The sequence below is a fragment of the Staurois parvus genome, unplaced genomic scaffold (genome assembly GCF_062004578.1).
Source record: "Staurois parvus isolate SC_StPar_1 unplaced genomic scaffold, SC_StPar_1.0 ptg000611l, whole genome shotgun sequence".
NCBI classification, from domain to species: domain Eukaryota; kingdom Metazoa; phylum Chordata; class Amphibia; order Anura; family Ranidae; genus Staurois; species Staurois parvus.
Genome location: NW_028318407.1, coordinates 76,151 through 220,329, shown reverse-complemented (window position 1 = coordinate 220,329; position 144,179 = coordinate 76,151). Strand labels below are relative to the sequence as shown.

The window sequence follows — 144,179 nt, the reverse complement described above, 5'->3', positions numbered from 1 at the left end:
TCACGCTGTCAGATCGTGAGGAAAGTACTGCCGAGAACCGGCAGTTGTCAGAGCGGGGATCGGCACCGATCATCAGGGCACTGATGATCAGTGCCCTGATGATCGGTGCCCAGCAGTGCCACCCACAAGTTCCGCCCACCTGTGCCCAGCAGTGCGCCCACTAGCTCCGCCCACCTGTGCCCAGCAGATCACCCACCTGTGCCCAGCAGTGCACCCACCTGTGCCCAGCAGTGCACCCACCTGTGCCACTCTGCAGTGTCACACACCTGTGCCCAGAAGTGCCACCTACCTGTGCCCAGAAGTGCCACCCACCTGTGCCCACCCACCTGTGCCCACCAGTGCCACCCACCTGTGCCTACCCACCTGTGCTGCCCACCAGTGCCACCCACCAGTGCAGCCCAGCAGTGCTGCCAGTCAGTGCCACCAGTCAGTGCCCAGGGGTTGTGCCAGTCAGTGCCGCCAGTCAGTGCCCAGCAGTGATGCCAGTCAGTGCCGTCTATCAGTACCCATCATCAGTGTCACCTATCAGTGCCGCCTATCAGTGCTGCATATTAGTGCCGCCTATCCGTGCCACCTCATTAGTACTGCCTATCAGTGCCCTTTAGTGCTGCCTATCAGTGCCCATCAGTGCCGCCTATCAGTGCCCATCAGTGCTGCCTCATCAACGCACATCAGTGAAGGAGAAAAAATACCTGTTTGAAAAATTTTATAATAGAAACAAAGAAATTTTTTTTTTTTTTTCAAATTTTTTGCACTTTTTTTATTTATAGCGCAAAAAGTAAAGTGCCCAGTGACAATTAAATACCACCAAAAGAAAGCTCTATTTGTGAGAAAAAAATGATCAAAATTTCATATGGGTACAATGTTGCATGACCGCGCAATTGTCAATCAAAGTGCGGCAGCGCTGAAAGCTGAAAATTGGCCTGATAAGGAAGGGGGTAGAAGTGCCTGGTAGGCGAGGGGTTAATGGGGGATATGATCACCATTAACAAATCCATAAATGGTCTATATACAGTAAATGGTGCAAAATGCTTCACTTTAACCAAAGTCAAGTTTTAGAAAAACTACAGCAGGTAGCAGCTCTGAATATGTTAATTCCTCCATAAAACCTCTTTCCCGCCTGTTATCAATCTACTTTTAAAACAATTGCACACTGACTGCCATCCATGCAGCATCTATAACGTGCTGGGAATAAGATCTGGGCGCCAGGCCTCCCATAAGCATGGCCAGTCAATAATGAAGACTTGCTGAAGAATGCAGTTTTAGAGTCCCGAACAGGGTAAGGGAGAGTGTGGACCTCACATTGCTAGAGGAGGACACCTGTACATAATTGAACATTATAGCAGAAACCCCAGAACTTTGGTGGTTCAGATGTTTGTCCAAACTGGACTTTTAGCCCCTTCGACAGGAGCCAAACATTAGTATCAACATGTCTACCACTACTATATGTAGCATCCTCCAGCATAGCTCCCAACTGTCCCTGGTTTCGGGGGACTGTCCCCGATTTGAAACAAAGTCCCTCTGTCCCTCTTTCCTCCTCACTTGTCCCTCATTTTGGTCTGATCTATATAGTTGTGTATAAAATGCACTTTTTATCTTTCATAAAGTGTTTTCCATAGCTAAACCTTTCATCCAGTTTCTAAGCCAGTATAATGGAACAGTAGTGGTAAAAAAAACAAAAAACGAAAACATTTGTAGTTTTAACTAAATTTTTTTTTATAATTCTCCTTTAAGGGGGAGTGGAAGGGGTGTGTCCTATGCCTACATACATTTGCTAAGAGGTGTCCCTCATTCCCATCTCAAAACATTGGGAGGTATACTTTAGTGAATGGTTAGAGATTAGGCAAAGCTGTGACTCACAGTGGTGTGGTGAGCCTGGGGAATTGTTTTGGGTTTACGTTAGGACATGCTGGAGGGCTCTACAGGTCAGGCCTCTGGTACCTCCCCATGGTTCTAGAATCTTCCAGAAGATGGCCAAGAGGCTGTGATCTGCATATTCATGGCAATCTGGACAATCCCCAGGCAGGAGGCCTGGCAGGGTGGCTGGGTCAGCCCATAATTATTAAAGAGCCTGGTCAGAAGGGGGAGTCGGGTGGAAGATGGAGTACTGAGCTGGAGTCATGAGGCCTGGGAGGGGACCCTGGGGAAGGGGGGCTCTGCCTCCAGGCTGGAACCGAGGAAAGGAAGGAGGAAAAAGATGAAAAGAGAGATCTCTACTCCCAGCAGTCTGAAGAACAGGACAGCCTGTCTAGCCTGGGAAGACTAGCACAGTGGAAGGCCTGAAATAAAATCGCAGTGGCTCTATTAGATCAATGACATTACCTGTGAGACCCTCCCCCCTCTGTTTGTATACTTGCAGCAATAGGGCCCCAGGAGATGTCATTTGGTGCAAGTCAGCAATGGGAATGGTTTGCAAGAGTATTTTTCTTTCAGTGAGTACCTGGCTTCATATAGATAGGCATCACTGGTCAATGTGGAACTTTTCTTTTTTTTCTTTCCAAAAGAACTTGCTAAAAACTATGTGCCTTTATTTTTTGTGTGAAAAAGTGGGGATACCAAATACCCCTTACTCACATGGGAGGGATAATATCTGAGTGTCCCCTTATTGAAAAAAAGGGGCTTGCAGATTTTAATAAACCTCCTGCATGCAGACTTCCACAACCACTAGGCCAGGGTTGGGGGGGGGGGGGGGGGGGGGTCCTTGTCCTCATGAGTATGGGGAAAGGTGCTTTTCCAGGGTGTTACTCAGATAAGGGCCTGGTACAGATTTTTTTGGGAGACCATACATTTTTTTCTTCCTTGATTATTGAACGGGATTCTCCCTTAAAATTCATACAAGACCCAAAGGGTCTAGCATGGAATTTGGGGGATGGGGAAATTATGGACAGTCTTGAGGCACCCATTAAAATTATGGACAGTCTTGAGGCACCCATTAAAAATTATGGACAGTCTTGAGGCACCCATTAAAATTATGGACAATCCCGAGGCACCCATTAAAATTATGGACAATCCCGAGGCACCCATTAAAAATTATGGACAGTCTTGAGGCACCCATTAAAATTACGGACAATCCTGAGGCACCCATTAAAATTATGGACAGTCTTGAGGCACCCATTAAAATTATGGACAATCCCGAGGCACCCATTAAAATTAAGGACAGTCTTGAGGCACCCATTAAAATTATGGACAATCCCGAGGCACCCATTAAAATTATGGACAGTCTTGAGGCACCCATTAAAATTATGGACAATCCCGAGGCACCCATTAAAATTATGGACAGTCTTGAGGCACCCATTAAAATTATGGACAATCCCGAGGCACCCATTAAAATTATGGACAGTCTTGAGGAACCCATTAAAATTATGGACAGTCTTGATGCACCCATTAAAATTATGGACAGTCTTGAGGCACCCATTAAAATTATGGACAGTCTTGAGGCACCCATTAAAATTATGGACAGTCTTGAGGCACCCATTAAAATTATGGACAATCCCGAGGCACCCATTAAAATTATGGACAATCCCGAGGCACCCATTAAAATTATGGACAGTCTTGAGGCACCCATTAAAATTATGGACAATCCCGAGGCACCCATTAAAATTATGGACAGTCTTGAAGCACCCATTAAAATTATGGACAATCCCGAGGCACCCATTAAAATTATGGACAGTCGTGAGGCACCCATTAAAATTATGGACCACCCATTAAAATTATGGACAGTCTTGAGGCACCCATTAAAATTATGGACAATCCCGAGGCACCCATTAAAATTATGGACAATCCCGAGGCACCCATTAAAATTATGGACAGTCTTGAGGCACCCATTAAAATTATGGACAATCCCGAGGCACCCATTAAAATTATGGACAGTCTTGAGGCACCCATTAAAATTATGGACAATCCCGAGGCACCCATTAAATTATGGACAGTCTTGATGCACCCATTAAAATTATGGACAGTCTTGATGCACCCATTAAAATTATGGACAGTCTTAAAGCACCCATTAAAATTAGAGAAAGTCCCGGGGCACCCCATTCTAAAATGTAAAAAAAAAACTATTCTAATAGTTTTATATAACTCCGCTACATCCATATACGTAGGACACCCAACGTTAGAGGTGATTTATTCTTTCAAAGCAAATACACTTTTGCACACGGGTACTGATTAGTATTCCATTGTTTCTCTTCTCCCTCAGTTTTTTTCCATCACTGAGCTAATGTGACCCCCAGCACTGATGGAGAGGGGCGGGAGAGAGTCAAACAAGGATACCGGGAAGGCAGCTGACATCCTTCTTATCAACTGATGATGTCATTGGTTGTCAGGACGCCGGCGGCTAGAAGGTCGTAATGGTGCACAATGAAAACATGTGGCTTTGTAACAAGTTTTGGGTCATTTTTAGACATTTTGCCAAGGCACCGCTGAAGAAACCTCAATGCACCCCGGGGTGCCTGGGCACCCTGGTTGAGAAAGGCTGGCCGAGACAATGGTCATTACAGTCAGCACCCATCGAATGTGATACTTTAGTAATATTTGCCGAACCTGCCTTGAACCAAGCCTGGGTACATTCAACTCATCCCTAATTCTGAGGATACGGTTGTATTTTATTTTTTATGGATCTATATCCAGTCTGAGTGACTACATAACCTGTTACAATGACCCTGTACTCACATTCAGGCGTTGTCACGTGTGATTGGGCGGTTAAACAAACACTACATCAGACAAACCAACTAGAGAAGACTTAGGAGTTATCCATGGTGCTGAAGGACTAAACAACTCAGATGTTCAAGTACTGACACCATCATTCAGGCCAGAAAACAAGTCACACATAAAATCACCCGTGCAACAATTTCCGATAGGTGACTGAATATCTCTGAGAAAGTAAAGAACTGTAAACAAATATGAAGGAAAAATATGACATTCTTTGGGGTAGCTGCTGTTCTAATGGTTGACGATTGTTACAGACAATATATTGGGGTTATAAATGACAAAAGCCGTGCTTGGCCTTTCAGTCCAATCCCAATGAGACTGTATAGAGTACAGACAATGCTGGTGCAAAGCCAAATACTGAATACATATACAGCACATATGTGACAGGGGCAGGCTCTCTCCCTGGGAGAACATATCAAAATGTGACACAAGATTCACATTTAGGGTCAATGCGATGCTCCAGATTACGATTTCTGAGCAGAGGATGCTGTGTTTTTTGGGTTCTTCTGGATTCTGTGATTCTGGATTGGAACTCTCAATCCTGTGTCCGGGTTTTGCCAGATGCCTGCAACCTGTCTGAGTGCACAGGAGTGCAAGACCATTATTTACACAGGTATGAGAAAAGCTCAGGGCTGTGGCCAGTTTCAAAGACGGCTCCCAGTTTCAAAGACGGCTCCCAGTTTCAAAGACGGCTCCCAGTTGTGGAGATGGCTCCCAGTTTCAAAGACGGCTCCCAGTTGTGGAGATGGCTCCCAGTTTCAAAGACGGCTCCCAGTTGTGGAGACGGCTCCCAGTTTTGGAGATGGCTCCCAGTTTCAAAGACGGCTCCCAGTTTCAAAGACGGCTCCCAGTTTCAAAGACGGCTCCCAGTTGTGGAGACCGCTTCCAGTGTGGGAGACAGAAGGTCTCACCAGGGTCAGGGGGCCCCAGCCAGAGGCCATGAGACAGAGGGTCTCGCTCAGGGGTCAGAGGTACCCCAACCAGAAGTCAGAGGGTCTCATCCAAGGATCAGGGGGCCCCAGCTAGAGGCTACGAGACAGAGTCTCACCAAGTTATTCACCCTGAGGTCATCACAGAGGACAAGGGGGTGCTCATTACATCGGGAGAAAAAGATATTGAATCTCCAAACACAGAAAGGTTTCTTCACAGTAAGAGCTGTGAGAATGTGGAATAGACTCCCCCAGAGTTGGGTGTGGCCAGCTCAGTGGATTGCTGTAGGAAAGTCCTGGATTCTTTCTTGGATACACAGAATATAACTGGATATAACATTTATAGGGAACATTGATCCAGGGAATATCTGATTGCCTCTCGGGGGGTCAGGAAGGAATGTTTCCTCTGCAGGAGCAAATTGGATCGTGCTTTTGCTGGTTTTTTTGTTTGCCTTCCTCTGGATCAACTGTGGGTGTAGGATTATTAATTTTTTTTTATGGCTGAACTGGATGGACTTTTGTCTTTTTTCAGCCATACTAACTATGTAACCAAGGGGTCAGCCAGAAGCCAGGAGACAGATGGTCTCATCCAGTGGTCTGAAGTGCCCCAGTCAGAAGCCACGAAACAGAGGATCTGATCCAGTGGTCAGGGTGCCCCAGCCAGAAGCCACAAGACAGAGGGTCTCACCCAGTGGTCAGTGGTTCCCAGTTAGAAGCCGAGAAAAAGAGGATCTCATCAAGAGAACAGAGGTTCCCCAGCCAGAAGCCATGAAACAGAGGGTCTCATCCAAGGGGTCAGACGTTCCTCAGTCAGAAGTGAAGACACAGAGGATTACACCAAGGGGTCAGAGGTGCCCCAGCAAGAAGCAGAGAAACAGAGGGTCTCATCAAGAGGTCAGAGGTGTCCATGCCAGAAGCCATGAGACAGAGGGTCTCATCTAGGGGTCAGAGATGCCCCAGCCAGAAGCCAAGAGACAGAAGGTCTCACCAAGTGGTCAGAGGTGCCCCAGCCAGAAGCTAGAAGACAGGGGGTCTCACCAAGGGGTCAGAGGTGCCCCAACTAGAAGCTGAGAGACCGAGGGTATCACCCATGGATCAGAGGTGCCCCAACCAGAAGCCACAAAACAGATGGTCTCACCAAGGGGTCAGAAGTGCCTCAGCCAGAAGCCGAGAAACAGAGGGTCTCATCAAGGGGTCAGAGGTTCCCCAGCCAGAAGTCAGCAGACAGAGGGTCTCATCAAGGGGTCAGAGGTGCCCCAGCCAGAAGCTAGGAGACAGAGGGTCTCATCAAGGGGTCAGAGGTGCCCCAGCCAGAAGCTAGGAGACAGAGGGTCTCATCAAAGGGTCAGAGGTGCCCCAGCCAGAAATCAGGAGACAGAGGGTCTCACCAAGGTCTTGTTCCAGGAGTCAGGTCAGCTAATACCAGGGTGTCAGGAGAATCCATAGGTCAGAGATGGGCTGTGCTGTGATTTAAGGCTGAAAAGCCAAGTTTTCCAGGAGAGCTGGACAACACAGTCAAAGGGACTGGTAAGAGAAGCAGTGCTGCCAACAAGTGAGCCAGGTGGTTTGGTATTTTCGTTTGTGCACATTGTGTGGAAGAACCCCCTGCATGGGCCACTGATGTACATGTGAACTTTGCTTTCCGTTTATTTCAATAAAAGTGGGCTGTCGCTACTCATTGTAAACGCACCTATTGCTTGAGTTTAATCGCCTCAATCCCACAACATTTACAGTATAGTCGTGCCTTTAAAAGAGCCAATGTTCAGGAAGTGCTCACTAAGTCCACTTCAAAGTGCAAAATAAATGTGTGCTGCAACTGGCAGATCATTCCGGGTGCAAGGGGAGGCACCCTACTGTGTGAGTGTAGCTCTATGGATTTTAATAAACAGTATTATGCGATGAGGATTGTTTGTTTTTTCTTCTGCGTCCTCTTTTTTTATGGGCGATGTGAATTTTCAGAACATTGGTCCCTGGATGATGGCATAGTGTACAAAGCAGGTTTGTGACATACTGTAAGCGCATCTTAATCTTCCTTGGTGTAAGTCTAGGGCAGGGGTCTCTAAACTGGGGCCCGAGGGCCAGATGCACACCTTTGCTAGCCTATATTTGGCCCTTGCGGCACTATTCCTCCGACTGACACCAATGATGGGGCATTATTCCTCCCACTGACACCAATGTTGGGGCACTATTCCTCCCACTGACACCAATGTTGGGGCACTATTCCTCCCACTGACACCAATGATGAGGCACTATTCCTCCCACTGACACCAATGATGGGACACTATTCCTCCCACTGATACCAATGATGGGACACTATTCCTCCCACTGACACCAATGATGGGACACTATTCCTCCCACTGACACCAATGATGGGGGACTATTCCTCCCACTGACACCAATGTTGGGGCACTATTCCTCCCACTGACACCAATGTTGGGGCACTATTTCTCCCACTGACACCAATGATGAGGCACTATTCCTCCCACTGACACCAATGATGGGGCACTATTCCTCCCACTGACACCAATGATGGGGCACTATTCCTCCCACGGACACCAACGATGGGGCACTATTCCTCCCACTGACACCAACAATGGGGCACAATTCCTCCCACTGACACCAACGATGGGGCACTATTCCTCCCACTGACACCAACGTTGGGGCACTATTCCTCCCACTGACACCAATGACGGGGCACTATTCCTCCCACTGACAACAATGATGGGGCAATATTCCTCCCACTAACACCAATGATGGGACACTATTCCTCCCACTGACACCAATGATGGGGCACTATTCCTTCCACTGATACCAATGAAGGGACACTATTCCTCCTACCGACACCAATGATGGGACACTATTCCTCCCACTGATACCAATGATGGGGCACTATTCCTCCCACCGATACCAATGATGGGACACTATTCTTCCCACCGATACCAATGATGGGACACAATTCCTCCTACTGACACCAATGATAGGACACTATTCCTCCCACCGACACCAATGATGGGGCGCTATTCCTCCCACCGACACCAATGATGGGGCACTATTCCTCCCACCGACACCAATGATGGGGCACTATTCCTCCCACCGACACCAATGATGGGGCGCTATTCCTCCCACCGACACCAATGATGGGACGCTATTCCTCCCACCGACACCAATGATGGGGCGCTATTCCTCCCACCGACACCAATGACGGGGCGCTATTCCTCCCACCGACACCAATGACGGGGCGCTATTCCTCCCACCGACACCAATGACGGGGCGCTATTCCTCCCACTGACACCAATGACGGGACACTATTCCTCCCACTGATACCAATGATGGGGCACTATTCCTCTAACTGACACCAACGATGGGGCACTATTCCTCCCACTGACACCAATGATGGGGCACTATTACTCCCACTGATACCAATGATGGGGCACTATTCCTCTAACTGACACCAACGATGGGGCACTATTCCTCCCACTGATACCAATGATGGGGGACTATTCCTCCCACTGACACCAATGTTGGGGCACTATTCCTCCCACTGACACCAATGATAGGACACTATTCCTCCCACCGACACCAATGATGGGGCGCTATTCCTCCCACCGACACCAATGATGGGGCGCTATTCCTCCCACCGACACCAATGATGGGGCACTATTCCTCCCACTGACACCAATGATGGGGCGCTATTCCTCCCACCGACACCAATGATGGGACGCTATTCCTCCCACCGACACCAATGATGGGGCGCTATTCCTCCCACCGACACCAATGACGGGGAGCTATTCCTCCCACCGACACCAATGACGGGGCGCTATTCCTCCCACCGACACCAATGACGGGGCACTATTCCTCCCACTGACACCAATGACGGGACACTATTCCTCCCACTGATACCAATGATGGGGCACTATTCCTCTAACTGACACCAACGATGGGGCACTATTCCTCCCACTGACACCAATGATGGGGCACTATTACTCCCACTGATACCAATGATGGGGCACTATTCCTCTAACTGACACCAACGATGGGGCACTATTCCTCCCACTGATACCAATGATGGGGGACTATTCCTCCCACTGACACCAATGTTGGGGCACTATTCCTCCCACTGACACCAATGATAGGGCAGTATTCCTCCCACTGACACCAATGATGGGGCACTATTCCTCCCACTGACACCAATGATGGGGCACTATTCCTCACACTAGTACCAATAATGGGGGACTACTCTTCCTCCTACTGACCACCAACCCCGAGGCCATGTTTATTTTCACTGATGCTGGGCCCTGGACATTTTCTACACCCACTGGCCACAACCTGGCCCTCATAAAGTCTGAAGGACTGGCCCTTTGTTTGAACGAGACCCCTGGTCTAGGGGGGTCAACAACATCTGGTGAGTTTGGTCCCTGGTGGATCAGTGGGTGGTGACACAGACTGGAGGAGTTTGGAGTGGAGTTTGTACCAAGTACTTCTTAGGAAGAGTCGCAGCACATATTTCTTTGCACTTTATTTGCACCTTTATACTTTCAACTGGACTGGGAGCACTTTGTGAACATTGGCGTTTTCAGAGTGTTTGGATTTGCACCAGAATTGTACGTACTCTATACACATCATCGTTTGGATTGGATGGGCAGGAACAGCTTTCTCCATTTATATACAGAAGACCAAGTCTGTCGGAGTGAAGATGGCGATCAGGTGAAAGTCTCAGCCAATCGGGTTTGTAGCCAGGTGCTTGGCTAACAATTGAAGTGAGAGAAATACTGGCTGCAGCTGCTCCCTGCGGTGCTGAACTGGTTGACAGTATTTCAGCCACAGGAGGGAGCTACTGAAGAGTTTGATAGACCGAGTCAGGCAGCACTGCACTGTGGGAACTGTAGTCCACAGGAGAGACTCAAGAGATTTTGAACTATGTTTTCCGGAGAGAGATTGCCGGGAGGAGGGGAAAGAGCTGCACTCTCTGTACAGAACGCAGGTGCCTCTTGCCGTAAGGGAGACAGTGCAGCGTGCACCTTCACTGCTGTATATCGGTGGCCTGAGCGAGGTCCTGAGTGCTGAGTTTGAGGGGCCCGGAGTAACCTGGGTGCAGAGCAGAGATTGGACCAATTCCTGCGTGTGACCGAATGGTGAGCTGCAATATTGCTGGGGCCAGTGAGCTGTTGCTGTGAGGATTAACACTGAAACATTTAGGAACTGACCACACAGCCACCTAGTGCCTGCAGGCTTGGCTATTCACGTGTGCACCAACAGTATCACCGGGCCCCGACGCTAGCCGGCTGAAGAGCTGCACTCTCTGTACAGAACGCAGGTGCCTCTTGCCGTAAGGGAGACAGTGCAGCGTGCACCTTCACTGCTGCATATCGGTGGCCTGAGCGAGGTCCTGAGTGCTGAGTTTGAGGGGCCCGGAGTAATCTGGGTGCAGAGCAGAGAGTGGATCAATACCTGCGTGTGACTGGATGGTGAGCTGCAATATTGCTGGAGCCAGTGAGCTGTTGCTGTGAGGATTAACACTGAAACATTTAGGAACTGACCACACAGCCACCTAGTGCCTGCAGGCTTGGCTATTCACGTGTGCACCAACAGTATCACCGGGCCCCGACGCTAGCCGGCTGAAGAGTTAGAATTAAAGACTGTCTCTACAGCCGCTACACAGAGACCTTTACATATTGCTTATGTCAGTGTTTCTCAACTCCAGTCCTCATGGACCCCCAACAGGTCATGTTTTCAGGATTTCCATTATTTTGCACAGGTGATTTGATCAGTTTCACTGCCTTAGTAATTACCACAGCTGTTTCATCTGAGGGAAATCCTGAAAACATGACCTGTTGGGGGTCCACGAGGACTGGAGTTGAGAAACACTGGCTTATGTTAAGCTGTACCTCCCAGGGGGCATTGCACCCTATCCCAGCCATTCACCTAGAGCGCCCTCTAGACTAGCCATAGTATTATCATTCACACTGCAGGTACTGTTTATATGACTGTTTATTGCTGCCCACATGGAAGAAAAAAATATTTGAAATATATGTAAAAAATATTCTTCCCAAATATATGGACATATATTTGCAATGCTACAATTTTATTCAATATATATATATATATATATATATATATATATATATATATATATATATATATAAAAATTATATACACACACACCCACATGGAAGAAAAATATATTTCCAGTAAATTTAGAAAAAAAAAATTATACACGTGACATATATTTAAAATATTTTGGCCTGCACAAATATATTTTAACATGTATTCCAAAAATGTAAATTAAAATATGGCATATATTTAAAAATATAAAATTTGAATTATATTTTCCAGATATTTTTGAACAGCTAAAAAAATGCATTTAAACATAGATTTTCAAATATACTTGTAAATGTATTCCAAATTACGCTTTGAAATATATTTCAGCGTGTGTCCTGAATATATTTTTTTAATAATATATTCACAAATATATTGAAATATATTGACTACGGCCAAAATTGTAGTATTTGAAATATATGTTAATATATTAAGAACGTATTTTTAAAATATATTTCAAATATATTTTTCTTCCATGTGGGTACGCAGAGACCTTTACATATTGCTTATGCTAAGCTGTACCTCCCAGGGGGCATTGCACCCTATCCCAGCCATTCACCTAGAGCGCCCTCTAGACTAGTCATAGTATTGTCATTCACACTGCAGGTACTGTTTATATGACTGTTTATTGCTGCCCACATGGAAGAAAAATATATTTGAAATATATGTAAAAAATATTCTTCCCAAATATATTGACATATATTTGCAATGCTACAATTTTATTCAATATATATAAAGAAAAAAAATGATATACACACCCACACACTGTATGTTGAAATGTGTTTTTATTACAAGATATATGAAAGATATTTTTAAAAATACATTTCAGATATACTGTAAGTAAAATACAAATCTACATTTTTGGAATGCATTTACAAATATATGCAAAAATTACTTTTTTTAATATGTTAAAAAAAATCTGAAGACTATATTTAAAAAAAATATATTTTAAAAAATACCATATATACTCGAGTATAAGCCGAGCCGAATATAAGCCGAGGTACCTAATTTTACCACAAAAAACTGGGGGAAAATATTGACTCGAGTATAAGCCGAGGGTGGGAAATGAGGCACCTACTAGTCAATGTAAAAAATTGGTGTCAGTGGGAGAAATAGTGCCCCATCACTGGTGTCAGTGGGAGGAATAGTGCCCCATCACTGGTGTCAGTGGGAGGAATAGTGCCCCATCATTGGTGTCAGTGGGAGGAATAGTGCCCCATCACTGGTGTCAGTGGGAGGAATAGTGCCGCATCATTGGTGTCAGTGGGGGGAATAGTGCCCCATCATTGGTATCAGTGGGAGGAATAGTGCCCCATTGTTGGTGTCAGTGGGAGGAATAGTGCCCAATCATTGGTGTCAGTGGGAGGGAATAGTGCCCCATCATTGGTGTCAGTGGGAGGAATAGTGCCCCATCGTTGGTGTCAGTGGGAGGAATAGTGCCCCATCATCGGTGTCAGTGGGAGGAATAGTGCCCCATCATTGGTATCAGTGGGAGGAATAGTGCCCTATCATTGGTGTCAGTGGGAGGAATAGTGCCCCATCGTTGGTGTCAGTGGGAGGAATAGTGCCCCATCATTGGTATCAGTGGGAGGAATAGTGCCCCATCATTGGTGTCAGTGGGAGGAATAGTGCCCCATCATCGGTGTCAGTGGGAGGAATAGTGCCCCATCATCGGTGTCAGTGGGAGGAATAGTGCCCCATCATCGGTGTCAGTGGGAGGAATAGTGCCCCATCATTAGTATCAGTGGGAGGAATAGTGCCCCATCATTGGTGTCAGTGGGAGGAATAATGCCCCATCATTGGTGTCAGTGGGAGGAATAATGCCCCATCATTAGTATCAGTGGGAGGAATAGTGCCCCAACATTGGTATCAGTGGGAGGAATAGTGCCCCATCATTGGTATCAGTGGGAGGAATAGTGCCCCATCATTGGTGTCAGTGGGAGGAATAGTGCCCCATCATTAGTATCAGTGGGAGGAATAGTGCCCCATCATTGGTGTCAGTGGGAGGAATAGTGCCTCATCATTAGTATCAGTGGGAGGAATAGTGCCCCATCATTGGTATCAGTGGGAGGAATAGTGCCCCATCATTGGTGTCAGTGGGAGGAATAGTGCCCCACCATTAGTATCAGTGGGAGGAATAGTGCCCCATCCTTGGTATCAGTGGGAGGAATAGTGCCCCATCATTGGTGTCAGTGGGAGGAATAGTTCCCCATCGTTGGTGTCAGTGGGAGGAATAATGCCCCATCATTAGTATCAGTGGGAGGAATAGTGCCCCATCGTTGGTGTCAGTGGGAGGAATAGTGCCCCATCATTGGTGTCAGTGGGAGGAATAATGCCCCATCATTAGTATCAGTGACACCAATGATGCGGCACTATTCCTCCCACTGACACCAATGACACTTGCTGACCCCTGTTGCAGTATGGTGCTGCTGCAGCCAGCATATATGGTTGCAGCAGCACCTGTGCACTGCACACTTACCGGCTTTTCCCTCACTCGATTTTCACGGGTCCGCTCGGCTCCGCCTCCTCGCCCGTGATTGGCCGCCTGTGTACCTTTCCTGAGCTACAGTTCTGGCGGCCAATCACCGGTGAGGTGGCGGAGCCGAGCGGCAGGAGTGAAGGAGTGGCCGGAGTGATGGAAGGAGCAGTGCTTCCTGGATGGAACATCGTGGGACCGGAGCCAGGTAAGAGACAGCAGCCCTCTGCCCACCCCTGTACGCGCCCCCCTTGACGGAGCCTCGCGCCCCCCCTGTCCCCCCTCTGCCCCACTATCTGCAGATGTTGACTTGAGTATAAGCCGAGGGGGCTGTTTTTCAGCACAAAAAATGTGCTGAAAAACTCGGCTTATACTTGAGTATATACGGTATATATTTTTTTAAATATATATTCTTCAGATTTGTTTTAACATATAAAAAAAGTTAATTTTAACATATATTCGTAAATGCATTCCAAAAATGTAGATTTGTATTTTTAAAGACATACAGTATATTTGAAATGTATTTAAAAAAATATTTTTCATCTGCTTTGTAATAATAACGCATTTCAACATACAGTATATAAGTATATATAGTGAGGAACAGAAGTATTTGAACCCCCCACTTAGAAATCATGGAGGGTCTGACAATCACATTGTAGGGGCATTCCCACTCTGAGGACAGAATTCAGGAAATCACATTGTATGATTTGTAAAGAATGTATTTGTCTCGCACGGCTGAACAGAAGTATTTGAACCCCCTGCGATTCTGCAAGTTCTCCCACTTCTCCATCATGGAGGGTCTGACATTCACATTGCAGGGGATTCCCACTTTGAGGACAGAATTCAGGAAATCCCATTGTATGATTTGTAAAGAATGTATTTGTCTCGCACGGCTGAACAGAAGTATTTGGACCCCTGAGAAGATCCGTGTTAATATTTGGTACAGAAGTCTTTGTCTGCAATTACAGAGGTCAGACGTTTCCTGTAGTCCTTAGCCAGGTTTGCACTGCAACAGGGATTTTGGCCCCCTCCTCCACACCGATCTCCTCTAGATCTGTCAGGTTCCGGGGCTGTCGCTGAGCAACACGGAGTTTCAGCTCCCTCCAAAGATGTTCTATTGGATTTAGGTCTGGAGACTGGCTAGGCCACTCCAGAACCTTGATATGCTTCTTATGGAGCCACTCCTTGGTTCTCCTGGCTGTGTGCTTCGGGTCGTTGTCATGTTGGAAGACCAAGCCACGACCCATCTTCAATGCTCTGACTGAGGGAAGGAGGTTGTTGCTGAAAATCTCACCATAAATGGCCCCATTCATCCTCTCCTTAATACAGTGCAGTCGTCCTGTCCCCTTCGCAGAAAAGCATCCCCAAAGTATGATGTTACCACCTCCATGCTTCACAGTAGGGATGGTGTTCTTGGGAAGCAACTCATCCTTCTCTCTCCTACAAACACGATGAGTGAAGTTTTGACCAAAAAGTTCTCCTTTGGTCTCCTCTGACCACATGACTTTCTCCCATGCCTCCTCTGACCATATGACTTTCTCCCATGCCTCCTCTGACCACATGACTTTCTCCCATGCCTCCTCTGACCACATGACTTTCTCCCATGCCTCCTCTGGATCATCCAGATGGTCATTGGCAAACTTCAGACGGGCCTGGACATGTGATGACTGGAGCAGGGGAACCTTCAGACGGGCCTGGACATGTGATGACTGGAGCAGGGGAATCTTCAGACGGGCCTGGACATGTGATGACTTGAGCAGGGGAACCTTCAGACGGGCCTGGACATGTGATGACTTGAGCAGGGGAACCTTCAGACGGGCCTGGACATGTGATGACTTGAGCAGGGGAACCTTCAGACGGGCCTGGACATGTGATGACTGGAGCAGGGGAATCTTCAGACGGGCCTGGACATGTGATGACTTGAGCAGGGGAACCTTCAGACGGGCCTGGACATGTGATGACTTGAGCAGGGGAACCTTCCGTGCAATGCATGATTGGAAACCATGACGGCGTAGTGTTCTACCGACAGTGACCTTTGAAACTGTGGTCCCAGCTCTCTTCATGTCATTGACCAGCTCCTCCCTTGTAGTTCTGGGCTGATTCCTCACCTTTCTTATCATCAGTGATCCCCCACGAGGTGACATCTTGCATGGAGCCCCAGTCCGAGGGAGACTGACAGTCGTCTTTAGCCTCTTCCAATTTCTAACAATTGCTCCAACAGTTGATCTATTTTCACCAAGCTGCTTGGCCATTGCCCCGTAGCCCTTTCCAGCCTTGTGGAGGTCCACAATTTTGTCTCTGGTGTCTGTTGACAGCTCTCTGGTCTTGCCCATGGTAGTAGTTGGCGTCTGACTGACTGTGGGGTGGACAGGTGTCTTTAAAGAGCTCAGACAGGTGCTACTAAGTTAGATGAATGAGTGGAGTAGAGGTGGACTTTATAAAGGCACAGTAACAGGTCTTTGAGAGCCAGAATTCTTGCTGTTTCTCAGGTGTTCAAATCCTTCTGTTCAGCCGTGCGAGACAAATACATTCTTTACAAATCATACAATGTGATCTCCTGAATTCTGTCCTCAGAGTGGGAATCCCCTGCAATGTGAATGTCACACCCTCCATGATGGAGAAGTGGGAGAACTTGCAGAATCGCAGCGGGTTCAAATACTTCTGTTCCTCACTGAATATATATATATATATGTTTGTATATATGTATGTATATATATATTTTGAAATATATTGAATACAGCCAAACTTGTAGCATTTCAAATATATGTCAATATATTTGGGAAGAATATTTTTAAAATATATTTCAAATATATTTTTCTTCCATGTGTGTGGCTTTGCTGATCCAGGAGTTAATCCGGGCCTAGTGGTACAGAACGGCAATCTAAGTTACGTTGGCCTAGTGATTATACTGTCTGGCAGACTGTGCCTGAACCTTCTGGGTGCTCATTTATACCCAAACCACCATTCATTCCAACCCGTACCGATACATCGAGTTCATTGACCACTAACCGGTCTTGTGTCTATTTCCTGGAACTAACTCACAGCCAAGTTGAAGGTATCTAAGCTCACGTTCTTATAACTGCTTGCAGTAGCAGTAGTGTGTTCGAGGGGCTGAGGGTGTTCTTGGGGTTGAGGTGCAGAACAGAGAACCCGAATTTCCAAGGGGCTCCTTCAGGGGTAGTGCTGCAGGTTTATAGAAATTATAAATAAATGAATTACCTGGTCAGTTTGTTGTCCTTTTCTTCCAGCTTGTTTCCGGCATCCCAGAGATCTCCTCGTAGTTTCCTCAGAGTGTTCTCCTTCTCAGCTTTCTCCTGGATGGTCTTCTCCAGCTTCTGATTAATGAGCTTCCCTTCCTCCTGACTCTTCAGTAGATCGATCTCAGTTATTGTCAGCTCCTCCTCTGTCCGTGTCAGAGTTTTCTGAAGTCCCCGAACTGCAGCGTCCTTGGTATGGAGGTCTCCAGAGAGGCTGGAGTTCAGGTGTCCGTGTTCCTGCCGTAATTTCACCAATCTTGTGGTGGCCTTATCACGCTGCTGAGATACCTGAAATACTAGAGAATGCATGAAGACCATGACACCAGGGGCAGACTGACCATTTGGAAACTCGGGAACTGCTCGAGGGCCCAGGGTCAGTAGGGGGCCCCATGAGATGCCCCTGGTACCTTTTTCATAGGCTTTTTTGAGTTTGGGCAAGGACACAGGGGCCTCATGATCCCCTATTGCCCGGGGGCCCATGAGTTGTTAGTCCGCCCCTGCATGACACCACAGAGTAATGACAGGGAAGGACCTGGTGGGGAAATTAGAGTGTAAGCTCCTCTGGTACAGAGACTGATGGGACTGTGGAGGAGGGGACATTAGAGTGTAAGCTCCTCTGGTACAGAGACTGATGTGACTGTGGGGGAGGGGGCATTAGAGTGTAAGCTCCTCTGATACAGAGACTGATGTAACTGTGGGGGAGGGGACATTAGAGTGTAAGCTCCTCTGTACAGAGACTGATGTGACTGTGGGGGAGGGGACATTAGAGTGAAAGCTCCTCTGGTACAGAGACTGATGGGACTGTGGGGGAGGGGACATTAGAGTGTAAGCTCCTCTGGTACAGAGACTGATGTGACTGTGGGGGAGGGGACATTAGAGTGTAAGCTCCTCTGGTACAGAGACTGATGGGACAGGCTCAGTGAGATCTGTACAGCGCTGCGGTATATGTCAGAGCTACCCATAGAAGGCGGGGTAAATACTCACACTGTGTGGAGAGGACGATGATGGCGGTCAGGGATGTCAGGGAGATGACGCCGAGGGTGACAAGGACACAACGACCGGCACAGAATCCTGAGGAGAAGGTGGAAGATCAGGAGACATTGAATTGTAGACATTTAAAGTGATTGTGGCACTAATAACATTGGATGGATAGAACTACCCCTCCCCCCCAGAACTGACCTACCCCCCCACAACTAACCTCCCCCCCTCCCCCCCATGACTGCTGATCTGTCAGGCTACTCCACTTCCATAACGGAGAGTCCTCATCCTGTCCCATGACCAGACCATTGGTTGGCTTCTCCCAGCCGCCACCTAGACATACTGTATATTCGCAGTGCGATCTCGGCTTCCAACCAGAAGACATCTTGTAGCCAATCGATGCCTTCCTTCCCTGTGGCGGTCACTGGAGCCCATCGCCTAATTCATTAGTCAAACTGCCATTTTATCATCAGCGTCTGAAGCGCCTCATGACCACAAGCCAATGGTGGGCAGTTAAAGGACAGAATGGAGTTCCATGGTGGGCAGTTAAAGGACAGAATGGAGTACCATGGTGGGCAGTTAAAGGACAGAATGGAGTACCATGGTGGGCAGTTAAAGGACAGAATGGGGGCGCCACCAAGTGCAGTATATAAGAACACTTCATTGATGCGTCAGTATTGCGCTCACATATTAGTGATGGGTATGTCGCTGGTAAGCATGGAGAGCTTTAGAGTCAGGATTGCCCCCTCTCCCCGTGGATTCGCCGGACCTGGACCTGGACCGGGCCACAGGCAGGACTTCCACACTCTCACTTGGAGAACATTGACTTCATCCTCCTCCTCCTCATCATCCTTATCATCATCATCCATCTCCTCATCATCATTTTCCTCATCATCATCGTCATTCTGCTCCTCATTATCATCCACCTCATCATCATCAACATTTTCATCCTGCTTCTCCTCCTCATCATCATCTTCATCCTCCTCTTCATCATCATCATCCTCATCACATTCATCCTCCTCCTCATCACATTCATCCTCATCATCCTCCTTCTCCTTATCATCCTCCTCAGCACATTCATCCTCATCATCCTCCTTCTCCTTATCATCCTCCTTAGCGCATTCATCCTCCTCCTCCTCCTCATCATCATCAGCCTCCTCCTCATCATCATCCTCATTACATTCATCCTCCTCCTCCTCCTCCTCATCACATTCATCCTCATCATCCTTCTCCTCATCACATTCATCCTCATCGTCCTCCTTCTCACCATCCTCCTCATCATCCTCCTCATCACCATCATCCTCCTCATCATCATCCTCCTCTTCATCACATTCATCCACCTCCTCCTCCTCATCACCATCAGCCTCCTCATCACCATCATCCTCCTCACATTCATCCTCATTATCCTCCTCATCACATTCATCCTCATCGTCCTCCTTCTCACCATCCTCCTCATCATCATCCTCCTCCTCATCACCATCATCCTCCTCACCATCATCCTCCTCTTCATCACATTCATCCTCCTCCTCCTCACAGCATACCTCCTCTGGCCTTTGCTGTGCTCTTCTCTCCTCCTCCCTGGATGTCTATGGCAGGGCCGCCATCTTTGTTTGGGGTTTCTCTGATCCCATGTGGTGACCCCGGGGTGACATCTGGAAATAAGAATAGGCAAATCGCAATATTGAACCTTTTTTTTCTTTCCTGCAACGTTCACTTCTACAGAAACCAATGTCATCCTCGTCACATCGAGCGCACGGAGAAATACATCGATCGTCGTCACTTCATAATTAACGATTTATTTCAGGGAGAAATGTTCCCGGTGATGCACAGTCCGGAGAGAGTGGAAGAGGTGAGACCCCCAATGGGGGGAGGGGAGCTGTAAGGCACCATGCACACTGGGCATGGAGTCCTGGCCAACTGGCCAATGGGGCCCTGGGTTTAGGGTTTTGGTGCAGGAGGAGGATCACAGGTTCACCATCCAGCCCCCTTGGCAACACCCTGTGATTGGCTGATAATGCTGTTGCCACACTGGGCTTGATGGTTCAGAAAGTGGTTCTTAAATCTAGGGCAGTACCCATCCGGGAAAGAGGGCCCAGAATGCACACCGCTTGTTCTCCGGGTATTTGTCCTTGGGTGCATACTTCCCTGTACCTGTCTCTAGGTTTGCTCTCCATCCAACCTTCCCTGTACCTGTCTCTAGGTCCGCTCTCCATCCAACCTTCCCTGTACCTGTCTCTAGGTCCTCCCTCCATCCAACCTTCCCTGTACCTGTCTCTAGGTCCAACCTCCATCCAACCTTCCCTGTACCTGTCTCTAGGTCCTCCCTCCATCCAACCTTCACTGTACCTGTCTCTAGGTCCAACCTCCATCCAACCTTCCCTGTACCTGTCTCTAGGTCCTCCCTCCATCCAACCTTCCCTGTACCTGTCTCTAGGTCCGCTCTCCATCCAACCTTCCCTGTACCTGTCTCTAGGTCCTCCCTCCATCCAACCTTCCCTGTACCTGTCTCTAGGTTCGCTCTCCATCCAATCTTCCCTGTACTTGTCTCTAGGTCCTCCCTCCATCCAACCTTCACTGTACCTGTCTCTAGGTCCAACCTCCATCCAACCTTACCTGTACCTGTCTCTAGGTCCTCCCTACATCCAACCTTCCCTGTACCTGTCTCTAGGTCCTCCCTACATCCAACCTTCACTGTACCTGTCTCTAGGTCCAACCTCCATCCAACCTTCTCTGTACCTGTCTCTAAGTCCTCCCTCCATCCAACCTTCCCTGTACCTGTCTCTAGGTTCGCTCTCCATCCAACCTTCCCTGTACTTGTCTCTAGGTCCTCCCTCCATCCAACCTTCCCTGTACCTGTCTCTAGGTCCTCCCTCCATCCAACCTTCCCTGTACCTGTCTCTAGGTCCTCCCTCCATCCAACCTTCCCTGTACCTGTCTCTAGGTTCTCCCTCCATCAAACCTTCTCTGTACCTGTCTGTAGGTCCACCATCCATCCAACCTTCTCTGTACCTGTCTGTAGGTCCGCCCTCCAATCTGATGGTTTGATGGCTCCTGTGGACAGGTGTCTTTTATACAGGTAACACAATGAGATTAGCAGCACTCCATTTAAGAGACTGCTTCTAATCTCAGCTTGTTACCTGTATGAGAGACACCTGGGAGCCAGAAATCCTGCTGAATGATAGGGGATCAAATCCTTCTTTCCCTCATGAACATGCAGATCAGTCATCATTTGTTAGACGCATTTCTGCTGAATTTGTTGTTGTATTCTGTCTCTCAGTGTTACACCGAACATTCCATTGTTAGACCGATCATTTCTGTGTGAGGGGCGAACATTCCATTGTTAGACCGATCATTTCTGTGTGAGGGGAGAACATTCCATTGTTAGACTGATCATTTCTGTGTGAGGGGCGAACATTCCATTGTTAGACCGATCATTTCTGTGTGAGGGGCGAACATTCCATTGTTAGACCGATCATTTCTGTGTGAGGGGCGAACATTCCATTGTTAGACCGTTCATTTCTGTGTGAGGGGCGAACATTCACCATCAGCCGGGGAGGAAATACACATTTCCTTCACTGTAGTTAGATGTTTCTTCCACTTTAAAGTAGAAAAGACAAAATATTGTTCGTTCATTTTCGTTTTCCTCCCACAAACCATTGTTGTGAAATCTTCTGGATTCCTGCGGTTGTTTGTGTGTCTTTGTGGACGTTTCTGGTAGACGGATGGATCGTCTGACTTCCTCTCTCTATGGAGGGTGAATCCCAATCACAAAGCTTTGTCTATGTGTGATGGACCCCTCCCTTCCCGATTTTCGACATTTCCAGAAACACATCAAAGACGATTCTCATGAAACGATTGACTCGAAATCATTGTGTCTGACCCTTTCTATGGAAACAGATTTTCAGGGGGGGGGGGGGGTGGAAGAGTTCTGATTGGTCACACTTAGATACAAACGGTCTGCAATCAGTTGGATAAAATGATACAATGTTGCTGAATACGAGTTCTGACCTCCGATTGGTCACACTTAGATACAATCTGCAATTGGTTGGATGAAATGATACAATGTTGCTGAATACGAGCTCTGACCTCCGATTGGTCACACTTAGATACAGTCTGCAATTGGTTGGATGAAATGATACAATGTTGCTGAATACGAGTTCTGACCTCCGATTGGTCACACTTAGATACAGTCTGCAATTGGTTGGATGAAATGATACAATGTTGCTGAATACGAGTTCTGACCTCCGATTGGTCACACTTAGATACAATCAGCAATTGGTTGGATGAAATGATACAATGTTGCTGCTGAATATGAGTTCTGACCTCCGATTGGTCACACTTAGATACAATCAGCAATTGGTTGGATGAATTGATACAATGTTGCTGCTGAATACGAGTTCTGACCTCCGATTGGTCACACTTAGATACAATCTGCAATTGGTTGGATAAAATGATACAATGTTGCTGAATACGAGTTCTGACCTCCGATTGGTCACACTTAGATACAATCAGCAATTGGTTGGATGAAATGATACAATGTTGCTGCTGAATGCGAGTTCTGACCTCCGATTGGTCACACTTAGATACAATCAGCAATCGGTTGGATGAAATGATACAATGTTGCTGAATACGAGTTCTGACCTCCGATTGGTCACACTGATATACAGTCTGCAATCGGTTAAATAAATTGATACAATGTTGCTGCTGAAACCGTGAAATGCGACATTTGTTGGGAATATAATCCTTCAGACTGGGAATCGTCATAATATACTGCGGAGTAAAGCGATCGATCCCGGGTCTGACCACCAGTGTGTGCCAATAGCGACTTTCTTGGCCGTGGTCAGTCGGGGGGCTCCTTCTAAGCAGGGGACACTTGACCACCATCTAATGTGGCCGACTTCATAGATTACAAGTGGCATTGATCCCAAAACCGAAAATCTCTCATATGGAAGATTGCCGATCATTAGATATGGTGTCTGCATTTGTTTTCCTTTTATTAGGCTTTTTTCACCTCTGGTAACACACCTCCTGTATTAGAGCACCCCACCCCCGGTCTGGATGAAGGAGCACAGGGGGCAACTTTGGACAGCAGCATTGTCAGGCTGGTGGGGGGGAGGGGAGAGTTAGATGAACTAGCAGATTTAGACACACTAACAAATCGAAGTCAAACATTGCAGGTAAAGTAACAGTCTTGGTGGGAATAAAGGTTTTGCATAAATAAAAGATGATCATTGTAGGCACCCCTGTCAGTGGGAAATGATTTGTCTCATCCCTGTAATTGCTACATTTTCAGGAGAGATTATTCTGTAGAAAAACAAACAGACTTACTGGCAGGATCACCAGGTGAAACTAAAGGAAAGGAAACAAAAAAAAAAAGAAACAAATGCAGCCGTCACATCTAAGAATTGGTCATCTGCAATATAATAAACGTTTGGATTTGGCCTCAGGGGATACAGAGATGAAACAAATCCTCCTACATAACTTGTACCTGTTTATCTGCGGCCCTCTCTTCTCTACAGCCTCCTAAAACACACAGATCAAAGGCTTTTTGTTCTGAGCTCCAGAAGGCAGGGGACAGGGATCTGACATCACACACTGTACAGCACAGAGATGGAAGCTGAGTGTAATCTGAGACCTGAGTGGGGGAAAGGACACCACTCCCCCCTTCTTTACACAGATCAAAGGATTTTTCTGAGCTCCACATGGCAGGGGGCAGGGATCTGACATAACACACTGTACAGCACAGAGAAGGAAGCTGAGATCTGAGTGGAGAGAAGGGTCACCACTTGCCCCCTCAACACAGATAATAGGGAAACATGCACAGCTGCAAATCTCCTGCTGCATGCTGGAAGAAGGGCGGGGCCATCTTCTGGGATTTTGTGGTATTGACCTGTCCTAGACCTTTGCTTGCCTTTATCAAGCCCTTGGGGCAATAATGCTACCACTGACACCAACTATGGGGCACTATTTCTCCCACTGACACCAACTATGGGGCACTATTCCTCCCACTGATATCAACTATGGGGCACTATTTCTCCCACTGACACCAATAATGGGACACTATTCCTCCCACTGATGCCAACTATGGGGCACTATTCCTCCCACTGACACCAATGATGGGGCACTATTCCTCTCACTGACACCAATGATGGGGCGCTATTCCTCCCACTGATACCAATGATGGGGCACTATTCCTCTCACTGACACCAATGATGGGGCACTATTCCTCCCACTGACACCAATGATGGGGCACTATTCCTCCCATTGACATCAATGATGGGACACTATTCCTCCCACTGACACCAATGATGGGGCACTATTCCTCCCACTGATATCAACTATGGGGCACTATTTCTCCCACTGACACCAATAATGGGACACTATTCCTCCCACTGATGCCAACTATGGGGCACTATTCCTCCCACTGACACCAATGATGGGGCACTATTCCTCTCACTGACACCAATGATGGGGCACTATTCCTCCCACTGACACCAATGATGGGGCACTATTCCTCCCATTGACATCAATGATGGGACACTATTCCTCCCACTGACACCAATGATGGGGCACTATTCCTCCCACTGACACCAATGATGGGACACTATTCCTCCCACTGACACCAATGATGGGGCACTATTCCTCCCACTGACACCAATGATGGGGCACTATTCCTCCCACTGACACCAAATATGGAGCACTATTCCTCCACTGACACCAACTATGGGGCACTATTCCTCCCACTGACACCAATGATGGGGCACTATTTCTCCCACTGACACCAATGATGGGGCACTATTCCTCCCACTGACACCAACTATGGGGCACTATTCCTCCCACTGACACCAACTATGGGACACTATTCCTCCCACTGACACCAACTATGGGGCACTATTCCTCCCACTGACACCAATGATGGGGCACTATTCCTCCTACTAGAAATTCTGAAGGACCCTCTGCACACTGGTATATACCCTTCCAAGCAGACTATGCAATAAATAGGGATATTTAGGTCACACATATTGCAATACATGCTTAAACTGGCCAACTGCATCAAAGTAATCCCTCTATGGCCGGTCCTACTCCGCTCTGCCTCTATGGCCGGTCCTACTCCGCTCTGCCTCTATGGCCGGTCCTACTCTGCTCTGCCTCTATGGCCGGTCCTACTCCGCTCTGCCTCTATGGCCGGTCCTACTCCGCTCTGCCTCTATGGCCGGTCCTACTCTGCTCTGCCTCTATGGCCGGTCCTACTCTGCTCTGCCTCTATGGCCGGTCCTACTCCGCTCTGCCTCTATGGCCGGTCCTACTCCGCTCTGCCTCTATGGCCGGTCCTACTCTGCTCTGCCTCTATGGCCGGTCCTACTCTGCTCTGCCTCTATGGCCGGTCCTACTCCGCTCTGCCTCTATGGCCAGTCCTACTCCGCTCTGCCTACGCAAGTGCTACTGTGGACACAATGCTAACATAGGGGAAAAGACACAATGGGGAGAGCTACAAGGTTCAGGTCTGGCTACTGACCCAACAATACAACAAACAAGAGATCCCTGTGCTCAAATCCCAACAGCTAGTGCATGCATTCATCCATCAGGTGCTAAAGGGGGTGTAACCACATATTAACACTAGAAATTCTGAAGTACCCTGTGCACACTGCTATATACCCTTTCAATCCCTATTTATTGCATAGTCTGCTTGAAAGGGTATATACCAGTGTGCACAGGGTACTTCAGAATTTCTAGTGTTAATATGTGGTTACACCCCTTTAGCACCTGATGGATGAATGCATGGACTAGCTGTTGGGATTTGAGCACAGGGATCGCTTGTTTGTACTATTCCTCCCACTGACACCAATGATGGGGCACTATTCCTCCCACTGACACCAATGATGGGGCACTATTCCTCCTACTGACACCAATGATGGGGCGCTATTCCTCCCACTGATACCAATGATGAGACACTATTCCTCCCGCTGACACCAATGATGGGGCACTATTCCTCCCGCTGACACCAATGATGGGGCACTATTCCTCCTACTGGCACCGACGATGGGGCACTATTCCTCCTACTGGCACCGACGATGGGGCACTATTCCTCCTACTGGCACCGACGATGGGGCACTATTACTCCCACTGACACCGATGGTGGGGCGCTATTCCTCCCACTGACACCAATGATGGGGCACTATTCCTCCCCACTGATACCAATGATGGGGCACTATTCCTCCCACTGACACCAATGATGGGGCACTATTCCTCCCACTGACACCAATGATGGGGCACTATTCCTCCCACTGATTCCAAAGATGGGGCACTATTCCTCCCACTGACACCAATGATGGGGCACTATTCCTCCCAATGACACCAATGATGGGGCACTATTCCTCCCGCTGACACCAATGATGGGGCACTATTCCTCCCACTGACACAAACGACAGGGCACTATTCCTCCCACTGACACCGATGATGGGGCACTATTCCTTTTACTGACACCAGTGATGGATGTTGTTGCCAAGGCCAGGACATTTTCTACTCAAGGTCTGGCCCTTTTGAAGTCTGAAGGATAACAAATTTGCTCTTTGTTTAGAACATCTGGAGACCCCCGACATAGACTATCAGAAGTGACTCGTGCAGATAGTAGAGGAATGGGTGCTTTAGATTGAGGCAAGTGCACACTACAGGAGAACATGCTTTGTTTGATTTTCATCTCACTTTAAAGTATTCCCAGACCTAACTTCCAAATCCTTCCACAACCTCACTTCCCTGCAACCTAACCTTCAGAATGTTCCCAAACCTACAAGTCTTCTGATCCCTAATCTCCAAAGTCATTCATAACCTAACCTCCAAAATCTTACACAAGCTAACCTTAACCACGTTCCTCACCGTCCCCTCCTTACATTGGCCGGATACAAGATGGAACATGGCGTCTATTGGCCGAATACGAGACAGAACAGGGTATCCATTGGCCGGATACAAGACAGAACAGGGCGTCCATTGGCCAGATACAAGATGGAACATGGCGTCCATTGGCCGGATACGAGACAGAACAGGGTGTCCATTGGCCGGATACAAGACAGAACAGGGCGTCCATTGGCCAGATACAAAACGGAACAGGGCGTCCATTGGCCGGATACAAGACGGAACAGGGCGTCCAGTGGCTGGATACAAGATGGAACAGGGCGTCCATTGGCCGGATACAAGACAGAACAGGGCGTCCAGTGGCTGGATACAAGACAGAACAGGGCGTCCATTGGCCGGATACAAAACGGAACAGGGCGTCCATTGGCCGGATACAAGACGGAACAGGGCGTCCAGTGGCTGGATACAAGATGGAACAGGGCGTCCATTGGCCGCATACAAGACAGAACAGGGCGTCCAGTGGCTGGATACAAGATAGAACAGGGCGTCCAGTGGCTGGATACAAGATCTGCTGCTGCAAGGTCTGCTGATCAAGTGTCCCTGGAAGCCACCTGCTGCTGAGTGTCTGCAGGCCTACCATGAGTGTCCCTACAAGCCACCTGCTGCTGAGTGTCCCTACAAGCCGCATGTTGCGGAGTGCCATGAACTGCCCCTATTGTGTGCCCAGATTACCCTTGCCTGAACTGCCCCTATTGTGTGCCGGGATTACCCTTGCCTGAACTGCCCCTATTGTGTGCCCAGATTACCCTTGCCTGAACTGCCCCATTGAGTGCCTGGATCAGTGCTGCCTGAACTGCCGCTATTGTGTGCCGGGATTAATACTTGCTTGGACTGCCTATTGCGTGTTTGGAGTATCGTAGCTACCTGGACAGCCCCCCCTTCCCGTGTGCTCGGGCCCTCGCTACCTAGATTGCCCTATCGTGGGCCGGATTACAATTATATTGGGCTCCTCCCCTCTCTTCCCCTTTTTGGGTACCTGGACTCTACCTTCCTACCCTGCTTGAGTGCCTTCCATAGTTCAATAAAGCTTTGTGTGTTTACCATCTTCTTTGTGCGTTCTGTCCTGCCTACGCTTCCGTCGCAGTACAGACACCCATCATTGTACAGGCACCCATCATTGTACACGCACCCATCATTGTACACGCACCCATCATTGTACAGACACCCATTATTGTACACGCACCCATCATTGTACAGGCATCCATTCCATCCTGATGGAGAGCCATTTCCTTCAGCATGACATTCCTTCTATTCTGACGGACAACCATATTCACCAGCATTAGGACCCTTCCATCCTGATGAAGAACCATTTCCATCAGCATGAGGACCCTTCCATCCTGATGGAGAGCCAATTCCATCAGCATGAGAACCGTTCCATCCTGACAGAGAGCCATTTCCACCTGCATGAGAACCCTTCCATTCTGACGGAGAACCATGTTCACCAGCATGAGGTCTCTTCAATCCTGATGGAGAGCCATTTTGTTCACTATGAGGTCCCTTCCATCCTGATGAATAACCATTTCCATCAGCATGAGGACCCTTCCATCCTGATGGAGAGCCAATTCCATCAGCATGAGAACCCTTCCATCCTGACAGAGAGCCATTTCCACCTGCATGAGAACCCTTCCATTCTGATGGAGAGCCATTTCATTCAGCATGAGGTCCCTTCCATCCTGATGGAGAGCCATTTTTACCAGCATGAGGACCCTTCTATCCTGACGGACAGCCATTTCCACCAGCATTAGGACCCTTTAATCCTGATGAAGAGCCATTTCCATCAGCATGAGGACCCTTCCTTCCTGATAGAGAGCAATTTCCAACTTCATGAGAACCCTTCCATCCTGACGGACAGCCATTTCCACCTGCATGAGGACCCGTCCATCCTGACGGGCAGCCATTACCATCAGCATGAGATCCCTTCCATACTGGTGGAGAGTTACAGTACACCTTTGCACAGACTGAAGTGTCGGCCATCATTTTCCAGTACCGTAAGGGTTAATGACAAGGTTGAAGTCACATGTAAAGGAGATCCAATTCAGGAAACATAATTAGGATAAGTGATTTGATATGCACAGAGCCATGATCCACACCGACCAATCACACTCCTCCTTCCATGAGCTGAAATCCCCCCAAACAATGGAAGACCATGTTCTAATGACCACTCTTCCATCGAACTCTAACACCACAAATCTGGATGAAGATAAAACCAAATCAAACCAATCATCATCATGAATCCCACTTACTGCCATGTCGGAATTCCTTCAGTTTGATGGTACTGAATTTCAAGTCGCAGGTGATGGAGTCGGCCATATCCCGATCACCAGACATATGAGGGACAAGGAGGAAGAAGGATCACACCAGACTGAAGATGATAATACGATATTACACAAGATTTATGTGGATATAAATTATGAGGAAATAAAACCATGACAGCAAAATTCCCCTCCCCTGAGACCTGTATGACACAACAGAGAAATTATTTATCCCGTAAATACAAAAGACTGGAGGTTCCTTGACCCTGAAAAATAGACAACCCAACCTTGTCCTTCTTAAAGGGACCCATTATCAGATATATTCTCTCATGGTCAGTGCAATCACAGTTCTCCCCCTGATAATACCTTCACTTGCTTTTCTCTCCAGAAAGATGGCACCATCTTAGTTCAACCATCATCCAGGATAGCCATCTACTTTCTGGGATGCTGTCACAGTCATGTAACTCCTGAAAGTTCAAGGCTGTGTTCACAAATATCTGACACAGATGAGCTCCTGCTGAAGGCTTTCACCTTGTGTCTTGCTGCAAAGTCATCCATGAGGACAGGGACTCTCTCTATCCGGGAGGACGGGGACTCTCTCTATCTGGGAGGACAGGGACTCACTCTACTTGGGAGAACAGGGACTCACTCTATCGGAGAGGACAGGGACTCACTCTATCCAGGAGGATGGGGACTCTCTCTATCCGGGAGGACGGGGACTCTCTCTATCTGGGAGGACAGGGACTCACTCTACTTGGGAGAACAGGGACTCACTCTATCGGGGAGGACAGGGACTCACTCTATCCAGGAGGATGGGGACTCTCTCTATCCGGGAGGACAGGGACTAGCACTATGCGGGAGGACGGGACTCTCTCTATCTGGGAGGACAAGGACTCTCTCTATCCGGGAGAATGGGAACTCTCTCTATCTGGGAGCACGGGGACTCACTCTATTCGTGTAAGGGACCACCTGACAGCACCTCTAGCAACCCACTGGTCAGGCTTCCCCGGAGCGCGGAGTCTAAGTCCCGGAGCATTTGTTCACCAGGGCCCCTGATGGTGGGGATGGACCTGGAGCGCTCCGAGACCAGGTCGCGACTACCGGGTATACCCACCAGTGGTAGAGGAGTCCGCCAGAGGCTCCCGCAGGGTAAGAGTCTAATGTGAGGAGGCCGGGGGGTCCCAGTGGGATGGATGGATGAGCTAAAGCTAGGTCAGACAAGCCGAGTCAGTAGTCGGGGGGTCGGTTCGGTACAAAGCAGCAGGCAAAGAATGGTCGGGTCACACGCCAGGTCAGTAACAGGAGATCAGATCTATATAGGGACATTCAGGAGTGAGGTCAGGCAAGCCAAGGGTCAGGACAGGAGAAAGCAGCAAAGGTCAGGCAATACGGGTCAGTAGTACTCACAACATAGGTTACAGGGAACAGGAATCACTGGAAGACCATTCGGCAACCAGTGACAGCACAGGGGGATTTAAATATCGCGCCCTGCGCTGTCATTGGTGCTAGGCGCGCACCCGCGAACGCCAGTGCGCATGCGCAAACTCCGTCACTGTGGCTGGCCGGGACCTAGCGCCCACATCCCTGTATGAGAAGGCCTAGTGCACATGCGCTGGGACCAGCGCCGCGGCGATCCTTGATATTGCCCCCCCCACGGGCAACCTCCGGGTGCCCAACTGATCTCTCCACCGTGGGTGGCCACGAAAAAACTCCCGGATAAGTCTAGGGGCATGGACATTTTGGACTGGTTCCCAAGAGTTCTCCTCTGGACCATAGCCTTTCCAGTTGATTAAAAACTGGGTCTGGCCCCCCCTCTTTCGGCAATTTAGGATTGCTTCCACTTCGAATTCCTCTTGTTCTTCAATGGTTATAGCTTCCGGGGGTCTGGACTCTCGATCCGGGAATGGGTCTGGTACGACTGGTTTTAGCAGAGAGATATGAAATACCGGGTGGATTTTGAAGGTTTCTGGAAGAATGAGCTCGTCTGCCACCTTATTAATCATGCGCTTCACACGAAATGGGCCCAAAAATTTGGGTCCTAGTTTCTTCGAGGGACACAACATCTTTAGGTTTGTTGTTGCCAACCAGACTTTATCCCCAGGTTGCAGCACCAGTTCCCCCCTTCGCTTCTTGTCAAAGGCCTTCTTGTTATCTTCCTGGGCTTTAGCCATGGCTTCCTGAAGCAACTTATTATTGTTGGAAAAAAAAATGATAGTGCTTTGAGTAGCTGGAACTGAACTCTCAGCGACCAGATCGGGTAAAAAGGTGGGGTGAAACCCATAATTTCCAAAAACGGGGATTGTCCCGTGGTTGAATGATTCGCAATATTATAGGCGAATTCTGCCAAAGGCAGGAGCGTCAGCCAATCATCCTGTAGAAAGGACGTGTAACATCTTAAATACTGTTCTAGTGTCTGGTTGGTCCTTTCCGTTTGCCCGTTGATCTGTGGGTGAAACGCAGAGGAGAGGGACAGTTTGATACCCAGTGCCTTACATAAGGTCTTCCAGAATTTGGAGGTAAATTGGACTCCTCGGTCCAAGACGATATCTTCCGGGACTCCGTGTAACCTAACCACTTCTCGAATGAAGATCTGAGCGGTCTCAAGAGCCAATGGGGTACTCTTCAGGGGTAAGAAGTGGGCCATCTTTGACAGGCGGTCTATGATCACGAAGATTACGGTATGGCCCTGGGACAGAGGAAGTTCAACTATGAAGTCCATAGCAATCATTTGCCGGGGCCGATCGGGTATAGGTAGTGGGCGTAGTAGCCCCCAGGCCTTGCTCCTAGGAGGCTTGTTTCTCTGACAAACGGTACATGATTTGACGTACCGTTCGCAGTCTCTGGTCACATTTGGCCACCAAAAAGTGCGTCTGAGCAGTTCAAGGGTCTTTGCTTGCCCAAAGTGTCCTGCCATCGGATCATCATGGCAATGTCCCAGGACCAACGTCTGGACCTCATCTGGCACCACGATCAACCCCTTTTTCCATACGAGTCCCCCCTTGTTCTGGAGTGATACCCCAGATGGGATGGGCATCGTCACAGATGCGTCCTGCAGTTTAGAACGCAGTTCCGTCTGGAGAGCCAGAAAGTTTCCTGACGAAAGAATGGTATCAGGTCTTGGTTCTTCCTTAGGATCCTCGAACATGCGCGAGAGAGCATCGAACTTTGTGTTCTTGGACCCCGGTCTGTATGTTATATGGAATGAGAATCGGGAGAAGAAGAGTGCCCATCTCGCCTGGCGTGGTCGTAAGCGTTTTGCCGTTCTTAAATATTCTAAATTTTTATGATCGGTGAAGATCAAGATCGGATGTGTGGCCCCTTCTAACAGATATCTCCATTCCTCCAATGCTGTCTTAATGGCCAATAATTCTCGGTCGCCAATGTCGTAGTTTCTTTCAGCTGGAGTAAGTTTTCTTGAGAAAAATGCCACCGGGTGCAGAAGTTCCTTAGTGCCCTTCCTCTGGGATAGGATCGACCCCACTGCATTTTCAGATGCATCTACTTCTAGGACATAAGGCAGCGCAGCACCCGGGTGACCAAGAATGGGTGCAGTGGTAAACAAGCTCTTTAAGGACTCGAAGGCCGCCTGGGACTCCGGCCTCCATTTAAAGCGGGTTCCTTGTTTGGTCAATTGCGTTATGGGGGAAACCAGACCTGAGAAGTTCCTGATAAACTTCCTGTAGAAGTTAGTGAATCCAATGAAACGCTGGACGCCCTTCTTATCTGTGGGAATTGGCCAATCCAGAATTCCCGAGACCTTTGGGGGATCCATCGCGACCCCCGTGGTGGAGATGATCAATCCCAAAAAGGAAATACTGTGCTGTTCGAAACTGCACTTGTCAGCCTTGGCGTATAGCCCATGTAGGTGTAATCGCTCCAAGACCCTTGTCACATGATCCCTATGAGCCTCCAGTGAGGGTGAGAATATTAGTATGTCGTCTAGGTAAACAATGACGAAGATGTCGAGGTAGTCCCTGAATATGTCATTGACAAAATGTTGGAATGTGGCCGGGGAGTTGCAGAGTCCAAATGGCATGACCAAATACTCGAAATGGCTGAACCGAGTGTGAAATGCAGTCTTCCACTCGTCCCCCTCCCTTATGCGCACCAGGTTGTAAGCCCCTCTCAGATCCAGCTTGGTAACAAGGGCTGCGGATTTTAAGCTTTGGAAAAGCTCTGGGACCAGGGGCAAGGGATAGCGATTCTTAATTGTGACTTTATTTAACCCCTTGCCTACCGGGCACTTATACCCCCTTCCTTACCAGGCCAATTTTCAGCTTTCAGCGCTGCCGCACTTTGATTGACAATTGCGCGGTCATGCAACATTGTACCCATATGAAATTTTGATCATTTTTTTCTCACAAATAGAGCTTTCTTTTGGTGGTATTTAATCGCCACTGGGCCCTTTACTTTTTGCGCTATAAATAAAGAAAGTGCAAAAAATTTGAAAAAAAAAAAGTTTATTTGTTTCTTTTATAAAATTTTTCAAACAGGTATTTTTTCTCCTTCACTGATGTGCGTTGATGAGGCAGCACTGATGGGCACTGATAGGCAGCACTAAAGGGCACTGATAGGCGGCACTGATGGGCACTGATAGGCAGCACTAAAGGGCACTGATAGGCAGTACTAATGAGGTGGCACGGATAGGCGGCACTGATAGACAGCACTAATTAGGGGTCACGGATAGGCGGCACTGATATGCAGCACTGATAGGCGGCACTGATAGGTGACACTGATTATGGGTACTGATAGACGGCACTGACTGGCATCACTGCTGGGCACTGACTGGCGGCACTGACTGGCACAACTCCTGGGCACTGACTGGTGGCACTGACTGGCAGCACTGCTGGGCTGCACTGGTGGGTGGCACTGGTGGGCAGCACTGGTGGGTGGGCACAGGTGGGTGGCACTGGTGGGCACAGGTGGGTGGCACTGGTGGGCACAGGTGGGTGGGCACAGGTGGGTGGCACAGCTGGGCACATGTAGGTGGCACTTCTGGGCACAGGTAGGTGGCACTGCAGAGTGGCACAGGTGGGTGCACTGCTGGGCACAGGTGGGGGCACTGCTGGGCACAGGTGGGTGCACTGCTGGGCACGGGTGGGCGGAGCTAGTGGGCGCACTGCTGGGCGGAACTTGCGGGTGTCACTGCTGGGCACCGATCATCAGGGCACTGATCATCAGTGCCCTGATGATCGGTGCCGATCCTCGCTCTGACAACTGCCGGTTCTCGGCATTACTTTCCTCACGATCTGACAGCGTGAGGAAAGTGCAGCCGAGAACCGGCACTTGCATTTCCCTGTGATCAGCGTGTCATTGGACACCGCTGATCACGTGGTAAAAGGCCGGTATGATCGGCCTTTTACCACATCTCGTGATCAGCTGTGTCCGTAGGACACAGCGATCACGGAGATCGCCGGGTGCGCGCCCCCTGGGGCGCGCAGGAGAGCACGTTCTGGGAGGACGTCATATGACGTCCACTCAGAACTGTCCGGCCGCGGTGAAGCTGTCATTCGGCTATGCGCGGTCGGCAAGAGGTTAATTTGCGGTAATCAATGCAGGGTCTCAGGGATTTATCTTTTTTCTCCACAAAGAAAATTCCAGCTCCTGCTGGTGAGGTGGAAGGGCGGATGAACCCTTTTTGGAGATTCTCATCAATGTATTCCTTGAGAACCCCCAATTCTAATTCGGACAGAGGAAAAATCCGACCGAAAGGAATCTCAGAACCGGGTAACAGATCAATAGGACAATCGTATGGGCGGTGAGGAGGCAAGGCGTCTGCCCCGCGTTTGCTGAAGACATCCAGATAGCCATGGTAGGCCGCTGGAATGACTTGTCTTAAGCTGGGGTCCCCTTCTGAACAAAGGAGAATTTGGGGAGTTCCGGGGCCCAAAGCGTGACAGTGTTCCTGACAATATGTCGAGAGGAACTGTACTGACCCGGTCTCCCAGTCAGTTTGGGGGTTGTGGGCCTGTAACCACGGAAGCCCCAAAATGACTAGGAAAAGGGGTGGCATCAAAACGCAGGAGTTCCCAGTGTTGGCCCGCTATGGTGGTAGGAATAATAGGGGTTTCCTGATCAACTCACCCCAACCTAATCCGAGAACCATTAGCCAGAAATAAATTAAGACCCTGTTTTCTGAGCTGTAGAGGAATCTCCTGCTGACGTGCGAAGTCTAGATCCAAAAAGCAACTGCATGCCCCTGAGTCAATTATAGCTGTCACTTCCACGGTTCTTCCTGGGAGCTGGAAGAAGAGGGGTACAGCTAAGTAACTGGACTGTCTAACATCCCCAATAGACAAGGAAGAAAAGGAAGAAGTCGACTTACTTGCTTTCAGAGGACAGGACCGCACCATGTGACCGGCTTCTCCACAGTAGAGACAGAGGTTTTTGGATCGTCTTCGCTGGCGTTCCTCGGGAGATAGTGTATGCCCGGCCAGGCCCAGCTGCATGGGCTCTTGGGTGTCCACAGGAACAGGAGTCTGGTTATCTGCTGTAGTGGGTTGGTCTGCCCCCCGGACCAGGGCCCAGGTAATCCCCTGACCCTGGCTGGACCTCTCAAACCTGCGTTCCCGCAACCTACGATCAATTTGGATCGCCAGGGAGATAAGATCTTCCAGGGATTCTGGTAGGCCCACTCAGGCCAGTTCATCCTTTAGGGCTTCGGAGAGCCCAATACAGAATTGATGACGCAGAGCAGCGTCATTCCATCGTGTATCCCCCATCCACCGTCTGAATTCCGAAGCATATCCTTCCGCCGCCTGGCGGCCCTGTCTAAGAGAGTATAGGGCCGACTCGGCGGAAGCTCCCCACTGCGGATCGTCATAAAGTATGGCCATCACTTCAAAAAAATCTTTTACCGACTCTAAATGAGGGTCATGGTTTTTCATTAATCGATGGGCCCAGTCCTGGGGTTCGTCCTGGAGCAACGAAATTATGAATCCCACTTTAACCGACTCGGTGGTGAACGTGCGGGGCTGCAAGTCAAAGTAGAGGAGACAGAAATTCCGTAAAGCCCTAAAATGCGCACAGTCTCCCCGAAAACGTTCCGGCAGGGGAACACGAGGTTCGGTCATTGGGAGAGCAGCAGCCGCTCCCGTGGCAGGCCCAGGAGTTTCCCCAGACGGGGTGGGAGAGACCGGGGCCTGAGAGGTGGTGTCTGATACTGCTAATGTCTGGAAGTGGTTTTCCAGATGGGTGTATCTGTCTTGTAGTGCCGTAACGGCTTGGGTCAGGGCCGCTAAGTGCCGGCATATGTCCTCCAGTGGGGAGGGTCCTCCTCCAGACTCTGTCATGGCCGAATGGTACTGTAAGGGACCACCTGGCAACACCTCTAGCAACCCACTGGTCAGGCTTCCCCGGAGCGCGGAGTCTAAGTTCCGGAGCACTTGTTCACCAGGGCCCCTGATGGTGGGGATGGACTTGGAGCGCTCCGAGACCAGGTTGCGACTACCGGGTATACCCACCAGTGGTAGAGGAGTCCGCCAGAGGCTCCCGCAGGGTAAGAGTCTGATGTAAGGAGGCCGGGGGGTCCCGGTGGGATGGATGGATGAGCTAAAGCTAGGTCAGACAAGCCGAGTCGGTAGCAGGGGGCAAAAAATGGTCGGGTCAAACACCAGGTCAGTAACAGGAGATCAGATCTATATAGGGACATTCAGGAGCGAGGTCAGGCAAGCCAAGGGTCAGGTCAGGAGAAAGCAGCAAAGGACAGGCAATCCGGGTCAGTAGTACTCACAACACAGGTTACAGGGAGCAGGAATCACAGGAAGACCATTTGGCAACCAGTGACAGCACAGGGGGATTTAAATATTGCGCCCTGCGCTGTCATTGGTGCTAGGCGAACTCCGTCACCGCGGCTGGCCGGGACCTAGTGCCCGCATCCCCGTATGAGAAGGCCTAGTGCACATGCGCCGGGACCAGCGCCGCGGCGATCCCTGACAATCCGGGAGGACAGGGACTCACTCTATCGGGGAGGAGAGGGACTCACTCTATCGAAGAGGACAGGGACTCACTCTATCCAGGAGAACAGGGACTCTCTCTATCGGGGAGAAGAGGGTCTCTCTCTATCCGGGAGAACAGGAACTCTCTCTATCCAGGAGGACAGGGACTCTCTCTATCTGGGAGGACAGGGACTCTCTCTATCTGGGAGGACAGTGACTATCTCTATCTGGGAGGACAGGAACTCTCTCTATCCGGGAGGACTGGGACTCACTCAATCCAGGAGGACAGGGACTAGCACTATCCGGGAGGATAGGGACTCTCTCTATTGGGGAGGAGAGGGACTCACTCTATCGGGGAGGACAGGGACTCACTTTATCTGGGAGGACAGGAACTCTCTCTATCTGGGAGGACAGGGACTAGCACTATCCGGGAGGACAAGGACTCTCTCTATCGGGGAGGAGAGGGACTCACTCTATCGAGGAGGACAGGGACTCACTCTATCCGGGAGGACAGGGACTCACTCTATCCGGGAGGACAGGGACTCACTTTATCCGGGAGGAAAGAGACTCACTCTATCTGGGAGGACAGGGACTCTCTCTATCCGGGAGGACAGGGACTCTCTCTATCCGGGAGGACAGGGACTCTCTCTATCCGGGAGGACAGGGACTCTCTCTATCCGGGAGGACAGGGACTCTCTCTATCCGGGAGGACTGGGACTCTCTCTATCCGGGAGGACTGGGACTCACTCAATCCAGGAGGACAGGGACTAGCACTATCCGGGAGGATAGGGACTCTCTCTATTGGGGAGGAGAGGGACTCACTCTATCGGGGAGGACAGGGACTCACTTTATCCGGGAGGACAGGGACAAACTTTATCCGGGAGGACAGGGAGAAACTTTATCCGGGAGGACAGGGACTCACTCTATCTGGGAGGACAGGGACTCTCTCTATCCGGGAGGACTGGGACTCTCTCTATCCAGGAGGACTGGGACTCTCTCTATCCGGGAGGACTGGGACTCACTCAATCCAGGAGGACAGGGACTAGCACTATCCGGGAGGATAGGGACTCTCTCTATTGGGGAGGAGAGGGACTCACTCTATCGGGGAGGACAGGGACTCACTTTATCCGGGAGGACAGGGACAAACTTTATCCTGGAGGACAGGGACAAACTTTATTCGGGAGGACAGGGACTCACTCTATCCGGGAGGACACGGACTCACTCTATCTGGGAGGACAGGGACTCTCTCTTTCTGGGACATTTAATTCAGGAGCGCAGCCATTCAATGGTATCAATTCCTTCATCCTCCAGGAACTGCCTGCATACTATCCCTACATGAGGCCGGGCATTGCCAAGGACCCAATGCAGCAGGAGGAACCCAGGACCCCCTGCACCAGGAGGAACCCAGGACCCACTGCACAAGAGTAGGGTCTGACAATGGGTCCAAGGATTTCATCCCCATACCTAATGGAAGTCAGGGTGCCATTGTCTAGCCTGTAGAGGTCTGTGCGTCCTCCATGGATATGCCTCCCCAGACCATCACTGACCTGTAAGCCGTGTACCGGGGTGGGCTTCCCAGGATGGCGCCGGGGGAAGATCTCCAGCCGCATTCCCGTCCATAACGGTCGCTGTATCCTTCCAACTACGCCAAGTTGTAAGCCGTGTACCGGGGTGGGCTCCCCAGGATACAGTGAAGTCACGAACGAGGAAAGCAACCCCAACACCAGCTTTTGTCACAACAGAATGTTACTTAGATGTGGCAACTAAACACAACCACAAATGCTGGGAATATACAATAAATTTACATCCACCCAGCCCAAAGGCTGAGACCCTTGTGCTGCACAGCATGGCGCCTCCTGATGGATGAAGGTAGAAGGTGTAGTAATTTACCTACTGGGGGGCACAACTAAGCTGCCACACCTTACCTGTTATTACCCTACAGAGCAGGAATCAGTGTATGGGTGTCCGGTATGGGCTAGCCTGCAGTGCAGCACAACAGCTTACAATCTACCACAAATCTACAGTATCCCCCCCCCCATAACTGGTCCTGTAGCACGTGCCTGAGTATTCCTTCTGAGCAAAACACCAGTCTGGCTTGAGTTTGTAGGATTTTATCAGCTCTCCAATGTGAAATGTCACTTTAAGTTGTGGAGTCCTTCCAATAATCAGTAACAACACTTGTGGCCTGACACAAACAGAGACCCTAACTAACTAACTATAGGCCTGGACTCAGTCTATAGGCGCCAACACTGAAATGAGGTGCGTGCACGATCTTACCGACCCGGGTCTGCTTTGCATCTGCTGGTGACTCTGAACAGAACAAGGTCTCTCTACTGAGCATGCAATATTATCAGCAATGTACGTTGCTTTGCTCCTCTGTCCTCATCAGCTTCCTGGCAGCAAATCTTCCCCTCTTTGAACAGGATTAGCGTCTTGAACACCATCAGCTTCACTCAATGGGATTTCTGATTACGGAGGGCAGTCTCCACAGCTCGATGGCAACGGATTCTCCGATCACTCCGCCTTCTTCTCTCTCTCTCCAGTAGGGCTCCCCTATGTCTGATATGAAGTATTATGGTGTCAGGGTGTCACACATAACTTTGTGTTTGTGTCAGATGAACAGACCCATCCCCACTGAGGAATGTCACACCATAGCAGGAAATCTTCATCCCCCGTCTGCCATAATGGTGAAGGCATTTTCTACAACCCCCCCTCCCCCCCTCCGGGCTCTGGACAAACAGGTCTGACATTTCTCATATACTGCCAGTAACCTTTCTACAGACAGAAGGGAGCATTGCTGTTGTATGTTCTCTACATTCCTCAGGTGCACAAAGCTGAACATAATAATTGTGAAGTGGAAGGAAAATGAGAAATGGTTTCCAACATTTGTGACCAATAAATCTGTGAAAAGTATGCCGGCATTTGTATTCGATACTTTGTAGGACCCCCTTTGGCTGCAATTCCAGCTGCAAGTCTTTTTGGGGACGTCTCTCCCAACTTTGCACATCTAGAGAGGGACATTTCTGCCCGTTCTTCTTTGCAGAATCCCTCAAGCTCTGTCAGATTGGATGGAGAGCGTCTGGGAACAGCAATTTTCAGGTCTGGCCACAGATTCTCCATTGGATTTGGGTCTGGACTGTGACTGGGCCATTCTAACACATGAAGATGCTTTGATCGGAACCATTCCATTGTAGGTCTGGCTGGATGTTTCGGGTCGTTGTCCTGCTGGAAGGGGAACCTCCGCCCCGGTCTCAAGTCTTCTGCAGACTTTAACAGGTTCTCTTCTAAGATTGCCCTGTATTTGGCTCCATCCATCTTCCCATCAACTCTGACCAGCTTCCCTGTCCCTGCTGAAGAAAAGCCTACCCACCACATCCCCAGAAAATGCACGCCCCAAAATACCACCAATGTGGCCCATACACCCCGTCCCCTCCCCCACCAGATATTCTGGAAGCTTCTGTTTTGTTGCGCTCCATCTTACAATCACTCCAAGTCTGCAATATTGCTTTTACAGGACAAGTCCACTTAGAAAGAAATCATCATCACCAGAAATCTGCATATTTCTGCAGGACAAAAAAGGCCATTTATATATTTGTGTTCACAGCAGCCTGCAGAGCATTGCACCTCCTATCTAAAAACTGACATTTCTTCACATTCCTCAAAAAATGTACAAATGTAAGAAAAAGGAAAAACTAAAATCTCCCCTCGGCAGAAGTATTCAGACCTGTCAAGGATTACCCTGTCATGTGTCCCCCACACGCCACGCCCACAGCGACTAGCTAACTGAGGCACACACGTGCGGCCGCGACAGGGTGGTAAAGAGGGGGAATAAAGGGGAGTTACACTTATATATCTCAAACCATACGTAAGATCAGCCGTGATACCGTTCACAGCCCGCACTACCTCTGGCCACCAGCAGATGGAGACTCCACTCCAATCCAGCTGGTTGACCACACATTGGCAGATACGACCTTACATACAACTGGTAACCAGAGAACTGGCTGGAGGGTCTCAGTACGGGGTCTGGCTGGAGGGTCACAGTGCGGGGAATGGCTGGAGGCTCACAGTTCGGGGTCTGGCTGTAGGGTCACAGTACGGGGTCTGGCTGGAGGGTCACAGTACGGGGTCTGGCTGGAGGGTCATAGTGCGGGGTCTGGTTGGAGGGTCACAGTGAGGGGGATTGGCTGGAGGCTCACAGTACAGGGTCTGACTGGAGAGTCGCAGTACCGGGTCTGTCTGGAGGGTCACAGTACGGGGTCTGACTGGAGAGTCGCAGTACCGGGTCTGTCTGGAGGGTCACAGTACGGGGTCTGGCTGTAGGGTCACAGTACGGGGTCTGCTTGGAGGGTCACAGTGTGGGGTCTGGTTGGAGGGTCACAGTACGGGGTCTGCCTGGAGGGTCACAGTAAGGGGTCTGGCTGGAGGGTCACAGTTCAAGGTTTGGCTGGAGGCTCATAATTTGAGGTCTGGCTGAAGGGTCACAGTACGGGGTCTGGCTGGAGGGTCACAGTGCGGGGTCTGGCTGGAGGGTCACAGTGCGGGGAATGGCTGGAGGCTCACAGTACGGGGTCTGACTGGAGAGTCGCAGTACCGGGTCTGGCTGGAGGCTCACAGTACGGGGACTGGCTGGAGGCTAACAGTACGGGGTCAGGCTGGAGGGTCACAGTACGGGGTCTGGCTGGAGGGTCACAGTAAGGGGTCTGGCTGGAGGCTCACAGTACGGGGTCTGGCTGGAGGGTCACAGTACGGGGTCTGGCTGGAGGGTCACAGTACGGGGTCTGACTGGAGGGTCACAGTACGGGGTCAGGCTGGAGGATCACAGTACGGGGTCAGGCTGGAGGGTCACAGTACGGGGTCTGACTGGAGGCTCACAGTTCGGGGTCCGGCTGGAGGATCACTGTACAGGGTCTGGCTGGAGGATCACTGCATGGGGTCTGGCTAGAGGCTCACAGTTCAAGGTTTGGCTGGAGGCTCACAGTTTGAGGTCTGGATGGAGGGTCACAGTACAGGGTCTGGCTGGAGGCTCACAGTTCAAGGTTTGGCTGGAGGCTCACAATTTGAGGTCTGGCTGGAGGGTCACAGTACGGAGTCTGGCTGGAGGGTCACAGTACGGGGTCTGGCTGGAGGATCACAATTCGGGGTCTGGCTGGAGGATCACAGTACGGGGTCTGGCTGGAGGGTCACACTACAGGGTCTGACTGGAGGATCACAGTACGTGGTCTGACTGGAGGGTCACAGTACGGGGTCTGGCTGGAGGATCACAATTCGGGGTCTGGCTGGAGGATCACAGTACGGGGTCTGGCTGGAGGGTCACACTACAGGGTCTGACTGGAGGATCACAGTACGGGGTCTGGCTGGAGGATCACTTTACTGGGTCTGGCTGGAGGATCACTGTACGGAGTCTGGCTGGAGGCTCACAGTTCGGGTCTGGCTGGGGGGTCACAGTGCGGGGAATGGCTGGAGGCTCACAGTACGGGGTCAGGCTGGAGGGTCACAGTACGGGGTCTGGTTGGAGGGTCACAGTACGGGGTCTGCCTGGAGGGTCACAGTAAGGGGTTTGGCTGGAGGCTCACAGTTCAGGGTCTGGCTGGAGGATCACAGTACAGGGTCTGGCTGGAGGGTCACAATTCGGGGTCTGGCTGGAGGATCACTGTACAGGGTCTGGCTAGAGGCTCACAGTTTGAGGTCTGGCTGGAGGGTCACAGTACAGGGTCTGGCTGGAGGGTCACAATTCGGGGTCTGGCTGGAGGATCACAGTACGGGGTCTGGCTGGAGGGTCACAGTACGGGGTCTGACTGGAGGGTCACAGTACGGGGTCTGGCTGGAGGGTCACACTGCAGGGTCTGACTGGAGGATCACAGTACGTGGTCTGGCTGGAGGATCACTGTACGGGGTCTGGCTGGAGGCTCACAGTACGGGGTCTGCCTGGAGGGTCACAGTAAGGGGTCTGGCTGGAGGCTCACAGTACGGGGTCTGGCTGGAGGGTCACACTATGGGGTCTGACTAGAGGGTCACAGTACGGGGTCTGACTGGAGGATCACAGTACGGGGTCTGACTAGAGGGTCACAGTACGGGGTCTGACTGGAGGGTCACAGTACGGGGTCAGGCTGGAGGCTCACAGTTCGGGGTCTGGCTGGAGGATCACTGTACAAGGTCTGGCTAGAGGCTCACAGTTTGAGGTCTGGCTGGAGGGTCACAGTACGGGGACTGGCTGGAGGGTCACAGTACGGGGTCTGGCTGGAGGCTCACAGTTTGAGGTCTGGCTGGAGGGTCACAGTAAGGGGTCTGGCTGGAGGATCACTGTACGGGGTCAGGCTGGAGGGTCACAGTACGGGGTCTGCCTGGAGGGTCACAGTAAGGGGTCTGGCTGGAGGATCACTGTACGGGGTCAGGCTGGAGGGTCACAGTATGGGGTCTGCCTGGAGGGTCACAGTAAGGGGTCTGGCTGGAGGATCACTGTACGAGGTCAGGCTGGAGGGTCACAGTACGGGGTCTGCCTGGAGGGTCACAGTAAGGGGTCTGGCTGGAGGCTCACAGTACAGGGTCTGGCTGGATGCTCACAGTTCAGGGTCTGGCTAGAGGCTCACAGTTTGAGGTTTGGCTGGAGGCTCACAGTTTGAGGTCTTGCTGGAGGGTCACAGTACAGGGTCTGGCTGGAGGGTCACAATTCGGGGTCTGGCTGGAGGATCACAGTACGTGGTCTGACTGGAGGGTCACAGTACGGGGTCTGGCTGGAGGATCACAGTACGGGGTCTGGCTGGAGGATCACTGTACGGGGTCTGGCTGGAGGCTCACAGTTCGGGGTCTGGCTGGAGGGTCACAGTGCGGGGAATGGCTGGAGACTCACAGTACGGGGTCAGGCTGGAGGGTCACAGTACGAGATCTGACTAGAGGGTCACAGTATGGGGTCTGACTGGAGGGTCACAGTACAGGCTCTGGCTGGAGGGTCACAGTATGGGGTCTGGCTGGAGGGTCACAGTACCGGGTCTGGCTGGAGGGTCACACTACGGGGTCTGACTAGAGGGTCACAGTACGGGGTCTGGCTGGAGGATCACAGTACGGGGTCTGACTAGAGGGTCACAGTACGGGGTCTGACTGGAGGGTCTCAGTACGGGGTCTGGCTGGAGGCTCACAGTTTGAGGTCTGGCTGGAGGGTCACAGTACGGGGTCTGGCTGGATGGTCACAATTCGGGGTCTGGCTGGAGGGTCACAGTACGGGGTCTGGCTGGATGGTCACAATTCGGGGTCTGGCTGGAGGGTCACAGTACGGGGTCTGGCTGGAGGATCACAGTGCGGGATCTGGCTGGAGGGTCACAGTACAGGGTCTGGCTGGAGGGTCACAGTACGGGGTCTGGCTGGAGGGTCACAGTACGGGGTCTGGCTGAAGGGTCACAGTACGGGGTCTGGCTGGAGGGTCACAGTATGGTGTCTGGCTGGAGGGTCACAGTACGGGGTCTGGCTGGAGGGTCACAGTACGGGGTCTGGCTGGAGGGTCACAGTACGGTGTCTGGCTGGAGGGTCACAGTACGGGGTCTGGCTGGTACTGGAAGGAGACATCCATGTACACAGGGACACAGTGAGTAGACACAATGACTGATGGTACCTAACCCTGGGAGGGATTGTTCCAGAGTTGCTGGCTTAGGGCCCCTTCCATAGTGGGGGTCCCCTGAGCTGTATGCCCACTATCTCTTATCATAAGAGGTCACCCTGGAGAGTTCAGCTTGTGGGGGGTGCAGGGTGGTGCGGCTACAATAACTCACACAGTCAGCTGCAATGGAAGACTTGTAATGCCCCCTGAATACAACAGAAAGGTCACACAGCGCTTGAGTAGATGAGGATCTGGCATCCAGCATGTCACCTTCTCCGGCTGATGTGGGGGGGGGGGGTAAATGTTTACCTCCCAAATCCCTCCGAGGTAAGATACAAAATACACTTCCATAGTGTGAACCCGCAAGGTAGATAGAAGAGACACTCACAATATTGAAGAGGACAGCAGGCGTGTCCAGCAATACAAAGCTCCCATGTGTGGTGCTCCTATGGGTTACTGCAGGTCAGGCATCGATCGCTATCCAATCACATTCCACGTGCATGATGACGTCACCATCACAAGCGCCATCTGATGTGTTTCATCAGAGATGACATCATCTGGGGGAGGGGCTGGACTTTCTGAGATCACATTTTCTAGATATTTTCCAGTATATGTATTATCCGTCATTTATGGGGTTGTATGTTTATGTGCTTTTAGTGCTGCACTTTACCTTTCCACTTGTCTGTTGAGTTTCTGTATCTGAACTCCTAGTGCTGCAGCCTTTAGTTTATTACCCCAGCGCAGTGATTGCCCCTTTCTTTTCCTATAGCACAACCTGGTGGTTTGGCTGCCCAATGGGGTGCACTCACGGGTTCCAGTAATGTGAGAGCGGGGATCAGCCAGACTGACAGCGTCTGTAAAGAGATCAGAGTGCGGCCTGGCCGTCTCGTGTCCAAGATGGAGGATGTCCAAGGAGTTGTGACCCTACGCTTTCCCTCCTCATCAGGAATCTGTCCCTTACCTCTTGTACTGTCCCTACCAGGGGGGTACCTGTCCCTACTCTACCAACTCACAAAACACACACCAAACCAGGGAGCCAGGGCCTTAAATAGACTCTGCCTGACCCAAGATGGCTGCTAGGGTCACATGGGGAGGCAGCATCCAATAGGATAGCTTCCCCAGGAACCTTGTTCCTCTAGGCTTCTTCAACAACAGTGCCACTGTGGAAGAGCGCCATCTGCAGTGGAGGAAGTAGACTGCACCTGCCTACAAGCTACTACCAGAGAGTGTCCTCTGTGACCGTTGTCACTGAATTTGGGAATCCTAACGCTCCCCCGACACTCCAACCAAGTGTAACCAGCATGGAACTTCACAAAGACCCTCATTGCCTGGTTATTGCATTGAGAGACTGGGGAGCTGCTGTGTGCCTGGCTGTCATCACCCAATAGGGAATGGAACCTGGGACCAAATAGAGGGACCAGCTTGGGGTCTGCACTACACTTCTACAAATCCAACACCCCTTCCTGTACTCATAAGTGTTCCCACATATATTTCTGTCCAATCTGTCAGAGAGAAAACGAGGAGAGCTGATAGCAATCACAGACCCCCTGACATTCAGACTCCTCCATATTGTTACCGATGAATCAGGAAGATCGATCATTCTGGTCTGTGAGATAAATAACCCTCAATGTACCATTGTGACCCGATATCTGCCCGACTCCCCACCGCTTTCCTTCCTGTACAAAGTATGGAAAAAAGGTCCATCTAAAGGAGATTGAAGAAGAAGATTGTATAATGTATGGCCAGACTAATTCAGGGATCCTAAATGGAAGGGGTGTGCTGTGCTGGGGGAGGGGTTTATGGGAAGGCTGGAGGAGTATATAAACTAGGATGGAGGGGGGGAGGGAGAATTCAATTATAACGGGGTAGACAGATCAGACCGGGGTTAGTCCCTATTGGTGGGTGGAATGGGGAAAGATGGGGGGAGGGCTATGGCAGGTGATAAGAAGGTTCCCATGTTACAAACAACCAGTGGAATTGGTACCATTTGTATGAAAATAAAAGATACACAAAATCTGCGTGAACAAGGTGTCAGTGAATGAACAAGGTGTCAGTGAATGAACAAGATGTCATTGAATGAACAAGGTGTCAGTGAATGAACAAGGTGTCGGTGAATGGACAAGGTGTCGGTGAATGGACAAGGTGTCGGTGAATGGACAAGGTGTCAGTGAATGAACAAGGTGTCGGTGAATGAACAAGGTGTCAGTGAATGAAGGAGGTGTCAGTGAATGAACAAGGTGTCGGTGAATGCACAAGGTGTCGGTGAATGCACAAGGTGTCGGTGAATGTACAAGGTGTCGGTGAATGAACAAGGTGTCGGTAAATGAACAAGGTGTCAGTGAATGAACAAGGTGTCAGTGAATGGAAGTGTTTGTTCCCCAATGTCAGACGTCTGCCCAGCACAATCGGTGAGTTGGAAGGTTCGGTGAATGAAGAGAACTAGGACTGGATTGGTATTGCTGAATCTTGGCTTCATTGGTCACATGACTGGGCCATTCATATTCCTGGCTAGGTTCCCTTTCGGAGAGACGGGGGAATAGGAGAGGTGTTGGTGTCTCTATGTGAGGAGTCATGTGACCAGCCCCCCATTCAGTGGATATACTGAGGATAATGCACTCTGGGGGTTTCTATCATTTCCTTTGAGGATACAAGTAGAAGATGGAATAAGAATCCCGTGTGGTTGAACACGGAATGAGAAGAAGGAGAATCATTGGTCACATGATCCTTGTAAGACGTGGCCCCCGGTACACAGACAGCCCCACTGGCCTCCTGTGTGTTGCTATGGACAACCACTCTGGGTCCCGGCCTCTGGTCAGCGTGTCTCCTGGCATGTAGCATGGACTTCTCTCTGCTGGACCTTCTCTCCAGCCGTGACACATTCACATTTCCCACAACAGCTACTGGTTTCCCTGCATCAGCGTTGCCGGGGGCGACAACACCCCTCCCCAGGTTGGACATCCTGCAGCTCTCTCCTTGCCCTGAAGGTTGGCTCCATGCTTCCAGGGGCCCCTTGCACCAGTCCACAGCAGACTCACACACATGTGAATGATCCATCACTCATCATTCCAGCTACTACCAGGTAAAACATTTGGGATGATTGTATACAAACAATTGTAAATACCACCAAATACATAAACAGTGAAATAAACGGATGGCAGGTTTGGAAACCACAGAAAGCCAACACAATCTATTTGCCTTCATCTACGCGTTTCACGGAGGTCCGGCTTCTTCCAGACTGAAAATGGCTTTTCTATCCGAGTTCTAATGAGAAATCCAGATCCTTCTACAACATCCAGCAGGAAAATGACAAAAGATGGATATAGAGCGAGGAGCGACAATTCCACTGTCCACCACTAGGGGGGGCTATATGTGCGAGTCGGACATTGGGGGGTCCTGTGTTCCCTGAACACGCCAACATCTGGGGCATTTGGTGGGCTGCTCCCCCCGTGTCCCACAATGCACTGCTCACAGGTCAGGTGCTTTGGCCAATCACAGCTGAGTTCACAGGAAGAGCCATGATTGGCCAAAGATCTGATGACTTTGGCCAATCATGGCTCACGGCCAAGTCCACGTGTCAGTATCGTGCCGTCAGTGCTGTGGCGTCAGTGTTGTGGTGTCAGTGCTGTGGGGTCAATGTTGTGGCATCAGTATCATGCCGTCAGTGTCGTGGTATCAGTGTTGTGGTGTCAGTGTCGTGGTGTCAGTGTTGTGGTGTTAGTGCTGTGGTGTCAATGTTGTGGCATCAGTATCATGCCGTCAGTGCTGTGGCGTCAGTGTTGTGGTGTCAGTGCTGTGGGGTCAGTGTTGCGGTGTCAATGTTGTGGCATCAGTATCATGCCGTCAGTGTCGTGGTATCAGTGTTGTGGTGTCAGTGTCGTGGTGTCAGTGTTGTGGTGTTAGTGCTGTGGTGTCAGTGCTATGGTGTCAATGTCCTGGTGTCAGTGTTGTGGTGTCAGTGTCGTGGTGTCAGTGTTGTGGTGTCAGTGTCCTGGTGTCAGTGTCATGGTGTCAGTGGTGTGGTGTCAGTGTTGTGGTGTCAGTGTTGTACTATCAGTGTTGTGGTGTCAATGTCCTGGTGTCAGTGTCCTGGTGTCAGTGCTGTGGTGTCAGTGCTGAGGTGTCAGTGTTGTGATGTCACTGTTGTGGTGTCAGTGTTATGGTGTCAGTGTCGTGGTGTCAGTGTCGTGGTGTCAGTGTTGTGGTGTCAGTGTCGTGGTGTCAGTGTCGTGGTGTCAGTGTCGTGGTGTCAATTATTGTGGCATCAGTGTTGTGGTGTCAATGTTGTGGTGTCAGTGTCGTGGTGTCAGTGTCGTGGTGTCAGTGTTGTGGTGTTAGTGATGTGGTGTCAGTGTTGTGGTGTCAGTGTTGTGGTGTCAGTGTCCTGGTGTCAGTGTTGTGGTGTCAGTGTTGTGGTGTCAGTGTCGTGGTGTCAGTGTTGTGGTGTCAGTGTTGTGGTGTCAGTGCTGTGGTGTCAGTGTTGTGGTGTCAGTGTCGTGGTGTCAGTGCTGTGGTGTCAGTGTCGTGGTGTCAGTGTTGTGGTGTCAGTGTCGTGGTGTCAGTGTGTTGTTTTTACAATGCCTCTGCATCACTGCTCTTCCCATTTTTTTTCTTTGTGATTTTCTTTCTGTTGCTGCATCTTTAGTGTTCCCCTTTTTGTTGCCGGTGTTCCTCCTGCATCAGCACTGGTTTCCTTTTCTTTTTTTATTGTATTTTATTTTTTGGCTGCAGAACTAAAACCATTTGCGGCATAATTGCTGCCCCGTCTGTGTTCCTCCTTCTGTATCAGCAGTAGATCCCTTTGTTGTCACAGCAGCTGAAATATTGGGGTGTCATTGCTGTCCCCCTTCTCAGCCGCAGGTGTTCCTCCTTCTACATCACAATTCTTTTCTTCTCTTTATTAATTTTGTTACATTTTTTTACTGCCGCGGCCAAAACACATGAAAGTATCCATAGTTACTGAACCCCAATTTTCAGTAAAAACAATAAACCCCCCCAGTCTATAGTGCGCCAAGCACAACATATTGCACCCCAGCACCAAAATCCCATCCCCCACAGAAAATAAAGGGGGAGTCCCCTAAAATCCCCATCATGTTGGAAAGGCCAAGAAGGAGAGGCAGATTCTCACAGGCAGCTAAGAGAGGGCAAGCAGCCTCTGTGTCCACAGTGACCAGTGGTGGTCGTGGACATGGTGGATCCTCTGCAGGCAGGGCACGCTTGTCCTTTGTTTCTGGTGCTGGCCGTATTATTGAGCCACAACATGCAGAAGAGGTGGGGGAGGGGATAACTTAGTCATCCTCATCCTCTGTCACCCAGGATCATACTATTTTGCCTTCCACCGCAGCTGCCAAAGCGGCCTGTTCCACAGGCTCCTTGTCCACCACAGCTGCTCCTTCCGTAGCCCCACCATCATGCATGGAGGAGTCACCTCAATCATGTGATCCTGGTGTCAGTCCCATGCTGCTGGAGGATGCGCAGCAATCTGAATGCTCCGATGTTGGTTCCCAGGATGAGGAAAGGAGTGACGTGAGCCTAGAGAGAGGGGGCGCCAGTGAGGGAAAAGAAATTGGCAGTCATGTTCCCCCAGCCACAGCACACTGCCAAGTTGGGTCCAGTGATGAGGAGGATGGGGATGATGAGGTCACTGACTGTACTTGGGTGAGAGAACAGAGGAGGACAGTGAGGAGGAGGCAGAACTCCAACAAGGCAGGATGTCCTCCAGGGACAGGCATAAGGACAGCCAACCAATGGCATCACATGACAGAGCTCCTCAGGGGCGGGGCACTGCTGACTCCATGCAGACTTCCACAAGTTCTCTGGTGTGGGCTTATTCCAACACATGTGCAGCAGATCGCAGCATTGCTATTTGTAGTCTCTGTCTGAAGCAGATCAAGCGTGGCCAAAACACCAGCCGCTTGGGCACCACATGCTGGACCAGACATATGACGAGCTGCCATGCAACCCATTGGTAACAGCTAGAGATGAGCGAATCGAACATGACGAAGTGGAATTCGTTCCGAAGATTTGGAAAAATTCTATTCGCGACAAATCTGAAGATTAGCAAACTTCGGATGCACGAATCGAATTTTCCCAAAAATGGCGGCGACATGTGTGGCGACGGAGAAAATGGACAGAGAAGATGGGGCGGGGATCTCTGGGAAGGCGCGCAGACAAGGCGCGCTGACCCATAATGCATTCATGACATGTGTATGGCCTTCAATTGAAGCTGCTTACGCTCCGCCACTCTGCCATGGGCCCCCGTACCGCCTCCTCATGCTGCTGCCAGGCCCGTAATCTGTCATGGGCCCCTGTACCGCCTCCTCATGCTGCTGCCAGGTCCAGAGTGTGTCATGGGTCCCTGTACGGCCTCCCATTGCTGCTGTCTCCATCGCCACACTCTGCCATGTGCCACTTTCAGGTCTCCTCACACTGCTGCTGGGTTCCATTTTGTCATAGGGTGCTGTATGGCCTCCCATTGCTGCTGCCTCCACCGCCACACTGTGGCTCCACACTCTGGTTTTGGCCCCGTGACTGCCCAAATGAGTGAAGTGTGCGGTGATTCTAAGATCGACGGCACTCATCTGCATGTCATACTGACTGACAGTATTATTTCTCTTCCCCAGCAGACTCCAAGGGCATTTAAATTAAAGGTACAGTGTTCTGCACTAATATAAAGGCTCTCTGAAGCCTAGAAACACCCTTTTATAAGTTAAATTCGCAGCGAATATATTCGGCTCGAAGCGAATTTATTCGGCGAATTCGGCGAATCAGCCGAACCGAATTTTTTAATAATTCGCTCATCTCTAGCAACAGCACCTGAAAGGCCCACATCCGAAAACAGTGCAGACTTCTTCTTGGTCCTCATCTGGGATCTCTACCTCCTCTGTAATACATCCGGTCTTCTCAACAGCCTCCACTGAGAGGAGTGATGGTACAGAAATGGGGGCCACAGGTCCTGCACCCCATCTGATAGCAGTACACCACCTGATCATTTCAGCAGGAACATTTCACTACCCCATTTGCTGAACCGTGAAAAAATACTGTCCCACCCATCCACATGTCCCGCCCATCCACATGTCCCGCCCATCCACATGCCCCGCCCATCCACATGTCCCACCCGTCCCCATGTCCCACCCATCCACATGTCCCACACATCCACATGTCCCACCCATCCACAGGTCCCACCCATCCACATGTCCCGCCCATCCACATGTCCCGCCCATCCACAGGTCCCACCCGTCCACATGTCCCACCCGTCCACGTGTCCCACCCGTCCACATGTCCAGCCCATCCACATGTTCCGCCCATCCACAGGTCCCGCCCATTCCCAGGTCCCACTCATCCACATGTCCAGCCCATCCACATGTTCCGCCCATCCACAGGTCCCGCCCATTCCCAGGTTCCACCCATCCATATGTCCCACCCATCCACAGCTCCCGCCCATCCACATGTCCCGCCCATCCACATGTCCTATCCATCCACATCTCCCACCCATCCACATGTGCCACCCGTCCCCATGTCCCACCCATCCACATTCTCAGCATCTAAATGCTAGCCTGGCCAATTACTTCATTACAACTTCTGCCTTTCCATCTGGTGGACTCCGCCCCCTTCCGTGAATTTGCAGAATGTGCTGTACCACAGTGGCAGGTTCTGAAAAGATGACAATTATCACGTAAGACCATTCCAGCTCTGTACCATCATGTGGAAGGCAATGTTTTGGCCTCGTTGGACAGGGCGGTCAGCAGCAAGGTCCACATTATTGACACGTGGTCCAGCAGGCGTGGTCAGGGACGTTACATATCCTTCATGGCACACTGGGTGACTCTACTAGCTGCTGGGAAGGATGCAGGACAGGGTTCAGTGCTGGAGCTTGTTCCACCACCACGCCTCCAAAAATCTAGTGGGGATTCTGCCACATGTGTCTGCCCCACCCCCTCCTCTTCCTCTGCCTCTATGGCCTCTTCTTCTGAATTGTCCTCTGAACCAGCAGTGCTCCGTAAGCATTCAAGGGGCTACACAAGCAGTCAGGCTAAGAGATGCCACGTGGTGCTTCAGCTGGTCTGTCTAGGGGACAGGAGTCTCACCGGGCCAGAGATTCTGTCAGCTCTGCAGGGGCAGGGTCAGAGATGGTTGACACCACAGCATATTGAGCCATGATTGGTTGTATGTGACTATGGCACCACCCTTCTCTCCACCCTCCAACAGGGACACTTGGCACATGGTCCATGCATGGCACACGTCCTGAATTTGGTGGTGCAGTGTTTCTTGAACAGGTACCCAGGCTTTCCAGATCTTCTGAGGCAGGCCAGAAAAGTCTGTGGCCATTTCCGGCGGTCATACACGGCCAGTGTTCATCTGGCTGACATTCAACGGGAACTCAACCTGCCCACCATCCACCTCATTTGTGACATGTCCACCAGGTGGAACTCAACATTGGCAATGCTGCAGCGGCTGCACACACAGCAGAGGGCCAACAATGAGTACCTGTGTGAATATGGCACAAGGACAGGCTCAGGGGAGCTTGACTTCTTTTCACCACACCAATGGCTGCTGAAAAGGATGCATGCACTGTCCTGTCACCATTTGAGGGGCCACAGGGATGGTGAGCCATGACAATGCATGCATCAGTGACATTATCCCTCTAGTCTTCCTGCTGGAGCACACGCTGCGTGGAATCATGGACAGGGCACTTGAGGAAGAACAGAGGGAGGAAGAGGAGGATTTCCTGTCCTCTCAAGGCCTCCTTTATGCAGAAACCATTCCTGAGGGGCCACAAAACACACAGCAGGAGGAGGAAGAGAAGGAGGAGGATCGCAGCACCATGGAAGTAGAGGATCACATACAGCAGTCTTCAAGGGGTGGTTTTCAGTCCCCAGAAACCCAGCCAGGAGTAGTACGTGGCTGGGAGGAGGTAGTTCCTGACAATGTCATCCTCAGTGACCCAGAGGACTCAGAATCTAATGCCTCCTCAAACCTACACTGCATGGGCTCCCTGATTCTGCAAAGCCTGCGTAAGGGCCCGAGGATTCGTGGTATCAAGGAGAGGGATCAATACTAGTTGACAACCCCTCTTGATCCACGTTACAAGGGTGACGTTGCAGAGCTCATCCAGTCTTCACAGAGGGAGCAGAGGATGAAACATCTTGAGGACGCCATGAAAAAACATTTGTGTAGCACCTTTCCAGACAATGGGAGGTTACTATTTCCTGGACAACGTGTTTCTGAGGCTTCGTTCTGTCAAAGGAAGAGTGGTGGAGAAGGTGGCCTGCTGACCGATGCCTTCAAACAGTTCTTTAGTCCTCAGTGCCCAGGGATGTTAGGTTTAAGCACCCATCGGCAGGGTCTGCATCATATGGTGCAGGATTATCTAGGGACAAGAGCAGACTTGGAGACCTTTCCAGCTGAACATCCACTGGGTTACTGGGTCTTGAGGATGGATCACTGTCCAGAACTCGCTCAATATGCCATCGAGGTACTGACCTGTCCTGCACCCAGCGTGCTTTCCGAACGGACATTCAGTGCTGCTGGAGGTTTTGTGACGAATAAAAGAGTGCGTCTGTCCACAGGCTCCACTGACCAGCTTACATTTATCAACATGAATCAGTCCTGGATCAACAGCAACTATCTTGTCCCTGATGCTGATGTAACTGATCCCATTTGTTAGGGATCTGGGATCCCTTGAAGACTGCCTATGCTGCCTATCCTATTCCTCAATCCTGATTATGGTCGCTTCCAACTATTTGTTTGGTTTAGGGCCCCACCAACACACAAGACCCAATTTTATTTATTTTGTACCCCTTACTCATTCACAAGGGGGGCAGCATCAGGGTGCCTCCTTATTTAAACGGGTACCCTGATGCTAATGAGCCCCCTGCCCGCAGACCCCCACAACCAGGGTTTTGGGGAAGAGGCCCTTGTCTCCATGCTGAGGGCATGTGTCCTGGTAAGGCCCAGGGAGGGGAGGGCCGCTCGTTCATCCCCCCCTTCCTGGCCTGATAGGTCTGTGCTCGGATGAAGGGTCTGGTAGGAAGTTAGGAGGGACCCCACACTTTTTCCACCTATTTTTGGAGGGTGGGGTTCTTCTTAGAAGTCCTATCAGGTCTAAAGGACCTGGTTTGGCTTTTAGGGGGAACCCCACGCACTTTAAAAAAAAATGTCACTGTAGGGCCCCTCCTAACCTTCCCACCGGACCTAATGGGTCTGTATGGATTAGGGGGGACCCCACACATCCTTTTTTTTTTTTATTAATATAAATGTGAGTCATGGTGCAGCAGGTCCTATACATTGTACAGATGTGCAACTTTGCAGGGAGTTTATGGGGACCCCCCAGGCATGATAATTGCATGTTACATTTTTTTTTTTTCCTTTTAGCAATGAAAAATGACGGCCCCTTTAAAAACTGTACTTTTTTTCCCCCCACTGATTCCTGTCCCTCAGGGCCGTCCCCGAGTCCCCATACCACTTCTGGGGCCAATAACTGGCATAAAAGCCTTCAGAATGGTCACTTTTCCATTTACAAGTTCCAGTCCCATAGACTTGCATTGAGTTTGAAGTTTGCGGTTGAACTTTCGTCAAGTTGGAATGTTGGACCGTGAACCGAACAGGGGGGTGTTGGACCCGTCACTACTTATTACATGTCTGTGTCCTTCTGTATAAGAATTCTTCTAGCTACGTGTCTCAGTCCCAGCCTCTCCCTGTGTAGGAATGTACACCTCCCCCCTGTAGGAGGGTACAGAACGGGTCACACTGGATACGGAGTGTCAGAGACTTTCCCCGTCATTCTGTCTTCTGCTCTCAGCGATGGCGTCTTCTGATCTGAGGAAGGAGCTGGAATGTTCCGTCTGTCTGAACATTTATACAGATCCTGTAACCCTGAGATGTGGACACAACTTCTGCCGGGACTGTATTGGCCGTGTGTTGGATACACAGGAGGGGTCTAGAGGTTATTCCTGTCCTGAATGCAGAGAAGAGTTCCAGGAACGTCCTGCTCTGAGGAGGAACATAACACTACGTAACATAGTGGAGAACTTCCAGTCTACCCATCCAGAGCAGGAGGAGTCTGGGGTCTTCTGTACTTACTGTATTCACACTCCTGTACCGGCTGTGAAATCCTGTCTGATGTGTGAAGCTTCTCTGTGTGACAACCACCTGAGAGTCCACAGCAAGTCACCAGAACACGTCCTATGTGATCCCACCACTTCCCTGAAAGACAGGAAATGCTCCATCCATAAGAAGATCCTGGAGTATTACTGCACCGAGGACTCCACCTGTATCTGTGTGTCCTGCAGTTTGGCCGGAGAACATCGGGGACACCAGGTGGAGACTCTGGAGGAGGCCTCTGAGATGAAGAAGAAGAAACTGAGGAATGTTCTGCAGAAACTGATGACAGAGAGAGAGGAGATGGAGAAAAGAGTCCAGAGTCTGCAGGAATGCAGGAGGAAAGTACAAGGAAAAGCAGATGATGAAACCAAGAGAGTCACTGCCTTGTTCAGAGACCTCAGGAGACGTCTGGAAGACCTGGAGAAGAGAGTCCTGAGGGACATCTCTGGGTGGGCAGAGCGGGTCTCCCGTCCCATGTTGGATTATATTCGTGATCTGGAAATAAAGAAGGAGGAGCTGTCCAGGAAGATGAGGGACATTGAGGAGCTGTGTAACATGACGGATCCACTGACTGTCCTACAGGAATCATACACAGGTGACTTGTGTAATACTGAGGATGGAGATGATGAGGACAGAGAGAGACATGAGAACCTCCTCCATGATGGAGGGGATGGGGATGTGGGGGGGATCTCACACACATTACACACGGGTTTATCTGATATCATGTCTGGGGTCAATGTACAGAAATGTACAGGCACACATGTCTCTCCACATTCTACTACAAAGGGCGAAGGTCCCATCAATGGTCCACCATCCAGGCCAGACCCCCAACCCTCCCCCACTGAAGGACCAAATATTGGGGCTGTACAGCAAACCCGGGGGGTGTCGGGGGTTACAGACATATTACTGGATGTGAGGACAGCTGCTAATGATCTACATATATCAGATGATGGGAAAACTGCATCCTGGTCATCATCACATCAGAATCGGCCAGAAACACCAGAGAGGTTCCAGGATTATCAGGTGATGAGCAGTCAGTGCTTCTCCTCCGGGAGACATTACTGGGACGTGGATGTCGGGGGGTCACGGTCCTGGAGAGTCGGGATGTGTTACCCCAATATAGACAGGAGAGGAGGTCAGTCAGGGATTGGAGATAATAAGAAGTCCTGGGTGTTGGAGAGGTTGGGGGGTAATCAGTGCTCAGTGAGACATGACAGTAATTGGACCCCATTCCCCGGCGGTGTCTCCAGTACCAGAGTCAGGATAGATCTGGATTATGAGGCCGGGCGGATCTCCTTCTATGATCTGTGTGACCCGATCCGACACCTCCACACCTTCACCACCACCTTCACTCAGCCCCTCCATGTTGCAGTATTTGTATTTGTAGGTTGTATAAAGATATGTGGGAGGAGCCAGAAGTGAGAGATCCACCCAGAGACATCACAAGGCGGATGATCTGATTGGTGATTGGGGCAATACTCAGCCAATAAGAGGAAGGGCAGGAAACAGGAGTGATTTGTGGAGAAAGCTGCAGGTTCCAGGGCCGTCATCTTCATCCTAACCTCACTTCACTCCCTAGTGTGTCACTGACCAGGAACAAGCATGCAGGAGGTCCGAGTGTTCCGCCTTCACTGGCTGCATGCTTGTCACACTTATTTTTGACAGTGGCAATAAAATGACAGTTGAAAAATGAGAGTTTTTATGACAATTAAAAGATGACAGGTATATTGGCAGTTTCAAAATGAGTTATTTTTATTAAATTGTAAAATGACAGGTTTTTTTGACAGTGGCAAAAAAGACAGTTGAAAAAATGAGGGGGTTTTTGTCAGTTGAAAAAATAGTATTTTTTTGGTCATTTAAAAAATGACAGTTATTTCTTCCAATTGAAAATGAGATTTTTTACAGTTGAAAAATGACAGTTATTTTGTCAGTTGATAATTATTTTTGACCATTGAAAAATTAGTTCTTTTTTTGACAGAGACAAAATATGACTTATTTTTGACAATTAAAAATGAGGGTTTTTTGTCAGTTGAAAAATGACAGTTATTTTTGACAGTGGCAAAAATGACAACTGAAAAATTATTCTTTTTTTTTTACTTTTTAAAAATGATTTTTTGTGAGTTAAAATTTTATTTTTGAAAAACAACAGTTATGTTTGAGAGTAGAACAATTAGTTATTTTTGACAGTGGAAAAAATGGCAATTGAAAAATGAGGTTTTTTTTGACAGTTGGAAAATGTGCTGAAAAAAACAACAACAATAACTGTCATTTTTTAACTGACAAAAAATAACTCATTTTTTTAAATCACAAAAATAACTGTCATTTTTGCTACTGTCATTTTTCAACTGGCAAAAATGAATGTCAATTTTCAATTGACAAAAAAATAACTCATTTTTTGCCACTGTCAAAAAAACTATCATTTTTCAACTGTCAAAAAAAAACTCTTTTTTGAATTAGATTTTTTTTTTCACTGTCAAATTATCTACATTTTATTGCCACTGTAAAAAAAACTGTCATTTTTCAACTGTCAACTATAACTGTTTTTCGACTGCTAAAAATAAATGTAATTTTTCAACTTTAAAAAAACCCTAATTTTTCAATTGCCATTTTTTCCAGTCAAAAATTAACTGTCATTTTCACCTGTCAAAAAACCCTCTGTTTTTAAATGTGATTTTTTTTTTTCACTGTCAAAAATTATCTGCATTTTATTGCCACTGTAAAAAAAAACTATCATTTTCCAACTGTCAAACATAACTTTTGTTTTTCAACTGTGAAAAAAAAAAAAAAAATTTTATGACAAAAAATAACTGTCTTTTTTCAACTGTCAAAACCCCTCATTTTTCAATTGCCATTTTTTCCACAGTCAAAAATTACCTGTCATTTCTTGCCAAAATAAAAACATAACTGTAATTTTTAATTATGAAAAAAATGTTTTTTTTTACAAGAAATTAGCTGTCATTTTTCAACTGTCAAAAACACTAATTTTTTAATTGCCATTTTTTCCACTGTAAAAAATTAACTGTAATTTTCAAATGTCAAATATAACTCATTTTTCTACTGACAAAAAATAACAATTTTTTTTAAGTGACAACAAAAACATAATTTTTTTAACCATCAAAAATAACTGTCAATGTTTGCAACTATCATTTTTTCTACTGTCAAAAATAAATGTTGTTTTTTAACTGACAAAAATAACTAATTTTTTGCCTCTGTCAAAAAAACCTGTACTATTTCAATTAACAAAACTATCATTTTTCAAATGACAAAAAACTGTCATTTTTCAACTGTCAAAAAACCCCTCTTTTTTAAAATGTAATTTTTTTTCATTGTCAAAAATTATCTGCATTTTATTGCCACTTTAAAAAACTGTCATTTTTCAACTTTCAAATATAACTGTTTTTTTTTTTTTTCAACACCACGGTCACATCATGGGACTTACACCGCGGTCACATCATGTGACTTACACCGCGGTCACATCATGGGACTTACACCGTGGTCACATCATGGGACTTACACCATGGTCACAATTGTCAAAATTGGCCCTAGTATATATATGAATGTAAGTTAGGGACCTTTAGATTGTACGTCCCTTGAGAGTTAGGGACTGATGTGAATTTACAACATATATATGTAAAGCGCTGCGTAAATTGACAGCCCTATAGAAGTACCATAAATAAATTTACTCGCACCCCTAACACTTATTTTTACTAGCTATATAATATGCCCAAATCTTCCTTGTTCGAGCGCACATGTGCAAGTATGTCCAAACTAACCAACCAAAAGCCCCCTATTGCACCACAAGACCATGTTATGTACCAATGAATAGGTTGTGTTCAATGTGCAGCTAGCTATTCTTCTTCTACAATCCTCTTAACAGTAATAAATTGGGCCCCCAATTTATGTTGACTTTGGGCCTTTACTGGCAAATACATATTCGCCAATGTCATATACACAGTATAGCTGCATGCATACATTCACCAATGTCATATACACAGTATAGCTGCAAGCATACATTCACCAATGTCATATACACAGTAGAGATACAAGCATACATTCACCAATTTCATATACACAGTATAGCTGCAAGCATACATTCACCAATGTCATATACACAGTATAGCTGCAAGCATACATTCACCAATGTCATATACACAGTATAGCTGCAAGCATACATTCACCAATGTCATATACACAGTATAGCTGCAAGCATACATTCACCAATGTCATATACACAGTAGAGCTGCAAGTATACATTCACCAATGTCATATACACAGTACAGCTGCAAACATACATTCATCAATGTCATATACACAGTATAGCTGCAAACATACATTCACCAATGTCATATACACAGTAGAGCTGCAAGCATACATTCACCAATGTCATATACACAGTAGAGCTGCAAGCATACATTCACCAATGTCATATACACAGTATAGCCACAAGCATACATTCACCAATGTCATATACACAATATAGCCACAAACATACATTCACCAATGTCATACACAGTATAGCCGCAAGCATACATTCACCAATGTCATATACATAGTATAGCCACAAGCATACATTCACCAATGTCATATACACAGTATAGCTGCAAACATACATTCACCAATGTCATATACACACTGGAGCCACATGTAAAATTGCTATGGTGCACAAATAAATGCCAAGACGGCTGTTGGAGGAGGCGCTAGAGCAGCTGTCATACCGGAAATACGTCATGACGTTGGCGGCAGGACGTTTGCACACACCCGGAAGTGGTAGTGGGGGGTGGTAGTGGATGGGAGTGTAGTTAGGAGAGTTTAGTGGTCATTTACAAGTCTATGTTTTAGTTTTGTGAATTGTTCTTTTGTGGAATTCCAGACCACATCTGGACATGGCGAGATCGCTGTTCTCCACCGAGGAGCTGATCCTCATTGGCCGGGGAAACATTACTAATAATTGTTGTATCTTCAGGAGGAAACATGTCCAATTCCTAGATCCATTGAGGTACATAGCAGAGGTTCAAGGTTCTTCCTAACTATACAGGTGGCACAGACACAAGCATACACCCAGGGCCACTGTTAGATATCACGGGCCCCGTACAGCATACCTGACAGCCCCCCACCACCAGAGAAAATATCCAAATTATATTTATGGTAAAAATACACTAAAAACATTATTAATGGACATCATCCCAACCATATTCCTGTGAAATCTAAATGCTAAAACTGTACTGAGTTCATAAATCAAGCTGTGTGTGTAATGGAGGTCTTGGGGCTCATTCACATGGGTGCTGTGGCCTGTAGAGTGGGAATCAGTGGTTGGTTTTTGTGGCTGTCGCCGTTTGCAGGCAACCTATGTTACACTATGGAAATGCTGCAGGTCCTAATCTGACAAGCATATGGGTGCAGGTGTACAGCCCTGAACACAGACAGTGAGCATTCAGGGCCACTTCCCCACGCCTTCACACCTGTCAGATGACAACCTGTGTTCATACAGCTGCTGTGTCCCCATAGTGTAACAGGTGGCTCCACCCACATGAACAACCCCCTCATTCATGCTGTACAGGCCAGAGGACCCGTGTGAATGGGGAATTTTTTACTTTTTTTTTCCTCAGCTCATTAATTTCAATGGGCTGCCTAACATGTGGGAACATGCAGAGATACTGCAGGCATGTTATTGTAAACGTGTGTTACACCTAACTGCACAGTAGTGTGGTGCCATGCGTTTTGGTGGCTGTGAATGCATCTGTGTTTACTAGGCGTGTGGAGGTGCAATTATGTTTTCACCACGGTACCTGCGCACATCTGCAGAGGGCATTGCATTTCTTTGCTGTGCAGGAAAAAAACATGTGTTTCTGCACCACCAATGGTGTGAACAAGTCCTAAGGGCCAGTTCACACTATAGAAACAGTCTAGATGTGTTCCTGATGTTTTTGCATGCACTTTTTTGATGCATGTTTAGCGTGTTCCAGTGCATTTTGGATGCGTTTTTGACATGTTCCAGTGCATTTTTTTATGCATTCCAGTTAATTTTTTTCCCCTCTTTTTCTTAAATGTAATTAGGGACATGTGCGTTTTACCTCGTTCCAGTACAGTTCTATGCATAAACAATGCAGCCTGTTTGACTTTTTTGGCAGCACCTGCAACACACTGGAACTGCAAGCGCTGATGTGAACTATGACATTGACAACCATATAACCTTCTTTCTGTGCGTTTTGAATGCAAAAAAAGCAACTGAAACACATGTAGTGTGAACTGGCCCTAAAGGTTATTATAGGTCAGGGAACGGGACTGACCAGGAATTGTGAATCCAATCAGACTAGAGGTGAGATACAATCAGGAATCCTATAATAATGTGAGATCTGAGCTGGAGGTGATAGGAAATGAGACACAATAACAAGATCAGGAAATAAATAGTTACATAAAAAGAGTGGGGCGGGGATACATAGATTGGCAGATGGAACAGGTGATGGTGGGGGAGGGGGACAGGTGATGACAGGGGGGGTGGGGGAGGGAAACAGGTGATGACGGGGGGTGGGGGAGGGGAACAGGTGATGACGGGGGGGTGGGGGAGGAGACAGGTGATGACAGGGGGGGTGGGGGAGGGGTCAAGTTGTATAAGGAGAGAGGTTTAAGGGCTCGTTCACACGTGACTTTATTTCTAACTCTCATCATACGCCCCAATAGCATCTGACAGGTGTTTCGGAAGCGTTTTTAATGCTCCTCAAATGCTCGCCAAATGCCCTATGTGTGGTTTTGAGGCATGTGATAAGCATTTACCAAGCATTAAAACTGCACCACAAATGCCTGTAATGACATTAAATGGTATTAACGCTCCAAAAACGCCTCACAACTGCACCGCAAACGTCTGCCAGGCATTTGAGGAGCGGCACCATAGACTTGAATGCGAGGCTTCAACTCCTCCTGACTCGACACGAGGTGCCAGTTTTGCCATGACTCAATGCCAACGCTTCAGTGTGAACAGCGCTGTGTGCTGCCATGTGCAGAATTTTCATAGGCATTTGAGAAGCGTAAAAAACACTTCCCAAACGCCTGTCTGATGCCTGCTGACAAAGCTAGTGTGAACGCAGCCTTAGAGAAGATAAAGTTGTAATGAAATATAAACAGAAGGAAAATTGAAAGTTTCAAACTTGTCAGAAGAACAGGACGCGGACGATTTTGACTATCGTCCGATTTTTCCAGCAATGATGGGCAAATCGGCCGATCGTTTTACCGATAAAAATATGCGCATGGGTCGTGTCCTGCAAGAAGAAGAAGAAGAATTCCAGTCCGCTATTATATTTTACATGAAAAGTCTTGCGGTTGCAACAATGTATCTATTTGAATCCGAATAAAACCATCTGTATCCAAAATGGATACAAATGGATACATTGTTGCAACTGCAAGACTTTTCATGTAAAATATAATAGCGGAGCTCTCTGCAAGGGACAGAAGTAAAAATGCCGGCCATAGAAGATGCAAAATTCGGCCAATTTTTTTATTGAACGATCGATTTTTCGTTTTAAAAAAATGGCTGTTTTTTGACCCATCTATGGCCTGCATAAGACCAGAAACTCAGACATACACTAGGTCCAATTAACCTCACAGCATGTCTTTGGAGTGTTGGCAGAAACACACCCGTGCAGAGAAAGCATGCAAACTGAGGTGCAGCCATGACTGGGTTTAGAACCCATGACCCACATGCTGTAAGTTCTGAGTTCTAACCACTCAGCCACTGTGGGAGACACAGTTTGAGCTGCAATGTAGAATAGTTACATTGTTTACAAATAATGATAAAGCGAGCGCTGATAAAATTATATAGACTTCTAAAATAGTATTACACAAGATAAATATAAATCTAGGTATAGATATGAAGGTAGCAGCACTCAGGGTATTGGCAACAGTCCCAGAATATAAATATGTTACAGTAATAGTGCAGCGCTATAAATGCATGTTATCAATCAACGCATGTAAAATCAAAAAAGTGCAAATAATTATGTAAACTGGTAAATGGTGCTAAAAAAGTTCATCTAATCATTCCTGAATAATGGAATGTCCTTGGTGTGAGAGTACCAACTCAGGGAGTGCCTATGAATGCCACGTGTGGTACTTATTTGCACGTTTTTGATTTTACATGCGTTTATGATTGATCACATGCATTTATAGCGCTTCACTATGACTTTAACATAGAATAGTTACATGATTAAAGAGAAGGAAGATATATCATTATATTGGGAACTTAGAGCTAGACATTCCCAATTATTTGAGATATAAGTGTGGAAATGTTTGACATTTGAAAATAGAATGTATGACATTCATTAGTAAATGCATTAGTTATCTGATCATTTTGGAGAAACAGCAACCAAAAAAAAAAAATACATATATATAGGTGTACTTTTACCTTAAATTTTAAGTATTCTCATATGCAAACAGAAAAACGCCAACAAAGCCTGTGGTTGTGCGCCACGTAACGAACATATTTGCACCTAAAAATGTGCCAGACACGATTCCACATTTACTAACAGGAAAGAGTGTACAAGTAGACGCTTTTCAATGAGTTTGCTGGACGCCTTTCAGAAGACTGACAGGTCTTGATTGAATTGAGTCTGCCTGAATGTTCAGCGTCTGCTGGTAGACTCAATTCTTAGTAAATCACGGCCAGAGTCTCTTTGTTGTCTTGAAGCATGAAGGAAAGGATGGGGGCCTGAGATGAAAAACTAAAGGTGACTGCCATAGACCAGGGAACTGTGGAGAGCCTAGGAAACAGCCAGGATGGCCTCATCCAGAGAATTCCTGCATTTTCCTTGTGAGTCCATTTTTTAGTAGCTCTAGGAGACAGCTGTTGCTACAAAAGTACAGATACTGGTTACAGCTTAACCCATCTATCCCTGAGGTTGACATTATTTGAATCGTGAAAAATCAGACCTCGGCGAGGACCTTGAGCAGTAGGATATCACTCCCATTTCACTACCATTCCAATAATGGAACATGCAAATATAGGACCGAAAAGGTAAGTATAAATCCCCTTGGGACTTTCAATGGCAGAAACAAAATAGGAAAAATTGTCTAAAAGACCAATTGTCCATCTTTATTTGTTAACACACTTGTTAATAAAGATTTGGCCCAAGGGCCTATAAAATCTTTCAATGGTTCAACTGGAGTTACACGTACAGCAAGAAAAAAAACCTGGACACTGAACATTTACCCTTGTGGGATAAAATACAACGATATAGACTTCCAAGGTGAATATATCTTGGTCTAGTCATCCATTAACTCCCAACATGTTTCAGAACTAGGTTCCTTCTTCGGGGGGAGGTGGGTATAGTAGCTAGTGAGTCTATGTGTCAGTATAACCAAATACCGGCTCCCAGGGGCGGACTGACAACTCATGGGGCCCCCGGGCAATAGGGGATCATGGGGCCCCTGTGTCCTTGCCCAAACTCAAAAAAGCCTATAAAAAAGGTACCAGGGGCATCTCATGGGGCCCCCTACTGACCCCGGGCCCTAGGGCAGTGCCCGAGTTTCCAAATGGTCAGTCCGCCCCTGCCGGCTCCTTTTCTTGGGCAGTTTTTATCATTATTGGATGTCACACATGCATTGACTAACTACTATACCCACTTGTTCCCTGAGGAAGGAACCTAGTTCCAGAACATGCTGGGAGTTATTACTGTACTCATCAACTCCTACTAATTCTGAGCTCACATAATAATAAAACCTCCAGGACACTGGGCCCTGTCCCTCCATATAAGTCATACTCCCATTTTACCTCCCTTACCCTTCTGCTTCTCCTAACATCTGAAGACATTTCCGCAAATCCTTTGCCGCCATCTTTTTCCTTTGATCAACACACCCTGCACCCCTATATCCTCCAATAGTAGTCGCAATCCACACAATCTGGGTCCTCCGGAATGCCCGCTCTGTCTGTAACAAACTCTCCTCTGTCCATGACCTTCTTATCACAAACTCCTTTAACTTGCTTGCAATTATGGAAGCCTGGCTTCATGAATCTGACTCTCCCTCTCCTGCTGCCCTCTCCCATGGTGGTCTCCTCTGGACTCAAGGACGAACTAGTGGACGGAAAGGGGGTGAAGCTGGAATCCTCCTATCCATTCAAAGCACTTTTCAGGTCCTTCATTCACCTCCCTCTCTGTCCCTCTGCTCATCTGTTCCCTCCATTTTCTTTAAGAATTGCTGTGATCTATCGGCCTCCTGGACCGGTAACAAGCTTCCTTGATGAATTCTCTGCCTGGCTGCCTTACTTTCTCTCTTCTGAAATTCCCACAATCATTCTTGGTGACTTTAACATCCCCGTCAATCTTAACACAACTGCTACCTCTAAACTTCTGAGCCTATCCATCTTTTAACCGAAAACAATGGACGCATGCTTCTACTCACTCGAATGGTAACTGCCTGGACCTTGTATTCTCCTGCCTATGCACTCCTTGCAACCTCACCAACTTTCCTCTTCCTCTCTCTGATCACTCCCTTATTAGCTTCCCTCTCTCCTTGGCTTCCTCCTCCTTGTCTTCCAAATACCAGTTACCTGTAGAAACCTTCACTATCTTAACCCTTTTCTTCTTTTTTTGGCAACAGATTGTCTCTATAACAAAATCTCAGCCCTGTCCTGCCCCAACCTGGCCACTTCTGTCTACAACAGTTCACTGTCATCCATCCTGGACACATTGGCCCCCCTCACTACACACAGAATTAGGCCCCAACCACTACAGCCCTGGCAAACAGACAATACCAGATGCCTCAAAATACGTAGCCGTGCTCTTGAATGTTTATGGTGCAAGACTAAGACCCAGCAAGACATCGACCAATATAAATCTGCCCTTCAAATATACAATTCTTGTCTCCACACTGCCAAACAGACCTATTTTATCACTCTCATTAACCACTTCCCTTCCAGCCTTTTTATATTTTATACGGTCGGTCTCACTTGTGACATCATTTGTAACATCATTGCTTACTACGTCTGAAATCTGTGAATGATCACAGAGGTCACATGGTACAGGGCTATTCACAACAGCCTTGTACCATGTGACAAGCTGTGACCAATCACAGCTCACACAGTATGCAGCCAGAGAGAAGAAGAAATGATTGCTTTTACAGCCTTTATGGGTGTAAAAGCAATCAGTGAAAAAATAAATCTTCATCGCCCCCCACAAGTAGTACAGTGTCACTATGGTGACACTGTACTGCTAGGGTGACAGTATGTAAAAAATAAATAGTATAAAAACTAAAATAAATGTAAAAAAAGTGTTTAAAAATCTGGGTTTTTTTTTTTTTGTTTTTTTTTACTAAAAAGATAACGGAATACATTTTGGCCAAGATTTATGATGAAATATTTATTTGCAAAATGTTATAAGAAAAACACTTTTTTTCAAAATTTTTGGACTTTTTTATTTACATAGCAAAAAATAAATACCACCAAAATAAAAGCTTTATCTGCCTCAAAAAAATGCTAAAAAATTCATATGGGTACAGTGTTGCATGACCGCTCAATTGTCATTCAAAGTATGACAGCGCTGAAAGCTGAAAATTGGCCTGGACTGGAAGGGGGTAAAAAAGTCTGGACTGGAAGTGGTTAACACCCTCTCATACAATCCCTGTCAACTGTTTTCTACCTTTAACTCTCTTCTTTGTCCTTTACCTTCACTCACTAACTGACTCGCTGTCCAGGAGATCACTAATCACTTCAAAAAGAAGATTGATACAATTTGTGACAAGATCTCTACTGTGCAGATAACTCCGTCACCCTACACTCCTTGTCCACCAGACATCTCCCTCACCCTACACTCCTTGTCCACCAGACATCTCCCTCACCCTACACTCTTTGTCCACCAGACATCTCCCTCTCCCTACACTCCTTGTCCACCAGACATCTCCCTCACCCTACACTCTTTGTCCACCAGACATCTCCCTCTCCCTACACTCCTTGTCCACCAGACATCTCCCTCTCCCTACACTCCTTGTCCACCAGGCTTCTCCCTCACCCTACACTCCTTGTCCACCAGATATCTCCCTCTCCCTACGCTCCTTGCCCACCAGACATCTCCCTCACCCTACACTCCTCGTCCACCAGACATCTCCCTCACCCTACACTCCTCGTCCACCAGACATCTCCCTCGCCCTACACTCCTCGTCCACCAGACATCTCCCTTACCCTACACTCCTCGTCCACCTGCACAATCTATACTTCCCTTGTGTAACCCAGCTACTATAGAGAAGGTTGGTAAACAGTTTTCTAAAGCCCACCTAACCACCTGCCCCCTGGACCCTGTTCCCTCGCAAATACTATGGTCATCCTCTGGCTCTGTCCATTATTTAACTCATATCTTCAATCTCTCCCTTTCTACTGGCATCTTCCCCAACTCTCTAAAACATGCGCTAGTCACCCCCATACTTAAAAAAGCCTCACTGGACCCCACCAATCTTAGCAATCTAAGACCCATCTCCTTTCTCCCTTTTGCCTCCAAACTCCTTGTATGTCTAGTCTACTGCCGGCTGAGCTGCGACCTTATAGAGAATAACCTTCTCGATCCCCTTCAGTCTGGATTTCTCCCAAAACACTCCACAGAAACAGCTCTCCTAAAACTCTCAAAATATCAAACCATTCTCTTGGATCCTCCCAAGACCTTCTGCTCTCTAGTTCCCGTGTCACCTCCTCCTTCCCTACTCACCTCCAGGACTTCTCCCATGCTTCTCCTATCCTATGGCACTCCCTACCCCAATCTGTCCAGCTGTCTCCTAATCAGGGGCAGACTGACAACTCATGGGGCACTTGGGCAATAGGGGATCATGGGGCCCCTGTGTCCTTGCCCAAACTCAAAAAAGCCTATGAAAAAGGTACCAGGGGCATCTCATGGGGCCCCCTACTGACCCTGGGCCCTCGGGCAATGCCCGTGTTTCCAAATGGTCAGTCCGCCCCTGCTCCTAATCTATCCACTTTTAGACAATCTCGGAAAACCTCTCTTTAAAGAAGCCTATCCTGCTTCTACCTAGTAAACCATCATTTATTTCCTCCATCAGCTCCTCCCCACACAGCTATTACCTTTTGTATCAGTCAACCCTTCCTCCTAGATTGTAAGCCCCCAGGAGCCGGGCCCTCTGTTTCCTCTTGTACCAAATTCTATTGTAACTAATGTCTGCCTTCATTTCGTAAATCATATAGCACAAACTGGTGTCGCTATATAAATCCTGTATAATAATAATAATAATAAAAAAAGTACATAAAACCAAATCTATTGATCCATAGAAACCTAATATATGTGCGCCATCTCATGGTGACAGAGAATATTGCACCTCCCAAAAATTTACCAAAGAGAGTGCCATCTTGTGGATAAGATATATATTACCACTAATCACAATAAAACACAAAAATATAATAAAATCTAAAAATTAGTTAAACTGGTTGAACTGGATGGACTTTTGTCTTTTTTCAGCCAGACTATGTAACTATATACTGCAGAAAATTCTCCCATTTTTTTTTTTCTCAGGAAAGTGAGTGAATGTGTCAGTCTGGTCTGATTTGTGATATTGCATGACCCGCCATACTGGAAACATCTCTTCATAGTGAATATTAAAGAAAAATAAACCTCTGCTTTAAAAATGACTTCAGAGGCAAATCTCATATGTGATTCCTATTGGGGGGAATGATAGGGATGGGGTTTTTTTTTGTTTTGTCTTTTTTTTCTACTTTTGAGGCTGGTTAGGCCGTCTAAGAAACTATTCCAGGTCTCTATTATATAGTAGACTCTGATCTTTGGTTCCCTTCAGGATTCTGAAATTGACTCAATACCAGAGCATGGCTCCGGCTTTAGAGGTCTGCAGTATTTAGAGACTCTCTCACTGAGCAGAAATGAAGGGCTTAATATCGGAGGTCAGAATGTCTTCCTCTCAGACCCATACACCTTCTCCTTCCACAAGTGCAGGTAATGGGTTCTCAGGGAGCGGTCAGTAGGGCTTAGTGCCAACTATAAGCAGAGCTGCTCATTTAGATGGCCATTAATTTTCGCAGCCAAATCACATTCCCCCCTCAAAATATTTTATTTCATGCCTATTCAGTTTATTTTAACACCTTTATACATTTGATTGTTTTTGTGCAGAAAAAGGGAACGGTAATGGGCACTGTTTTGTACCCAGTTATGTGAAAATGACCTATGGTTATTCAAATTGATGTTTTTGAACCAAGGGGGTGACTTTGATTCCACCTTAATCTAATATATGGCTGAGGGTGAACAAGGTGGGATTGCACATGTACCACACACAGACAATACAATTATTTACCATCCATCATAGTTTTTTTTTTTCTTTTTTACAATAAATGTTACATATAAATGAGGCACCGCAAGGGAGTGCAACACAAGTACAGTAGTGCAGCCTTTATAGGGTCCTGCTCATAGCCCGTTAAATGTCCTTTGAAAAGTGATCCACCACAGCTCACTCTTCAGAGGACACTGCCCATGTGAACCAGCCCTACCTGATAAGTATTATACATCTACATTATATTGCCATACTAAACACCACGCTCACCTCCTGGAGACAAAACATTTTCCAATATTTGGATCAGACTTCAAAACCTCATCAACCATCAATCCAAGGTACATGCAGATCAAACAATTCCAAGATAATCATTAATCTTAATTTTTTTTTTATTTTCCCTTTACCCATTTCATATCTTCAGCCAGCTCATTATGCAAATCAAGCAACTCATTAAGCATTGCAGCCAATTTTTCCATTTTTTTTTTCTCAGGGTGGTGAATGGATCTACCAGTCTGGTCAATTGTTGATGATAGAGCGCAGAGTGTACTAAGAAGACCTTTCCATGGTGAATATTTGAGGAAAAAAAACCCAAAAAAAAATCTTTAAAAAAGGACTTGAGAGGCCGGTATTGAACAAGTGATTCTGTAACATCTTCTCCTGTAGGCAAGTGTTAGGGTTTTTTTTTTTTTACACTATGACCTTTGGAAGCTGGAGATCTCTTTATTTGCTGTGGCTATAGTAAGAATCTTATCGTTGGTTCTGGTTCTCAATGCCAGAGAGCGGCTCCCACTGTAGAGATTTGCACCATTTAGAGACTCTTCCCCACCAAGCAGTATGGTCTCATTTCTGACACCTGAACTTCTCCCGCTTCCCTCAGCACCATGCGTCTCTCTCTCCTCCCTTGGACTGCCCATGAACTCCCTCCCCTCCATAAGTGTAGGGAGTGTCTTTTCAGGGAGCCGGGGCTTAGAGCCACCTAGAAGCACACTTAGATGGCCATTGACTTTGGTAGCCAAACCTTATGGCCCCTCTAAATATTTCTCATCTCTGTTCAGTTTATTTTAATGCCTTTGTACTTTTGATTATACGCATTTTTTTGCAGATGAAGGGAACTGTAATGGGCACTTATTTTATACCCAATTTTATGAAAAATGGTTACTAAAGATTGAGGTTTTTGGAGCAAAGGGTCACTTTGGACAAATATTATTGGGATGAACTTGTGAGCCACTGGAGTTAGAAATCTATATATTAGATCGCTGGAATTTCTCACTCTCATAGGATGTGAATACTATAAAAACAATAAATAATTTATAAATAATTGTAATGTTAGAGCACGGATTTTATTGTTTTTAAAGGGTCACTTTGATTCCATCCTAAAGTGACGCTACAGGCATAAGGTTTCTTTCACCTTAAACTGTTACTAAACCCCCAACAGTACAATCAGTCTGTAGATGCAGGAAAGCGTGCTTGTTATACTCACTGTGGAACCTAAGGGGTTAATCCTCCGCATTGTGTAAAAAGGCTGTTAGGTCCTATTTTCTCTGCCCCTCTTGTTCAAACTGTCCACCTGATAAGACAGACTGAACCCGTAGTCACATGCTCAGATTAGTATGTATTGCTAGAGAGACTTAGAGAGTGCATGTGATCAGCACTGTCCAGACAAAGGAAAAGAGGTCAGGGGTTTTATACCCTCCTAGAGCAGAAAGAAAACTTCTAGAACCTTCAACCAGTGTGCTGCCGCTAGATACTGCTGATGAGAAAAGTATTTAGCAGTTTATAATTTACTAAAATAATGTAATTTCCATGTTCTGTGTACTGGGTGCGGGGGGAGGCCGGATACAGCACGCGCGGGGTGCGGGGGGAGGCCGGATACAGCACGCGCGGGGTGCGGGGGGAGGCCGGATACAGCACGCGCGGGGTGCGGGGGGAGGCCGGATACAGCACGCGCGGGGTGCGGGGGGAGGCCGGATACAGCACGCGCGGGGTGCGGGGGGAGGCCGGATACAGCACGCGCGGGGTGCGGGGGGAGGCCGGATACAGCACGCGCGGGGTGCGGGGGGAGGCCGGATACAGCACGCGCGGGGTGCGGGGGGAGGCCGGATACAGCACGCGCGGGGTGCGGGGGGAGGCCGGATACAGCACGCGCGGGGTGCGGGGGGAGGCCGGATACAGCACGCGCGGGGTGCGGGGGGAGGCCGGATACAGCACGCGCGGGGTGCGGGGGGAGGCCGGATACAGCACGCGCGGGGTGCGGGGGGAGGCCGGATACAGCACGCGCGGGGTGCGGGGGGAGGCCGGATACAGCACGCGCGGGGTGCGGGGGGAGGCCGGATACAGCACGCGCGGGGTGCGGGGGGAGGCCGGATACAGCACGCGCGGGGTGCGGGGGGAGGCCGGATACAGCACGCGCGGGGTGCGGGGGGAGGCCGGATACAGCACGCGCGGGGTGCGGGGGGAGGCCGGATACAGCACGCGCGGGGTGCGGGGGGAGGCCGGATACAGCACGCGCGGGGTGCGGGGGGAGGCCGGATACAGCACGCGCGGGGTGCGGGGGAGGCCGGATACAGCACGCGCGGGGTGCGGGGGAGGCCGGATACAGCACGCGCGGGGTGCGGGGGAGGCCGGATACAGCACGCGCGGGGTGCGGGGGAGGCCGGATACAGCACGCGCGGGGTGCGGGGGAGGCCGGATACAGCACGCGCGGGGTTTAGTAACACTAAGGCATTCTCTGCATTATAGTAAACCAACCAAAACACCTTCCATGATCAACTCCTCTCACCCCCACCCCAATTACCTGGCTCCTCTTTTGATGCAGCGCCGTGCCCATCTGCAGTAGTGCTTCTCTCTCTCCCTCTTCACACAGGACACAGAGGCAGCAGTGTGAGCCATTGGCTCCTGCTTCAGTCAATCAAATCCTGAAATCCTGTATGGAGAGAGTAGGGTGCAGGGCCCAACCACACTGTCTATGTACACACACAGCCCAGTTTGGTAGAAAGCCCCATGGCACACAGCTTGCTATGGGGGCACGGATGGTGGTGGACCCCAGAAGAGGGAACAAGGGGATGCTCTGTGCAATACTATTACACAGAGCAGGTAAGCATAACATTTATTATTCTAAGAAAAAAAAAAAAAAAATGTTCCTTTAAAAACCCCTTGGCTGTATTTTGTTTCATGACCTTCACATAACTAAAAAAATGTTATTGATGTGTCAAATCAGATTACAGCAGTTGTAAACAAAGTCGTCCCAAAAAGATACATTCTAGGAGGACCAAAACTCCATTGGGACAGCCATAATGTTCTGTTGCTCCTACAGCCAAACATTACTACTACAGCACACTCACCGGCCACGTTATTAGGCCCAACTAGCTGGTCCCGGGTTGGACCCACTTTTGCCTTCATTCTTCAAGGCATAGATTCAAAAAGGAATTATAAGCATTACCCTGCTGGAAGGAGCTATCAGGAGATGTGTGCACTGTAGTCGTGATGGGATGGCCATTCTCCTGACATCAAACAAGGCATTTTCCTCCACACAACTGCCGCTCACTGGATATTTTCTTTTTTGGACCATTCTCTGTAAACTCTAGAGATGGTTGTGCCTGAAAATCCCAGATGATCAGCAATTTTTGAAATACTCAGACCAGCTCGTCTGGCACCAACAACCATGCTATGTTCAAAGTCACTTAAATCCCCTGATACTCGGTTTGAACTTCAGCAAGTAGTCTTCACCACATCTAGATGCCTGAAAGCATCGAGTCACTGCCATGCGATTGGTTGATTGGAAATATATGGTACCAAGCCATTGAACAGGTGGACCTAATAGAGGCCGTTGAGTGTAAATTCCTATCCAATGTCCAAGAAGACAAAAACACTGAATTTAGTCAAAGTAACAATTTTATTACCAGATACAAAAATGCATGATTATGTGATATTAGAATAAGTTAAGATCGGGAACATTGGATTTCCCCCCCCCCCCCTCCCCAAAGAACCTTGCCTTGAAGTTTGCAGGAAAAACAGGTAGAAAAGCATGATATCCCCAACCACCAGTGTCAGAACCCAAGATGTCCGTCTTGCAGTTGCATTCAGAAAATGTCTATCTAGCGGTAGTTGGTCACATCCAAACATCACATTTATACAACTTTGCAAAATTAGTTTTTTTAGGACTGATCTCGTATGTTCAATATCCTCAGATGGTTAAAGGAAGATTCCATTGCCGACTGTCCTTGAGAATGACAGTTTGTCTGGATGGTCCTCTATAAACATTGGAGCCAAGTTGGCGCCATTTTCATTCATCCCGGCCTGGTATACCGGAGACCTCCCGCCTCCTGTTACACCTCTGGACACATTGATGTATCTTGCCCTGGATCTGGTCCAGGCTGCTCACCACATTCTTCTTAGCGATGTTTAGCAGGTTTTTCATCACAGATCCGTTATAGGAAAAAAACAGTGTTGAGTACTGCCTGCTTAATGTCTCCATTTCATCCTCTGAAAGAAACGAGTGTATCAGATTGTAGGAATTAAATGATCCTTACCACAGAAACAAGATTATATTTATAAAACTTCTCTGGTATCTTTCATTCAGGTCTGCATGATGTCTGACAACCTTCTGTTTTTATGAAATATTTAGAGTTTATTGAAAAGAAAAATTTCTGTACTTCAATTTTGTTCTGTTGACATGAGCTGAACTATATAGTGCTGCACTATTATCCACGAGGACAAACGCATTTCAGGGGTGCATCCCCTTTATCAAGGCTTGATAGAGGATACACCCCCAAAAACATGTTGTCATTGCAGTAAATGATACAGACCAAGCTGTGCTCTGTGGCTGTCGGCAGCTCTGTGTTTGTTCCTTTAGTAGCCACTTGCTTTCCCTTAGCCACCAGGATCCATCCAGTCCACCCTGAGAGTAGCATGTACTCTGCATAGGCAGGAGATCTATGACGGGATAAAGCTCCATCAGAGTGGTGACCATTGTTATCCCAGTGGAGATCCTGCCCCGACAGTCGTGGGAGCATGGGCGGCTCTATCCTAGATCATTGATGACTAGCACATGGAACACCGGACTATGGACTACTGCAACTCCCTCCTCACCGGCCTACCCCAGTGCAGGCTCTCCCCGCTTCAGACCATCCTGAACTCAGCGGCCAGACTCATCCACCTCACCAGCCGCTCCACCTCTGCCACCCCCCTCTGCCTCTCCCTCCACTGGCTCCCCATTGCCCAACGCATTAAATTCAAATTGCTCACCCTGACCTATAAGGCCATTCACAACACTGCCCCTAACTACCTCACCGATCTGATCCCCAGTTACCACCCTACCCGTACCCTTCGCTCTTCACAGGACCTTCTTCTATCTTGCTCCCTGGTCTCCTCCTCCCACGCACGACTGCAAGACTTCTCCAGGTCCTCCCCCATCCTCTGGAACTCACTACCCCAATCCATCAGACTGTCACCGTCCCTCCTCACCTTCAGGCGCTCCCTGAAAACCCACCTCTTCAGGGAAGCCTACCCCACCCTCACCTAACAGCCGCTGCCCTTCCCTCCTCCTACCACTTCATCCCCCACAGCCGCTTCCTCCGGTGCCTCTACCCCCTCCCTCCTAGATTGTAAGCTCGAAAGAGTAGGGCCCTCTAACCCCTTGTGTACTGTTTGATGTTACTGTTCTGTTTCATGTATTGTCCCCCCCCATTGTACAGCGCTGAGCAAACCCTTTGGCGCTATATAAACACGATAAATAAATAAATAAATATATATACAGAGGACTTCCTTGCTTCATGGTGTCCACCTACTACGGATATGCCTGTAAACTCTTGTAATAAAATTATACACATTTTGTATCTTTATTCTTCATTAAAAGGCTGAACTACGGTAAGGTCTGCACTTCCTATTCTCCCTCCTTTGCTAGTTCAGTCCATGCTGAAAATTCAAAAAGGAACTCCTGACTTCAGCTACGAAACCATCTTTTGAAATGAGAACTTTCCTGGACCCTATACCCAGCAACACTGATACAAGGAATCGCCACTAATCTATGGATATGTTGTGTCCCACCTCTGGAGGCCTCTAGAGGGAAAAAAAAAAAAAAAAAAAAAAAGTTTGAAAAAATGGTTCTTCGTCCACAGGAAGGGCTGGCAAAGCCTCTAGAACATGGGTGTCAAACTGGCAGCCGCCCAGCATGACTCCCAAAGGCAGAGGCGTGATGGGACTTGTTTTGCAACAGCTGGAGTGCCACCAGCTTGACACCCCTGCCCTAGACCCTTGTGTGACAGTATCACCAATGTGTAGGGCAGAAAAGCTTGGATTTAGGGGTGGAATGTCCAGGGTCCAGTGGGAACCCCACTATGGAAGAAGCAATGTCAACCCTGGCTGCCTGTGTTGACCTGGGGACTGAGAGAACACCCCTCAGGATCTGAGAACAAAGATATCAGAAGCAGCTGCAGATGTCTGGGTGAATAAAGTGATCTATAATTTACTGTCATGGAACCAGTGGTGGGTCTTGTCATTAAGGCACTGCCACCTGTCTACTTACTGGAATTTATAAAATGTTTTAATCAGTAAACCACTGGGGCCGATGTCAGGTAGAGGTGTCAAAAAGAAGGTATCCCCTCCCCAGTCCTGTACCTACCCCCTCTGAGGTCTGGCTGGTGAAAATCTTGTGTCGGACTTCCAGTGCCTGCACAGTAACCCATCATAGACCTGGACTTACCCATAGAGCAAGAGCAGTGTCCTATTCAAGTCTATCAGACATTGGTAGGTGCTGGTAGCCAAACACAAGATTTTTGCTGGCCGAGTTGCAGACATCAGTGGGGCCTGCAGCCATTGGAGGAAGAACAGATCTGCAGGGGGTAGGGGGACCCAGCTGTGTGTTCAGGGGGATAGGAAGGGGTTACATTTTCTTCTAGCCTGATTGGAGATGTGCTCCACCTCGTCCAATCAGAGAATGTTTTGCATTTTTTTGAGAGGATATAAAATGAATTCTGAATGGTGCATGTGCCGATTGGCCAATCTTCTGTTCACAATGCAGCAGGGCCACCTCTCAGCATGGGGTCCAGGAGCTGGCGGTGATCATAGTAGTGGTGTCTGCTACACGATTTCCAGCTTCTAGAGGGACCCCACATGTATAGTATATATGGAGTTACATTGGTCCAAGCCGAAAATATGTAACAATATCCATACCTGGAATTCAGCCTTTAGTGTCCAATCACATAATACAGAGAGTGAGCAAATCAGATCATGCTTTGCCTTCCTCTGGATCAACTTTTTTTTTTTAATGGATGGACTTTTGTCTTTTTTCAGCCAGACTAACTATGTAACCATGAGGCTCCATCATGAACACACGAGCCATATTACAGGACTCTTCTCAGTAGACTCACCTCCACAGGTCTGGGTGTTGAACAGAGGAAAGTGCATCACATCGGGAGTCTCATTTCCATCCCCTTCATAGATGTAGACACTTTTAGTTGGAGGGCACTCATAACTTTCTTCAGGGACGTTTGGAAAAGGAACATCGTGGTCATTACAGTATTCAACTGTTCTTTTTACCGTCTAAAGAAAAACAAAATATTAAAAAATGTGTATTGTACAACAGTGCTGATGGAACAAGCCTGGGCTCAGTTCATGAACAGCGTCACCAATCACACTCAGAATTCAAGGAACCCCCAACTTGGAGGTGAATCCCACTGATCTCTTTGGGGGGGTTATTCTCAATTTGTAGGACTAATAAGCAAGCGATCATCAAACACAAGGCATGGAGAGCCGACACGGACCAGGGATATGTGCCAAGGACAGAACACCCCCCCCCCCAGCATTTAATAGGCCTTTTTATGTGTCTTGAAGGGAGATGGTAAAAATTGGTGATCTGGAACAGCATGATTTCTAGGATGGAGTCCTGTGACCGTGCGTATTCGGATGTCATTTAGTAATAGTTTGAGACCCCATTTAATAGAGCTGTGCATCTTGAAAGGTTCAAAAAAAAAAAAAAAAAAAATGGTGCTCATTTTAGGCCTGTCCATAATCCGTCTTTTTTTTTTACCTTTTTTTAAAAAATAAAAACACACTTTATATTTTTCTTCCCCCGTATCAGATCACACGACCTCAGCATGGGGGGGGGGGGGGCCCATCTCGATCGTGGGATCCCCACGTTGACAAGGACCTCTTCCCCACAACTCTGGCTGGTGGGTGTTTGGGTCTAGGGGGCTTATTAGAATATGGAAGCCCAGTTTATTAATAATTGGAGCCCCCAGATACTGCCTTCGCCCCCATGTAATGGGGTTTCATAGTGGGTAGCAGGAAGCGGTCATTTACTACCACTAAATGAAGGACTTTTGGCAGCAGCGGCTGGAGGCTTGGGAGGGGGGGGGGGGGGTGACCTGACTAAATCTAGACATTTCATTCGCCCATTAGGCGAACTGAACAGCTTGTGTCAAATAGCAGGGATGAGCTTTGGGTTCAGGTTGACCAATAATGGGCTCTATTCGCAAAGAATAGAAACACAAGAAGGGTCTTTTAGCTGTGTAGCTGCAGTTTCACTTTATTTTTTTTCCCCTTTTTACACATTTGTATCCTGGTGTTTGCTTTGGGAATTGAGCCAGATACTGAAACCACACAATGCTTGCATTGTAAATAAGGCAGCAAGACCTCTCCATTGGTGGCTGTGATCATGAATTATGAAGATCTGCGCTGTTCTAGAACCGGCAACATTGTGACCAATCACAGAACTAAGGAATATCAACATTACTAGGAACCGCTGAGGACACCGAGAACCCCAGCCATGTAAGCTGAAAGGATGGGGATAGCAACAACATCAATGCCCAGATATGACCACATCCGGGCAAGGAGGTCTCCTCCTTTAGCAATCAATATTTGCACAGATCCGGTTTTTTTTTGTTTGACAAGTCAGTGGACATCATGATTTAGATAAAATGTATAAAGAAGGACTTTTGGGGATGTTTAGTTGTCCATTTCCAGGTTACATATGGTTTTGTGAATGAGTAGGGGTACTACGTACCCATTATTTACTCACATGGGGGGTACCTTGGGGCTTCCCATTAACTACTTGCCGACCGCAGATAGCCGAATGATGGCTGCACTGTGGCCGGCCAGTTCTGGGTGGGCGTCATACGACGTCCTCCCAGAATGTGCTCCTGCGCGCCCCCGGGGGCACGCACCTACGGACACAGCTGATCACGCGATGTGGTAAAAGGCCAATCACAGCGGCCTTTTACCACGTGATCAGCCATGTCCAATGGCACGCTGATTACCGGGAAATGCAATTGCCGGTTCTCGCCTGCACTTTCCTCACACTGTCAGATCGTGAGGAAAGTACTGTCGAGAACCGGCAGTTGTCAGTGCCCTGATGATCGGTGCCCAGCAGTGCCACCCACAAGTTCTGCCCACCTGTTCCCAGCAGAGCGCCTACTAAGTGCATCCACCTGTGCCACCCAGCAGTGCATCCACCTGTGCCACCCAGCAGTGCATCCACCTGTGCCACCCAGCAGTGCATCCACCTGTGCCACCCAGCAGTGCATCCACCTGTGCCACCCAGCAGTGCATCCACCTGTGCCACCCAGCAGTGCATCCACCTGTGCCACCCAGCAGTGCATCCACCTGTGCCACCCAGCAGTGCATCCACCTGTGCCACCCAGCAGTGCATCCACCTGTGCCACCCAGCAGTGCATCCACCTGTGCCACCCAGCAGTGCATCCACCTGTGCCACCCAGCAGTGCATCCACCTGTGCCACCCAGCAGTGCATCCACCTGTGCCACCCAGCAGTGCATCCACCTGTGCCACCCAGCAGTGCATCCACCTGTGCCACCCAGCAGTGCATCCACCTGTGCCACCCAGCAGTGCATCCACCTGTGCCACCCAGCAGTGCATCCACCTGTGCCACCCAGCAGTGCATCCACCTGTGCCACCCAGCAGTGCATCCACCTGTGCCACCCAGCAGTGCATCCACCTGTGCCACCCAGCAGTGCATCCACCTGTGCCACCCAGCAGTGCATCCACCTGTGCCACCCAGCAGTGCATCCACCTGTGCCACCCAGCAGTGCATCCACCTGTGCCACCCAGCAGTGCATCCACCTGTGCCACCCAGCAGTGCATCCACCTGTGCCACCCAGCAGTGCATCCACCTGTGCCACCCAGCAGTGCATCCACCTGTGCCACCCAGCAGTGCATCCACCTGTGCCACCCAGCAGTGCATCCACCTGTGCCACCCAGCAGTGCAGCCCAGCAGTGTTGCCAGTCAGTGGCACCAGTCAGTGGCCAGCGGTTGTGCCAGTCAGTGCCACCTACCAAAGCTGTCTATCAGTACCCATCAGTGTCGCCCATCCGTGCCACCTCATTAGTGCTGCCTATCAGTGCCGCCTAATCAACGCACATCAGTGAAGGAGAAAAATTACCTGTTTGCAAAAAATTTGAAGTAAAAAAAAGTTTCTTTATTATAAAATTTTAAATTTTTTTGTTTATTGTGCAAAAAGTAAAGCGCCCAGTGGCGATTAAATACCACCAAAAGAAAGCTCTATTTGTGAGGGAAAAAAAAATGATAAAAATTTCATATGGGTACAATCTTGCATGACAGCGCAATTGGCAAAGTGCGACAGCGCTGAAAATTGGCCTGGTAAAGAAGGGGGTAGAAGTGCCCGGTAGGCGAGGGGTTAAAAAGGTGGCTTCCAGATTACCTGCCCATACACCCCCACAACAACCGGTCAGGGTTGTGGGGAAGATGCCCTTATCCTCATCAACATGAAATTCCCCTCCCCATGTTGAAGTCATGTGCACTGGTATGGTTCAGGTGAGAGGGGGCACATGAGATCCCCCCCCCCCCCTTTTCTTGACCAGCCAGATATTAAGAGTCAGATAGGAATTTTGCATGAGGTATCCCCTTAAATATACACCAGATCCCGAGTCTGGAATAGATTGAGAGAATTGTACACAAAATTTGTTTTTAAAAATAAATACACACAAAAAAAAACAAACGAACATCTGTTTCTGACTGAATGGGATTTCTACTTTTTTGTATTTGTTCATGTTCCCTAGGGCAGTGCCAACTCCCCATGCTAGTTTCCCCCCCCCCCACACACACACACACCCCCTAGCCTATTGGCGCATAAAACTTGGCACTTAGCTTGGCTTCCATTGATTTCAGTGGGATTATAGTTTGGAATCCAAACTTCGACGTTCCCTGAACAACTCTTCAACCAAACCCAGGGAAGTTCTGATCGCCCCTAATTATTTCGGCACTTTTGTGTTTTTTCAATCAGTTTTATATAGGTGGGTGGTGCGATGCATCGAATGACCATGAAATTAGATTACCTCAAATGGATCTCCTTGACTGAAGTCAAAAGACAAAATCAGATCTACTTTGCGATGAGGAGGCAACACCAACGGGTACGGAGTATTAATTTCCAGCCCGGCATCCACCAGAGAGATCTGCTTTTTATTAAAGAGGTCGGAGCCTTCCGGGATTTTATCTACAAAATAAATAAAATATATGACAGACAGAGCAGACCCTTAACCCAACCATACAGCCTGGATTCTAAGGGAAGCAGGGGGACAAGCATGTACCCCTCCTAAACCATACCATGCCACATGCCCTCAACATGTGGCATACCATGTCAGGAGAACACCCCCCCCCCAGCAAAGCACCTTGTCCCCATGTTGATGAATACAAGCGCCTCCTCCCTACAACCCTGGCCCACTAGTTGTGGGGATCTGTGGCGGGGGGGGGGGGGGGGGGTTTGGAATCTGGAAGTCCCTTTATAAAATAAGGGGCCCCCAAATACCACCCCTCATGTGAATGAGTATTGGGTGCATAACCGATCCTGAAGATACTGCTTGCCAAATGACAGCATAAGGAAGGGTCAATGATAGTGGTGACATCATTGACCAAATATTTGCTGAATTCCACTGGCCAAATATGGCCATCTGTGATATCAGTGATGTCACCACCATCCCTGCCCCTTTACGTACATGGTTGGAGATTCCTGGCAGTGTAAGTCAATGGTCCAGGTGGTGACATTAGCTGATTCTGTGGATACTTCCTTAGCAACCATTCACAGTCGGAGGTGGATATATATAGGAGCGGTAGAAATATTGCTTCTATAGATGATGCTCCTGATGAAAATGTGGCCACATGGACAAAAATATAGGTGTTTTCCCTGAACAGCCAAAGTTTGGTCCGAAGAGTTGGCTCAGACCTATTCCATAGTTATGATCAGGACAGGACATGTCCACCTGGGTTCAGCTTCTCTCATGTGCAGTCCCACATCTTAGGTTGCTAAAATGCACCAACAAGGTGAGGTTTCTTCTGGAGGTCTTTTGGACAGAGGACTTCAACTAGCATTGGTATACCTCAGGTGGTGCTTTTCATGGTGCTGTAATGGTTTGGTGTACAGAGCTGTGTCTACATTTTCCTCTTCGGTTTGTGTACTTTTTTTTCCATGCCATTACTTTCCTTGAGGGTTGCCTGGATTGACATCTCTTGGTAGGGATGAAAATCTCAGTCAAAAGAGGGATATCCTTCAATGGTACATCAGTGTTCTGTGGCTGCAATAGTTCCAGCACTCAGTATAGGTTTATAGGATTTTACTCTGCTGTGTTTCTCATACGGAAGAAAAGGGCTAAAGGCCAGTGAAATACCTAAAATAAATTCAAAGTTTTAATTTGAGTAGAAAAAGTTCAAGCTCAAATCTTTAAATACAATCATCCAAGCAATCCAGCTAGGTGATTGAATGGTTTTGGTGCATCTACAAGACCACTTTCACATTTGTATCCTTCTCATTCTGGAGCTTTCTGGTTTGCTGAAGCATTTTACAGAAGTGCTGATTTCAGTTGTGGCCAGTCCCAGGGAACAGGGCCTTCAGGTCCATCACTACTTGGATGACATCCTGTTGGCACAGAAGGATGGATAACTCTTAGTTAAAATAGAGACTCTTCTGGCAAATCTGAGGAGCTTTGGCTGGACAGTGAACACCAAGAAGAGCCAGTTGAAGCCAATCCCACAGAGTATCTAAGGGCTCAGTGTGAAAACCAAGTGGCTACCATTACAAGTTTCAACAGACGTTACCAGTAACCAGGAAGGGATCCCATAGGGGTAAATTTCTTCATTGGTAAGGAGTCTCCTGGGGATGTCGTCATTGTCTACCCTGGTCGCATCAGAATCTTCTCACAGATAAACAAAAGTCTCTGGTGGGGGGAGTACAGCAGGAGGCCCTCACGTCCACAAGGTCTATTACCTTGGACCACTGTTACTACCGAAGCCAGTGCCACAGGATGGGAGGTCACCTACAACCATCTCAAAAGTGCAAGGCAAGTATGGTGTGTGTCCAATGTTCTAGAAGTCTAGGTGTCGTTTATGGCACTAGCTGTGTTGTTGCCCCACATTCAGGGTTGTCCAGTGACCCCAAGCATGGACAACACAGCAGCAGTGTCATACATTCAGAGGCAAAGTGGGACCCACAGTGGAGCCTTACTCAGGGAAGTAGAACCTAGCTCTGGCCAAAGAACATTTGCAGGACATATGGGCAGCATATCTTCCGGGTGCCCAAACCTTTCTGGGCGCTTCCCAGATCCCAGTGAATGATTCCTTCATCAAGGATTCTTTGTTCAGATCACTTGGGAGAAAACTGGTTCAATTGTGGAACATCCCAAGTCCAAGGTTCCTCTTGGTATCCTCACCCACTAGCATAGGGAGTGGACGCTCTCACTCACCCTTGGGCTTGTTACCTGGGATACGATTTCACCCCACTGCCATTGATTATGAAGTTCTTGATTACACTGTCAGGAGAGAGGCTTACAGCGATAGCGATCTTGTCCTAAAAACAGTTTCTGATTTAGAGAAGGTTTGTTACAATGTCACACAGATGCTCACGTTTGCATTTGTAGAGGAAATTGTTGGTCGTTCCCCATTTCCACGTCAAGACACAAGATGCGATGTTCTTCAACACTTTAGCAATTTCATAGACATCTAGAGAAGAGAAATATTTTGATGAACATGTGAGTTGTCAGACAAGAGAAAAAAGGTCTGCAGTATTAACAAGTGATCCACATGTATATGTTCCCCCAAAATAATTTACTGGGACGCGCCATCTTTTCCCACACTTGTGCAATGGAGGTCATGTCCAATATTTGATCTTTATGGGTCCGGTGTTCTGTCCGATCTTCTCAAGTTATTGGTATTGCCATCCTAAACTATGTATAATACATAAGGGGGGGGGGGGGATATGATCTCCATGTATAATACATAAGGGGGGGATATGATCTCCATGTATAATACATAAGGGGGGGGGGGGGGATATGATCTCCATGTATAATACATAAGGGGGGGGGGGGGGGGATATGATCTCCATGTATAATACATAAGGGGGGGGGGATATGATCTCCATGTATAATACATAAGGGGGGGGGGATATGATCTCCATGTATAATACATAGGGGGGGGGGGATATGATCTCCATGTATAATACATAGGGGGGGGGGATATGATCTCCATGTATAATACATAAGGGGGGGGGATATGATCTCCATGTATAATACATAAGGGGGGGATATGATCTCCATGTATAATACATAAGGGGGGGGATATGATCTCCATGTATAATACATAAGGGGGGGATATGATCTCCATGTATAATACATAAGGGGGGATATGATCTCCATGTATAATACATAAGGGGGGGATATGATCTCCATGTATAATACATAAGGGGGGGATATGATCTCCATGTATAATACATAAGGGGGGGATATGATCTCCATGTATAATACATAAGGGGGGGATATGATCTCCATGTATAATACATAAGGGGGGGATATGATCTCCATGTATAATACATAAGGGGGGATACGATCTCCATGTATAATACATAAGGGGGGATATGATCTCCATGTATAATACATAAGGGGGGATACGATCACCATGTATAATACATAAGGGGGGATATGATCTCCATGTATAATACATAAGGGGGGATATGATCTCCATGTATAATACATAAGGGGGGTATGATCTCCATGTATAATACATAAGGGGGGTATGATCTCCATGTATAATACATAAGGGGGGGGGGATATGATCTCCATGTATAATACATAAGGGGGGATATGATCTCCATGTATAAATACATCAGGGGTTCATATAGTGAACTCTAAATAGTGCTACACAGAGGACAAGGGGGCTCTCTTTACATCTGGAGGAAAAGAAATGTAATCTCCAAACACGGAAAGGTTTCTTCACTGTAAGAGCTGTGAGAATGTGGAATAGACTCCCTCCAGAGTTGGTTGTGGCCAGCTCAGTGGATTGCTGTAGGACAGTCCTGGATTCTTTCCTGGATACACAGAATATAACATCTAGGAGGTAACACCAGGAGGTATTGATCCAGAGAATATCCCATTGTCTCCTGGGAGGATCACGGAGGAGTTCATTTTCTGCCCACTGGGAGTCAGTTGCTTTATTCTGTTTTTTTTTTTTTTAAATGATTGCATCAACTGCAGGTAAAGGAATGTGCATATGGACGCTTTGCATGGATTGAATTTTTCTATGGAATAGCTGGACTTGTGTTTTTTTCCCCATCCTACGTAACTATTGAACTATATATTGTGTGTAACTCCACTAAATATATAGGACTTGAAAAATATATTTGTAGAGTTTGTGCGCCATTTTTTCATTCCACATTCTCTACCTTGACAAAGCTCTGCCCTCTAGCTTGTACTCTCCTTTAAATGGTAAGCTCTTGGGATCAGGGCCCTCCTGCCCCCTGGTATTGAATTGTTTGGTCACGGTCTCCATTTGCTGGATATTGTAAAGCCTTGAGCGAGTCGCTGGTGCTATATGCATCCTGTATATTAGGATTCTTTGAGGGGTTTTAATACATTTTCAATCCTAAAAGTACATATTTTACCGGTTTGCTATTGATTCAGCAGCAAAAAAACACAAAAAAAAAAAAAAAAAAAAACTGTCCGTGGTACAAGCACACACACTACTGTACGTAGGGATTACATGGCTGTCCTGGAGAGTGATTGGAGATCCTGGCTGTAGATCGGATCCATGGCATTGGATTAGATGTAATAAAGGTTAATCCAGGTCATTTAGGAATTGCTGTGTTATTTTTGGATAGAACACGGAAACATCAGAACCACCTCATGTTATAAAGTCGGATCCCCCGCATTACATACCTTGTATATATTCAGACCAGGATTTTGCTGGGGTTGCTAGAAAGTAAAAACAAAAAATGTCAGTGTCACCCCAGACATAACAAGTAAGGAAGAAAATTCTCAGCAAAAGTATTCCTGAATGGGTGGAACATTTATCAAATGTCACATGAAGAATGATGTAATGTTGGGGGTGTGGTCTAACCACAAATGTGAATGGCCACCTAATCCTGGAGCTCCGTCCGGGATCAGCACTTTCCAGCAACCTCCAAGTCTTTATAGCTGTAAGGCAAGCCGGATTCTGGATTTCCTAGCAGAAAATCAGTGCGGACTTTGGCTCGTGGTCATCCATGATTATGGCAATATTAGATGTATGACGTCAGTCTGTCATGTGCACATATCAATTACCGTGTACATTTGGCGCCCATTCACCTTTTTTAAATTGGTCTGTCACTATGAGCAGTTGAATAGTCTTCAGCTTGTCCCCGTGACCCGCTGCACCTGCGCATGACCCGGCTTGCCTTTGACCTTCACTTCTGATCTAACTCCATTTACCTGACTACGGTGACCTCAGCCTATTTATTGGACTCTCTGCCAGTTGATTTAGTCCCTCGTTGCCAAGTCTCCTGGCCCCGGCCAAGTCTCCTGGCCCCGGCCAAGTCTCCTGGCCCCGGCCAAGTCTCCTGGCCCCGGCCAAGTCTCCTGGCCCCGGCCAAGTCTCCTGGCCCCGGCCAAGTCTCCTGGCCCCGGCCAAGTCTCCTGGCCCCGGCCAAGTCTCCTGGCCCCGGCCAAGTCTCCTGGCCCCGGCCAAGTCTCCTGGCCCCGGCCAAGTCTCCTGGCCCCGGCCAAGTCTCCTGGCCCCGGCCAAGTCTCCTGGCCCCGGCCAAGTCTCCTGGCCCCGGCCAAGTCTCCTGGCCCCGGCCAAGTCTCCTGGCCCCGGCCAAGTCTCCTGGCCCCGGCCAAGTCTCCTGGCCCCGGCCAAGTCTCCTGGCCCCGGCCAAGTCTCCTGGCCCCGGCCAAGTCTCCTGGCCCCGGCCAAGTCTCCTGGCCCCGGCCAAGTCTCCTGGCCCCGGCCAAGTCTCCTGGCCCCGGCCAAGTCTCCTGGCCCCGGCCAAGTCTCCTGGCCCCGGCCAAGTCTCCTGGCCCCGGCCAAGTCTCCTGGCCCCGGCCAAGTCTCCTGGCCCCGGCCAAGTCTCCTGGCCCCGGCCAAGTCTCCTGGCCCCGGCCAAGTCTCCTGGCCCCGGCCAAGTCTCCTGGCCCCGGCCAAGTCTCCTGGCCCCGGCCAAGTCTCCTGGCCCCGGCCAAGTCTCCTGGCCCCGGCCAAGTCTCCTGGCCCCGGCCAAGTCTCCTGGCCCCGGTGGGAAGCTGCTCCTATATCCTGTTCCAAGGACTGCGATGACCAGCTCCACCCACCTATGGAGTGAACATCACCAGCCACTCCGTGCCCTCACTCCATTTCCACCTTCAGGAATGTCGGGCAAGAGAGACCTCCACAATACTCCTGTATTCACCAGGTACGCGATAATGGCCCTCTAACACGGTGTGCCTGGCAGCAGTGATGAGAAAGGGCACAACCGCTCACCACCAACCTGGCCTTGTACAGCCCAAGAGACAGATTCCTCCCCCACCTCCGGCAGGGGAGAAGAACAAGATAGCACAGAGTACACCTCTCCTCAATCTGCTGCAGACATCCATCCTTCCTCGGCACCTGGCAGCTCCACTTCAGACCCAAAATAGGGAGCCCAAGAATACACAGAAGAGACCTGCAGCCTCTCTTACAGCATCTACTCTTTCCAAGGGCTCTGGAAGTTAACTCTCCCCCCCCCCCCCCCCCCCCCCCCAAAAAAAAAAAAAAAATTGTCTCCCTGGAAGATGCACTCACTGCCTCTTAGAAAACGGAGGATGTACATCCCAAGGACAGGAAGTGGTTAAGTTCCAGTAAACTCTTTCAGATGGGAGCATTGATATCAGGGCTATGGCTGCAGCCGTGATTCTGATTGCACAAAATTGTTTAAAAAAAAAAAAAGTTAAGAGTGATTGAGTGGCTATACAGCCACCCAGTCACTTTTACAAGTGACAAAAAGGGGCCCCACCGCCCACTGCTTTTACCAGGCTCTCATGTCCCATCGGGGAGCCTGGTACTGAGGTGACTTGTCACATTGGATGCACTAGACAGAGGAACTTCCATTGTTCCTCCCTCTGTGTGACATCAGAAACTGGAAGCAATTAGGATTTAGTCACTTCTAGTTTTAGTTTGTAAAGCAGCTTATAAAATTGATCTCTGCTTTATTGGCTGCTTTGGAAGGCAGACGTGAGATCTGGGGTCTCAATAGACCCCAGGTAACTCCATAACAGGGGATGTTTCTCATGTAAAAAAGAAATACAGTTTGATTTATTAAAAAAAAAAAAAAATGTTTTAGCCAATTAATGCAGAGATTATATATATATATATATATATATATATATATATATATATATATATATATATATATATATATATATATATATATATGAGAAATGTCAGAATTGTCCCGGGCTGGAAGTGGTTCAGGATCTACAGGCCGACCTGTGCAAAGATGTCTCTACCCCAAGATTAAACACGTGGAGGGAAGGACCGATAGCTGAACATAAAACGTTGCTGCATAAAATATGATGGGCTTTCAGGCACAACAACTACTGTCCAGACCTGGATTTGAAACCGGGACATCTGTTTTGTCTGGCAGCAATTCTTCTCACTGAGCCACCCGAGATGCTGAACAGTGCTCTGGCTGATCCACTGGACAATCCTGCCTTTTGCTGAACCTCACTCTTCCCAAGAACTTCCTGATCCAAGTCAGGTCTCTCTACTGCCCGATTATTGTGCCTTCTCCAGCCAATATCTCACTCTGCTCTCTCCTGCTGACGTCCGTACTTTTGCTACCGCTCGTTACCGACCTCCGACTCGTTCCTCGCCTACGCTTCTGCCTGATCCCAACCTGCAACTACTTGTTACTGACCTTCGGCTTGTTTATGGGCTACGCTTCTGTGCGATACTTACCGGCTTTGTTACTAGCTTGCTCATCTTACACGCACGCCAGCAGAGAATGTCCCACATGTGTGGTATTCCATACCCTACTTTTAAAAGCAGCCATTACAGTATGGACATCTGTCCAAAAGTACCAAACTAAACCTGCCACTTCCAACATCTTCTCCCTACCTGTATGATCTCTGGAACCATTTACAGACAACCAATGGCTTAGTAACTGGCTATCCTCGGGACTGTCCACTATTAGTCATCTGTTTGAAGGCAAAGACCAAGTACCTTGTTCAACACTACAAAACTTTGACCCTACCTCTAAAGAGATAGCTATAAATAAGTACATACGCCTCAGACATATCCCAGATTAATGGTGGTGAACCATCTTGATATGGCAGGCCTCATGTGCAACCCTCATCAAAGGGTGCACATAAAATTCTGCAACTATTCAATGTAATACAGCAGACACCAAAAAGAGTGAAACATCAATGACTTGATACAGTAAATAGACTGCGGACATGATACAAGAGATGTTCAAAGACTATGAAATCATTTAAACAGGGCAATAGGGAAACACAGATTAGTGCCTGCACATGCCCCAAGGACCACACCAAAAAAATTGCAGGACTGCATGTGGCCCCAGAAGCACAGGTTGGGCAGCAGGGCCCTAGACTCTGTTCCGATAGAAGAGATTCTACTCCCTTATGAGCTCCAGGCAGGGGCCTAAATACAGGGGTCATGATTGCTACCTGGCTCCATGCCCCAGGGAGCCTGTGTGGCCTCCCTGTACACAAAGATAGAAGGGGAAGCGGGGGTGGTGGCATGTAGTGGAACCCATCCCTCCTGTATGTTGGTTGTGCGTTAGAGAAGACACTAGTAGCTTGTGATGAGGCAGAACTTGGTTTACTTGTGTGGCTTAAGTTGCAGACATACAAAACATTTCAACAAACTAACAGCAGACATCTTGGTTATGAAGAGAGAGAGAGGAGAGAGAACCAACAAGTTTTACAGATATGCACAACTGGTAACCTTAGTATACAGTGCCATCTACTGGTCAAGTGATATTAACACACAATACTGTATATAGTACATGCTGTTGCATCCCCAATACCGCATGCTCGCTTCTCCAACTTTCCCTCCTGCAGACATTCAGAGGCTGCAAAATGGGAGGGCATTGGTTATTCTACATGCCGCCCCCACCTCATAGCTATCTGTTCTGCTGCCCTGGGACCCCGTGTGCTCCCTGTCTCCCCAGCTCCTTCTCCCACCGGCTGCAGTGGGGGATACAGATAGAATGGAGACCAGGGAAGGGGCCGGTAAATGTGCAATTTAGCAGCCCCTTCCTTGTCTGAATATTGGTACCCACTACTGACTCTTTTTGGTGTGCGCTAGTGTAAGAGGAGTAGAAAATAGGTGTAACGGAACTGAACCCAGACCGCACTTAGGTATTTCCGTTATACTCCAGCTTCCCTGTCCGAACACAAATCCCCGGACACCACCGCTGGTCATGCAGGAAATAGACAGGACCAGACTCTTAAGACAGGAAGTCAACTGCTTTATTTTAAACACAACCCAAAATATATACACAGGGCGGGGAAATACAACCAGGAAAACACATCAACAGGCCCTCCCATCAGGGGGGAGGGCTGCAGGAAACACCCCCACCAAACCAGGACACAATAGAATAGGAAACACCACGCGCCAGTGAACAATGGACAATCCCCACGCGCCAGTGAACAATGGACAATCCCCACGCGCCAGTGAACAATGGACAATCCCCACGCGCCAGTGAACAATGGACAATCCCCACGCGCCAGTGAACAATGGACAATCCCCACGCGCCAGTGAACAATGGACAATCCCCACGCGCCAGTGAACAATGGACAATCCCCACGCGCCAGTGAACAATGGACAATCCCCACGCGCCAGTGAACAATGGACAATCCCCACGCGCCAGTGAACAATGGACAATCCCCACGCGCCAGTGAACAATGGACAATCCCCACGCGCCAGTGAACAATGGACAATCCCCACAGGGCAGTGAACAATGGACAATCCCCACACCAATACACAATACTAGGACATTCACACCCCCTACCTCTTAACAGGCACAGGATGGGTTAAACATAATGAAGGAACATGGGGAGCTGACATAGGGATCCCCCACCCCCAAAAGTCACTCCCGTCACAATAGGCAGCCCCATAAAAAATAAAATCCAAAGCCTAATACCCAATATAACCGTAATCTATCTTTGTCAGTACAAAATACTAGTGATTGCATTTTTATTGCATCACCACAAGACGACAGAACTACATCCTGTTTATAATAGAAAGACACAGAAGGGGGGGGAACTGAAAGTCTAACACCGTTTCTGGCAGGACCATGATTACAGTGAACATCCGGTCTCACACCATTAAGAGTGTTCTGTGTTTATTACAGCCATTCATAATAAAGCACTTCTGGTTTCACCCGACCCATCCTTCGCACGTTGGAGTTATTAACCGTATGTGCAACACTTACTATACATTAATTTGTGAATGGGGGGGGGGGGTTCTGTATAGAGCTATTCCTATCCATTCATTCTGTGCTGCAGAGATGGAGTTGAGGGCTGTGTCCTCAATCTCCTTTCTCTGTCTTAAAGGTGAAACATCAGTGATCTATACAGACTTCTGATATTTCACCAAGGCCCCTCAATGGGGGGGGGGGGGGGGGGGGGACCACAACAACAACCAACCACAACAGAGAAAAAAAAAAATTAAACCACTACAAAAAACTACTGACACCAGTGGCAGAACATTCAGCATTGCAAAGGTTGCGTTCTGCCCCAATAAGGGGACCTCAAGATGGCAGGAAGGGGGCCCGCCATGGGAACAAAATAGAAAGGGTCCCACAACTGGAGTAAAGAGCTCTAGAATCAACAGGAAGGGCCCCGGCCAGGGGGAGCCCTTCATAGTTTCTTGCACTGGGGCCCTGAAGATTCTTGTTCATCTCTCCCAACATTTATCTGCCAATTCTTGTAATACCAGAGTTTTGCCTGGAGGGGGCCCTCTGTCTTGGTTTTTAGTGGTCAACAGCAGGGCTAGTAGGAAAGTAGAGATTGCCATCTTATACTGGGCCCCAATAGTACAGCAAGGAGTCTTGAGGTGTGGGGGGGGGGGGGGAATAGGACTCTTTACATACCTGTGGGCACATGCATAGTGCTCCCAGGGGCCATGGCTCCTAGTGACTAAAGGTTCCCCGGGCCCCATTTAATAGGCAGAAGGGTCCGGGGACAGAGCAAACAGTTAAACCAATTTTCGCAAGGAGGTGGAGTAATCCTCCATGCCATGGATCCTGACCATTAAATGATATTTATGGCCTTTTCTACATCAATCAGCCGGAGTGGGAGGAACCAGGGAAGGCAAGATCTAAGCAGATCAATATCCAGCGTTAAATGGTCCTCACACAGATTTAGTCACAAAGCTTCCAGTTGGTCATCGGTGGGGGACTTGGGTTCCTTTTATCCCTCCATGACCTGCATGGTTGTACCATTGTGTCCAGAAGCCCGACTCCATAGAAACCGAGATCTCCATACAAGGCACAATGATGGCCAAATGGCCTGAAACAGTCTGGAATAAATCTCTAACATGAGGTTATGTCCGAACTGTAGACCAGCATTACAAACAAGACAGACAAAATGTTTACGGATGAATGGTACAAAAAAGGAAATCTCTGCTGCTATGAAATATGATCTAAGGGGAAGAACACGTTAATTATGGCCAAATATAATAAAGAGGTTACGAGGATCAATTGTTATTTAAAGTTTCATTACAACTTGTTTAGTTGCTTCAACTGACTTTGTGCCGATCTAAGAAGATCTCTGTTCTGTACGTGAACACTGGGAAGGCTACACACCTAATAAAGCTCCTATCGCCCTTCCCCCACCCCCTCCGACAATTCTACAACTTTTGTATTTACACAGTAACTCCAGATGTTTTGAAGGGTTTTTAAAACAAAAATGGACCTTCTGACTGTTTATAGATGTTGTTCACAGGAGCGATTCAAAAGTAATATTGTTTGTATCTCTCCACCTCCTGTCTGATCAATGTATAGTAACATCGATCAGACCGGAGACCGACCCATCGTAACATCGATCAGACCGGAGACCGACCCATCGTAACATCGATCAGACCGGAGACCGACCCATCGTAACATCGATCAGACCGGAGACCGACCCATCGTAACATCGATCAGACCGGAGACCGACCCATCGTAACATCGATCAGACCGGAGACCGACCCATCGTAACATCGATCAGACCGGAGACCGACCCATCGTAACATCGATCAGACCGGAGACCGACCCATCGTAACATCGATCAGACCGGAGACCGACCCATCGTAACATCGATCAGACCGGAGACCGACCCATCGTAACATCGATCAGACCGGAGACCGACCCATCGTAACATCGATCAGACCGGAGACCGACCCATCGTAACATCGATCAGACCGGAGACCGACCCATCGTAACATCGATCAGACCGGAGACCGACCCATCGTAACATCGATCAGACCGGAGACCGACCCATCGTAACATCGATCAGACCGGAGACCGACCCATCGTAACATCGATCAGACCGGAGACCGACCCATCGTAACATCGATCAGACCGGAGACCGACCCATCGTAACATCGATCAGACCGGAGACCGACCCATCGTAACATCGATCAGACCGGAGACCGACCCATCGTAACATCGATCAGACCGGAGACCGACCCATCGTAACATCGATCAGACCGGAGACCGACCCATCGTAACATCGATCAGACCGGAGACCGACCCATCGTAACATCGATCAGACCGGAGACCGACCCATCGTAACATCGATCAGACCGGAGACCGACCCATCGTAACATCGATCAGACCGGAGACCGACCCATCGTAACATCGATCAGACCGGAGACCGACCCATCGTAACATCGATCAGACCGGAGACCGACCCATCGTAACATCGATCAGACCGGAGACCGACCCATCGTAACATCGATCAGACCGGAGACCGACCCATCGTAACATCGATCAGACCGGAGACCGACCCATCGTAACATCGATCAGACCGGAGACCGACCCATCGTAACATCGATCAGACCGGAGACCGACCCATCGTAACATCGATCAGACCGGAGACCGACCCATCGTAACATCGATCAGACCGGAGACCGACCCATCGTAACATCGATCAGACCGGAGACAGACCCATCGTAACATCGATCAGACCGGAGACAGACCCATCGTAACATCGATCAGACCGGAGACCGACCCATCGTAACATCGATCAGACCGGAGACCGACCCATCGTAACATCGATCAGACCGGAGACCGACCCATCGTAACATCGATCAGACCGGAGACCGACCCATCGTAACATCGATCAGACCGGAGACAGACCCATCGTAACATCGATCAGACCGGAGACAGACCCATCGTAACATCGATCAGACCGGAGACAGACCCATCGTAACATCGATCAGACCGGAGACAGACCCATCGTAACATCGATCAGACCGGAGACAGACCCATCGTAACATCGATCAGACCAGAGACCGACCCATCGTAACATCGATCAGACCAGAGACAGACCCATCGTAACATCGATCAGATGGAAGACAAAGTTAAAACATCGATTAGACAGAAGACAATGTGACTTTGGATCTCTCCATCTCACATCTGTTGGATGTTTATAAAACATCCATCAGACGGGAGATAGAGAGATCCAAAGGTAACATTGTATCTCTCCATCTTCTGTCTGATTGGAGGTTTATAAACTTGGGGGGGTGTAGCCAGTCCCGTGTCCTAAACTAAAATTGCATATTTTTCACATTTGTTGGCTTAATATTAAAATAAAAAAAAAAAAAAAAAAAAAAGTGTAATGAAGATACACGTCTCTCAACCAAACAAAAGACTTCACATGTGCTCAGAAATACCAGCATGAAAAACATTTTTGTACGATTTGATTGGCAGGATCGGTGTGCCGGCTGTTAGTTCTCTAGAATAACACCCCATCCCCCATGTACCTGCCCCGGGGTAGCACTGAGCTGGGATCGCTCTGTCATCTCATTGTTGAGAAGCCGTGAGAGATCCACAAAACTAGTCACATTTTTCTTCCATTCACACCCCACGGGGTACATACCTGGTATCGGAACGATCGGTATAAATGGCGCTTCTGTAAAGTGAAACACAGATAACATTTACAGGATGGACAAATATTGGAGAGTACACAGAATGTAGCAAAATAATTGACAGTTATTGCAGATGAACATTTAGTTTGTATCCATCCATGTTTGTATCCATTCATCCATCCATCCATGTTTGTATCCATTCATCCATCCATGTTTGTATCTGTTCATCCATCCGTGTGTCCATTCATTTATCTATCCATCTTTGTATCCATTCATCCATGTTTGTATCCATCCATCTATCCATCTTTGTATCCATCCATGAACTAAGCAGAATATACAAGTTGTTCATATCGATTAATAAACGTTTCAAGACAAAGTTCATTCCTTTGCCATGATTGGGTGTCCAATCCCAGGTTTCCCTTATTTACTAATACCCCCTTAAAAGCTGAACTCTGCAGAGACGCCCCCCTTGCTGTGAGGCTGCCCCCGGTACGGCAGGAGGTTAATGCCGATTTATGCTGAGGGTGACTTACCAGGAACTTTTGCTTACCTGATCCTCCACTCCTATAGGTCCAGGTCTGGCGGTCTCTTCTCCCTCACACTTGGTATTTGCAAGCATTTGACATCAAATACAAGACCATTAACCCTGCATTGTATGTGAGAATGTGGAGGGACCGCCCACAAGCTGGAAAAATCACGGTGAGGATTTAAGCGCCCACCAGTGGGGGAGCGAGGTACAAGGTCACCAAGTCCCCAATACAGTCTAGGCATAGATGAGCATTTAACCCTTGAAGTGTCGTGGCCGTCCCACTGCAAGGGGAGCTTCTTTGTTTCACCAGAGATGCCATTTAGTAAATCATCCACATAGGGGTCGCTTATAAAAACAATTGCATTGGATGTGGAAGTATGGGGGGGGTAATTACTAGCTGTAGGCCCCCCCACATGAACAAGGAACTCTTAGTACCACTTCTTACTCAAGAATTAAAATAAACCACACACACACACACACCACAAAATTAAACATGTAAATGCCATTTCATCCACAATGTACCATGAATAAATCCATAGCCAATCAGGATGAACAACGCTCCAATGGCCCATCAACACAATGCTCCTCTCCCACCCATTTCACTGCAACTGACAGTTCCCCGACCCTTCAGGATCGTAAATCGTAGTGCCCAGAAACCTGGCTGGCATCACTGATGAAATCTGGTCATAGCCATAGACTGTCAATGATTTCACTTGGGGGGCCCGCTGACATTTAGTTCTCCCGTTCAGCAATCGGCTAACAGCTTGGGTTGAACTTACGGCCAACCCAAAGCTTATCCCCAATTTCTACTAAAACCACCTGGGGGGGGGGGGAAAAAAAAAAAAAAAAAAAAAAAAAAAAAACAACCAGCTTGATGGTATTAAGCAACTTAGGGTGACATGGATGCCTACAGGCAGGGTCAGTGGACTATTTTGCACCCTAGGCAAGACCAGCTACTTGCACCCCCCTCTCCTGGAAAAAAAAAAAAAAAAATCCTTGCCGATGTTAGCTGTGGAGACTGACTAGGGAGCTGGGAGGAAGTGATGTTGTGCAGTACAGCTTGCGCAGCACTATATTCGTTGGCTTCCTCTTCTTCACGGACCGGTTGCAGTTTGCAGGCGGCAGCTTCATCTCTAGCCAATATCACCCAAGCCAGTCTGGGGACAATGACCCGGAAGTAAATGGCACTTCTGAGTCCTGGTGTCTCTAACGGGAAGGGGAGATCAGTGAACAGATGTTCGCTGATCCCCCTCCCTTCTACCGGTGGCACCCACTATGCAGGTCCCAGGTCTGCTGATGGGAACGCGGAGCCCGGGAAGCATGGCAGGGCACATCGGGGGTGTGAAAGTAATCTGGAGGCTTAACAGCTATTGGATCATTTCTGCCTGACAGTCAGCCTCAGGGGTGGACTGACCATTTGGAAACTCGGGCACTGCCGGGAGGGCCCAGGGTCAGTAGGTGGCCCCATGAGATGCCCCTGGTACCTTTTTCATAGGCTTTTTTGAGTTTGGGCAAGGACACAGGGGCCCCATGATCCCCAATTGCCCGGGGGCCCCATGAGTTGTCAGTCTGCCCCTGGTCAGCCTATCAGATTTACACACACTCAATAAGATGTAGTATGACAGCTTTGTTGCCTCTGTCCTGTATAGTCTCCTCTATTTTTTTCATAGCTTGGGTCACTTTATGTATGACTGCTAGCACACAAAGGTGGGGGATTTCAAAGATTTCTTCATAGTGACCAGCAGGAGTAGTTGAATTTGGCATAAAGTCAAGCAAGGGAGGCTTTTTGCTCAAGAGGGCCACAGTGGGGTTGGGGGGGGGGGGGGGGGAATAGTGAAACATTGAAAAGAGGTGGATAACACACCAACAAGGGGAAACCAGGATCATTAAACAGCTTCTTGCAGAACATGTGAGATAAGATTAGCATCTGCAATAGCAGATACATAAACCTTGAGAATGATTGTTCCGGGGGGGGGGGGGATAAAGAGGAAGGATCTTAGCCTTCCAGATCTGAGATAGAGAGGTCTGATTATTAAAAGCCCAAGATCAATTCAATGCTTTAAATGTAATGGTGATGACAGAATGGGATTCTTGGTGTTCAGAAACCATCTGAAGTTCTCCAAGGTCCTCAGTGTGATTACCACAAGTCCAAGAAGGTCAGAGATGTCTACTCTGGTAGCAGTAGATAGTTTAGATTTCCAATGACCAAATTACCTCTCAGATGAAGAAGGCCCAGAACCAGAGCAAGGACTTTTGTGAAGACTCTCAGAACAGAGGCTAGGCTGCAGTATTTGTCACCAAAATGAAGTAATCACTGAAGACATGAATACACAAGTATGCATCCATTATGTCCATGAAGTCCCTTGGTTGATCAGTGTAGGGAAGAAAGTGATGTCTCCTTACCTTCCTTTATAACAAAAATCAATCGACTGAGTTTTCTCCAGGCTCCTGGATAAAATGAATGAAGACAACCAGTGTGAGCCGTGTACATACCACCGACACAAGGATGAGATCTGCCTGTGTGTGACATCTCATGGTATGGTAGTATCAAGGTCTGATTTTTAAAAAGGTCATGAAATTATTTCAATATCAATTTGAAAATTCTGTGTTTCTGCTATACATCTGAGGTTTATGTATAAACAGTTCATGACTCAGATCCACACCGCGCCAATGAAACGCGTTGTAGTCGGAGACAGATCAGTGGTGATATGCGCCATCTAGTGGACAGAATGTGGTATTTGGGTGGGGGATACATTTTGGCCACTAGGTAACATTGACCATAGGAGATAGTTCTATGACAGAATGTGGCATGTTTTGCTGGAACGGTGTGGATGTTGGTCACCTTTGTTGATTGAACTTCTGATAAGCAGACCACGTCATGTTTGCTACAAATGACGGTATTAAAAAACGCAGTATAGTCGCAGGGTGACATTGAAATGACAGATCCCATGTCCTTCATTCCCATCCTTGCTAGAAAATGAGCGAACCAGTTTTAAGATTCTTCATCATAACCAGTTTTAAAATAAATATCTATTCAGGAAGGAAGGGTGCAATGCTAATGAGATGTCAGCGCCTCTCTCCACACCAATACACTGACTGGAGCAGGTCATGGAAACTCCTCCTCAGGGGGCGGGTACATGACACCCTGTATTCACAGAATACCCTCAGTGTCAGCTTGACTGATGCTGGGAATCCTCTGGGGGCATCTAGTGGGGAAAATATATTACTACAGGGCACAATGCTGCAGAGAAGTATTGCAGTGGAAGCTACTTGCAAAATGTTTGCACTAGTTTTTTTAAATGTTCTAATCCTACACCCACAGTTGATCCAGAGGAAGGCAAAAAACCCAGCAAAGCACGATCCAATCTCCTCCTGCAGGGGAAACATTCCTTCCTGATCTGAGAGGCAATGGGATATTCCCACACAAAACAAGGACTGTTTGGCATGATCAGTCCTGTTTTCCATATCAATGCCAAAAATGTCACCATTTCTGCCAGGAGATGCAAACTTTTGAGCACATTTAAACCCCATGGTGCCTTGTTGGCTGCAAGCACAGACCTGTATTGCTGGAATCTAGTGATGTAGAACAAAGTAACAATGTATCACAATCCATATCTGGAATTCTCCAACAGACTAGTAATGTGCTCTATAAACTGACGTATGTTATATTGGAAATTTGTAAACAAACATTCACACTATGGAAAAAAAAAAAAAAAAAAAAAAAAAAAAAAAAAAACACACAACACAAACAAAAAACACTTACTTTTGAAGAATCCCACACTTCCTTCTTTCACTGTTTGAAAAAAAATAAGAGATGAGAGATGAGTCAGTGAACGGCATAACCTGAACAAATCCAGAGCTTCAAACACACAACTTCTATCTGGAGGTGAATGGTGGAAGACCTGGGAGGAGGAGATCCAGAGGAGACCAATCTGCAGGAGCCAGACGGGCTGTACGCCAGTGAGATGGTGTTTAAAGTTTCATTCTAAGAACATTCCTTCCATTTCTGATGATCTTTTTTACTGCTGTGACAGAACATTTTAAAAAGGGGGGGGGGGGGGGAAAAAAAAAAAAAAAAAAAAAAACACACACGGATGGAAACATTTTTTCTGCAATGAATTTCTATCGGTGTATGTGGTTCTCCCTTCGTAGATGACATTTATTACAAAAAGCGAATGTTAAAAGCAAAAAAAAACATTTTGAAGTTCTTCCGAAAGACTTTCCCTCAGTCATGGAATGCACGGAGAATTATTGTATGAACGTTCATGCAAATATTCAAACATTCGTTCAAAAATCTGCTGCTATAGACATCCAGCTTTAGGGCTTCCAGCACTCCAGTCTGAGGTACTCCACACATCAGATGTGTACTCGGCGACAATGGAGAAGTAAAAATGAAGAGCGCCTATCCCAGCACTGACTTGCAACAACCCGGTGACTCCAATACTGTGCCAGTAGGACTTACCCAGCCCATTGAAACTGACTGTGGAAGACCAGAGCCACACACCAGCAATAGGCCCAGTCACCATGTATAGAGATTTGGACCTCTATGATGAAACGCGTTTGGGAGGACACCAGATGAAGTCAATCCTCTAGACCTGTTGACTGGGCTGGTTAGTAGGGTACTAGAAGAGAAGGCACTGCAACACCAGCAACCAGCCCAGTCATACATGGAGGATTGGACCTGTAGGATAAAGCCCATGAGAGGGTGAAATGCATCAGGGTGCTGCTCTGGAAGGAGACGTGGCTTTGAGAAGACAAGCTGAACATAGATAGAGATATCTATCTCCTGGGATGATCGCTAGTGTGCTAGAAGATAAGGAGCTGAAACCCCAGTAACAAGCCCAGTCATGCATTGAGGATCAGACCTCCATGACTGAACCCATGGAAGGGTGAAACGTCTGAGGTGTGGCTTTGACAGGAGCCCAGCTGTTGCTCTATACATGGTGACTGAGCGGATTGCTGGTGTGCTAGAAGATAAGGAGCCACACACCAGCAATAGGCCCAGTCACCATGTATAGAGGTTTGGACCTCCATGATGAAACGCGTTTGGGAGGACACCAGATGAAGTCAATCCTCTAGACCTGTTGACTGGGCTGGTTAGTAGGGTACTAGAAGAGAAGGCACTGCAACACCAGCAACCAGCCCAGTCATACATGGAGGATTGGACCTGTAGGATAAAGCCCATGAGAGGGTGAAATGCATCAGGGTGCTGCTCTGGAAGGAGACGTGGCTTTGAGAAGACAAGCTGAACATAGATAGAGATATCCATCTCCTGGGATGATCGCTAGTGTGCTAGAAGATAAGGAGCTGAAACCCCAGTAACAAGCCCAGTCATGCATTGAGGATCAGACCTCCATGACTGAACCCATGGAAGGGTGAAACGTCTGAGGTGTGGCTTTGACAGGAGCCCAGCTGTTGCTCTATACATGGTGACTGAGCGGATTGCTGGTGTGCTAGAAGATAAGGAGCCACACACCAGCAATCTGCCCAGTCACCATAGAGGATTGGATATCCATGACTGAACCAGTGGGAGGGTGAAATGCGTTATGGAACAAACTGTCCATAGGGGCTCGCTTCGGCTTCTGGCTGACCTGTGTTTTCAGCACACCCCCCCCCCCCCCTTTAAGACCACCCAATACATACAGTATGTGCGGTGGGCTTTAAACACCCGCACGCTGCATATATGGGTCACTAGGCAGCCAATCTTGATCGCTGACCACTCTAAAAGGACAAGGACTGAGCTGTCAAAGACACCTCTTGGTCCGGGCTAAAGATCAGCAGTGGGCGGACCAGCTTCCCATCACGTGACCACTGATAGCAGTCACATGATCTGTTTTTTCTTGCCCCACCACCTCGAACATTCTGAACTGTTTAAAAAGGGGTGTTGGGATGGGGGTGAAGCTGCAGCAGATGGTGTTCACAAGCGACACTCGCAAAGCTTTGCTCCATCACCTTCAGCAAAAACGATCGTTCCCTCGAGTTCGGCGAGCAGTACTACAGCTGAATGTGACCCGTGCAAGAAAATGGGCACCTGGTTGTGGTGCATTGCTGCGGTATTTACAGGGTTAAGACTGGCAGTGGGTGAACTGACCATTTGGAAACTCTGGCACTGCCTGAGGGCCTGGGGTCAATAAGGGGCCCCATGAGATGCCCCTGATACCTTTTTCATAGGCTTTTTTGAGTTTGGGCAAGGACACAGGGGCCCCATGATCCCCTATTGCCCGGGGGCCCCATGAGCTGTCAGTCCACCCCTGGGTAGGCCTCATATCCTCCTTGCTGCCTGTCAAACGTCACTGAAAAAGGGATCCAAAAAGGGGGATCGCGTTTTACAGACATGGCAGTTTAAATGCCAAATCTAAAAATGTAACCATTTCAGAAAACAGTGATAATGCAGCAAGATCTGTAACCGGCTGTAACCCGACATAGCCGATGATCGATCTGTGTACTGGCCTGTTACCGGTACCATGTGACCGCTGTGGCCAATTACAGGTCACATGGCAATTGTATACAATGAATGGAAGCTATCCATGGTTTACATTTGTGTTGCTAGCTGCGATTGGTCACATGATACAGACTAGGCCAATTACAGCCCATCTGTCAGGTGATTAGCTGTGGCCAATAAAAAAAACAAAAAAAAAAACCCACCACTTTAAAAAGCTTAGTTTAGGTACAGTGTTGCATGACCGCACAGTTGTCAAACAAACAGAGCGCTGAAAGCTGAAAACTGGCCTGGGCAGGAAGGGGATAAAAGTGCCGGTATGGAAGGGGTTAACCACTTGAGCTCCAGAGGATTTACCCCCCTTAATGACCACGCCTCTTTTTGCTACTCTGTGCTGCACTAATTCAACTGATAATTGCGCGGTCATGCAACGCTGCACCCAAATGAAATTTATGTCCTTTTTTCACACAAATAGAGCTTTCTTTCAGTGGTATTTGATCACCTGTGCGCTTTTTATTTTTCACGCTATAAACAAAAAAAAAAAAAGGCCAAAAATTTTGAAAAAACATTTTTTACTTTCAGCTATAAAAAAAAAAAATATATATATATATATATATATATATATATATATATATATAATAAACTCAAAGTTGGTTATAAATTTAGGCCAAAATGTATTCTGCTCCATGTTTTTGGTAAAAAAAAATCCCAATAAGTGTATATTGATTGCTTTGTGTGAAGTTATTGCGTCTACAAACTATGGGAGAGATACTGCAATTTACGCCATTTTTCTGCTATACAGAGCTGCGCTAGTTTAACGGACAATTGCGCGGTCATGCAATACGGTACATAAATGAAATTTACATCTTTTTTCCCCACAAATTGAGCTTTCGGTGGTATTTGATAGCCTGTGCGGTTTTTATTTTTTGTAAACAAAAAAAAAAAACAAAGAAAAAAAAAAAAAAACAATGTTTTGGACTTTTTGCTATAAAACATGTCCAGTAGAAAAAAAATGCAAAAATCAAATTTAGTCATAAATTTCTGCCAAAATGCATTCTGCGACATGTCTTTGCTTAAAAAAAACAAAAACAAAAACCCCAATACGTGTAAATTAATTGTTTTACGTGAAAGTTATAGCGTTTACAAATGGCGGTATAGATACTGGGATTTTTAGTTTTTTTTTTTTTTTTATACAAATAATGGCGGTGATCAGGGACTAATGGCGGGACTGCGGCGGACATTCTGACATTGGGGGGTACTGACTTGGGGTCACTGACATCCCCAAAAACACTAATACAGTGATTAGTGCTAAAAAAAAAAAAACTGACTGTACTAATGGCACTGGGGAGGAAGGGGTTAACTATTTTGCAGGGAAGGGTTATAGGAGTGAGGGGAGTGTTTTACTAGGGGGCGGGGTGGGGCGAGGGTGTGTACTGGACGGGACAAGGCTGATCGAGAAAGAGAAACTGTTCTCTTGATCAGCTCATCCTCGAGCTGACAGGGAAGTGACAGACAGCACAGCTACTGCAGCTGTGCTCTCTGTCACTGTTTGCCGCCGATCGCCGGGAAACAGCCGATAAGGAGCGGCTGTGACCCGGATAATATACAGGAAGGTGATCATAGGAAGTGGAATTCCCAAGTGGTTGACCTCTTACCTCTAGTAGTGGCTTTGACCATTTTTTTGCACATTTCTGTAAAATAAACAAATTTAGATTACTTTAAAGAACATGCAAGTAATATGAGGGTTCTTCAAAAAGTTTCCACACTTTTTTTTTTTTAAATTAAAATATAAAGTGCGGAAACTTTTTGGAGGACCCCCTCATGTAATATTAGGCAGTATTTATTTTGGGGGGGCCATTTCTGTGTTTTGTTTTTCCTGGATGCCCATCTGTGACATGACACATCTGCTCCCCAGGAGACACCCATAACATACCCCAGGAGGCTGTGTGCGGTGAACCCATGTGCGGTGCAGCCAATAAGCAGAGCTCTGGCATCATCAGGGGTGGAGGAAGTGGTTTTGCAAGATTTAAGAGGAACACAAACAACCCCCCCCCCCCCCAAAAAAAAAAAAAAATCTGACAAATTGAATTCTTTAACAGATGTTCCGAAGGACCCTCCCCCCACAATTGTTTGCTGATCATCAGGGCACAGTTGGGGTTTGGCACCAAACCCAGAGCAGTTCAGCTCATCAAAAATTATTTTTTTTTTTTTTTAACACTTCAATTAAATTGAAGGAATTCTGTGGAAGCTGCGACTGCCAACCTCCCTGAAAGTTGTCCGGCCGTTTCTGGCTTCAGTCCTGGAACCTGAATCCAGATTAGGAAAGTCAGAGTTTGAGATTCTCAACATGTGTTGGGTGTGATGTGGTGTCATTCATTGTGAAGAGCTGCCCAAGGCATGCCCGCTAAGATGCAGCATGGGACAATACATGGCACCCTGTGCTTTGCTACGTAATCTGCATACTTGTTTGTTTAGCCATTTTTAGCCCAGAGGAACCCCTAAAACACACTTTTCAGGTGTTAAAACAACCCTAAAACCAATGAATGGGGAGGAGTCCGTGGCCCCTTACACTGGTGGACAATCAGAAAAAAAAAATGCAACCCTGATAGACAGCTTATAAATCTAACCGGTGCCATGCTGCTGGCTTTCCATCAAGTCCTGGAACTACGTAGGCACCATCAACTAGAAGGTCAACAAGCCACAGCTCAAGGAACTTCCTAGCAACCTCTGGAGGAACCCTGGTTGACAATGGCTGTTCTAGATCATGGACTGAGAAAATATTGAAGCCATTAGAGTGCCAACCAGGAAAGCAGAATTTTTAGAAGCAGAGGGCAGCGATCACCACTGACTTGGGCCTCTCAGCACATTCAAACAATCCAAGCATAATGAACTTTAGGTCAGTCTCATGACTGATTTTCAAATCCTATTTGAGTGAGCTGAAAATAACTTAAGGATCCCAATGCTGGCAAGTTAGCTTTGCAAAGCGAGTCTTCTATATAAAAATGTATTAAAGCCCATCTCCAGCTACATATTTTGCTCTTCCTGCACCCTCCTCACATCAGTTCAAAAATGCAATGTAAATATTTTTCTCTTTTTTTTATTTATTTATATAGCTCTACCCCCTTAGGAATGGAGATTTGGGTCCCCCTATAGTCCTGGACAGCCAGGCAACACATTTTTCAGTGACTTGTATTCTGGAGACTAAACAGTCCTTGAGCTTGGTCTTTAGGTTTTATTATTAGGTAATTGAACTTTGGTGGGGTGAGGGGTGTATGGGATGCCCAAAGGAACGGCAACTGAGGACCAACTTCCTGGCAGCTATATACAAGTTTACACAGCAAATAATTCTTCTTGAAGAGCTCTTCAGCCTCTCCTGGTGTACCACCCCAGACAATGCTCGTATCCAGCTGCTTGAGGAAATCCCTGGGCAAGGGGATCCAATGCCTGCCACTTTAAGATGACAGTCCTGGGTAAGGAGCTAATCAGGTTTCCTGCTAGAGTGCTCTTTTCCCCTTAACTGGTCCAGGGGGTGTAGGATTACTCAGTCTGTTGTGTGAGCTGGTTCAGGTAGGTGGCCAACTTCTGGCTGTCCACTAGGCTGGCTCTTTTCCTGGCTCCATGGGTGGTCCTTGCTCTAGGGGCTGGTGATGCTGAATGATCCAACCTGTAGGGAGGCCACATCCCACTGGGCCCCCTCCCATCCCTCTCTACCCAAACTCCTGCTGCTGAGCAGGCTCAGTCATACTTAGGGCTGCTGTTGTCCCATGCCAAGCCTCCTGCCTGGGGATTGGCCAGAGTCCCCTGTGTATGCAGACCTACCCCTCCTCACCCCCACCCACTGAGTTTTAGAGATTTCTCTAGGTCAGGGGGAGGTATTAGGGAACTGATCTGCAGACCCTCTCAGACCTGACCCAAATTTGACCATACTGACTATTTCCCCAGGCTGCTACTCAGCTTAACTAAAAATTGAATAGCACCCCCATGGCTATCTAGAGGGGTATTACACCCATAGTCATACCTTGTATACCAAGGTGATGCTCTCTTCCTCAGAGCTCCAAGAAAAAGGGCATCACCCATGAAATGCATAAGCTGCCATCCATTTGTTGGGCATGGGTCTGGTGATGTGATGGAAATTGTCACATGCACCTGACTTAAAAATTAAATAAAATTAATAATAAAATTAATTCCAATATACTCAAAGAATAAAGAGTCCTACGGTAATGCACTAGGCTGGTGCACCTTCTTATGCTTGACTTCTAGTATTGGTTCTCCGAATTGAAGAAGACAGCAAGGCCGTTCAGTGTAGTGGTGGAAGTAATCAGTGGTGGAAACTTCCAGTTGATCTTGCCGATTAGACTGAAGTGCTGCCTACTCTGAGCCTCATTAGGACTGGATTGTATGGAGAGCTCCCTTACCTGGACTGCTCACTAAATGAAAAAGGAACCTTCCACTTTGCAGTGAGGAAGATGGAGGACTTGGGACCAGCATGTTGCATAACCACAGATTTAGATAAAGTAAAATCTCTGGGGCCCATTTTACTTGAGGCTTCTGCAGCCTCACATACTTTCCACAGTATTCCAGAAAGTACTGTAACAGTATGCTAGAAGGGGGGGGGGGGGGAAGTGGGGGATAATTTCTAAAGCCTTAGCCAATCATTGGTCAGGAGAGTGACCAGCAGGGGGATGGAGGCATAAATGGTCTGAGGCCTGAACAGCAGGATCCTTTGCCTGCTAGAGAGTGACCCAGCCTGGAGGGGCCATCATTCCCTCCTAGGTGATCCAGAGAAGTCTGCAGGAGGTTCTCTGTCAAGGAAAACTGGGGAAACCACTGCCCCAGCTGCAGGAAGAGTTGGAGCAAAGTCTGGAGGATTTGGCCAGGAAGCTCAGAGTACAGGGACTGGCTGATACTAGAAGGCGGCATCATGTATACAAGGGCACAGTGAGTAGAGACCTGAAAGAAATCCTGGGAGGAACACTGTTGCTGTTGAGCTCTTTTGTTGAGGAGACTGTTCCAGATTCTGCTGGACAGGGCCATTTCTGGAGTGGGATTCTCCTGTGCAGAATTGTTCACATTCTTCTACCTGGATAGCCTTTATCTTGAAAACATTTAACTGCAGAAGTGTCCTCAACCAAGTTGGCACTAGTTATCCTAAGGCTCACCCTAATCCCCATCTCAGGTCTACAAACAATCTTAGAAGATACTTTATGCCTTGGTTGCTGTGCACTAAATAGGGACTAGAACCTGAGACAATGGGACTGGTATGGTGTCTGCACTACAGAATTGTTAAATCAATTAACTCGATTGGGGTGGTTGAGGAGGTTTGTTAGGCTGGGAATCCTTGTAGAAGAACTTTAACCAATACATTTTAAACACCTACCAAGAAAGAACAGCTTAATCCAGTCAGCACCAGGTGCACTGCCCCACAATCCTGAAGAAAAAAAAAACAAACAAAAAAAACTGGATTAGTGCTGAATACGAGGATCCCAGGTAGGAATTATCAATGAATGAACGTATAGCCCTAATAGTTTCATGGCCATATACACCTTCAGTTGTAGATATCAGTTGTCTGTCCTTTAGATTGTAAGCTCCATGAGCCGGGCCCTCACATTCCTTCTGTACTGAAAGTATTGTAATGTCTCCCTTATATTGTAAAGCACTGTTGGCATCATATAAATCCTGAATAAGTCATCTGACAGAGCCAAGATATATGCATGTAGTGCCATGTCCAAGGCTGGATAAATGTAGTCTTTGGCTCTGCTGCACATATTTGAGCAGAATTGTATTTTTCAGGTTGGGTCAGATCTATCCCTAAGCCTGGTGGTTGATTGTTCCAGAGGCAGGCAGGAACAATGTTCCAGAAACCGTATGAGAGGGTCAGTCACTAGGTTATTACCTCATCCAATATCTGGGAGCGAGGCTCATTAGGTGCGGCTGGGAAGATGAATGCTTGAGAGGGTCTTTATCCCCTAGGAGGCAGTCTGTGGCCATTGGCCTCCGCTGCTGTCAGAGCCAGTGACAAAGGAGCAGGAGGCAGGGCCAAGTACAGCTGTGCGAGTCTTATGGACAGCGCAGGGCTCAGGAGAGAGCATGCATTAGTGACCCCATAGCAAGCGGCTTACTGTGGGGGCACTTGGCTTGAGGGTGGAGCCCAGAATATCAGTGGGGGACCTGAGAAGAGGATCAGGGCTTTTCTGTGCATAACCATTACAGAGCGGGAAATGACAGGTTTGGCATTTTAATAAAATAAACAAACCCTCAGTCTCTTTAAGCTCATTATGTACAGCTTTTTTGTACACCATCTTATTTCAAAATTAAGGAAAAAAAAAAAAAAAAAAAAAAAAAAAAGGAACTTATCTGATTTGGTACGATGATCATTTGCACAGGTAAGATTTTTTGCCTTGTTAATGAATGACCATTTCTGATCCGGCTCACCTTGAAGATACATCAGGTCATGTTCAGGCAGCTCCTCCAATAAATATCCTCCTCTGAACCTACACCCCAGGTGCTCAGTCTTTACATAGTATTTGTGGGAAGGAAATCCTGACTTGTGTGGAGTGAACTCAAACCAAGCTCCTGAAATGAGAAGATTTTCCTCCAGTTAGTGATTGTCCATCCAGAGACGTGTCCTCTACACACCATGGAGTCACCTCTATTCCCGATTCACTGCAAAACCATGAGCCTCCAGGCATCAAGGACAAGACGAGCAATTGTAAAGCTGGCCATACAGTAGGCATTTTTGGAATAGTCATCTGATTTTTGAATGGTTGGTGGGGGTCAAATTGATGATCAGATTTGACTGCAGTGATGAGAAAATTTAAAGGAGCAGGATGGAAAATTTCTAATTAAATATGGTTTTCATTCATTTCAAAACTGATTAAAGTTGACCTTTACTTGCCACCCAAATAAATCATATGTGCTGCAGCAAAGTGAATGGGCGGCAGAGCCTTCTTTGCCGAGAGCATGCTCACGGTTCACTCCCAGCACCATAACTGAGCTTTCAAAGACAGCTCTCACCATACCAATGATCAGAAGTTGACAGGACCAGCTTCCGATCACTAGACTGCTTTGACATCCTGCCGAAGTAGTCAAGTAATGGTCCAACCCTTCACACCCCCAGGCATACAGGTCCTAACAAAGGGGAGTCACCAGGTGATGCAACTTCTGTTGGGTGCAGCTCAGCTCTCATGGGGTTGGTTTTGCCCAATACTCAAAAGCATAGCAGGGAAAGATGGAAGTGTATACCAAGAGCCGTTCAATTGCAAATGTGACAGGAAGGCTTCAACTCCATCCCCTCCCGAACCACACCCGCTAATGTATTTCTCCTGTCATGAGCCTAATCGCAGAATCCATGACGGGAAGGGGGAAACATGTTAGAGGGTGTGGTTCAGGAGGGGATGGAGCTGAAGCCTGTGTCACATCTGCAATTGAATGACTTGGTATGTGCTTCCATCTCTCCCTGCTATGCTTTGGATCTACTAGGTCTTTTCTGCATTAAAGTATTCCTACCTGCTTGTCCTCAATGTATACTGAGCTACACGCACACTGAGCTGGGAACAATTTGGGTATCTGTTGAGATGAAAACTGCCATGTTTGTGGGAGTGACGTCATCCCGACCCTGCCAACCAAAATGGTAAAAGAGCTCAACTTGGAAGACCTGCCGAAGAGGTACGCGGTGGGCAAGTGACCTCGTGGACACCACAACTGGAGGTGAGCATAGTTCTGGTTAACAAAACTCTGAAGTACTTTCATAAGATATTCAAACTTATTGAAGAAACATACTGTTGAGTTTTTTTTCCATATGAAAAAAATGTAAAATCTACTAGCGTATGGCCAGCTTTAGTACTCCACTAGCTTGATGGGCAGTTTTATCGACAGCTACAAAGGGTCTGATCAGAAGGACACAAGGTGGATGATATCAGTTACCAGGGAAGGAGCTTGTAGGTTCTGGCTGTAAAGAAATGGGCAAAGCAGTATGTGGAAGCGGAGGGATCATGGCCAGCCCAAGCCTCAATTTTAGTTTTATCTTTCGTATATAGGAATCATAACTCCCATATGTTGAGGAATCAATAAAATTGACAATTTTAATAAAACCACCTGAATCATTTTCGTGTATCCTATCCTGTGTCACAGCAGAGTAGATGGGATACGGGACTTGACCTCTCTCACACATCTTCTGGTGACTGGACAGCTTTTCGTCATTAATCTGAAGAAAGAGGAGTATTAAATAAGTTTTGTTACACCCCAAGGTTCAGTGTCATTGTTATATCACAAGGTAATTGTCCTGCTTTCATTGGTTGCATCCAAAGCAACTGCTGAGGTTACCAACACATTGCCTTACATGGCTGGATTTGACAGGTCACAAGCAGTGACACCGTCATATGACCACATTTGGACATTTGTCACCATCACCCCCGCTCTCATTTATATAAATTATGAAAACTTGGGGAGATATTGAGCTTAATGGTACCTTCAAGAGGTTGTGTACACTGGGTCCCTCAGTATTTTTTTTTTTTCTTCAGAGAGTCAGCAGGCATCATGAGAAAATAATATTATTAATATATATATATATATATATATATATATATATATATATAAATATTAAAAAACAGCACACAACTTTTCAGGCATGTGGGTGTCTATTTTTAATTTACATCTTTTATTGTGAACCATCGTCAGACCCCCACAACCCCCCTGTCCAGGGTGGTGGGGAAGAAGCCCTTGTGCTCATTAACATGGGCTCCCAAGTTACACCCCCCCCCCATGTTGAGGTCATGTGGCCTGTTACGGTTTGGGGGGAGGTGCACTTCTTTGAAGTTCACCAAACAACTGCCAAACCAAAAGGAGAGGACCCAGCTTGTACTTACTGCATTTACGACTAGGAACACAAATGTATAGGCCCAAAGATCTGTAAGAGAAAACACGTCTCCAAGAAATTTCTCCTTTATCTTCACCCATGGATCCATCCATCCCCGCTCAGTGTCAGATTTCATTCGATAACAAAACATAAGCTCCAGATCTTCCATGTGTGAAAATTCGTACCAGTTTTTTTTGGAATAGAGAGACGACATACACCTGGAATGGTAAGAGTAGGACATGGGAGAGGAAAGGAGGGGGAGATTTTTAAAATGTGTGGAGAAAAAAAGTGTTTAAAAAAAAAATTGCCCCAAACATGAAGTGGTTAAAAAGCAACAATAGCTGTTAGATTATGTATTCAACAAAATTGATTTTTAGATTGTTGTAATGTACCATGTTGATCCAGATATCCCACCGATGTACGTCACGGCGCCTAAAAGGTTGAGTTCAGTCAGTTTCGAAATGGTTCCCAAAAAACCAACCATGGCACGGAGTCCTCCCCCAGATCCCAAGACCGCGATTACAGGAGGGTCGCAATTCTTCAGGAGGGAAAAAAAATAAAAAAATAAATAAAAAAAAACACACACAATAATGCTCATCACTAGTATAAGTTATATCACAGATGGATTATGGATTGGACAGTGGAAAGAAATGAATAAAACATGGCATCAAAACTAGATAGAAGTAGAGGATAAAGCAACGTCTGTGTGGAGCTCTCAGTGTGAGGTTGAAGGAAAGTTTTTCCAAACGTTTATGTGGTCATCAACAGTATAACTGCCTTTCACCATGGATGGCTTGGTCAAAAAAGGGTTAGGTTAGAAATAGGGCAAGGCTTCTGGTTATCTTCATGACCAAGCCATTCATGGTGAGGCACATTAAGGAAGTGGTGGTTTCTGGATGGAGACATGTTGCAGCTATTCCATGAGGTATCTGGTGAAGACAGCAACATTACCGAGGCCTCTTACACCTCCTGCCTTGGACTCCCTCGCCTTCTGGAGTGCAGTTCTGGAACGATGATGCTGGTTTGAGATCACTTTGTCAACTTACACTGCTGTTTGTTCAAAGTCAGGTCTACAATATAAAAACTAAAAGACTTACCCCTCTAACAGCCATGCCTAGGGAATAAAGTGTCTTCTTTACTTTTTTCTTCCTTGCCTTGAGGGATACAGTTTCCCCTTCTGATCTGTTAAGTGAAAAAACAAAACACAAAAACAGAATAAGTCCCTCTAGAGCCAAGGCAATTTCCTTCGGGATAGAGGAAGTCATTAAACACTTCTGTCAAGGATTGAATAAAATCTCTCCAAAGTGGGAAAAATTCCCTCTTGAACAAGTGTTTCCATTAAAGCAGCCATTCCCAACCCGAGTGCTGTAGAGTCCTAGGGTTCCTCCAGAGGTTGCTAGAGGTTCCTTGAGTTGTGGCTAATGAACTCCCATCAGGGTGAAGGCCACTTGGCAGAGCCAGATGCATGACATTAGAAAAGAGCTGATGGTGCAGTTCAGTCCTAGGATTGGACAGAGCTTTGGTTGTTTTGGACTTCAGATGAACATCTGAATAACTGCCCATTTGGTGGGAACTGTAGATCATATACAGAAGGCTGCTGTTCCTGGTGGGAATGCCGTGGCCAGCCAGGACCCCAGAGTACCCATATAACATGGCAATTTCTGTGCCATTGTAAGTATGTTATGCTTTCCAGGGTCTTCGAGAGCATTTTGTCATCCTGCACCTGTCCAGGCACCTCTCGGGTCCACAATGCTGGAACTATTTTTTTTTCTTTACCATTATTAGGCTATGTTTCTCTCCCTTGAATTTATGTGAGGGCACTTTAGTCCCTCAAAGTCATACCCAAAATGCACTGGGCATACTCTAAAGTGGTGTCGGCAACCTGTTGATCGCAGGTGGGTGACAGGTAGATAAAGTGCCTTTCCATGCAGACCCCCAGAACCTGGACAGGAGTGTTGGTGGCATTTCCCATAACCAATCCCTGTGCATTCAGTGGATACAGGAGGAGAATACAGGGATCGGTCCCAGTATATGCCACCCCTCCTGTCCAGGTTACTATTCCTTCTCTGCTGCCTGGTCCTCCCGATGTGCACCCCCAGTCCCCCCCACCCCATTGTGCTCCCCTGGTCTTGTTCCGCTGGCGATGCTCTAAACCGTAAAATAGATCCTAGTGGCTAATTAGGAGATGGCCCCTCCCATCTCTCTCTAGTGCTTTTCTAGGCTCTTTTGTCCCAATGGAGAGCCTGGCAACTGATCCGGCGGTTGCAGCCCATTGCAATAGAGTTGAGTGGAGACGGGAATGTCTCCAATCATCTTTATGGTCTAGAAGACTGGAAGAGACATTTTGTCACTCCCGGTTAGGGCAAAAGTAAGCAGAGCCATGTTTTGTCCTGTAAGGAGATCAATTCCACCCCTCATCTCATGCTTTCAAGAATAGTGGAGAGATCTGGGGTCTTATAGACCCCAAATGTCTCCTTAAAGAGGACCTGTCATACTTTGCCATTGCAAGGAATGTTCACATGTACAATTTAGGCTGAAGCTCAAGTACAGTGCCATTGATACATCCAAGGCCAGTCCTGGTAGCCTATCATTGATGGAGGTTCCAACAAGCATGACTTCAGTCTTGTCACAGTTTAAATAAAAGGAAATAGTGGGCCGTCCAAGTTTTTATATCACATACAGTTCAATAGGAGAAGCAGCCAAAGTAGACCCACTTTAATATGGATGTATATCCAAGTGTAGTCAGCACAGAAGTGATAATTGAGCCCATGTCATCTAAGCAGTTGTCCAAGCAGAAACATGTAAAATGCTAAAAAAGGGACCCAAGATTGAGCCCTGAGGAACACCGAACTTGACTGGACCAACATGAGACTGGAATCCATCAAGAGAAAGTGACGGTGATCAGCAAGATGACTTATTTTCAGACCCAGTTCTGAGACTTCAAATATGGTTTCAAGGCAAGAGAGTAAAAGATTGTGATCTCCAGTATCAAAAGGCAAAACCAAAGATCCAGTAGAAGGTGGTTAGTGAGCCAGAATCAGAACCTAACAGAAGGTCATTAGTGACTGTGACCAAGGCCATTTCTGTATTGTGCAGTTGCGGAAAACCAGATGGGAGGGTTCAAATAGGTTATTTAATACCTTCATGCCGGTGTCTCCCGGCCCTTTAAGGGGTTTCTGACAACAGGAGGCAGGACAGGGTTTACAGTCATGTGACCACCATGATTGGCGGTCATAGCAGTCACATGATCAGAAAAGGTCCCGATCCCAAGAGATTGGGACCTTTCTATGGGACACCGACATGTGCAGGGAGTGCGCATGCAAGTATGCAGCAGCTTGGCGTCGAGGCCCAGCCACCGAAAGGCCGCATATTTGCGTACGCTCAGCGTGAAGGGGTTGAAACCATGTTTTTATTTAAACAGATATCACAACTTGCTTGGGGATCTTGGCAAGGAAGGGCAAGTTAGATATGGGGCAAAATTTGTTTAATTTTCCAGAGCCATGTGGCCTTTTTTTTGGTACTGGGGTGATAGGCAGTTTTTTTTTTTTTTTTTAGAATTTACTTTATTGACTTTTAGAGACAAAGCTGCATAGAATTGCAAAACAATCACAAGGCAATGAAATAGGCTCATCGATGAGGCATATAGGTACAAATGTCAGTGCATAACAGGGGATTAGCTATCAGTTTCAGACAATTGAGAAAGCAAATTGGAAATGGAAAGAACCCACGGTTCCCGAACTGCTTCAAAGATGGGGACAGAGTTAGCATGCAAAGCAGTGAGGTGCTCCATTCTTCTATTCTCTGCTATAACCTTCACCAATTCCCATCGTGTACGAGGCGTGGTAGAAAGCCAAGGCATGGGAATGGTTCTCCTGGCCGCAGTTAAAACATGGGAGGATGGTTTCCTGGCAAATTTGGAGAGGTCTGGAAAAGGTAGGCCCAGCAAGAAGTGGATGGGCTCAAATGAAATAGATGCCTGTAAAAAGTAGCTGCAGAAGCGTGGCGGAACCGTTCCGGCTGGGCTTCCTCGTGCGGAGCTATGTGTCACACCCAATGGTCCTCTTTTCCAGCAAGTCTTCCAGCACTCTCCCAAGGCAGATATTATAGCTAAAGACACTCCCTTTTGCTCTACCCAAGTCAGAATTTCGTGTAGGGTGAATAATGACTGACTCTTTATTAAACACAGCTCAGTATATACAGCTTCAACCCCACCCCCACCAGACAACCTGGCACCGGGTTTTCCCCACCCACAACAAACCCTACACAACCCAACAATACAGTATGAACTCTATTAGAAGTGAGACTACAAGGTCACATTTCCCTAAACAAACAGTGTAGAACGTCTGTGAAACATGTCCAACTTTACAAAGGGGATAAAACCAGAACAGAAAGGGCAAAATGTGATCACACAGGGACGATTCGTCACAAGAAGGTTAAGGACCTCTCTCCAGAAAGGTGCAATGTGTTGGCAAGTCCAGAAAATATGGAAGAGAGTGCCAGTTTCCTCGCCACATTGCCAGCAGACAGGAGAAACACTCGGATTGCAAGCATGGAGAACCTCAGGGGTCTTCTACCTAAACATCAGGATTTTATGTTTTCTTTATATACGACATATAGAAGATCTGGAGGTAGCCTCCCAAATACTACGGATATTGGCAGTTTTGAGGATCGTTGGTACAAAACCGGAGCTAAGGGAGTAAGTTATGAAACTGAAAATAAAGGGGCATAGAGAACCAAAAATCAGGAGTTAAATAAATGGATGGGAATAGGGTCAGATATGCAGGTGGAAGATTTCATATTACAGACCAATCTAACCAGAGATGCAGAGTCAAGTAGAGAGAAGTCGGAGATGAACCGGAAAAGCTGAGTGGGTCAGGAATTGATATGGAAGAAACGAGTGTTGAGATGAGAATTTGAGGTGAGAATTTGATGCTCGAACATTCAGGCCAAGATTCGTGTGGTGTGAAGATTGAACATTGAGAAGATTCTCAGAGGGTCCAGCATGACTATTAAACAGCGGACCTTTATGTGTATATATACTGTACATTCTATTACACAAGGAAGAAGCGGGTGGTTTGTCCCTCATTTTAACAACGTTCTTTGAACTATAACGTTTTCCGATTGGTTCATGGAATATAGACGCTACTTTCTCCATTATACAGGAGTATTTGGATTATATGGTACAACTTTTGCAGTGGCAACAGTCTAGATAAAAGGTAAACATTCTAGAGAGTCTGTGGTGCAGAGGTGCAATTGTTGGGCGGTGGTGCAGAGGTACAAACGGTTGAGTCAATAACAATACATTTTATACATCTGGAGTTGTCTGTAGACACGCCTAAAAAAGTCCCCATAAGTATCTTGTGACAACATATTATAGAAGAGGTATTTCATCTGCTTCTATAGGACAGCTTCCTGCCATCAGTGCTTGTACCCGCAGCATCCCCGGAACCAATGATGTCACAGGGAACCCCCACCTCCTAAGCACAGGGGCGGGGCATAGCAGGGATATCACCACCCAAATATGCTACAACGTACAATGCCTTGGTGCAGCACCCGGGTATTTATCCATATAAAGGGTATATTGGTAAAGGGTAATCAAATCACATTACAATTATAGTCGCTGTAAAGGCTCCAGGGTTTTTTTTTTTTTTTACCCTTTCATTCTGTTTGAGAGGGTAAAAACCTTCAGTGTGGTGTGCAGCAGCCCCCCCAATACTTACCTGAGCCCTTTCACGATCCAGCAATGTGCACAGGAGCCTCTGGTTCCCGCTGCTGTCAATCACAGTCAGTGAGCCATTAGGAGGAGAGAGGGAATGGCTGAGCCACGACTGTGTGAATGGACAGAGCAGTGGCTCAGGAGTGAGCCTGCTTGGGTGCTCCCATACCAAGCTGGTTGCTCTGGGGAAACTCGGCAAGAGGGGGACCAGGAACACTGGTGGGGGACCTGAGAAGAGGAGGATCGGGCCTGCTCTGTGCAAAACCATTACAGAGCAGGTAAGTCCTGTTTGTTAACTGCTTCCCTACAGGGTGGCACAGGTGTGCAAAATCATTACCCATCTCTTAGATTGTAAGCTCCGAGGATCAGGCCCTCCTAACCCTCTTGTATTGTTGCTGTATTGTCTCCTTTTATATTGTAAAGCGCTGAGCAACCTGTTGGCGCTACATAAATCCTGAACACTCGATTTTGCATTTCTGGGTAGGGGGCGCTCTTCCGGTGATTTCAGAGGATCTTTGAAGGGGAGGACGACTGTTTTGTGTACTAACAAGTCATCCTCTGTCCACTCAGGCACACTGCTCTGGATGACTGCACAGTGTGAGTACAGTGAAGCACACAGACACCACTCCCAGCACACAGTTAGCCCTTTGATCACCCCTCATGTTCACCCCTTCCTGCCCAGTGCCATTAGTACAGGGGCTACACTGATTACACATTTCTGTTTGTCTTCTCCATAAGTTGTAAAGCTGCTCTCCATCGGATCTTTGGATCCTTCCATTTCTACAAGCCCTTTATAATTCACGTCCTGATCTTTTTGGGATTTAAACTTGTTCCCAGTTTTTGGACCAATTGGGATTTATGTGTTTTATGGATTTTGGTGGGTTGTGATTTTTTTTGCAAATAGCTTTTCAATCACCTATACTGTAGCAATCACAAAAATATTCAAAATCCTAACACTGACGTACAAAGCTGTCCACCATACTGCCCCGAACTACATCACTGACCTAATATCCAAGTACCGCCCAACACGCACACTCCGCTCCTCACAAGACCTCCTCTCTAGTTCCCTGGTCTCCTCCTCCTATGCCCGCCTCCAGGACGTCACCCATCCTCTGGAACTCCCTGCCCCAACCCATCAGATTATCACCTACTCTCCTCTCCTTCAGGCACACCCTGAAAACCCATCTCTTCAGGGAAGCCTACCCCACCCCTTGCTAATTGCCGACCTCCTCCACTCTTCCTACCACTCCATCCCCCACAGCTATCTCCTCCTGTGCCACCATCCCCTCCCTCCTAGATTGTAAGCTCCAAGGAGCAGGGCCCTCGATCCCCTCATGTTTTGTATTGTTAATGTACAGCGCTGAGCGAACTATTGGCGCTTTATATATTATTATACAGTATTTATAAAGAAGCTCAATCTCCGGGTTGGAAGGATAATGAATTATTTCTGAATCCGATTACGTTCTGCAAATAATCGGAGATTTATTTTTGAGTTGCGGGATGACAGACCTGTGTGGCCAACACCCCCCGACTGTGGAGGTTCTATCTATATAGGTCTACAAAAGGGACAGCAAATATAAGCCACACACTGTATGAAGACACAAATCAGTCACCATGACTGTACTTACCCGTCTACAAGGTCGATATTTTCCTGTGAGAACACAAAAATGACACATTGTGAGGTTCAGAAGCAATCTGGTGATGCAAACCAAACAATTTTTTTTTTGCAGAAATAAACGTCAAGTTCTTGTGACCCTAAGGGTCATTTCACAGTTTAAGGCTCATGTATGGCAGCTTTTCTTCCACTCCTTTTTATCTCCACAAATTATTGGGAATGACAAAATAGCCAGCAGTACGTTCACGGAAAGGAACCCAGAATAATCATGAAAGCAAACAAAACTTCCCCCGGCCCCTGACCGTGTCAATTGTTACGAAAGGTTTTGGAAAGAGCTAAAAATTAGTTGACGTCATCATGCTTGCTGCAATGAGCAAAGTGGCATCCAATCATTTTCAATGCCTTTTAACTACAGATTGAGAGTATAACATTTTTTAATAAATAGGCCTGTAATTCTGTACTCTGCAGTGTTTCTTCCTTCCTTTCTTATGGTCCATGGGGGAAAATGTGCATATGGAGCAGGGGCGGACTGACCATTTGGAAATTCGGGCACTGCCCAAGGGCCCAGGGTCAGTAGGGGGCCCCCATGGGATGCCCCTGGTACCTTTTTCATAGGCTTTTTTTGAGTTTGGGCAAGGACTCAGGGGCCCCATGATCCCCTGTTGCCTGGGGCCCCATGAGTTGTCAGTCCGCCCCTGATATGGAGACACCTGGTGTCTTAATCATAAGGGATTTTCCAGTCATTTCATTCGATTTTAGGAGTCTATAGGACACACAGAGATACAAAAGTAACATTGTATCTCTCTATCATCCATCTGATCGATGTTTATAAACAATGTGACCTTATAAACATCGATCAGACTGGGGATGTTCACTTCGAGTTGCACTTCTGGGAGGATGTCGTTCCAGAACTGGATGAACCTCACTGTAGTCATCATTTGGCTAAATCAATTTGGTGAACGCAAACCTCAGCAGCCAATCAGAACGTGGCTCGGTTGGTTATAAAAGTGGATGGCAGGGAAGGTATGGGGGTTACCCCACAACACATACCAGGGCCTTTGGGTTTAGCCTGTATTTTAGGGGTCCCCAACACCAAAAAAAAGGAGCACGAGGTTCACCCCAAAATCCCTACCAGGCACTTATCTGAGCAGGAGCCTGGCAGGCCAGGAAAGGGGGAGGGGGGCAAATGAGTGTATGCCCTTCCCTCTTGAACCATACCAAGCCACATGGCCTGGAATTTCTGGGGACATCACACCAATTTCTGTTTGGTATTGCCCCCCCCCTCCCCCTTAAAATCCATACCAGACACAAAGGACCTGGTAGGGTTGTGGAGGAACCCCCATGCTTTTTTTTTTTTTTTACATTTGCAATGCAGCTTCCCACATGAAAAAAAAAAAAATGTATTTTAAAAACATTCCCAAAATATGACATTTGAAATACTACTATATTTTAGCATAGAAAAATAAGATACATACAAATACATAGAAAGTTGAAATTTGTTTTTCATATTTTACAAATATGACATTTTTCGAAATACATTTAATCTACATATATGGAAAGCAGAGAGATATATATATATATATATATATATAATTAGATTTCTCAGATATTTTGTAATATAGATGCACCAAAATCGTAGGATTTCAAATATATGTCAATTTGGGAAGAATATTTTAAAAATATATTTGAAATGTTTTTCTTCCATGTGGGTTCCATGGACAATTCTGGGTTTTCTGGTTTCACAAGCTCACAGGATTCTGAGGACAGATCAATGTCATATTTATTAACTCAACACGTCCAAACCAGCACGAGGTTCTTTTTTTGAAGACCCCAGACCAGTGCTGGATGCAATGTGATTGGCTGCTATGAGCTCTTCGCTCGGCTTGTTGGGCCATTTGGATGAAATGATAAAGTCGCTCACCTGATAGCCCGCCATTGGAGACGAAGATCGGTCGCCGCTGATCTCCCAATGTGCAAATCTGAGAAAACAAAAATGCAGCAGTAAGACGTGTGAGGAGCTCATCTCAGATACACAAGATGGAGATGATTGAAGCAGAAATCAGCCGATGGTAGACGTGTGGGGGGGAAGGTCTATTGGGAGGTGTGGGAGCCTCCAGCCTCGTATAATCCGGACCTCACATCATACCATTGGGTGGCTTCCACATCCAATGGGGTTCCTGGTTCTACTTCGATGCACCTGATTGGAACAGATCGGGTCCCATTGGGGAGGCCCGGGACTCAGTGAAAGATCTCCCATGGAACTGCAGACCACAACAGAATGAAGGCTAGGGTCACATCTATGCAGGTCGCAGTTGATGCGTTCTTTTTGCATGATGGGAGTTTTTGGCCAATAGGAAAGTATGAGCGTTCTGTTCATGTAGTGAAACTTTGATGCGACTCTCTGGCACTCATAGCATCAGAGTAGCACTAAGGCTGCGTTCACACTGGAATGTTTTGTAGCCTGAAGCGTAAATCTCCAAAAACTCACGTAATAAAGAAAAAAAAAAAAAAAAAGGCAATTACTCTCTATGGTGCCAGTCTGCACGGTCAGGTGAAAACCGGCATCATAGAGAACCATTGATTGTTATTTTTGTTTGAGGTTTTTTTTTTTTTTTTTTTTTTAAGCTCAAGGCTATAAAATGCTCAAATGTGAATGCAGCCTACAGGAACAGAATGGGCATACGTTCTAATTAGTAAAAAAAAAGACTTTGGACACAAAGGTTCCTGAGCTTCTTGAGTGCCAGGGAGTGTAAAGTCACATCAAAGTCACACCGCATGAACAGAACTTTCCAATTAGCCAAAAAATTAAAAAAAAAATGCAAAATGCATCAGAAATGCCACACTTGTATTTTGGTGCGGGGCCAGTGATGTCTATTACATGCTAAACACAATTTGCTAGAGGGAAAGAAAAAAAGAAAAAAAAAAAAAAAAAAAAGAATTCCATGACCCTTTCCAAAAATATGCAGCGGCTCAAGACGCACCGATATGAGCTAGATCCATAGGAAGCCATGTAGAATGGACTATAGGGTGTTTCTACAAGACACATAGGTGTGAGCCGGGCCTGAGATCCTACAGGAACCAATAAAACCTGAAAATCCAAACCCCGGGAACACCAATCCTCACCCGGGATGAAGGATCTACACACATCCCACCACCAAACCCTCAGCACACTATGCAGGATTCATTCCACCTCATTTCCATGATGGATTGGTGGGGCTCCCAGTGTACAGACCCCCTCAGGTGTCTCCTAGACCCCAGTACTGCGGTGGTGCCCCCACCCCTGCTCTCATCCACCCCCAGTACTGCGGTGGTGCCCCCACCCTTCCTCTCATCCACCCCCAGTACTGCGGTGCTGCCCCCACCCCTGCTCTCATCCACCCCCAGTACTGCGGTGCTGCCCCCACCCCTGCTCTCATCCACCCCCATTACTGCGGTGCTGCCCCCACCCCTGCTCTCATCCACCCCCATTACTGCGGTGCTGCCCCCACCCCTGCTCTCCTCCACCCCCAGTACTGAGGTGCTGCCCCCACCCTTCCTCTCCTCCACCCCCAGTACTGAGGTGCTGCCCCCATTTCTCCTCTCCTTCACCCCCAGTACTGAGGCAGTGACCCCATCCCTCCTCCATACCATTCACAGCCAACCATGTCCCAGGCTTTGTTCTGTGAACGGGGAAGGCTTCCTCCCCCTAGGTTCCTCTTATTCATATCTTTTCACAGAAGATATTGAAGAGTAACTCCATATGGGGGGGGGTGGGTCTCTGCACACAGCCAGGATCGGAACGCACTCTGTTGTAGAGTCCTACCTTCTGTTGCTGGGGTTCAGGATTGTCAGGACTGAAAATAAATCTGACCGGGAGGGACTTTCCTTATCAAGCAGCTGATGGGCTTGCAGGTCCTAATGAGGAGCATTGCTGAGTCAGGATCCCTTCCAACCTGATTAACCCTTTGGGAGCACCTCACCATCAATGACATTTCGGCCCCTGGGTGACTACACTCACCGCTGTATCTGTGGTTGTCACCCAATATGTCCACCATTGTTCATCTCCATTACATGGTGATTGATGGGACTTGTAGGTTCTACAAGAAAGAAGAAGTTCTTGGTGCTTCCATTGGAGCTCACGGAAAGTGAAAACTGGACTGTATTTTATATACTTCCTGAAAATGTTTTAAATGAAGAATTCCAGGTATGGATACCCATGGGAACCCCCTAGAAGAGACCAATACTACACCGCTACTACACCTCTACTACACCGCTACTACACATGTCTGAGTTCTCACGCACACGGGACGTTGTTAATGGGGCTGTTTCTGGCTTTTGACAGGTTTTTTTTTCTGCAGCCAGTAACCCCCCAGCATGTTCTCCTCGGTGTCCATGCACACAGAAACTGGAATCAGCGTTTTTTGGCTGGAAAAAAACCTAGAACTAGCGAGCTTCTAGAGGAGTTTTGTAGCCATTAAAAACGTTCAGTTCAGTCACATTTTTTCAAAGAAAAAAAGAATGAGTTTACATCTGTTTTTTCATCCGTTTGCATCCGTTATTTCATCTGTTTACATCCGTTTTCAACTGTTTTCATCCATCTACATCTGTTTTTGGTCTGTTTTTGGTCCGTTGACATCCGTTTTTGTCTGTTGTCTTCTTTGCAGAAGAAAAAAAGGGTTTTCTTCCGTTCAAAACAGCGGATGTTAGCGGATGCGGACACTAATGGATGTAAAAAGATGATCATCCGTTTACATCAGCAAGTCCATAGAAATACATGGGGGTTCATCCGTAAACGGACAGATGAAAAAACGCACATACCGAACGCTTGGGTTAAAGGGGCCTTACGCTGAAAAACACGGCAAAGCTCGGTAAAACATGGTAAACTGCAGCGAACCGGCGTTTTTGGACTTTTTTTGACTGAAATACACAAATGCAAAAAAACATGGAAAAACATAGCTAAACGTGGAAAAACGCAGCTACACGCTAATGCAAAAATGATTAAAAAAAGCTGAGAAACTCTGTTTTGACTTTACACAGCTGACGTTACCAGTGTTATCAAACCCCCCCAGTGTGGGTGGAGCCTAAGGAAACATGGCCTGAGAGCAGCTACCAACCCACCATGCTGACAGAACAGTGTGAGTACTCCTACACCCCACAGGCCAGACAAAGGGAGGGGGCGGTCAGGTACAAGACCCAACTAGTTCTCCGCTGGGACCACTCCATTGCTAGGTCTTGAAATCCCTTGCACAGGGATACCCCCAGTGCAGCCGGGTGAAGAGGAGGATTCATCTGGAGTTCTGAGGAGGTACACCAAGGGGACTTCACTGCTCCTTAAAGAGACAGATGCTATTTCTGGATCCACATTGTTATACAGTATTGTTGATAAGAACGTTCGTCCTCAAGTTTTGCAGTTCCTTGGGCATCCCATATACCCCTAGACCCTGTCCAAGTTGTTACCACCCCTCCCCTTTATAAAAACAACTAAAAAAACATCTCAAGGACTGTTTACTGACCCTGAAGGTGGAAGTGTGGAAAATGCGTGTTGCCTGGTCATGCAGAGCTTAGGGGGGACCCAATCAAATCCAGCGGCCATCAAGAGGGTAGCGCTTCATTCGATATTTGGTTTTAGGGTTTAAGTACAGCTTTTTGTTAATTTTGTCCCATTGAAGGAATTTTCTTTTGCTTCCTAACCAGGTAGGCCTGGAGCAAATAAATAAATAAGCACAGGGACGACATGACTAGGGAGAATAGAGGGACAACAGAGGGTTAAAAGATGGCAGGAAGATTTTGGGATTATGGCTGATTGGATGGGGATGTTGGGGAGGGTTCACAGGGAGGAAAAGAAGTGTCCGATCTCAGGAAGTCCAGTGGGGGAAGAAGAATAAACTTCCCACCCTCCCTCCTCTTCATGCTTTGGTTTGGATTGTCACGGCGGCCTTGGCAGTGGTTGGTCTTTGGAGGAGGAAAGAATTCAGTCTGGAGACAGATTCGGGACCCATCAGTGGTATGGGGACCTCGGTACATTCTGGTTAACAAGGGGTTAACTCGGAATAGGTAAAATGATGGTTACCGTGGATAAGTAGGTCGGTGGATTGCAGCTGGGGATAAGTAGGCTTGTCCTTGAGCCGGTGGGTTGCAGCTAGGGGATAAGTAGGATTGTCCCCGAGCCGGTGGGTTGCGGTTGGGGATAAGTAGGATTGTCCCTGAGCCGGTGGGTTGCTGCTGGAGATAAGTAGGGCTGTCCCCGAGTCAGTGGGTTGCGGCTGGGATAAGTAGAATTGTCCCCGAGCCGGTGGGTTGCGGTTGGGGATAAGTAGGATTGTCCCCGAGCCGGTGGGTTGCGGTTGGGGATAAGTAGGATTGTCCCCGAGCCGGTGGGTTGCGGTTGGGGATAAGTAGGATTGTCCCCGAGCCGGTGGGTTGCGGTTGGGGATAAGTAGGATTGTCCCCGAGCCGGTGCATTGCGGCTGGGATAAGTAGAATTGTCCCCGAGCCGGTGGGTTGCGGTTGGGGATAAGTAGAATTGTCCCCGAGCTGGTGGGTTGCTGCTGGAGATAAGTAGGGTTGTCCCCGAGCCGGTGGGTTACGGCTGGGGGCCTAAGTTGAACAAATGTTTTCCACAAAAGTGAAGTTGGGTTTATGGCCCTCAAATGACCACCATGTTTTCCTCTGTTTCAAATTTTTTAATGATATGTTAATTTTTTTGAAGTAATTTATTAGTTAATAAAAGGCTGCTATGGATGTTTTGACTCCAAAAACTTGGTTGGTATATTTTGTATATCGGGAACGGGGGAGGGGATGGCCTAGCAGTTTTGGTTAGGTTGGAAGGCATATATTCTACCCTTGTCAAGAAGTCACAACAGGAAGTGAGAAGAAATCTCTTCAAAGTGAGGACATTGCCCTCATAGAGTCTGCAGAGTCAATAGCTAAAGACCTCCAAACTTGGTGTGGCCTTTAGATTAGCACAGCAGTGCGTAGAGAGCTTCATGGAATGGGTTTCCATGGCCGAGCAGCTGCATCTAAGCCTTACATCACCAAGTGCAATGCAAAGCATTGGATGCCATGGTGTAAAGCACGCCAACACTGGACTCTAGAGCAGTGGAGATGTGTTCTCTGGAGTGACCAATCACGCTTCTCTGTGTGGCAATATGATGGATGTGTCTGGGTTTGGAGGTTGGCAGGAGAACGGTAATTGCCTGGCTGCATTTTGCAAGTGTAAAGTTTGGTGGAGGGGGGATTATGGTGTGGGGGTGTTTTTCAGGGGTTGGGCTTGGCCCCCTAGTTCCAATGAAGGGAACTCTTAAGGTGACATTTTGGACAATTTAATGCTCTCAACTTTGTGGGAAGAGTTTGGGGACGGCCCCTTCCTGTCCCAACATGACTGCCCACCAGTGCACAAAGCAAGGTCCATAAAGACATGGAGGAGCCAGTTTGGGGTGGAGGAACTTGACTGTCCTGCACAGAGTCCTGACCTCAACCCCATAGAACACCTTTGGGATGAATTAGAGCGGAGACTGCGAGCCAGGCCTCCTCCTCCGACATCAGTGCCTGACCTGACAAATGTGCTTCTGGAAGAATGGTCCAACCTTCCCATAGACACTCTTCTAAACCTTGTGGACGGCCTTCCCAGAAGAGTTGAAGCTGTTATAGCTGCAAAGGGCGGGGCCAACTCAATATTGAACCCTACGGACTAAGACTGGGGGGCCATTAAAGGTCATGTGCGTGGAAAGGCCGGCGGCCCAATACTTTGGCCAATATAGTGTAAGTTTGTAGGGAAGTAGTATCTTTGTTCAGTACATCATAGGCCCTGCTCATTTTGGGTGGCTTTACCACTCATCCACGTAGTCTTTTCTTCCAGCTGGAATGACCAATCACTAAATGCTATGTAGGAGGGGCCTGTACATACATGTAGCACCCTCCTAGGTATCTAGGGGGAGCTAGCTCAGGTTTTTCAGCTAGGAAGGCTGAGTTGCAGCCTGGGCTGAGTCAGAGGGCTATGTCAGGGCTGAGAGGCTCTGCAGGTCAGTTCCTTTACAGTTCCTTTACACCTCTTCCTGTTCGAGAATCTTGGAGTGGGCAGGGGTGAGAAGGAGCAGGCCTGTACACTTGGGGGACCCTGGCCAATCCCCAAACAGGAAGCTTGGCATGGGGCTAGGGCAGCCTTTAAATGTCCTAGAGCCTGCTCAGCAGCAGGAGAGTTTGGGTGTATGATTGACAGAGAAGGCTGAGGAGCAGGAGCCTGGGAGGGGGCCCAGTTATGAACGGGTTCACCTCCAGGCAGTGGTGCTGGAGAGGAGGAATGCTCAGACCTTATTGGCCAGCAGAGTGAGGACTACCTGTGCAACAGGGAAGGAGCAGGCCCAGCAGAAGCAGCTGCCAACCCAACAGCTCATAGGAAAAGTACTGAGTGAGTCCTACACACCCTGGGCCAGTTAAGGGGAAAGAATCACTCTAGTGGGAAACTGGATTAGCTCCTTGCCTGATTCCTTCATACAGCTGGATGGCAGAGGATTATCTGGGGTCTCTGGGTGGTACACCAGGAGAGGCTGGCTAGTTCTCCAAGAAGAGGATTTTTGTCTAAAAGACTTTTAGATAGTTACAGGAAGTTGTCCTCAGTTGCAGTTCCCTTGGGCATCCCATACACCCCTTACCCCATCCAAGTTCAAATCCCCTAATAAAAAAAGGAAAAAAAAAACAAGCTCAAGGACTGGTTACTGTCTCCTGGATGCAAGTCTGTGAGGAATGTGTGTTTCCTGGCTGTGCGGGACTATAGGGGGACCAAAATCTCTAGCGACTCCTAAAGAGGTAGTGCTACATACAGGTGGACCAGATGGGGAAACTTTGCTAAAACATCACAAATCATTTGTCGATCAAATATATTCAAACTCAACTATTTGCATCCACTGTGGGACAATGATGTCAACTCATCTCATTGGCCAACCCAATGGACAGTGCGCTCCACGACTGCAATCCACAAAACTCACGTACAATTTGTTAACTAATCCACCTATCTTGTCTCTCCATCGTTAGTCAGCTGCTGACCAGAGTGTGTGCCGGACATTATAGGTGTGCAGAAATGTTCCCAGAATGTGCATTCTACTAAAATGTAAAAATTTGCTGATTTTGAACCATAAATACCAAATTCACATATGACCCCAAATCCGAGTCCCAGCCCTCTGGTGAAAGAAGTGGCCTCATTTATGCAATCAATATGTGCCCATTGATGAAGTGATTGATCAATATTAATGATTCACAACACACTGAGATGGATTCCTGACATCAAATAACAGACTTCTACTTACCAAGCAATGTGACAAAGAAAAACCACAAATTCCATTTTCTTGGGAAAGATTTCAGCATGTATCATGCAGAAAGAATGCCATCGTAAATCCTTCTTTTATTCTATTGACACTGGGGCAGGAAATAAAGACGACACTCCGAATGACAGGATCGAGGATTTATAACACAAATATGAAAGTGGGCCACACAGGTTCTGAAGAAATTAGGAATCTCCCCATAAACGTGTATAGCACCATGTAGCACTGTATTCCTCCATACACAAAGCCATCAGATTTCCACAACCAACGTCTACACAAGACAAGATGGCTTCTGGGAGCTCATCCTAATCCTGTGAAGAGGGAGTGGGGGGCATGGCTGAGCCTCACTGTGTCTGAGGGGTGGAATACGGCCTAGCCGGTCCATACCCAAATGAGAGGCTTCCAGGAAGGACATCGTGTCCTTGCTCTTGTGATGTCTACATGTTCGAGTGATGGTCTACATGTTTGTGTCGAGTTTTTAGTCTGTGAATGCACGAACTACACGAGCGTTCAGCAGTCTGTTCACCCGCCGCACCCCAGAATGCACTGCCCTTTGACAGCACTTGACCACAAGTCAGGTGCTTTGCTTTGGCCAGTCCCAGGGCATGATGACGTCACAAGGGCACATCATCACCCTACTTAAGAACTGTCATCCCAGTACAGCTGTCAGACGGTCGGAGCCGGGATTGAGGACGGAGCGGGTTTTTTTTTTTCTTTTTTCAGGTTGAGGGAATTGTGATTGATGTTGGATCTACTTATGGGGACTTTTTTTTAGTTTTATATAGTTGAGTTGTTGGCAGGGGGGTACAAAGGTGAACTGTGGATAAGGGGAGCAGAGTTGAGTTGTTGACAGGGGGTACAAAGGTGAACTGAGGACAGGCAGGTGCAGAGCTGATTTGCTGACAGGGGGTACCAGGGGCGGACTGACAACTCATGGGGCCCCTGGGCAATAGCAGATCATGGGGCCCCTGTATCCTTACCCAAACTCAAAAAAGCCTATGAAAAAGGAACCAGGGGCATCTCATGGGGCCCCCTACTGACCCCGGGCCCTCGGGCAGTGCCCAAGTTTCCAAATGGTCAGTCCGACCCTGGGGGGTACAAAGGTGAACTGAGGATAGGGGGTTGCAGAGTTGATTTGCTGACAGGGGGTACAAAGGTGAACTGAGGACAGGGGGTTGCAGAGTTCTGTTGTTGACAGGGGGTACAAAGGTGAACTGTGGACAGGGGAGTGCAAAGTTGACTTATTGACAGGGGGCACAAAGGTGAATTGGGGATAGGGGGAGCAGAGTTGCTTTGTTGACAGGGGGTACAAAGGTGAACTGTGGACAGGGGAGTGCAAAGTTGACTTATTGACAGAGGGCACAAAGGTGAACTGGGGATAGGGTGAGCAGAGTTGAGTTGTTGACAGGGGGTACAAAGGTGAACTGGGGATAGGGTGAGCAGAGTTGAGTTGTTGACAGGGGGTACAAAGGTGAACTGGGGATAGGGTGAGCAGAGTTGAGTTGTTGACAGGGGGTACAAAGGTGAACTGGGGATAGGGTGAGCAGAGTTGACTTGTTGACAGGGGGTACAAAGGTGAACTGGGGATAGAGGGGTGCAGAGTTGAGTTGCTGATAGGGGGTACAAAGGTGAACTGGGGACAGGGGGGTATGAAGGTGAACTGGGGATAGGGGGGTGCAGAGTTGAGTTGATGACAGGGGGTACAAAGGTGAACTGTGGACAGGGGGGTGCAGAGTTGAGTTGATGACAGGGGGTACAAAGGTGAACTGTGGACAGAGGTACATAGTTGAGCTATGGATGAGGAGAAGAAGAGGTGAGCTGTGGATGGGGAGATAAAGAGGTGAGCTGTGGATGGGGAGAAGAAGAGGTGAGCTGTGGATGGGGAGAAGAAGAGGTGAGCTGTGGATAATGTTTGCAGAGGGAAGGACTAGATGGAGGGGAGATATATAAGTACTGTCCCTTGTGCTGATTTCTTCTGTGCCTTGCGTGACACTCACACCTCAGCACTTCACACCCTCCTGTGCTCTGTGTGTTAGGCACTCCTGAGTGCGGTATTCCTTGCCTCTCAGGCAATGTATAGACTATTTGGTGCCTCTTTACTCATTAGGAATGTCAGCGTTGAGAGTTGGCTGAGAGGGAAAGTTCCTGCAGCTATTCACTGGAAAAAAAAAGCCCTGTTTCCTCCAATATGGGAAGCACATGATCAGAAGGGCAAATCAAAGCTTTGTAAGATATCAGAATAAATGAAAAAAGAGGAAGAGAAAGTCTTATTGTAAAAATCAGGAAGTGGGGACATAAGAAACCGCTGAGAGCAATGCTAAGAACCAGAAGAGCTGAGAGTAGCAGATACTCTTCATGCTGGACGGTGAAGGCTCCGAGAAGACTCGTCTTGTGGTCGGTGGTCGGAAGTCTTGATGTAGGCCGTCATTCACGGTTTCATCATATCTTGATTGTGATAATCTGAGTCCTAATGAGTTATTTTGTGGCTTTTGGCTTCTTAGAAGGCATTTCCATATGTACAGTAGTGCCCAAATGTTTTAGGCAGATGGGAAAAAATGCTGTAAATGAAGAATGCGTTCAAAAATAGAAGTGTTAATAGTTTATTTGTTATCAATTAACAAAATGGAAAGTAAATGAAGAAGAGAAATCCAAATCCAATCAATATTTGGTGTGACCACCCTTTGCCTTCTTCTAGGTAGACTTGCACCCAGTGAAGGAACTTGGAAGGCCACATGTTCTATGTACATTTTGGAGGACTAAGCCCAGATCTTCTGTGGATGTCGGCCGCCTCCAATCCTTCTGTCTCTTCATTTCATCCCAGACAGGCTCCATGATGGTGAGATCAGGGCTCCGTGAAGGCCAAACCACCACTTCCAGGACTCCTTTTTCTTCTATACACTGGAGAGAGTTCTTAATGACATTGGCTGGATGTTTGGGGTGGTTGTCCTTCTGCAGAATAAATCTGGGCCAATCACTCGCCTCCCTGATGGTATGGCATGATGGATAAGCCAAGGCTGTTGTTCACATCTCTGGATCGGGATGGGGTTCAGGTAAGTACTGAGGGGGCTGGGGGGATGCTGCACACAGAAAGAGTCTTTATTTGAAGGGATGTAAGTCTCTGAGTCGCTAAGGATTGGGTACATCCCCTTGAGATAGTCTTCTTTATCCAACACAATAATCCCTCCCCCTTATCAGCTGGTCTAATGATGAAATCTTTCCATTCTCACAACCTCCTTGTCCTCATGTGGTTATCGTACCCGGCCTCTTTTCATTCCTCTCACAACCTCCTTGTCCTCATGTGGTTATCGTACCTGTCCTCTTTTCATTCCTCTCACAACCTCCTTGTCCTCACATGGTTATCGTACCCGTCCTCTCTTCATTCCTCTCACAACCTCCTTGTCCTCACGTGGTTATCGTACCTGTCCTCTCTTCATTCCTCTCACAACCTCCTTGTCCTCATGTGGTTATCGTACCTGTCCTCTTTTCATTCCTCTCACAACCTCCTTGTCCTCACGTGGTTATCGAACCCGGACTCTCTTCATTCCTCTCACAACCTCCTTGTCCTCACGTGGTTATCGTACCCGGACTCTCTTCATTCCCCTCACAACCTCCTTGTCCTCACGTGGTTATCGTACCCGGCCTCTCTTCATTCCTCTCACAACCTCCTTGTCCTCACGTGGTTATCGTACCCGGCCTCTCTTCATTCCTCTCACAACCTCCTTGTCCTCACGTGGTTATCGTACCCGGCCTCTCTTCATTCCTCTCACAACCTCCTTGTCCTCATGTGGTTATTGTACCCGGCCTATTTCCCACATCTTCACCCACCATCTTTTTGGATAAAAGGAATAGAGGGACGCATTTCTCAATTCAGTATGCCTATAGACCAAAGATTGAGTCATATTCCTACATGCAGGATTTTGCACAAAATAGTTCTTAATGTGGAATTCCATATGTAACGCCTTCCAGGTTAGTTGGGTAGGAGTTTTTTTTTAGATAGAGGCTGGGTAGAAGCCTGGGATGAGTCAGCCTGGGAGTGAGGTGGTGTGGTCACCTCAGGGAAGGCTGGGAGGTTCTAACATGGGCAGCACAGTGGCTAAATGGTTAGCACTTCTGCCTGGCAGTACTAAGGTCGTTGGTTCAAATCCCAACCACAACACCACCTACCTGGATTTTGCATGTTCTCCATGTGCCTATGTAGGTTTCCTCTGGGTACTCCGGTTTCCTCCCACACTCCAAAGACATGTAGTTAGGTGAACTGGATCTTGTCTAAATTGTCCCTAGTATGTGTATGTATGAATGTAAGTTAGGGACCTTAGATTGTACACCCCTTGAGAGTCAGGGACTGGTGGGAATGTATAATATATATATATGTGTGAAGCACTGCGGAAATTGACAGCTCTATATAAGTACCTGTAAAAAATAAATAATAAACAGGTCAGGGCTTTTGGAGCTCTCTCACCTCACCTATGACTAGAGAACTTTCTGGAAGAAGGGAGGAAGAGGGGAGGAGGCTCAGATCTGCATATTTGAGGGACCTTGGACAATCCCCTGGCATGAGGCTGGACACGGTGACCAAGGCAAATTCTTAAATGTGACAGATCCTGGGGAGTGTCAGGCGGAAGATGGACTGAGAGGAAGGATGGAGTGTGGAGCCTGGGGGGGGGGGCAGCGAGGGGAGCCTACCTACGGCAGGATGCTGGAGATGAGGATCTCCAAAGGCTTAACGTCTCCCAGGCAGAACGGCCTGTGGACCAGGGAAGAAGCCAGCTCAGTGTAAGACCTGAAGGCAGCCACCAACTCACCAAGCTAACAGGAGAGGACAGTGTGAGTATTCCTACACCCCCTGGGGCCAGATAAGGACTCCTACACCCCCTGGGGCCAGATAAGGACTCCTACACCCCCTGGGGCCAGATAAGGGGAGAGGGTTGTCAGGTGTAATACCCAACTAGTTCTCATATGGGACTGCTCAATTGGCAGCTCTTGGGCCTCCTTGCTCAGGGGTATCCTCGGTCAGCTAATGAAGAGGAGGAATCATCCAGGGTCTGAGGAGGAACACCATAGAGCCTTTCGTGCTCTCAAAGAAGAGACTGATGCTACCTGCATTTTTGTACCAGAGGTTTGTTCTCAAGTTCTGCAGTTTCCTGGGCATCCCATATACCCCTAGACCCCATCCAAGTTAGCCCTTAACCCCTTAATAAAATCACAAAACCAAGCTCAAGGACTATTCCCAAATCCAGTGGCTGCTAAGGGGGTGGTGCTACACACCCAACACCTAACTACCTCTAAACCTACACCCAGCCCCATTCTGAGCCTATTTTATCTAACCCTGTGAAACAAAGATTGCTATACTTACCTAATCTGAGACCTCCAGGAACGGCTTCTGTGTAGAGAGAGGAAGCCAACAATGGCTGGGAAATCAATAGAAGATGACGTCACCAATAGCCGTGGCTGACTGCCTCTACACAGAAGCCACCGCTGACAGCTCAACGTGGGACCAGACCAAAGCGGCTTCCGAATAGGTAAGTATAGCAACCTTCTCTGTCCGGGGTTAGATAGGCTAGGCTTAGAATGGGGCTGAGAGTAGGTTGATCCCCCCGGTCACATCAAATCTGCCTTTGAAATCATGCAACTTACAGTGAAGTCACAAGATCTCAAAGTCGGGGGACATGCTGATTTCAGGTGCAATATATTTCAAATATATTTTTCTTCCATGTGGGTTTGAGTTGAGCGGTAGTCCTTAGTTTGGTCACTACGGATCTCCCTGTTTAGGTCAGGGCTGCTGACAGAAGCCACAGTGCCCCATACAGCAAACCTGACAGAGCCCCGCCCCCCCAAAAAACACAGTATACTATGCTTCAGTTATGAATAGACACCGTGAGTGATCAGTACCAATCACTCAGTGTGTTCATTCCAGAAAGGAAGGGGCAATTATTGGAACCCATCCCCTGTATGGTTCTCTCTACAGCAGCTGAAAGCCAGCGGGAGGAAGAGGAGAAGAAGCCAGCTTTCAGCTGCTGCAGAGAGAGCCACACAGGGGATTGGTTCCATAAACTGCCCCCCACACTGTGCTGATCACCTTCCCTGCCCACTTCCGATTCACATAGCTGCCTGGGCCCCCCTGCTGACCTGGGCCCCGTACAGGAGGACTGGTGGTACCCCCTTATCCACAGCCCTGGTTTAGGTAACCAGTATGTCAATAGGAATTTGAAAAGGAGTTCGGCCCCTTTCACATGGACAATTCGATCAGGTCCATCTGAAAGTTTTTCAGGCGGACCTGATCAGAAGATCCATGATGTGTCCCTATGGACAGGTGGGTGTAAGTTGACTTGTGTGTCTGCTCAGCTAAAAACAAAAGATGATGGAAGGCCATCTCTCCTCTGCCATTACTGGACATATTTGATAGCAAAAATTCAAAAACGTGTTTTTCTCAAAATTGTCAGGCTTTTTTTTGTAGCGCAAAAAATAAAAAAACCGCACTGGCGATCAAATAGCACTGAAAGAAAGCTGTATTTGTGGGGGGAAAAAGGACGTTGCATGACCGCACAATTGTCAGTTAAATTAACGCAGTGCCATATCACAAAAAATTGCCTGGTCGGGGGGGATCCTCTGGAGGGCAAGTGGATAGGAATTTTAGAATGAGTAAGAAAACCGTGTTGGGGGAGATTGGCTTGGATGAGAGAATGGGAGGAGGTTTTAGTTGGGTGATTGGGTAATGAGAGTTTCTGAGCTGGGTGAGAATATTTGGGTTGTTTTAGAGTGTTGGGTGGGATGAGGATGTTGGTGTTACAATTGGGTATCTGAGTTGCAGGAAGGAGTTTGGTGTGTTGAGGGTTTTGAAATAAATGAGGGATGGGTTCATTTGGAAGATTTGACTTTTGGTTTCTGAGGGGATAATCAGCGTGTCTGGGCTGGGTCATAATGTATGGCTGGATATTGGTGACTGGAACTGTTGAGGGGTCTGTGATGGGAGTCACTTTGGGTGGGGGGCCCATGGAACCCAGCTCACTTTGGAGAGGTGGGGAGACCCCTGTCTCAGCTCCCCATATCCCTCTTATGTGTAAGTCACCCTGTGCCTGTTAGGGGTACAGGGTGATCTGTCCTAATATTGGGGTGGGGGGTTGTGGATTGTTTAATGTCATGTGGTTGTATCCCATTGTTCTATTGTGTGCTTGGGAGCAAACTATTATGGGATGTATGTGTTTATGTGTATTGGCTTGGTGGGGGGTGTCTCCAGAAGCCCTCCCTCTTGATAGGACTGTCCCCTGGTGCAGGGGCGGACTGACAACTCATGTGGCCCCTGGGCAATAGGGGATCATGGGGCCCCTGTGTCCTTGCCCAAACTGAAAAAAGCCTATGTAAAAGGTACCAGGGACATCTCATGGGGCCCCCTACTGACCCCGGGCCCTTGGGCAGTGCCCGAGATTCCAAATGGTCAGTCCGCCCCTGCCCTGGTATGTCTCTTGTTACTAAAGGTAGATTTCCCCGCCCTGTGTCATTATGCAGGGGGGGGGGTTGTTCCTTTGAATGTATATATCTTGTATCTGTATTAAAATAAAGTATCCTATTTCCTGGTTTACTTCCAACACTGGTGTTGTCTAGTCTTGTATGGTCTGCTGTGGTGTCTGTGTTCGGACAGGAAACGGGAGTCTAATGGAAGTACCCAAGTGCAGTCTGGGGTCGGTTCCATTACAGAGTCTTTAGGAATGATGAGGATACTTTGGTTTGGAGAGGGAATTTGGATTAGGTGAGGCGTTTACAATGCAGGGGGTAACTGGGTTGGATGAAAAAGTTTGCTTGGAAGCAGGCGTATGGTTAGGAGGGGCTTAGATTGGGTGAGAATATATGGATTGGATGAGGTTGTTTAGGTTGAGTAAAGGGCTCAGAATAACTGAAGGGTGTTAGTGGGCTGATAGGGGTGTAGTTAGGTATGGGAAAGGGTGGAATGGAGGCCCTCAGAGCATCGATTGCATTGCACAGCAGAGGCAGATGAAACCAGTTCAGAGTGGGGATAAGTCAAAGGTTGTTGGTCTAATGAAGGTAATGGGGGGAATCTTGTGGGGTTTGCTTGTAAAGAGGACTTTTAAAACTTTAGTTTAAGGTAGGAGTCATGCACTGTTGATCCTTTATCCCAGAAAATCCTTTTAATTGTTTAAACTGCCTCAGGAATGTTCTTGTAATAACCAAATGTTATAGCCGGTCCTTGTCTTCAGTTGGTAATGTAGTTACCAACCAGATTTGGTGCCTCATTACTCCATAAATCACCTGATGACATTCCAGGAGATCTACTGGCTAAAAGTAACTGCCAGGAACCGGTTTGCAGACAAAGAATTGATCCCACAGACACATATTGAAGAGAATCTGCCTACATTGTGTAGACTGTATAGAGCTCCATCTCTGATTTATATATTACTTCTGTTATCAAATAATTGATTCAACTATCTTAGAAAAATAGACAAAAAAAATCTGCACAATGTTCTCACTTCTCACAGGAAGAATAATGATGATATACTGTGACCAACACCCTCTCTTCCTTCCTATTGTCACCTTGAAATGTACATCTGAAACTTTCAGATCCCCATCTCTGCTCACGGTTCTCGTGCATACAATGTATATCTGTTGTGATAGGGGGGTTGTTAGCTCGAAGGTGGTGAGTTCATGTCAGTCAGAAGTGTGTTTAAGGGTATGGCGGCCCACTTTTATTGAAACAAAAATGTAACATAGCTAAATGTTCCTTCAACATTATTATTATTATACAGGATTTATACGGCACCAACAGTTTGCTCAATATAAAGGAAGACAATACAGCAACAATACAGTTCAATACAAGAGGGATAGGAGGGCCCTGCTCCTTGGAGCTTACAATCTAAGAGGGAGGGGCTAGTGGTAAAAAAGGTAGTAACTATGGGGGATGGACTGGTAGGAGGAGTAGAAGATTCCAGTATTAGCTGAGGGCAGGATAGGCTTCCCTGAAGAGATCGGTTTTCAGAGATCGCCTAAAAGTGAGCAGAGTAGGCGATAGTCTGATACATTGGGATACAGAGTTCCAGAGGATGGAGGAAGCTCTGGAGAGGTCCTGGAGATGAGCATAGGAGGAGGAGACAAGGGAGCTAGAGAGTAGGAGGTTGTGCGAGAAGCGAAGTACGGTTTGGGTGATATTTGTAGACAAGATTGGTGATGGAATTTGGGGTGGAGTTATAAATGGCTTTATATGTTATTGTTAATGTTTTGAATTTTATCTGTTGGAAGCCAGTGGAGGGATTGGCAGAGAGAGGTGGAGGACACTGAGTGGAGGCCAGTGGAGGGATTGGCAGAGAGAGGTGGAGGACACTGAGTGGAGGCCAGTGGAGGGATTGGCAGAGAGGGGTGAAGGACACTGAGTGGAGGCCAGTGGAGGGATTGGCAGAGAGAGGTGGAGGACACTGAGTGGAGGCCAGTGGAGGGATTGGCAGAGAGGGGTGGAGGACACTAAATGGAGGCCAGTGGAGGGATTGGCAGAGAGGGGTGGAGGACACTGAGTGGAGGCCAGTGGAGGGATTGGCAGAGAGAGGTGGAGGACACTGAGTGGAGGCCAGTGGAGGGATTGGCAGAGAGAGGTGGAGGACACTGAGTGGAGGCCAGTGGAGGGATTGGCAGAGAGGGGTGAAGGACACTGAGTGGAGGCCAGTGGAGGGATTGGCAGAGAGAGGTGGAGGACACTGAGTGGAGGCCAGTGGAGGGATTGGCAGAGAGGGGTGGAGGACACTAAATGGAGGCCAGTGGAGGGATTGGCAGAGAGGGGTGGAGGACACTGAGTGGAGGCCAGTGGAGGGATTGGCAGAGAGAGGTGGAGGACACTGAGTGGAGGCCAGTGGAGGGATTGGCAGAGAGGGGTGGCAGATACAGAACGGTTAGTAAGGTGGATGAGTCTGGCAAAAGCATTCATAATAGACTGAAGAGGGGATAGCCTGCGATGAGGTCGGCCAATGAGGAGGGAGTTACAATAGTCAAGGCGAGGGATAACAAGGGAGTGAATAAGTTGCTTAGTGGTTTCCGAGGTTAGGAACGGGCGTATCTTGGAGATGTTGCGGAGGTGAAGTCTACAAAATTTGGACTGCGATTGGATTTGGGGCTGAAAGGACAGATGGGAGTCTAGGATTACACCTAGCACCCTGTCATGAGGGGAGGGACTGATGGTTGTGTTATTGATCTTGATGGAGAAGTCGGGGGAGGGGGCACAGGCTGGAGGGAATACTAAGAGCTCAGTTTTGGAAAGATTGAGTTTGAGGAAGTGGAGTGACATCCATGGAGATATGTCACTTAGTAGGATAGTAATGCGAGTGGAGACTGAAGGGGTGAGGTGAGGGGTAGAGAGATAGATTTGTGGGATCTTGTCTCCCGAGAAAGTTACCCCTCCTGGCTGGAGCACATCTCTATCCATTATCTTCACACAAAGATTCTCTCTCTAAATGGAAGCAACTGCTTTGATCTCCTCTCAGATCTCCCGTATAACGACCCCACTCACCTGTACACTAACAGGCTGCAGGTATCTAGCAGAATCCGGACACAAGATTAAAGGTTTCAAACCCACCAAAGATGCTGTGGTACTGTCAAACTCCCGAATCCAATCCAGGACAACCAAACTAAGACAAAACTTTAAAAAAACTGTTTTCTTTGCCCACAAAACTCATGCTGGAGGTTTGCAAATTGCTCTTTTAAGAATCTTGTGTCATTTTTCTAACCATTTCTCCATAATCTCCCATCATGGCCTTGCACTGTCACACTGTTCAGAATGGAGTAATGTGAGCTGACTGTGTCTGCTGTTGATGTATTCTGGTGATGAATGACTATTAAGGTGTCACAATATGGACAGTTCATTATGTGAAATAGATTGTGATGGTGCAGGAGGTCCTGTTGCTGGTCTCATGTTTTAAAGGTCTTTAACAGTTACAGAAATTGAATCAGAGGGATCAACTGAACTGAACAATATATTAATTGGGCAGCACAGAGGCTAAATGGTCAGCACTTCCACCTGGCAGTACTAGGGTAATTGGTTCAAATCCCAGCCACAGCACTACCTGCCTGGAGTTTGCATGTTCTCCCTGGGTGGGTTTCCTCTGGGTACTCCAGTTTCCTTCCACACTCCAAAGACATGCTGGGAGGTTAATTTGATCCTGTCTAAACTGACCCTAGTATGTGTATGTAGATTGAACGCCCCTTGAGGGTTAGGGACTGATGTGAATGTACAATATATATGTAAAGCTCTGTGGAAATTGATGGCACTATATAAGTACCTGAAATAAAAGATGGTCCATGATTTTGGCAACTATCCACGAGCATATTTAGGATAGCAAACAAGGCTTGTCCTGTATGGTGGTAAACCTCATCCAGATGTGAGGTTAGCTGTCCGCTTGCCAATGGTACCTGGATCATGCAGCTTCCAGAACCTTCTCCAATTATTGGGAGGTCACAGCATAGTCACATGGTATTTAGGGTCTGGCACCTCATGTCCTGTTGCAGAGGTGCTTCAACCTCCATACACTACAATGCCAAAACCCACCAGAAGCATTGGTGCTGTGTGAGGCCTGACTGGGGACACGGCTGAATTCTTCATGGACATAACATTTTACCCAATTAGTCCAGTGGATGGAAGTGATCTGGGGGCAGCCCGACATTGTATATGATACTCACAGAGAAGTGTTCTGATAATCTGCTCCATCTGTAGAATTCTGATGATAGCTCAGTACAAGGAGTAAGGATGGCTCTATGTCCCATAATATCTTTCATCAAACACATGGACCTTCCAGAAGCTGACCTGTGGTTGGTTGCTCTGGGTTGCACCACCTCCTTGTCCCTTGTGATAGCAGCCAATGTATTACACAATATGCATAAAACGTTCAATCTGTTCCTAAATTTCACTTAAAAGAAAAGAAGCAACAGCTTAACAACTGCAAACAAAAAGAAAGTTTCCATAAAAGTTGCCAACTTTGTATTCCCACATCCCTCCCCAGGTTACCTGCCATCTGAGCGCTCCTCCAGGCAGACTCTGCATCCTCCTCCATGTTGTCTCTGCTCTCATATGATGTTCTGTGGTCTCTCCACATGGAAGGGAAGAGGTAACGAGACCTGAGAGCTCCTCAGTGTCTGCAGATTGTGGTCAGGGGACAATAACAAGAGTGTTACATCTTTTAGAGACTAAAGAATATGCAAACACTTTACTTGATGATAAAAAAAAACAAAATAGGAAAAAAAAGTGATGAGTGGGACATTTACTAAGCAGTGACATGCGCCAAGCAAAGCAGCAGATCAGAAAGACCCAAAGAATATGCTGTTGGAGCAAGAAATGTGGCCTGCATGTGGATATTCATCATTGGGATCTCCATTCCAAGCTGTACTGTATGAATGGATTACTCCTACTCTTGTGCTGCGGAATGAAAGCGGTGTGGCACACTAACATTGCGATCTCAAGGTCTGGTCCTTGGTGTTTTTATTACAGGTACTTTTATAGCATCATCAATTTACACAGCACTTTACATATGGTGTTCTTTCACATCAGTCCCTTCCTTCCAGGAGCGTACAATCTACGGCCTCTAACTCACCGTAATTCTATTTATTTTATAAAGAATTAAAGCAAAATCCTCCAAAATATCCGCTCACATTTCAGTACATCTTGGTCAGAGCATTGATAAGCATAACCTCATGTTATGGGTGTAGATGCATGGGTGTACAAAGATGGCGTCCAAACCGGAAGTGCGTCACCGCGTGCTCACGCGTTGCGTCACACGTTGCATCACGTAAATCACGCAAGCCCTGAGGAAATCACGTGACTAACGTGAGGCAACACGTAGGCACGTGGTGAAGCACTTCCGGTTTGGACGCCATCTTTGTACACCCATGCAACTACACCCAGAACATGAGGTTATGCTTATCAATGCTCTGATCAAGACGTACTGAAATGTGATATTTTGGAGGATTTCACTTCTTTATAAAACAAATAGAATTACATTATGGGAGTTCTTGGTTGTGTTTTCTAATGGGATAACTGGCCACATCTTACCCATCTGCCTGGAGAGGAGGTTTACCACCATTAAGCCTGTCCTTGAGGCGGAGACTACTATAGGGAGAGTGACGCGATTCCAGAGGAGTCTCATGCATGGAGGATCCAGTGTAGTGATCCAAAAGGTGTTTTAGCCCTTTGCGGGTCGAGGCAAGGAGGTGAACGTGCATTACAGCCATTTGTGGATACCTTCTTGTCATCATATACACCTATCACCCACCTTCACAGGTGTTTGTCTTATTGGAATACATGGAGTTTTCACATCACTCTGAACATTTATCTATCTATTTATTAGCATGTATACGCATTTTTAGTGGCATGCGTTTTCTAGCGATTGTTGTGCGCATTCGCGGTATGTGAAAGTTTGTATGCACCATCACGCATGTGGTCATGTGTGCGTTTTTTGTTGACACTGTTTTGTGTATAGATATTTGAGTTGTTTTTTTTGTTTTGTTTTCGGGGAATTCTTTGTATACGTTTCATGCATTATTTCTCGTTTATCCCTATTTGGGCACACTTGATGCACTAGTCCCATTTGGACTATTTGGATGTTTACCACCACTTGTAGATCCAATTAGGATCAATCCACACACACATTTTGTGTGATTATTGTTGACACTTTCTTTTTGTTTATTCACGTTATCATCTTTCACCGTTATGATCCCTGGAGGATCAAACTTCATACTCAGACCTCACAGTACAGTGGGGCAAAAAAGTATTTAGTCCCCACCAATTGTGCAAGTTCTCCCACTTACAAAGATGAGAGAGGCCTGTAATTGGCATCATAGGGAGACCTCAACTATGAGAGACAAAATGAGAAAACAAATCCAGACAATCTCATTGGCTGATCTGGAAAGAATCTATTTGCAAATTATGGTGGAATATAAGTATTTGGTCGCCTACAAACAAGCAAGATTTCTGGCTCTCACAGACCTGGACCTTCTTCTTTAAGAGGCTCCTCTGTCCTGCACTCATTACCTGTATCAATGGCTCCTGTTTGAACATGTTATCAGCATAAGAGACACCTGTCCACAACCTCAAACAGTCACACTCCAAACTCCACTATGGTGAAGACCAAAGAGCTGTCGAAGGACACCAGAAACAAAATTGTAGACCTGCACCAGGCTGGGAAGACTGAATCTGCAATAGGCAAGCAGCTTGGTGTGAAGAAATCAACTGTGGGAGCAATAATTAGAAAATGGAAGACATACAAGACCACTGATAATCTCCCTCGATCTGGGGCTCCACGCAAGATCTCACCCCGTGGGGTCAAAATGATCACAAAAACGGTGAGCAAAAATCCCAGGACCCCACGGGGGGACCTAGTGAATGACCTGCAGAGAGCTGGGACCAACATAACAAAGGCTACCATCAGTAACACACTACGCCGCCAGGGACTCAGATCCTGCAGTGCCAGACGTGGCCCCCTGCTTAAGCCAGTACATGTCCGGGCCCATCTGAAGTTTGCTAGAGAGCATTTGGATGATCCAGAAGAGGATTGGGAGAAGGTCATATGGTCAGATGAAACCAAAATAGAACTGTTTGGTAGAAACACAACTCGTCGTGTTTGGAGGAGAGAGAATGCTGAGTTGCATCCAAAGAACACCATACCTACTGTGAAGCATGGGGGTGGCAACATCATGCTTTGGGGCTGTTTCTCCGCAAAGGGACCAGGACGACTGATCCATGTACAGGACAGAATGAATGGGGCCATGTATCGTGAGATTTTGAGTGCAAACCTCCTTCCATCAGCAAGGGCATTGAAGATGAAACGTGGCTGGGTCTTCCAACATGACAATGATCCCAAACATACCGCCCGGGCAACGAAGGAGTGGCTTCGTAAGAAGCATTTCAAGGTCCTGGAGTGGCCCAGCCAGTCTCCAGATCTCAACCCCATAGAAAACCTTTGGAGGGAGTTGAAAGTCCGTGTTGCCCAGCGACAGCCCCAAAACATCACTGCTCTAGAGGAGATCTGCATGGAGGATGGGCCAACATACCAGCAACAGTGTGTGCCAACCTTGTGAGGACTTCCAGGAAACATCTGACCTCTGTCATTGCCAACAAAGGATATATAACAAAGTATTGACATGAACTTTTCATATTCACCAAATACTTATTTTCCACCATAATTTGCAAATAAATTCTTTCCAGATCAGCCAATGTGATTGTCTGGATTTGTTTTCTCATTTTGTCTCTCATAGTTGAGGTCTCCCTATGATGCCAATTACAGGCCTCTCTCATCTTTGTAAGTGGGAGAACTCGCACAATTGGTGGCGGATTACATAGTTTTTTGCCCCACTGTATATAGGCGGAGCCTATGAGGTTACAGTCACGTTGTATACTCTGTCTTATATTACCATTTTTTTTATTTATATTTATATATGTTTCATTTATATATCTTCCACTGATATTTGTGTATTTCACTTATGCACTTTTGCTATTAGCGCTACATCATTTATTGTGTTATTTGCATATAGATCATTGGGTATATGATTGGATGATGGCAGCTTCATTAGTTTTATTGATTTAGGAGAGTGCAGGAGGTTTTCACTTTCATTAGGACTGCTATGAGGTCTCTTGGCCACAGCCTTCCTTCATTGCCTGTTTGGTTGGACTGTGTTGCCCTTCTGGGATTACAAATGTATTTTATTACTCCAATGCAAGACATTGGGCCCCAGCACATGTCAACATCAGTTATCTCCCCATTGGCCAGTGAAGCATTGAGGGACCTTGCTTTAGAATTAGGTCCTTGTGGGTAAATTATTTTTTTTGAGTGACACCGATTTACCCAGAGACATTGGGAAGGAGCCGGTTGGCTGTCCTCATGTATTGATAGTTATGCTGTTTTGCCTGAGAGTGGTATAGAGTGTTACTGATTTAGCACTA

At 47.5% G+C, this 144,179-nt stretch overlaps 2 protein-coding genes and 1 pseudogene across 2 annotated transcripts in view; 1 reads left to right on the top strand and 2 right to left on the bottom strand.

Moving 5' to 3' along the window:
* The window catches only part of LOC149449583 (uncharacterized), an 18,987-nt gene extending 1,204 nt beyond the window's left edge, over positions 1-17,783 (bottom strand). The window contains exon 1 of the mRNA XM_089693040.1: positions 17,428-17,783. Within this exon, the coding sequence (XP_089549166.1) occupies positions 17,428-17,783 (356 nt within the window). The remainder of the gene's footprint in view (positions 1-17,427) is intronic.
* Positions 17,784-55,924: 38,141 nt separating this feature from the next.
* Positions 55,925-57,708, top strand: LOC149449582 (E3 ubiquitin/ISG15 ligase TRIM25-like). The gene has a single exon (XM_089693049.1). It carries the CDS (start codon positions 55,931-55,933, stop codon positions 57,650-57,652), a length of 1,722 nt encoding a protein of 573 aa, XP_089549175.1. The 5' UTR covers positions 55,925-55,930; the 3' UTR covers positions 57,653-57,708.
* A 16,772-nt stretch (positions 57,709-74,480) lies between these two features.
* On the bottom strand, positions 74,481-120,915 carry LOC149449581 (cytosolic phospholipase A2 gamma-like; annotated as a pseudogene).
* Between the last annotated feature and the right edge of the window lie 23,264 nt (positions 120,916-144,179).

What these genes read in the sequence shown, in the direction of transcription:
- LOC149449582 (XM_089693049.1), top strand. Translation starts at nt 55,931, where the DNA reads ATGGCGTCTTCTGATCTGAGGAAGGAGCTGGAATGTTCCGTCTGTCTG.